The sequence below is a fragment of the Schistocerca cancellata genome, chromosome 8 (assembly GCF_023864275.1).
Source record: "Schistocerca cancellata isolate TAMUIC-IGC-003103 chromosome 8, iqSchCanc2.1, whole genome shotgun sequence".
In the NCBI taxonomy this organism is placed as follows: domain Eukaryota; kingdom Metazoa; phylum Arthropoda; class Insecta; order Orthoptera; family Acrididae; genus Schistocerca; species Schistocerca cancellata.
This window is the reverse complement of record NC_064633.1, coordinates 317616106-317760284: the sequence shown is the minus strand read 5'-3', so window position 1 is coordinate 317760284 and position 144179 is coordinate 317616106. Positions and strand designations below refer to the sequence as shown.

The 144179-nt window shown below is 45.0% G+C and overlaps 1 protein-coding gene across 1 annotated transcript; it reads left to right on the top strand.

Moving 5' to 3' along the window:
* The first annotated feature begins 41986 nt into the window (after positions 1-41986).
* Positions 41987-102601, top strand: LOC126095063 (uncharacterized). The gene is made up of 2 exons (XM_049909747.1): positions 41987-42343; positions 100684-102601. The coding sequence occupies exons 1-2, from the start codon at positions 41995-41997 to the stop codon at positions 100779-100781; spliced, it is 447 nt and encodes a 148-aa protein (XP_049765704.1). The 5' UTR covers positions 41987-41994; the 3' UTR covers positions 100782-102601.
* The last annotated feature ends 41578 nt before the right edge of the window (positions 102602-144179 follow it).

The window sequence follows — 144179 nt, the reverse complement described above, 5'->3', positions numbered from 1 at the left end:
TTACACTACAATTGCGTTAATAGCACTGACACCCTGTAAAGTCTGCACCTTGTCGATATGTTGGACATACCTCAATGCTTTTAATTGTCCCCATAGCCAGAAATCCAACGGATTGAGGTCTAGTGAAGGGAGAATCCATGATACTGTACCTCCGATCCATCGTTACAAAACGTTGCTGTGAGGCATGGTCGCACGATTCGTAGAAACTGGGTGGTGACCCATCATTCATATACTACAGTAATAGACGGACACTATAATACCGTTTAATAAATCACCTCCCAACAGGTAGACTTCCACAAAGACAACTAATTCTGTAGCATATTCAATAAAAAATATAATACGGCTTCCGTCATAACTTGGTGACTTATTCGATTTGAGTATTTTCAATTGTGTTTCGGTTCGGTGGATGCTTATTTCAATTTCTGTCGTTTGCGAGTGTGTGAAGCGGCCAGACATTCGCGTGCTCTTGAAAATATAAATGAAAACCTTTCTAAATACGTAATCTTTTCCTATTTTATCTGTTGCCTTCGTTTCGATGCTCGACTGATGAATGCATGCACCCAATCCATTACCTTTTTTAAAAATTTTCTGTTATTGCGGAAGCTTATGTAATGTCAGAAAATGACACAAGACCAATCTTTTTTCGTATACGTTTCATTTACGCTTCTCTTTCTGACTGTGCAGTTTCCTGTATACATAGAAACCCGGTAGGGATTAAAAACACTCCTGCCCGTGAACATATTTGCATAAAGTTTAGAATCACATAAAGCGTAATTCTCCTGGCTGCAGTACATCCGCGCGTCGTGTGCAGCTATCTGGTGGCCGGAACTGCAACTACAGCGGTGTGGCTTCGGTCGCCCGCAGTGCCGTGTCTACTTGCGCCTCTGCGTTCAGCGATTTCTGTGTTTCCAAAACCAGGGGTAACTCAGCCGCTGAGGTTCCTGTCTCTCTCTCTCTCTCTCTCTCTCTCTCTCTGTCTCACTCGCACCCCGAGAGATCCTCGGGACATGGCTGCACATGTGCAGGAGATGCGACTGTTCCGCCACAGACACCGCCGTCTTAAGTTTCACGGCATCGTGTTGCGAGTATCGCATGTCGACGTGTGAAACCACACAGCGGTAGTATGCGGCGACACTATTTCGAGGACAACCAAAAGTTGCAGCATTCACAAAGAGAGCATTACCCAGTCTGACGTTAGCAAAAAGCAGCAGTGAACACGTGTATCTACCAATCCATAAGCACACAAATTTATTTGTCAGAAAAGCGGAATATACAGTGACAGTCTTCGGGAATTCGCGTGGAAAAATTAAACTGGAAATTTATTACTTCAATTCTCGATTCAGGTTTTTCAGTTTAGTTTATATTACAATTACGTATATCGTCGAGATTGTCACATATGAGTACAAATCAACCTTTTTCGCGAAACTTGACGGATGCTCGAAGTGGAGCTGCTTATTTAGCGTACATCTGTTTTTGACGTAATTTAAAACACACTGCAGTATACGGCAAACTATATATATAGTAAGGTTGATAACAACCAGCCCAGAACAATTCTCCTAAGGTAAAAAGTGCTATGACAACCCCTGTAAGCAGTAAGGTAACTGGAAAGGAGTTGCAGCTGTTCGCTCACTTCACGTTTTTCCACATTAGTCTCCATGACATTAGTGTCAGTCTCAAATTCTTAAGATTTGCCATTATGGCAGGAACACTTAACGTTCAATTATGCGAACTGTTAGTTTATGATGGTCATATGACTTTAATTTGTAGCTGTACTAGTCGGACAACTCACATGCGATGTCATAGCTCGCGAATAGCACGTGCCGTGTCGCATACATCACAGAATCGGACTGGCAGTAAGATCAGTGTTTCGCTTGTACTCTTCGAATACTGCGTGGGATTGTAGTAAACAGTGATACAGATCATATTCGGTCTACACAATTTTTCTGTGGCGTCACGTAGTTTTATTTGACGCATACGATTCCTCCTTTTCGAGGTGTCAGGCTGTTACTGTTAAAATGTACTCGCATTTTCAGACGAGTAACAGTTTCCTTTGGTTGTATTGCCTGAAGATAAGGGGTTACAAACTTATCGAAACGTTGCTCAGGCTGATTACCTGAGAAGATTCCATCATTGGCTCTTCCTTTAATTATGATCACGCCCTACGTATTCGTTCACCGACTTCACTACGAATACTACTCCAATAACATGGCTGTTGACGGACCATTACATACTGATGTAACGGGAAGAAAGCAGTAAAATATTCTTATACGCCGAGATGTACCTTTTCTTTGTGTTACAACCTTACTGCCCATTTTTTATTATAATGAAGTGGCAGAATGCTCAGGATTTCTCTAAATGCACCTCTCAGGGAAGTCTTCCATCTTTGGGATTTGTTTTCTTTATCATTTGTCAATTAGTAATTCAGTCAAAATAACTTTATCTTCTTCATGGCGGATTTCACTGCCTGCACAGTGCGACGTAGAAGTAACTGGGCAGCTATTCTCACACACTGGCTAATTGAAATCTCGTCCTTATGATTAAGCTCAGATCTTGTATTGACTTCTGTGCCATGATCATGGCGTTCATAGCAGTTTTAACAATGGATACATTACAGAATACGCATACTACCCTGTCACGATACTGAGGGTCTCATAAATACACTTTGTTTCTGGATAGCTGGAGAGATTCCCAAACTTAAACATTTTTTCTGCAATGTTGCATGTAAAACGTTCCTTCCGGTTCTTTTTATTATTCATCTAAGAACTCACTAGTCATTGTGACGTTGATTTCGTTATATATTGGCTGCTTCCCTGTCCTAAACACGCTCGGCGATGTCATCATCTGAAATATTAGCAAGCAAATGTAACATATTGCACTATTTATCGAAGGTAAAGATAGATACGTCTTCGAAGCTTTGAAACAGATCTGCACCAATTTTAATTAAGATTTTTATCTTCTATGCTAGACTCAGATTGCTTCTTCCTCGTTGGTGCGTTGAACGCCTGAGCAAAGGATACTTATGTCTGCTGACATAATGGTATGCTGTGGGAGAAACTGTTGATACTGTTGCACCTATGTACATCAGCGGACAGTCCAATGGAGTTTACGAAAGGTTTCTTTTCGGACAGTTAAGAATTAAACTAGGCGCCAACGTGCACACAGTTTTGATCTGCCATGAAGTTTCGGGCCTAATAGTAGATTATCAGCCGACTGCAGAAGAAATGTCTTTGTTTCCTAGCCATTGTTGATCATTAACACTTGGTAAACCTTGTTCTGTGTTCTAAACACAGATTATCACAACACAGTACAAAAATTCTTGAACATGGCTGTAAATTTAGCAACTACATGACATGGCGAGGCTGAAGAAATCAGCCAACTAATTGCAAATACCTTTTTACGTTTATTTTTTATCTAGGTTTAAAGAATCTTGAAGTTGTCTTCTTCAGGAGATGTAATGAGCACTAAAATATTTTAAACAAAACAAAGTAACAACTGTAACCAAACGATTGCATTATACGGGTATTCACTTGTTGCATCACATGTTAAGTATAGTGTATAAAGCCAAACGGTTCTTGTTGTATGACACACACAGCTAATGAACACAAATAATCGCAAGCTACCCCTTAGGATTGGAGCACTAAAGTGTTACAGGTGTGCAGATCAAAGGCGAAGTTGCGTTCCCCGTTAACATAAGGCTCTTCTCGACATCAGAGTCCAATTAGATGCACAATGATGGTATCTGGATTACAGCAGTATGAAGGAGAGGGGTTCAATATGTAAAGCAACGTGTTTTTTTTCTGAAAGCAGCTTTGTTTTATTCCGGGGTCCAATACACCATGTTATTCTCCACTATTTTGGCTAAAAAAACCTATTTCTCAATGTAATCTCCGTTCAGTGCGACAGCCTTACGCCATCGTACTGGGAGGGCCCATAAGCCCGCATGGCATTACTCTCTTGATCGACGTCGGAGCCAACGTCTTGCTGAATCAGTAATCTCTCCATCATCCACGCACTGCTCCCCACGTATTGCATCCTTCGTTGGGCCAAACAGATGCAAGTCCGTGGTCCCGACTTTAGGATGGATGAGGAAAAACTGTCCAACGAAGTTTTGTGGGCTCCTATCGTGTGCGCAGACTTGTTTGAGACCTTGCGTTGTCATGAAGAAGGAGAAGTTCGTTTACATTTTTGTGGTGTTAAACACACTGAAGCCCTTTCTTGATATCCAGAAGGGTAGCACAATACACTTTAGAGTTGGTCGTTGCACCTTGAGGGAGGACGTCAAACAGAATAACCCCTTCAGTGCCCCAGAAGTATCTCGTCATAACTTCACCGACTGAGTTTTTCTTCGGAGTGAGTGAGAGAGAGACAGAGAGAGAGAGAGAGAGAGAGGGAGAGAGAGAGAGTCACGATCGGCCTCGTAACGCGCCAGCAGTTCCGCACATATGGTCCTTTGTTGGTCTTCATGGCACACACCTTTGAGTCGCTGGTGGACGACTGTGTCAGCACTACCAACAGAGATGTCCAGTTGTGCAGCGAAGTGTTTGATCGTGATCTGTCGATCACTTCGAATGAGAGTTCCATACGTTCCAACATAGGAAGAGTCACAGCTATATAAGGCCGGCTAGCATGCGGGAGATCGGACACATTTGCCTGATCTAGTTGTCATGATGATAGACGCCTCGCCCAACGACTCATCGTGCTTTTGTTTACTGCCAAGTCTCCGTAGACAGTGTGCAAGCGCCTATGAATATCTGTGATGCTCTAGCTTTCCGCAAAAGGAACTCTCTGACAGCTCACTCTTTCATAGCACCTCCGTTGCAGACACCTTTTTGAAGGCTACGTTTATACAGCTCCTCCACCTGTCTGAACTTCATGAAACTATAATCCGCCCCCGCTAGCTGAGTGGTCAGCGTGACAGACTGTCAATCCTAAAGGCCCGGATTCGATTCCCGGCTGGGTCGGAGATTTTCTCCGCTCAGGGACTGGGTGTTGTGTTGTCCTCATCATCATCATTTCATCCCCATCGACGCTCAGGTCGCCGAAGTGGCGTCAAATCGAAAGACCTGCACCAGGCGAAAGGTGTACCCGACGGGAGGCCCTAGCCACACGACATTTCATTTCATGAAACTATAGTCGTTGAATAGGGAACATTGCACTAGGCCCCACAGCAAAATCTGCATTTTTTCAGCTGAAATAGGCTGAGGAAAAAATTATTGTTTTACTTATTGAACGTCCCTCACATTATGGCATCACATAGAACGTATTAGACTATGGATATTCATTTCATTGGAGATAAGAACAGACACGTCATCGAAGGTTTTCTACTTAAGAGTTGTTCAAATGAGTGTGAATTTCTAAGGGACCAAACTGCTTAGATCATCGATTCCTAGACTTATACACTTCTTAAACTAACTTCTGCTAAGAACAAAACACACCCATGCCCGAGGGAGGACTCGAACCTCTGGCGGGAGGGGCCACGCAGTCCGTGGCATGACGCCTCAAACCGCGCGGCCACTCCGCGCGGCGTTATAATTACGATTGTTACCTTTTATGCTACACTCAAACTGCTTCGTCCTCACTGGACCACTGAACGGCAGGGTAAAGGATACTTACGTCTTCCAAAATACTTGTATGCTCACGAATCAACTGTTCTTAACGGATCCACCTAAGTACATTAGCAGACAGTCCAGAGGATTTTAAGGAATATTTATTTCCAATCAGTTACGCGTCGAACTAGGCGCGAACGAAAGTGACGGAAAACTGACAAGACCGGGAACGAGTCGAGAGACTGTACAAGAGGACTACCAGCCTAGTGAGTCACGGCGAGTCGCCAGAGAGTAAACAGGTGGACAACAACAAGCGGAGAATAACAAACAACGGAGACGGCACGAAAGAATAACAATTCCAGCAAGCAAACCGAGATCGAAACCTAAGACTTAGCGAATTCGGAACCAAGACAACGATGTGAGGCGATATCTGCACAACAGCACAGAGAAATAGCAGCTGACAGCAGAACTGTTTCCTTTTCCTTTGTTGTCATTTTAGTTCCCCACAAAGGGGGCGGGCTACCAGCGGATAAAAACAGCTCTTCAGTTAAATGTTACATACGCTTTATTTAAAAGATGGTAAATATATAAGAAGATGACAGTAACAGATGATTTTGTAAAAACATAGTGGTGGACGATAATTGCGATTTTTACATGAAAAAAATTAGAGTTAGTGAGGTTTTTTGTATAAAGAAAAAACAGAAAATAAAAGAAACATAGATAGGAAATTTTGACGGTTTCTAATACTTGCTTGGCGATTTTGTATTGTAGTTAAAATAACGAATGTTAATGATGCCGTGATGTAATGGTGATGCTGGTGATAAATGAACGTAATTGTAATATTGAGAGCGCAATGATAAGTATGACTATAGGGCCCTGTAGAACCTCAGGTAGTGACAAAAAAAATCAGAAAGTTGGATAAAGGTTGGATAGAAGGTTCCTGTGAGTTGCAGCGTTGTGATTATGAGTGGAAACAGGAGTATATTTCGGAACGAATTTATCTCGGGACGAATATCCTTCTTGGTCAGTAGGAGTTGGCTAAAATTCCAACGGGAGAGGACGGATAAGGGATGAAGATGCATGGTAGGTGAAATATGGATGTCGTGAAGCAGAAGATAGCCGCGCGGAGTGGCCGCGTGGTTTGAGGTGCCATGTCGGCCCTGTGCGGCCCCTCCCGGGGGAGGTTCGTGTCCTCCATCGGGCATGGGTGTGTGTGTTGTTCTTAGCATAAGTTAGTTTAAATGATGTGTAAATCTAGGGACCGATGAAGTCAGCTGTTTGGTCCCTTAGAGATCACACACATTTGAACATTTCTGACCACAAGATAACTAGATTGGTTATTAGTGGGTGGGCAACTGGGTGCTGTGACTAGGTTTTGCGACTAATGTATCGGATCCGAACGTGCTCTGGAAGAGGTGTGGGAAGTGGATGACTTGGTACAAGATGCAAGTTGTGGAGGGAAGGCGGATGCGAAAGGCGAGGCAGATTGCAGGTCTCTCCAAGATTTCCAAACCGTTATAGAAATTAGGGGAGGCGGAGATCCAGGCAACGTTGGCGTATGTGACGGTGGGACGGATGAGGGAGTTATAGGCGAGGAAAATGGTAGAAGGTTGTAGACCTGAGATGCGGCCTGCTAGCAGCTTATGTTAGTTTTGGGCTTTATGTTGCACGGTAAGGAGATGTGCATTCCATGTTAGTTTTCTGTTGGGAGTTAGTACTAAGTAATTTTCTGTGTTAGAGAAATGAGTGGTTGTGTGTAGATGGAGAGATGGAAATCTGGACGTCGGAAACGCAAAGAGGTAAAACCAAGTTGGATTACTTGAAGTTTATACGTATTACACCATTCGACCAAGAGATTCATACAGAACTGCTGCACTGCTGGCTACCATGAGCGCTGATAGGCCGGCACGGTGGGCTTTTTCGCCTGCAGTGGCGACTGCAGCGCTCACAGCCTGAAGCTGTGCCCGTCTAGCGGCCGTCGTGGAGGTCCTTGTCTTCCGGCGGACTTTCAAATTCGCCGGCCCGAGGTACCAGAGTAATTTCATGGCTAATAATTCCGAATTCCAAGCGACGATAATGATGTTGTAAATATTGATTTCAAGAGTTCATCATGTGTCACCGAAGATGCGGCACATTGGACCTGGCCCTGGCTTCTAATTCAATAACACTGACGGTTCAGTAAAAGCCCGAGAAGTAAGTTATCATCTTGCTGAAAGAGAAATCTCTTTTAAGGACGTTACACCATTACGAGTTGAAAAATTCTGCTAAGACTGATCGTTTTATTCGTTACAATAGGCCTATTTTGGCAAACAGCCATCGTCAGTTTATCTGTAAGTAAATGGCACATGATTTTGGTGCAATATTAAAGCTAAAAATTAATTAGAAAACAGTATTAAAAAGATTTGTTACATATATCAGATGTGTTTGACGTCCATACGTTATCGTGGTTCTGTCACGGTCTCTTTGTTTTAATTACACTCCATTGGCGTCCTTGGAGTAATAACGTTTGCATGTACAAGATATGTGTTGTTATCTGGTATAATTTTCAGCCTGTCTTCAATTTTCTTTAGACCAATAATTATGTGACAGCTTAGATGTACCAGCGATATTGTGTGGTTTCAATTAGTTTTGTTTATCGTGCTGTAGTTTCTGTAGTCTTTGTTAGTGGTATCGTTGGTGGTCTTTCGTAATCACTTGTTTCGTAATATTTTGTGTCCTATCCGTTTTCTTGAATGGTAATTTCAATAAACTTTTCGATGTATTCTTTGTGTTTTAAGTAGATTTGCTCGTTAAGTATTTTTAGTGGTAGTTGGGTGTATGTAAATTGAAACCCATCTCTTCTTCCAGAACATTTATTAGTGGTCCTTTGTATGTTGCGTGTAGAATTTGGATAGCCTGTTCTAAATTATCTGATGTTCGTTGTTCTGTTTTTAAGTGCTAGAAAGAAGTAGATAGATTTTTGTCGCTGTATCTAATGAGTTCGCTGTATCTGCAGACGGGTACAAACTTCAGTATTAGATGTTGCATATCAGTAGCGTTCGTTCGGAGGCGGAGAGCTGTGCGCATTTGGCGCACTTCTTACGAGACGAGTGCGTCCAAAATTCGGAGCGACAGAAGTTCGACCCTCGTCCTGTACCACTGAGACACACCTATGACGGCGGCGTTCTGCATGTCCCTTGTTGTTTAGTTACAGTGAGCATAATTAGCAGCAACAGCATCAAATGACAACTCTTGGTGCGCATTTCCTCAAGTCACTGCGACCATCAGTCTCAAGTGCAGTACTGGTTTAGTAAATGCATGAGTTCCTCTATAACTATCAGCAGATAAACTAAAGTAAGTTCATGTGTAATTTTCAGAATGTCAGTTGCTTCTAACGGATATGTTTTCTTGTTCGTCCGAGTAATGCTGAAAACTGTCCGCTCCATTAGCTGAACGGTCAGCGTTTTTGGAATGCGTCGCACGGTGGCCCAGGTTCGATTCCCGGCTGGGGTGGAAGATTTTCTCCCCTCAGGGAGTGGGTGTTGTGCTGTCCTCATCATCAGTTCATCCCCATTGTCAACCCGCAAGTCGCCCAATGTGGCGTTGCACTCAATAAGACTTGCACTTGGCGGCCGAACTTCCCCCCTGACGCCATACGATCATTTCCATTTTCATACTGAAAACTAATAAATTTGCTTGGTAGAATTCACATAGGGGTCATTCGTAACGTGTACTGATGTTCTTTCATACTCGTATCCGTTTAATGTGTGCTTTAACTGAATAAATTAACGTGTTATTCCAAAACTTGTTTCTGTTAAAACCTCCCACTAATATCAAACTTATTCCTGCGTAATTCTCCTCTTTATGATTCATAATTAGAGCCGGAAATTTTTTACCTTAATTCATTCGATTATGCACAATAATTACACCTTGGGTGTTAAAGGCGTGCCAGACTCTGGATTAACGTTTTGACGAGGGTAAAAATTTACACACGAAAGGAGTTTTGCCATTTCAAAAGCATTTGTCAGAAAACTTTATAATTTCATGTACACTCCTGGAAATTGAAATAAGAACACCGTGAATTCATTGTCCCAGGAAGGGGAAACTTTATTGACACATTCCTGGGGTCAGATACATTACATGATCACACTGACAGAACCACAGGCACATAGACACAGGCAACAGAGCATGCACAATGTCGGCACTAGTACAGTGTATATCCACCTTTCGCAGCAATGCAGGCTGCTAGTCTCCCATGGAGACGATCGTAGAGATGCTGGATGTAGTCCTGTGGAACGGCTTGCCATGCCATTTCCACCTGGCGCCTCAGTTGGACCAGCGTTCGTGCTGGACGTGCAGACCGCGTGAGACGACGCTTCATCCAGTCCCAAACATGCACAATGGGGGACAGATCCGGAGATCTTGCTGGCCAGGGTAGTTGACTTACACCTTCTACAGCATTGTCCTGTTGGAACAGCAAGTTCCCTTGCCGGTCTAGGAATGGTAGAACGATGGGTTCGATGACGGTTTGGATGTACCGTCCACTATTCAGTGTCCCCTCGACGATCACCAGTGGTGTACGGCCAGTGTAGGAGATCGCTCCCCACACCATGATGCCGGGTGTTGGCCCTGTGTGCCTCGGTCGTATGCAGTCCTGATTGTGGCGCTCACCTGCACGGCGCCAAACACGCATACGACCATCATTGGCACCAAGGCAGAAGCGACTCTCATCGCTGAAGACGACACGTCTCCATTCGTCCCTCCATTCACGCCTGTCGCGACACCACTGGAGGCGGGCTGCACGATGTTGGGGCGTGAGCGGAAGACGGCCTAACGGTGTGCGGGACCGTAGCCCAGCTTCATGGAGACGGTTGCGAATGGTCCTCGCCGATACCCCAGGAGCAACAGTGTCCCTAATTTGCTGGGAAGTGGCGGTGCGGTCCCCTACGGCACTGCGTAGGATCCTACGGTCTTGGCGTGCATCCGTGCGTCGCTGCGGTCCGGTCCCAGGTCGACGGGCACGTGCACCTTCCGCCGACCACTGGCGAGAACATCGATGTACTGTGGAGACCTCACGCCCCACGTGTTGAGCAATTCGGCGGTACGTCCACCCGACCTCCCGCATGCCCACTATACGCCCTCGCTCAAAGTCCGGCAACTGCACATACGGTTCACGTCCACGCTGTCGCGGCATGCTACCAGTGTTAAAGACTGCGATGGAGCTCCGTATGCCACGGCAAACTGGCTGACACTGACGGCGGCGGTGCACAAATGCTGCGCAGCTAGCGCCATTCGACGGCCAACACCGCGGTTCCTGGTGTGTCCGCTGTGCCGTGCGTGTGATCATTGCTTGTACAGCCCTCTCGCAGTGTCCGGAGCAAGTATGGTGGGTCTGACACACCGGTGTCAATGTGTTCTTTTTTCCATTTCCAGCAGTGTATAATGCAATTGAGTTTCTGAGTACCATAGGGGCCCAAAGCCAGGAAATGAAGTTTTGAAATAAATAGACATTTGTGAAAATCTGATTTACAGACAAACTACCAGTCTCATAGGTCTGAATTGTTTACCTCCTACGAAAAAGTAATGTACCCACTTCATGTTATGAAATATTATTTAATATTTAATATAACATTTATTATTAATGTTAATTCAAAAAATTTTCATGTATAGGCTAGTGACAATAGTGTCTTTTACAGTTATAAAGTTTGCAACTAGTGTGAAACTAAATCAGGACATAAAGAACAGACAGTAAATGCACCACACACACAACTACGACCTATTCCAACACTTAGTGGTCTTCGTTAACATCACTTTCGTTAAGCACACCATGTGGCTTGAGATTCAGATAAAACTGCCGATACACCTCCGATTGTGCAGTATTACCACCACGTACATAATGTAGGCACTAAATTATGTTGTGAACTCTAGATAACACTTGAGCAGTGCAGAGCAACGACGTTATATTTTGAAACTTTGGCCCATATGGAAATAAAATCCGAGAAGTAGGTGAGACAGCTTTTCGGGAATATTCATACATACAGTGTGGACGTACAGATATAGGTAAAGCTAGTTGGAGAATGACGCAACCAGTCTTTCAGCAACTACCATTATCGGCCGTTCAGTTCACAAGTTTGATCACGGATAAAATAACATTGATAAATCTGGTTCACGACACGATCAACAGATGATACATGCTAAAATCTTGAAATCGATAACAATGCGCTTTAGGCCATTATGGTTCTCAGCGTTTCAGTTGCTTTTAAGAGCTATAACCGCGATAGACTCTCAAACCTTTGGCAACATAATAATTGTCATGATGTAAAATCGAAATGAGTACCCACCATTATCAGTATATCACTTAGTACTGCGATTGTCAACACAGGTCTGCAGACATTGCGAACGTGTAGATGGGAGAAATGCTGCTTCTTTCTGTCGTTTCCACTTCCTTTAAAGAAAGCAAGTTTTTCTATCTTTCTTTTTTTATTATTGTACTGTCTCCCCCTTTCTGTCTCTAGATTTACTCTGTTTCCTTTGTTTTGTCGGTTATACTCATGGACTCACCAACCTAGTTGGCAGCAGGTACCGTCAGAATGTGGATGGCCACCTTTTCGTCCTCCCTTCTAATTCTCTGTCTAGGCGGTCAGACTGCTGAAAGTTCATCAAGCACTTTAATCATTTTTATCAAACTATAGTGAGATGTTCATCACACAGTGACTGTTAAGTGATTTGAGTCCAATCGAATCTGATGTCTATCGTCATCAGTAGGAGGTGCGACAGCCACGAGCCCAAAGACCCTATTGCATCCGTTGTTACATTGAATAACACAGTCTCCATAAATTGTCTTGCAGAGTTTGCTACCAAGTCTAAGACACATGTTGCGTCAATTTTTGAAAATTGCTGTACGTTAGCTGGCCTTCTTATCACATCCCACTTAACAGTCATCATCTTAACATCACATCCCACTTAATGGGTATCAAACGAGGGCACTGGACTGGCCAATCAAGGCCTCTTATCTTCTTCAAGGCCGCTGTATTGCTAACTGCAGTGTGGCATGTTGCTTCATTCTGCTCTAATATGACATTCGGTGTCATGGTCATCAAGGGCAAGGGAATGCACATTCTTGCCATGTACAGGAGAGAGTTCCGCCTCTCTTCAACAGTTACCAAAACAGTCCTCTTGTCATATCCAATAGCTTCCCACACCGTGACTCCAAATTCGAATGGTTCAAATGGCTCTGAGCACTATGGGACTTAACATCTGAAGTCATCAATTTCCTAGAACTCAGAACTACTTAAACATAACTAACCTCAGGACATCACACACATCCATGCCCGAGGCAGGATTCGAACCTGCGACCGTAGCGGTTGCGCGGTTCCAGACTGAAGCGCCTACAACCGCTCGGACACTTCGGCCGGCCACATCGTGACTCCAGGGTCTGCCGCGCACACGAGCATTCTGGCGAAGGGCCGGCTGACGATCGATCGAGTACCGTTTCCTCATTTTGCCCTGAGGATCTGCCGAGTTGAGAAGGGCGTGAGCTGCATAAAATGCGGATACAGAGGCTCACGCAGAGTGAGCAGAGCTGAGTTGTGTTTACACGTCTGGAGACAGTGTGGAGGCCCATCGTAACGTGCCGAGCAGGGCACTGCGCTGCTGACAGAGGCCGAGCAAAGTGGTAAGGAGGTGGCAGGTGCTGGAATAAACAATTGTCGCGCCGTGTCAGTCACGTTGGACAGCCATTTGCAATTGCACAGGCGGCGGCCGAGAGTTAATTTGCCGATCATGTTACAGACTGGACCTTATGGTGAACACCCAAGCGTCCGGTCATTAAGAGATTTTGATATTTCTGTCGCCGAGGCACTTGTGTTGAGTTGTTTTAGTTTGTCTGTGAGTTAGTCAGAGTGCATTTAGGCCGTTGGCCGTACCTGTTGCCGGCCGCTGCGGCCGAGCGGTTCTAGGCGCTTCAGTCTGGAACCACGCGGCTACTACGGTCGCTGGTTCGAATCCTGCCTCGGGCATGTATGTATGTGATGTCCTTAGGTTAGTTAGGTTTAAGTACACTACTGGCCATTAAAATTGCTACAACACGAAGATGACGTGCTACAGACGGGAAATTTATCAACAGGAAGAAGATGCTGTGATATCCAAATAATTAGGTTTTCAGAGCATTCACACAAGGTTGGCGCCGGTGGCGACACCTACAACGTGCTAACATGAGGAAAGTTTCCAACCGATTTCTCATACACAAACAGCAGTTGACCGGCGTTGCCTGGTGAAACCTTGTTGTGATTCCTCGTGTAACGAGGAGAAATGCGTACCATCACGTGTCCGACTTTGATAAAAGTCGGACTGTAGCCTATCGCGATTGCGGTTTATCGTATGTCGACATTTCTGCTTGCGTTGGTCGAGATCCAATGACTGTTAGCAGAATATGGAATCGGTGGGTTCAGGAGGGTAATACGGAACGCCGTGCTGGTTCGCAGCGGCCTCGTATCAATAGCAGTCGAGATGACAGGCATCTTATCCGCATTGCTGTAACGGATCGTGCAGCCACGTCTCGATCCCTGAGTCAACAGATGGGGACGTGTGCAAGACAAGAACCATCTGCACGAACAGTTCGACGATGTTTGCAGCAGCATGGACTACCAGCTCGGAAACCATGGGTGCGGTTACCCTCGACGCTCCATCACAGGCAGGAGCGCCTGTGATGGTGTACTCAAAGACGAACCTGGGTGCACGAATGGCAAAACGTCATTTTTTCGTATGAATCCAGGTTCTGTTTACAGCATCATGATGGTCGCATCCGTGTTTGGTGATATCGCGGGGAACGCACATTGGAAGTGTGTATTCGTCATCGCCATACTGTCGTATCATCCATGGTATGGGGTGCCTTTGGTTACACGTCTCGGACACCTCTTGTTCGCATTGACGGCACTTTAAAAAGTGGACGTTACATTTCAGATGTGTTACGACCCGTGGCTCTACTCTTCATTCGATCCTGCAAAACATTACATTTCAGCAGGATAATGCACGACCACATGTTGCAGGTCCTGTACGGGTCTTACTGGACACAGAAAATGTTCGACTGCTGCCCTGGCCAGCACATTCTCCAGATCTCTCAGCAATTGCAAACGTCTGGTCAATGGTGGCCGAGCAACTGTCTTGTCACAATACGCTAGTCACTACTCTTGATGAACCGTGGTATCGTGTTGAAGCCGCATGGGCAGCTGTACCTGTACACGCCATCCAAGCTCTGTTTGACTCAATGCCCAGGCGTATCAAGGCCGTTATAACGGCCAGAGGTGGTTGTTCTGGTACTGATTTCTCAGGATCTATGCACCAAAACTGCGTGAAAATGTTATCACATGTCAGTTCTAGTACAATTTATCTGTCCAATGAATACCCGTTTATCATCCGCATTTCTTCTTGGTGTAGAAATTTTAATGGCCAGTAGTGTAGTTCTACGTCTAGAGGACTGATGACCTCAGATGTTAAGTCCCATAGTGCTTAGAGCCATGTGAACCGTACCTTTTAAATTATCTCAAGATTACTGAAATTTATACAGCGTGATCCGCGATCATGCGTCTACACGTAGCACTTGTTGTAATCCTAGTGTATGGTCGTTCGGATTTGTATTTGATAATTATTCTGATGTCTAAATTCTCTGTTAACTTGATGATTAGTTAACGCTGAAAATTGTCTTTACTGTGTGGGCTGATTTATGTCACACGTAACTCTTTTTACTGTGTGCATTCAGATTTGTATTTTGAAATGGCAGTTCACACGTAATTATTTCCTCCGTGTGCATTCGGATTTATATATTGTAGTACTGAAATTTAATGTTCTGTCTATTTCTGTTGCAGGCAGACTGTGAGCCGGTTATGGTTTATGTATTATACTGCATAAAGCCGCGTGGGTCGCCCCACTGAATCTGACTACCGATATTGTGTCTTTTATTCAAAGGTTTTTGAATTGATCATGATCAAACAAAGTAGCAAGTTAAAGAGTTGTTAAGTTCCTGTACTTGAAACAAAGCCTTAAGTGCTAAATAATTTGATGTTAAATTGTTCCTTTTGATTTTAGAAATCTGAACGTTTTTATTTTGGATAGTTTGGTACTTGCTGTGTTATATATTATAGTTATCGCCAAGTTTTAAATGTGCCAAGGTAGACCACTGCCTTGGTGTTGACTTTTGATTTCCTAAGTGGAGCAGATCTGAGAGGACATACAAATTAAAGCTACAGCGTGATAGCCTGTGTGACAAAAGTTATTTTAATCTTCGTGTTAGCGAACTGCTTCTTTGTGTTCTGGTCGCACGATTAATTACTGTTAAGACTTGACGTCTTTTGACGTGCTCTTTTGACGTGCACTTTTGATATGTTTTGGTGGAACCTTCCATCGGTGATGAACTTGGTCTGTGTTAATTTGAGCCGATAAAACGTCATTTCGAATTAAGTACCTTCTCATTATTTTGGGGACTGAATTCTAGTTTGAAATTGTCTCACGGACTGAGCACTGTAACGTTTAAGTTTCAAGTTTAAATAAATTTCTTGGCTAAGTTACCTGAAAAATCTAATGAGTATAAGCTCTTGTTTTGAGCTTTTAGGCCCGAAGCAGCTTTTTCTGTGAAAACGTACTTGTATAGAGCGTCTCCATGTTGTTCATTAAGTTATTATGATTTTGTTGTTCATTCAACTAGTAAATCTTTTGGTATGGGTTAGTGTGTTATTAATTCTTTGTCTGCAAACCTGACGCAAGTTTCGGAGCAGCCGTCAAGTGTGTACCTCTGAATCCTTTTAAATTTTCCAAGCTTGGTTTACTGTCACTTCTTTCATTTATTTGACAAATTACACTATATGATCAAAAGTATCCGGACACCTGGCTGAAAGTCTTACAAGTTCATGGAACCCTCCATCGGTAATGCTGGAATTCAGTGTGGTGTTGGCCCACTCTTAGCCGTGACGACAGCTTCCACTCTCGCAGGCATACGTTCAGTCAGGTGCTGGAAGGTTTCTTGGGGAATGACTGCCCATTCTTCACGGAGTGCTGCACAGAGGAGAGCTATCGATGTCTGTCGGTAAGGCCTGGCTCGAAGTTGGCGTTCCAAAACATCCCAAAAGTGTTCTATGGGATTCAGGTCAGGACTCTGTGCAGGCTACTCCATTACAGGGATGTGATTGTCGTGTAACCACCAAGCCACAGGCCGTGCGTTATGAACAGGTGCTCGATCGTGTTGAAAGATTCCGTCCCCGAATTGATCTTCAACAGTGGGAAGCAGGAAGGTGCTCAAAACATCAATGCAGGCCTGTGCTGTGATAGAGCCACGCAAAACAAAGATGGGTGCAAGCCCCCTCCATGAAAAACACCACACCATAACACCACCGCCTCCGAATTTCACTGTTGGCACTACACACGACGGCCGATGACGTTCACTGGGCATTCGCCATACCCACACCCTGCCACCGGATCGCCATATTATGTACTGTGATCTGTCACTCCACACAACGTTTTTCCATTATTCAATCGTTCAATGTTTACGCTCCTTACACCAAGCGAGGCGTCGTTTGGCATTTACCGCCGTGATGTGTGGCTTATGAGCAGCCGCTCGACCATGAAATCCAAGCTCATCTACCGCCTAGCTGTCATAATACTTGCAGTGGCTCCTGATTAAGTTTGGAATTCCTGTGTGATGGTCTGGATAGATGTCTGCCTATTACACATTACGACCCTCTTCAACTGTCAGCGGTCTCTGTCAGTGAACAGACGAGGTCGAACTGCACGCTTTTGTGCTGTACGTGTCCCTTCACGTTTCCACTTCACTATCGCATCGGAAGCAGTGGACCTAGGGATGTTTAGGGGTGTGGAAATCTCGCGTACAGACGTATAACACAAGTGACACCCAATCACCTGACCACGTTAGAAGTCCGTGAGTTACACCGAACTCCCCATTCTGCTCTTTCACGATGTCTAATGGCTACTGAGGTCGCTGATATATAGTACCTGGCAGTAGGTGGCAGCACAGTGCATCTAATATGAAAGACGTATGTTTTTGGGGGTGTCCGGTTACTTTTGATCACATAGTGTATTTCATCCTGTTCGAATTTATCTGAATGCCTGTCTTGGTGTAAAGTTTGAAGCAGCCGTTACTGTTGATTTCTGAAGTTTGAATAATCTTTGCTTGACGATCTTAGTGTAATAAGAACAGTTAAATTTTGTTGGGCTATGATCGGCTGTGAGACGTGTGACATGTAAAACTGTCGCTTCCCGCGCCCGGGTTCCCGGGTTCGATTCCCGGCGGGGTCAGGGATTTTCTCTGCCTCGTGATGACTGGGTGTTGTGTGATGTCCTTAGATTAGTTAGGTTTAAGTAGTTCTAAGTTCTAGGGGACTGATGACCATATATGTTAAGTCCCATAGTGCTCAGAGCCAATTGAACCATTTTTTTTTGTAAAACTGTTGAATCTTGGGCCTCTGTAAATCTATCAAAAAATAGAGTTTGTGTGATAAATTCGTATTGTGTACTAGATTGTTTTCTTTGGGCACCAGCACTTTACCGCTCCAACCTAGCTCCCTACAACTTGGCAGGAGTTGGAGGAGTATGGGTCTCGATAATCTCTGCTCCCTGTGTCTTTTCACAAGGTCTTGTACGGACACTGCGTCAATCTGACCACTACGAATAATAGCAGCGAAATTCATCGCTGAGCATCACAGTGCCTACTTAATCTGCCCCTACACCACGCGAGTCACTGTTGTCTGTGGTATGATGTCAACGGTAAACGACCAATGGCAACTCGAAATCTGAAGCCAGCATCCAGTAATCTGTTGCCAACAGTTTGTGATGAAGGCCCCCCATGAGTTTTATTCTTGCCACTCTGTCATTCTGAGTTTCGTTACCACTCTCTCTGCAGTTATTGCATTATGCTTGTAGTGTATCGACCATATTCGGTCGAAGAATACGCCGGATCGGAAGCGAGTTGCAACAGAGCCAGCTGCAGGCGCGCGAGAATGTTATGTGCTACAAAGCAAAAGACGGTCGACTGGCGTTGCGAAAAGCAGCCAGCTGTTTGTGGTATTGCAACACCCTACACTACATGTACGCTGGTGGAAGGACGGAATCTTTCCTCACTTGCCACGTGGAAGTGTTTACAGTACATGCCTTACGCCCCAAACGAAAACATTCTGGAGCATATAAGTGCCCTGCCATTCGTGTACTATAAAATTTAAGACGTTGATTTGACACCACAAACGAAACTGACGACTCAGTGGGTCGAAACTAGTTATGTAACCTTTTAAAAATTTCATTGTTTTAGTGACTGTGGCTTGAGGACCGTTTGTGGTGTCAAATAAACATTTTAAATTTCATTCAGTTACACTCCTTGATGACACCTACTGCCAAAATACGAAAGTCGTGTACTAAATGATCCTTGTCTCAGTATCACAGCCTACGCCACGAGGCCGCAACTCCCATAGTAACATCCCAGAATGAAATAGAAGGTCCATAGTTCGACCACGAGACAGGACACCCTGCCCTTAGTCATGAAGGAGCCGTCTGCTTGCTGTGCCGCCATGCTGTCATCATGGTCACAGCCGGTGACATTGCTGACAGTGATATTCAAGTGACGGCATGCTCGGCCGCGCTCTATGAGCTGTCAGCAATGCTGGACGTCTATTTTTTAGCACGAGAGGCAACTGGACACTTTCACCAAGCTCTTCCTGATTTACTATGTATGAGGGCTGAAATAAAGAAATTAACTGAACGAATCTACAAATCTCCATGGGTGACAATCCAAAGGTCATTTAACATAGCTAACAGTCTGTGGGATAGGTCGGTATGACTTTCCCATGCCCATCATGCCAAAGATTCGACCTTTCTCAAAGTATGAAACATGGCGATAAATAGCACATGCACATCCTCTGGGCATACTGTGCTGCGATCTTCACCAGTAGCGTTAGACGCACACGGCTGCCATCATGTACTGCCATCGTTCTTTATCTGCAGTAATGACTTTTTTCTGTACTGAAATTAACCCGCAAACTACAGATATTTTTTTCCTAAGTCTTTAGTCTTATTTGATGTGTCGTACCACGATTTCGTCACCTGTGCCAACCTTTTCACCTCTAAATAGCACTTGCAACGTGTGCCCTCGGTTATTTGCTGGGTGTGTTCCAGTCTCTGTCTTCTCCTGTAGTTTTCACCCTCTTACAGCTCCCTTTAGTACCATGTAAGTTATTCCCTGATGTCTTAACAAATGTGCTGTCATCCTGTCTCTTCTTCTTGTCAGTGTTTTCCATACATCCTTTTCCTCGCCGATTCTGCGGAAAACTTCCTCATTCTTTACCCTATCAGTCTACCTAATTTTCAACATGCTTCTGTAACACCACATCTCAAAAGCCTCGATTCTTTCTGTTCTGGTTTTTCCACTGTCCATGTTTTACTACCATACAATGCTGTGCTTCAAACGCACATTCTCAGAAATTTCTTCTTCAAATTAAGGCCTCTATTTGATATTAGTAGGCTTCTTTTGGCCAATAATGCCCTTTATTGACAGTACTAGTCTGCTTTTTACGTTTTCCTTGCTTCGTCCGTCATGGATTCTTCTGATACCTAGGTGGTAGAACACCATTAATTTTGTGTTAAGTTTCTCGATGTTCTCATTTCTGCTACTTCTCGTTACTTTCGTCTTTCTTCGATTTACTCTTGGTCCATATTCTGTACTCATTAGACTGTTGACAGCATTCGGAGATCCTGCAATCGTTCTTCACTGAAGACAGCTACGTCATCAGCGAATCTTATCATTGATGTCCTTTCACCTTGAATTTTAATCTCACTCCCGATGCTTTCTTTTATTTTATTCTTTGTTTTATTGTTTTTTATTGAGTATTAGGGGTGAAGACTACATTCCTGTCTTACACCCTCTTTAATTCGAGCACTTCGTTCTTCATCTTTCACTCGTATTGTTCCCTCTCGGTTCTTGTGCATCTTTCCCTATAGCTTCCCCTGTTTACCTGAGAATTTGGAACATTTTGGACCATTTGACACTGTCGAACGGTTTTTCCAACTCGACGTATCCTAAGAACGTTTCTTTAATTTTCTTCACTCTTGCTTTCCAACCGCAATGTCAGAACTGCCTTTCTGGTGCCTTTTCCTTTCCTGAAGGCAAACTGATCCTCATCTAAGAGATACTCAGTTTTCTTTTTCATTCTTCTGTGTATCATTCTTGTCAGCAATTTGGATGCATGAGTTGTTAAGCTGATTGTGTGATAATTCCCGCACTTTTAGACTCTTGCTATCTTCAGAATTGTGTGGGTGATGTTTTCTTCCGGATATCTGATGGAATAACGCCAGTCTCATAAATTTTCTCCACCAACGTTAACAGTCGTTTTGTTGCCACTGCCCTCCAATGATTTTTAAAAATCCCGATAATATGTAATCTATTCTTTCCGCTCTATTTGATCTTAAATTTTCCAAATATCTTTTAAATTTTGATTCTACTACTGTTTCCCTTATTTCTTCCCTATAACTCCAGTTTCTTCTTCTTCTATCACGTCACCAGACAAGTCGTCCTCCTCACAGAGGCTTCCAGTGTTCTCTTTCCACCTATCCGCTCTCTCCTCTGCAATTAACAGTGGAACTATCATTGCACTCTAATCTTACCGCCATTGCTTTTAATTTCACCGCAAGTCGTTCTGAGTTTTTTCTGTATGCTGAGTCAGCCCTTCCGATTATCATTCCTTTTTCGATTTCTTCAAGTTTTTCAAGCAACCAATTTCGCCTTAGTCTCCTTGCACTCCCTATTTATTTTATTTCTGAGTGAGTTATATTTATGTCTTCCTGAACTATTGTACTTCCTTCTCTCGTCGATAAAATGAGCATCTCCTCTGTTACCCATGGTTTTTCCCCAAGTTATCTTCTTTGTACCTATTTTTCCTTTCCAACTCCTGTGATTGCTCTTTTTGGAGATGTCCATTCCTCTTCAACTGAACTGCCTACTGAGCTGTTCAGTATCACAGCAGCTGTAACCCAAGAGAACTTCATGGGTATCTGCTCCATCTTTACGTATCTCACCTTTTCGCACATTGATTCTTCGTGACTAGTCTCTTAAACCTTAGCTTACTCTTCACCATCTGAGCCTTTATCTGCCCCTGGGTACGCCTTAAATCCAATATCAGATTTCGGAATCTCTGTCTGACGATGGTGTAATCTAACTGAACTCTTCCCGTATCTCCCGGTCTTTCCCAAGTATACCTCCTCCTCTTGTGATTCCTGAACAAAGGATTCGCTATCACTAAGTGGAATTTATTGCAAAATTCAAATAGTCTTTCTCCTATCTCATTCCTAGCACCAAGCCAGTATTCTCGGGTAATCCAGTCTTCTGCTCCTTCCGCTACAACCGCATTCCAATTCTCCATGTCTCTAGATTTTCGCGTCCGTTTATGTACTGAATTACCCATTCAGTACCTTCACGTACTCTCTCTAGCTCTTCATTTTCTGACTGCGACATCGGCATGTGTAACTGTACTATTATTGTCGGTGTTGAGCCGTCCGGAGTGGCCGAGCGGTTCTAGGCGCTATAGTCTGGAACCGAGCGACCGCTACGATCGCAGGTTCGAATCCTGCTTCGGGCATGGATGTGTGTGATGTTCTTAGGTTAGTTAGGTTTAAGTAGTTCTAAGTTCTATGGGACTGATGACCACAGAAGTTAAGTCCCATAGTGCTGAGAGCCATTTGAACAATTTTTTGAACCAATCTTTTTCTCATGCTCACCTCCCCCTGGCAGTCCCTCGCGGAATCCGAATGGGGGAATAGTCTGGAATCGTTGTCAATAGAAAGATCATCATGACACTTTCAAATACAGGCCATATGTCCTGTTGATACACATTATGTGTCATTAATGCAGTGGTTTACACTGCCTTCTGCATTTTCATGCTGTTGATCTTTTTTGATTCTTCCGCCTTTTAGGGGCAGTTTTCCATCTGAAGGGCAGGACAGCGCCCTGAAGTCCAGTCGGCTCCTCCGTCTTATTTAACAAGGTCATTGACAGAATGAGAATGACTTCTCATGCCGGAAGCCTTCGGTCGCATTATTGATGATATTTATTCAGAATTCAATCAATGGTGTGGGTCGAGCCTGGGAGCGAGGATTTTTGTGTACCAATTACAGATGCTGCCCTAGACCACAGGCATCCAGATGTATTAGTGCATTAAATACAACGTATGAACTATACGCTGGCATGTCAAACAACAGAATGAACCCAGCAGCAGAGTCATTCTTGCAAGAATGACGGAATGGCTTTCGAAAAGGGGGAGCTTGAGACGCCCTGCTAAACCTGCAGGACAGAAAACGTAGGTGGAATTGTGGTAAAGGACCAAAAATGAGCGGCCGTCAGTTACACTCGAACACATATAACTTTATTTAGTTGCCCAAACATTACAGCGCAAATTTCCGACCTTAACTATTGACTGACTATGTCACACAATCTGATGGCTTAAGGGCACAAGCTCTTTAATTTTTTAAAACGTCTGAAGGCACATGTTTTAAAACACAACTCAAAAGGCAGAAAGCGCAAGGTTCTATCCTCAAATGAGGCTGAAGGCCCAAACGATCTAAGACTTAACAATAAGGAATTTTACTTTTAAGACGGCTGGAGGCCCAGGATTCGAAACACAACTACAATAAATTTTTACAAGGCAGAAAGCCCAAGGCTTTATCCTTAATTATTTTTTTCTGAATGAAGCTGAAGGCCCAAACAATCTAAGATTTAACAAGTAAGGAATTTAAATTTTCAGACGGCTGAAGGCCTATGATTGAAAAACACAACTACAATAAATTTTCAAAAGGAAGAAGGCCCGAGGCTTTATCCAAAAATATTTTAAATGAGGCTGAAGGCCCAAACAATCTAAGACTTAACAAGTAAAGAATTTTAATTTTAAGACGGCTGAAAGCCCATTATTTAAAACCCAACTAAAAGCATACAAATTCAAATCATCGGCTATGAGCCCTTAAAATACAGAAACACCAATAAGAAAAGCCATACAGCCAGCGGCGCTCAGAAGTTTCCGGGGGTCGGTCTGCACTTGAAATATTAACGTTCGCTTAGGGAAGACAGGTAGTCGGCCCAACTATACCCGATCCTCCGGCAGCCCAACCAAGAGACAGTCAACGGACCCACTGACAAGACGAATTGTTTTCCACCCGACCAGTACACAAGGAATTCCAATGCCAAAACGCAAAAGGCGTAGCCGCCCACAACCAAGTATGCATAAGCTGCCAAAACTACACACACGAGTTGGACAGCGACAACACGGTGAGGAAAGGACACAGCCTGAATTTTACGTCAGCGGCCAGGGCAGGTAACTGGAACGCTAACGGCCACAAGTCAGAAATTTCCGCTGGTGCACTTGGACCACAAATAACCAAAATACAGTTAAACTACGCCGGATGGTGGCCATACTTTCGCCAACCCGAACACTCGCTGCTGCTCACGGGAATACTCCCAACAGCCAACCATGAAAACCAACGGCACACTGCGAACAGACTGGCTTCGGTAATTAAATCACCACTCAACTTCGATGTCCTGGGTCGGTGAGCCACAAACCTCGTAGCAGTCGGAACACCTTCCACACTGTCCGAAACTGCGTAGAGACCGCCAGCGGACCCGGCCCACTGCGCCGGGAGGAGATTTCCTGGCTGATCCACACCAACCGACCGAATGCCGCACATCAGCACGGAGACAGTGCTAAAATAACTGAGCAGTCGACATTATCAGCTACACACAGTTTTACGAGCACTTGTACGAAGGACTAGACAATACTAACGGCAACGACTGTGCAATAACAAGGACGAATCACGAGTCGGCACACGCAGGCAACCCATAAGCGATCGCCGGCCAACATACACGTCGACCGACAAGACGACAGACTGACGATCAGCCAAGGTGGTCCGCACTCAAGTGATATGTATCGGCAACCGTCGGGCGAGTCGTGGCTGTCCGGACTTCACTGCAGCCACGCCCCAACTGAACTTCTGCCGCGTCCTAAGACAAACACTGCCAGGTCCGAAGTGCACTGCTAGGGCCTCCCAACTCACTAGCAGAGCCGCACTAACTCCCAACGCACGACAACCGGGAAGTAATAGCAGTCAGCAAAGATAATACGGCAGGCCCATATCGATAAGCGCCGCTGCTGCCGCTCACGGGCAGGCAAGGCGGCAACTCAGTGACACCAGTAATTGAAATTAACATAACGAGGTGGCAGTACAGTAAAAACAGGATGTCAAATGAGATATGGCGCGAACACGAGCCACGCACGGCTCAGTGCTTGTATTAATATATTTATTATGAAACAGCTAATAGAGAAAATGGCTACATTCTGGCCACCTATTTAGCGTTGGTAGATTTAGAGTAGGCCTTCGATAAGATAGAGAGGCAGGATATACGAAATTATAGCTAAATGGGCTGCTCCTAACACATAATAATAGATATAAATAGTTTACATAATAGAACGTGCTTCACACTCAGTTGATATAATTACAATGAGGGTAACATAGTTATTAATCAGCTAGCCTTCTCCTTTTTAACATTATACGGACGATATCCTACACAGATAGAAGAAACAGATACCACCTGGAATTGAGAACGCCACGGAAATGAAATTCCTTAGGCACTGCTGGGACACAAACGATAAAATAAGACATTAGGATATATGAAACCAATTACAAATATTTGCCATACAGTATAAAATGGGCGAATATAGAAGCAACTGCGAAGAACATTAAAATAAATGGACAATACAAGGATTCCGAAAGTGATCTATTGGCCGTAAAGATCCAGGAAGGACGAGGCTAAGATGGAATGAGGCCAGAACAGGCCAAAGAGCCTAATTCCCCAAAGAATTATGATTACGATGATGATGAAATTAAGCTCGCAGGAGGATGGAATTTTAATCGATATATACGACAGCCACAGGAATGATGGAAAATTAGTTTGTTGACGATGGGAAAGCTGTTCATAGCGTGACACTGCCCGTTTCGGTCAGTGCAGATAGAACAATCAAATATGCCCACTGCCATGTACTTCGAAGTGATCTGCAGCGAATACATATGAATGCAGATATAGGACACACTACCCTGTAATCTCTCGGTATCAGTGACCGCCTCTGTGCACTTCTTTATGTGTAGCCCTTATCTATTAATAAAGTTATTGACACACTTTCCAGTTGTGAATCTCAAGTGAACAAGCAGTCTACAAATTGAGGGTTCTCCACAGGACAATGGAAAAAAAGCATGTTTGGAATAAGAGTAGGGCTAACCTTTTTACGATAAGCGACAGTGAGGCGAAAGAATGCGTAAGGAAGAAGAAAAACAAGAGCTGAGGCCTTTGTAGTAACTCACGAAACAGAAATGCCGGTGAGCACTGTGGGTCGAACGTCTCCTCGTGCTCCGTTCTCTGAACTCCTTAGCTTCCTTCATACACTGCCCGAATTTGTTAACCTCTGTTACGAGGCAACTGGAGACACTGGGAGAGCAAAAATAAATTACTTGTTGCCCAAAATCGTTGCCAATAGGTTCTGTCACCTACAGGTTAAAGAAAGAAAAATCGAATGCTTTTCATGTTCAAGCCCTAAAATTTAAGCAGCACCTAAATAGACGGCATAGTCGTGCCATCGGGCACATATAAGTATTGTTACCAGTTATGTTTATTCCTTTAAGATGACATATTGAGTGACAATAACTAAATAAATACGCAGGCAAAACCATCCAATAAATAATTTAAATCGTAACGAAGAAATGTACATATAACTAAGCCTATTTACGCGTGCTGCTGCACTTCTATGGGGCATAATATTTATACAGTATTAATTTTGTACACGAGATGTTCGTCTCCCTTCTTTAAGCCTCTACATTTGTCCTTTCTCATTTGAATTATTGAATTATATCGCTCACTGAGATTGTTCAAAATGGCTCGGAGCACTGTGGGACTTAACTTCTGAGGTCATCAGTCCCCTATAACTTAGAACTACTTAAACCTAACTAACCTAAGGACATCACACACATGCATGCCCGAAGCAGGATTTGAAACTGCAACCGTAGCGGTCGCGCGGTTCCAGACTGTAGCGCCTAGAACCGCTCGGCCAGCTGAGATTGTGATCTCTATGTTAAGAACTCGAAATTTTCCCGCCAGGGGCTGTCCCCACGGTTATATGTGCCCTTCTTACAGTCTTCTCTCTAGCGGTTTACTGGTAGGAGGAACGTCTGGACGGGGCCGCAACGATTGTTTTAGCGAAAAAAGTCCTAGTTATGCACCCGTCTGGCGACCTCTCAACTTGGTTCCGTCAACGCGGGTGGACACTTACGCCAAAGCAAACCCGCTATCCGTCACCTTACAGCAAGAAACATACCCACCTGAGACAGGTAGCTTTTGCGGGATGGACTGGATTCCGCGTGATAAAATGAATTACTCAGTGACATAATGGAAGATAGGTGATACCAAGAGGCGGTAGCATATTCTACTACATTGCGATAACAGAACTCTTGGGATATCGGTAGGCACATATACGTACGGCATAAAAGGGAAGTGCATTGGCGGAGCTGTCAACTCCATCGCCAAATCCAGCGGCATTCGCAGGGGAGGCTGCTGGCTGTCCTGGTCGACAATAATTGAAACTCGTGGACTTTTAGGGGAAGGTTGAGCCCCTTCGTGCAAAAGATAGGAGAGCCCAGTGCTAAGTCTGCAAGCGATGGACCATGTGGTGCGCCAGGTGCGCCGGACCGCACCAGAGTAGGGAGTGCAGCAAGAAGAAGACCCGCCGACTTGCTGCAGCTGATGTGAACCACATGTGGCAAGCTACAGGGGCTGCAATGGCTTCCGCCGCAAGACAGCCACCAGACGGATCCAGCCAGAACGCAACTTCGCCGACGCCGTCAGGGGCCCTATTCTGTATCGTTCATACCGATCGGTGTAGTAGGTTAGTCTCGATAGTGACGTCATTTTCGGTTCTTTATCGAAATATCCTATTCAGTAAGCTTCTGAGACTGTTACCGAACGGTACTCCCACCGATTTTATGACAACTGTACCGAGAGGTTTTGGATTTCGGTCTGGCCCTGTCGATCGGTGAGCTGTGGTTTTTGTACACCTATAATTTGTTATTTTAAACATATTTAGCGGTTTTAGCTTTGGATTTAGTGATTGTGTTACTAAAGAATCACCAGAGGACGCATCCAGTTGGAAAGTGAGTTCGTAATAGACTGTTTTACTTTGTTAGAAATATGGTTAGGTTAGGTTGTTACTGTGAATGATTACTTCCAAATAAACGTTTCCGGTCAATCTTCTCTCGAAATACGTGTTATTTTTATGCAAATAGGAGTTTAAAGATAATTAAATATCAAGACATCGGCTGACGTTACTAGCGCCTTTGTGTACTTTTCCCCACAAATGGGTTAGTTAGTAATTATCGAAACGTGTTTACAACTTTCAAGTAACAATGGAAAGCAATTATGTGAAGCCTGATATTGGAAACCTTCCAAACTATCATGCATTTATGACTTACGCAACATCGTTTGGCAACGAAGTCAGCCTACGTTCCTCTACACAATATTACAGGAATTTATCAGTGTATGTTGCTTGTTTGGCGTGGTTAAGTGGTTAGCGGGCGGGAACGCGATACGATAGGTCACGGGTTTGCGTATGGGTGGATGCAAAAATTTATTTTCCTCTTCATATATGCAACACGTTCTGAGACATTGTTATCCGTGTCAATTAAGATTTTTCTGCAGTATTTGTTATTACTTACATGTAAGAACGCACTGCCTCAGTAATGATTTCGTGATTTCTGTGAGTTTAAAACTCGAAATATGAAATTGTTGGAGATGAAACTGCTGTGAGTGAAACAACCGACAGTGACCTTTATATTTTTTCTTGTCAGAAATAATTCACCATTTTTTCCGAATATGTAGCGGTTTCCGAGTATGCGGTTAGACAGGAATCTAAGAGCACAACTTAAATAACTGGGAATGTAACTAGCAGCAGTCAGCTTCATAATCATACTTGTCCCAAGTATTTATCTGTGATCGAATCCTCAACCACAGTAGACAGAGATGAAAAATCTCTGACATAATATTTTTAGAATGTAGCACCGTATACGAAACATTTTCATTCATGAGATGCATGTTATAAACTTCGACGAACTGCAGGAGCTCTCGAGAATGCGTTATTTTTCAGTTTTGTTTTTAGGACCCAAATCTTCGACACATCAGATAGGGAAGTGGGCTACTTAATCATTTGGATCTGTAGGAGCGTGTTATAACCACATTCTGTTTATCTTCTTACTCTTTGAAACTCTCAGAATCAATTTTGGGTGTTGTTATAGATGTATTAGTACAATGTGGTACTACACACTATTCCTAACTCCTTTTCCGAAACATAAAATTCAAAACACGTTGCCAGTGTGAATGAGATTAAGATAACATAATGTGGCATTTACTACAATCTGCACAATACAGTCAAATACGCTATCGATATTATCCATGCATGGAAGCATGCAGTCAGAGAAACTGTAAAATTTTTTTGGATTTCAGCTGAGAATCATGGAAATGGATATACTGCGCCTGATACTGTTAAGGAGGAGGCAAGGGCGATGAAGGCGGGCACGTCAGCTCGATGCGTTATGGGAACATAAACGCAATTTTCGGTACTTGGAAGAATAGTGCGCCTGTGTCGACTGCTAGCCGCTTTGTGTTCGTGGCGCTATGCGCGCTGCAGTGCGCATGCGCGGATATGCGGCCGCTTACTTTTGATTGGCTGGCGCGACACGAACCGACAACAGCGCTTCGGTTCTCTAGACACGAGCGGTATCGCTACCGAAATGCGTACTGAATAACGCACGGACTCTAATTCTAGTACTAGACCGTTCGGTGCTAATGAGTACCGAAACGATCGGCACAATGGTGGAAAGATACAGAATAGGCACCGAGGGGAAAGTGCCACTAGCTAGCAACACGCCTGTGCCGTCAGCTGCGCCGCAGGCCGCACGAGTAGGGCGTGGATGTTAGACTGAGCGTCGCGTCACCTCGTAGCGTGCAGAACACACGCAGCTGCCAGTGGACAGCGCCGCAGCGACGAAGAACAACGTCGCAGCCGCCGGAACGGACGGCAACGAACTCAGTACGTCCCTGTGGGCACTGACCCAGCTTTTGCGACAAATTTCAGCACTCGTTGAAGCAGCAACGGCGGCCTTCCCAGCCAACGCCGTCAAAAATCACGCATAACGCTCATATCCATGGCTTGGCGATAAGCCCGTTCAATGCGAACGGACTGTGTTCCCAGCAGGACGAATTTCGCCAATTCCTACGGAACGAGGATGTTGCAGGAAACATTTCTCAAACCCGGGGTGAACTTCTGGGCAGCAAACTACTGTAGCTACCGGGACGATAGAGCCACCCACTTGGGCGGCACCGCCGTCTGTATCAAGAGGTCGCTGCAGAGTCATTTTGTCCACCCGCTGGAGCTCGCCTTGTTGGAGGCCACGGGGGCCGTCAACACCACCGCCGGGAAGATTTTCTTCGTGTCGTTATATCGGCGGCCCAATAGACCAACATTCGAAGCAGATTTCAATTCTCTGGCGTCACTTGAGGGCGACTTTTACATGCAGGGGATTTCAATGAGAAAAACTCGGAATGGAACTGTCGCCTCACCAACACCAACGGGTGCCAACTCTCCCACATCGTAACGGCGTAGTCTGCCAGGGGCCGTTTGATCCCACACACTTCCCTGCCCGACTTCATAATAATAATGTCGTGTGACTAGGGCCTCCCATCAGGTAGACCGTTCACCTGGTGCAAGTCTTTCGATTTGACGCCACTTCGGCGACTTGCGCGTCGATGGGGATGAAATGATGATGATTAGAACAACACAACATCCAGTCCCTGAGCGGAGAAAATCTCCGACCCAGCCGGGAATCGAATCCGGGCCCTTACGATTGACATTCTGTCGCACTGACCACTCAGCTACCGGGGGCGGACTGCCCGACGTCGATAGGACGTGATCGACTTCGCACTCCTGAAAGGCATCGGCCAATTCACATACGGTGAAACACGGAACATCGTATCATCCGACCCTGTCCCCGTCTTCTGGGATCGTCTCCTCCCATCTAGACCAGAGTCCGAGTTACAGGAACTTGGGGAGCGTTTCCACACGGAAGTACCCGAGCCACCTGAAGACGAGGTAAACGCCGAAACTGTCGGGACCGACGCGGTCCTAGAGCCTTCTTCAACCGAAGATTACTCAGTGCAGCAAATGCTGCTATTCCGAGACGACCGCAGTGGCCACTAGACGTCTCGCGTGAATTACCGCCGCACAGCCTGGCAGCTGTCACCGAGAAGTAACGACTGTTTCGTGAATGGCAGTTCACTCGCCAGCGAGACACTAAAAGCCACGTCAACAGCATGCGACAGGAGATAAAGAAAGCAGGCGAAGAACATAGGAACAGAGAACGGACAGACGAAGTCCAAGCTCAATCCAGACGACAGCAGCACCTGCAAAATCGCAAAAATCTTCTGCGCCGCCGACAGCGCGCACCGCTGCTAAAAGCCGGCAACGAGTAATTCAGCGAACCTGATGCAAAAGTCTGCGTGCTGGCCGACGCATTCACAGCATACTTCGCGCCAGTGACCGACGGAAGGAACTTGCCCCCCTTCTTGCAGCGGTGTACCGTAGGTCTCTAGAAGAGCGTAGCGTTCCAAAGGATTGGAAAAGGGCACAGGTCATCCCCGTTTTCAAGAAGGGATGTCGAACAGATGTGCAGAACTATAGACCTATATCTCTAACGTCGATCAGTTATAGAATTTTGGAACACGTATTATGTTCGAGTATAATGACTTTTCTGGAGACTAGAAATCCACCCTGTAGGAATCAGCATGGGTTTCGAAAAAGACGATCGTGTGAAACCCAGCTCGCGCTATTCGTCCACGACACTCAGAGGGCCATAGGCACGGGTTCCCAGGTAGATGCTGTGTTTCTTGACTTCCGCAAGGCGTTTGATGCAGTTCCCCACAGTCGTTTTGTAAAAAAAAAAGTAAGAGCATATGGACTATAAGATCAGTTGTGTAATTGGATTGAAGAGTTCCTAGATAACAGAACGCAGCATGTCATTCTCAATCGAGAGAAGTCTTCCGAAGTAAGAGTGATTTTAGGTGTGCCGCAGGGGAGTGTCGTAGGACCGTTGCTATTCATGATATACATAAATGACCTTGTACGAGTAGATAACATCGCAAGTTCACTGAGGCTTCTTGCGGATGGTGCTGTGGTATATCGAGAGGTTGTAACAATGGAAAATTGCACTGAAATGCAGGAGGACCTGCAACGAATTGACGCATGGTGCAGGAAGTGGCAATTGAATCTCAATGTAGACAAGTGTAAGGCGCTGCGAATACATAGAAAGAAAGACCCTTTATTATTTAGCTACAATATAGTAGGTCAGCAACTGGAAACAATTAATTCCATAACATATCTGGGACTAGGCATTAGGAGTGATTTAAAATGGAATGATCATATAAAGTTGATCCTCAGTAAAGCAGATGCCAGACTGAGATTCATTGGAAGAATCCTAAGGAGATGCAATCCGAAAACAAAGGAAGTAGGTTACAGTACACTTGTTCGCCCACTGCTTCAATATTTCTCAGCAGTGTGGGATCAGTACCAGATAGGGTTGATGGAAGACATAAAGAAGATCCAACGGAGAGCAGCGCGCTTTGTTACAGGATCATTTAGTAATCGCGAAAGCGTTACGGAGATGACACATAAACTCCAGTGGAAGACTCTGCAGGAGAGACGCTCAGTAGCTCGGTACGGGCTTTTGTTGAAGTTTCGAGAACATACCTTCACCGAGGAGTCAAGCAGTATATTGCTTCCTCCTGCGTATATCTCGCGAAGAGACCATGAGGATAAAATCAGACATATTAGAGCCCACACAGAGGCATACGGATAATCTTTCTTTCCACGAACAATACGAGACTGGAACAGAAGAGAGAACCGATAGAGGTACTCAAAGTACCCTCCGCCACACACCGTAAGGTGGCTTGCGGAGTATGGATGTAGATATAGATGTAGACATCGTGGACGAGGCCCACGGCCACCGAGTCGATGAGCAGCTCCCCATCTGCCTAGCAATAAGGAATGAAGAAGACGTAATCGAGACGGTTACAGAGGAAGAAGTAGCGGTGGAACTTCGTTGCCTGAACAACTGGAAAGCAGGCGGCAGTGACGGTATCAACAAACACTTGATAAAGAACCTACCACCAGGAGCACACCATCACTTAGCTGACGTGTTCAACGAGTTACTTCACTCAGGTTGCTATCTTACAACGTGGAAACACGCCGAAGTTGTGGCCATCCCGAAGGCCGGGAAAGATCTTCGCCAGGTAACAAACCACCGGCCCATCTGTCTGCTCCTGTCGCTCTCGAAAGTTTTCCAGGGGCTATTCGCGAAAAGACTGATGGAACACCCAGGAGGGTGTCATCCCAGACGAGCAGTTCGGGCTTCGAAGCGGCCATTCAGACTACCACCAGCAACTGCGACTCTTAGAGCGAGCGATGAGAGCACTGGAAACAAGAGAATACCTTGGAGCAGTGTTTCTCGACGTGTCCAGAGCCTTCCATTCCGCCTAATATGACGGCCTCGTGTACAAACATGTCCCACTCTGGCTGCTGCCTATCGGGGCGAAACCTCCAAGTCAAGGCAGCCGACAGATACGTGCGGGAGTACCGACTGGGTCTGTACTCGGTCTTTTGCTGTACTCATTGTACCGGGTGATCAAAAAGTCAGTATAAATTTGAAAACTGAATAAATCACGGAATAATGTAGATAGAGAGGTACAAATTGACACACATACTTGGAATGCCATGGGGTTTTATTAGAACAAAAAAAATACAAACATTCAAAAAATGTCCGACAGATGGCGCTTCATCTGATCAGAATAGCAATAATTAGCATAACAAAGTAAGACAAAGCAAAGATGATGTTCTTTACAGGAAATGCTCAATATGTCCACCATCATTCCTCAACAATAGCTGTAGTCGAGGAATAATGTTGTGAACAGCACTGTAATTCACGCCCGGAGTATGGTGAGGCATTGGCGTCGGATGTTGTCTTTCAGCATCCCTAGAGAAGTCGGTCGGTCACGATACACTTGCGACTTCAGGTAACCCCAAAGCCAATAATCGCACGGACTGAGTTCTGGGGACCTGGGAGGCCAAGCATGACGAAAATGGCGGCTGAGCACACGATCACCACCAAACGACGCGCGTAAGAGATCTTTCACGCGTCTAGCATTATGGGGTGGAGCGCAATCCTGCATAAACATCGTACGTTCCAGCAGGTGTTCATCAACCAGGCTGGGGATGATGCGATTCTGTAACACGATTGTCATGCGCAGTCACTGATGCTTTTCTGTCCAGCGCCATCTGTCGGACATTTTGTTAACTTTTTTTGTTCTAATAAAACCCCATAACATTCCAAGCATGTGTGTCAATTTTTACCTCTCTATCTACATTATTCCGTGGTTTATTAAGTTTTCAAATTTATACTGACTTTCTGATCACCCGGTACAATGGCGATATTCCGCTGGTGGCGCGCGTCGAACTGGCACTCTACGCCAATGTTACAGCGTTGTATATCCGCAGCATGAATGCACGCACCATGAATCACCGTCTCCAACTCGGGTGCGGCACACTGGATTCATGGTTGACGAAAGGGCGGCTGAAATTCAGCGCATTGAAGAGGCAGGCAGGGATCTACACCCGAAGAACGCTGATGCCAGATCTCCCGCCAGTCAAAACCAAATAGTTCAAATGGCTCTGAGCACTACGGGACTTAACATCTGAGGTCATCAGCCCCTAGTCTTAGAACTACTGAACATAACTAACCTAAGGACAGCACACACATCCATGCCCGAAGAAGGATTCGAACCTGCGATCGTAGCAGAAGCGCGGTTCCGGACTGAAGCGTCTAGAACCGCTCAAAACCCACTCAAAACCCTGAGAGCTCCTGCCCCATGGAGCAAGACGGCGAATTAACTAGGGATAACCCTAGACAAAAGACTCTCCTGGGCGCCTTATACCCGAAACATCAGAAATGAGCCATAGTGCGCCTTCGCCCACTCTACCCGCTGCTGAACCCACAGTTGACACTCACGCTGTACCTAACACTGATTCGACCAGCTTTAGAGTATGCAGCTGTGGTGTGGGGAAAGGCCGCAGATTTAGTCATCGCAACGTCGAAGGATCCAGAATAGAATTCTGAAGACCACTCTACGCCTTCCGAGGAAATACTCCTCTCGTCTACTGCACGGAGATACAGGCATCCTACTCCTGCAGTACACGTGACGTCGTTCTGCGAGAAGGCAGTGCAGTCCCACAACCGGCTTGTCCGTGAATTGGACCATCAACAAATCACAGGCCAACAACACGTCTGCCTGACCTGTTGAGAGAAAAATTTTCTCTTGGATGACATAGGAAGGCCAATTCGTATATGTAAGGTTTTTATTTTCTTCCTTACAAGAACAGTAGGAAGAGCATTTTCATACTTACATTGCTCAGCATGTCGAGCAAAGAAAGCTCGCCAAAAAAGATGCTGAAAAGCTGTTATTTACACTCAGGTGATTCGTGTGAAGAGGTTTCCGACATGGTTAATGCCGCACGAAGGGGATTAACAGACTTTGAACGCGGAATGGTAGTTGGAGGTAAACGTATAGGACATTACGTTTCGGAAATCGTTGAGAAATTCAGTATTCCAAGATCCACCAGTGTCAACAGTGTCTAGAATATTAAAAAGGCAGGGATTACTTCTCACACGCAAAACGCAGTGGCCGACGGCCCTTACTTAACGACCGACGGTCGCGGCGTTTGCATAGAGTTGTCATTGTCAATAAACAAGCAACCCTGCGTGAAATAACCAGCAAAAATCAAAGTGGCACGTATTACGAATGTACGAGTTAGGACAATGCGGCCAAAGTTAGTGTTAAAGGGGCTATGGCAGCAGAAGACCGAGGCGAATGCTTTTGCTACGGGCTCGACATCGCCCGCAGCGCCTCTGTTGGGCTCGTGAGCATATCGGTTTGACTCTGGAGGACTGGAAAAGCGTGGCCCGGTCAGATGAGTCGCCATTACAGTTGGTAAGAGGCGATGGAAGGGCTAAAGTGACATCATAGGCCAATATTTCTGCAAGGGACTTCCAACGATTTGCTGGGTCCTTGTCACGTGGAGTTTCTGCGCTACGCCGGACAAGAGGCAAGAGGAGGTTCGACACGGTATCAGGAAGTATGTCCTATGTCACCTCAGTGCAGTATGAATATTGTAATACGTCGATATATCTGAATAAAGCGTTTATCTAGCTCTGCATGACAAACGCTTGCTCATGAAGTTTCTGTAATAAACATGCTTGGAGATTATTCTTCTCTGATATTCCCATTATTCAAGTTTCCTCCCTTTCAATTAAATTACAGTGAACGTAGTCTAGTTATTATATTGTGTATTGTGATTTAAACTGGGGACCTAGAAACGACGGGGAGGATTCGTCCCGCCGTAGCCCTCAGTGATTCACAACAGGCCTTAGCAGTCCACCAACCCCACCGCCGCCCCACACCAAAACCAGGGTTATTGTGCTTTTCGGATCCCAGTGGACCCCGCCACCGGGAACGTCACATGCCAGTCGAGTGTAACCCCATATGTTTGCGTGGTAGAGTAATTATGGTGTACGCGTACGTGTAGACAGTGTTTGCGCAGCAATCGCCGACACAGTGTAACTGAGGAGGAATAAGGGCAACCAGCCCGCATTCGCCGAGGCTGATGGAAAACCGCCTTAAAAACCATCCACAGGCTGGCTGGTCATACCCCGAGGTGATTTAAACCCGCAAGCCGCCCACCAGAGCGTTGTTTGATCATGTATCAGCACTATCCTTCATTTATGAGCATGAGTGTATTATACAGGGTGTTACAAACAGGTACGGCCAAACTTTCAGGAAACATTCCTCACACACAAAGAAAGAAAATATGTTATGTGGACATGTGTCTGTAAACGCTTACTTTCCATGTTGGAGCTCATTTTATTACTTCTCTTCAAATCACATTAATCATGGAATGGAAACACACAGCAACAGAACGTACCAGCGTGACTTCAAACACTTTGTTACAGGAAATCTTCAACATGTCCTCCGTTAGCGAGGATACATGCATCCACCCTCCGTCGCATGGAATCCCTGATGCGCTGATGCAGCCCTGGAGAATGGCGTATTGTATCACAGCCGTCCGCAATACGAGCACGAAGAGTCTCTACATTTGGTATCGGGGTTGCGTAGACAAGAGCTTTCATATGCCCCCATAAATGAAAGTCAAGAGGGTTGAGGTCAGGAGAGCGTGGAGGCCACGGAATTGGTCCGCCTCTACCAATCCATCGGTCACCGAATCTGTTGTTGAGAAGCGTACGAACACTTCGACTGAAATGTGCAGGAGCTCCATTGTGCATGAACCACATGTTGTGTCGTACTTGTAAAGGCACATGTTCTAGCAGCACAGGTAGAGTATCTCGTATGAAATCATGATAACGTGCTCCATTGAGCATAGGTGGAAGAATATGGGGCCCAATCAAGACATCACCAACAATGCCTGCCAAAACGTTCACAGAAAATCTGTGTTGGTGACGTGATTGCACAATTGCGTGCGGATTCTCGTCAGCCCACACATGTTGATTGTGAAAATTTACAATTTGATCACGTTGGAATGAAGCCTCATCCATAAAGAGAACATTTGCACTGTAATGATGATTGACACATTGTTGGATGAACCATTCGCAGAAGTGCACCCGTGGAGGCCAATCAGCTGCTGATAGTGCCAGCACACGCTGTACATGGTACGGAAACAACTGCTTCTCCGGTAGCACTCTCCATACAGTGACGTGGTCAACGTTACCTTGTACAGCAGCAACTTCTCTGACGCTGACATTAGGGTTATCGTCAACTGCACTAAGAATTGCCTCGTCCATGGCAGGTGTCCTCGTCGTTCTATGTCTTCCCCAGTCGTGAGTCATAGGCTGGAATGTTCCGTGCTCCCTAAGACGCCGATCAATTGCTTCGAACGTCTTCCTGTGAGGACACCTTCGTTCTGGAAATCTGTCTCGATACAAACGTACCGCGCCACGGCTATTGCCCCGTGCTAATCCATACATCAAATGGGCATCTGCCAACTCCGCATTTGTAAACATTGCACTGACTGCAAAACCACGTTCATGATGAACACTAACCTGTTGATGCTACGTACTGATGTGCTTGATGCTAGTACTGTAGAGCAATGAGTCGCATGTTAACACAAGCACCCAAGTCAACATTACCTTCCTTTAATTGTGCGAACTGGCGGTGAATCGAAACTAAAATGATCTCTAACATGGAAATTAAGCGTTTCCGGACACATGTCCACATAACATCTTTTTTATTTGTGTGTAAGGAATGTTTCCTGAAAGTTTGGCCGTACCTTTTTGTAACACCCTGTATAGGCTACACAAACCTTCCTCATGAATCAGTCTATGTAATACCGGAAACCGTATCGAAATCCATGCAGTAGTTTCTGAGATTAGCCTTCAGCTAGACAGAAGCGCGGGGACGGACTCTAATCTCTATGTGTAAAAGGAAATGTCTCGACTGACTGACTCACACACTGACTCATCATCGCCCTGCCCAAACGGCTAAGAACAGATACCTGCAACATGCAGAGGGTGTTGATCTTATACTGTAGACGTCGTTTAAGGAAGGATTTTTCGAGATTAGATGCCTAATTGCTACTAATAAAATAGGGGATGAGAGTCTTTTTGAAAATATGTCGCTATTGAGGTAATTTTGAATTCAAATCTCGGAAGCTGGAAATTGTTGTCTCGATCATAAATAAAGTAGTACGTGTTTCAGTATTTTTGTAAATATAACCCCAACAGGACTGAAACAGTGGGTGGAACTGTTTTGAAAATAAATTATTGTTAAAGAACTATTAAAGCATTTTTAAAGCTAAACCTACGAAAACTGGTGTTTGACTTCTGATTTAGATATAAAGATATACATTTTGGGGGATGAAAGTTTCTATGAAAACATAACGACAAGAAGGCAAAAGACATGGTTAACAAAACCCGTGGACTCCAGAGTCCAGAATCGTTTTCTGGTCAGAAGTACATTCGGATAAGACCATGCTTGTATGGTCTTCATGAGCTTCAAACGCTCAGAAGGTGTTGCAATTTGTCAACAACATAAAAATTCGATTAAATAAGAAACCAAAAAGTCTGTGCAGCCCGTACAGTCTACACGATCGAAAAAATTCATAATATGTATACATATTGGTGAAAACGTTGTCACTTGAAAATTTCAACGAGACTGTAGTTCCAAAACAAATATAGTTGTTGAATGTTTTCACTCAGTGATCTTCGTTTTTATCCTAATGATGATTAAATTTTGTAAGTTGGGTTAACAATTCATGTACAAAGTGTGGTACATATGACAACATTATTACTATAAAAAATTAATGTTTTATACACGTCTTCGAACGAAAAGAGAAGATTGAAGAATTACGAGTACTAACCACGTAGTTATGTCCCATCGTGCCGGCCGTTGCGGCCGAGCGGTTCTAGGCGCTTCAGTCCGCAACCGCGCTGCTACTACGGCCGCAGGTTCGAATCCTGCCTCGGGCATGGATGTGTGTGCTATCCTTAGGTTAGTTACGTTTAAGTAGTTCTAAGTGTAGGGGAATGATGACGTCCGACTTTAAGTCCCATAGTGCTCAGAGCCATTTTGCTCCATCCTTCCTATCTCACCTCTTCGCACATTGATTCTTCGTGACTAGTCTCTTAAACCTTAGCTTACTCTTTAGCATCTGAGCCTATATCTGCCCTTGGGTACGCCTTACACTCCAATATCAGATTTGGGAATCTCTATCTGACGATGATGTAATCTAAATGAACTCTTGTCGTATCTCCTGATCTTTCCCAAGTATACCTCCTCCTCTTGTGATTCCTGAACACAGTATTCGCTATCTGTAGCTGGAATTTATTGCAAAACTCAAAAAGTCTTTCTCCTGCCTCATTCCTAGCACCAAGCCAGTATTCTCGGGTAATCCTGTCTTCTGTCCCATCGCGATCATCATCATCGAGGAGCACTAATATAAAATGATTTATTGATGCGCATTTCCTATCTTTTTAAGTTTGACACACTCGGGTCCAATGAGATGTACGGACCCTGCAACGAACTTGTGACGTCACAGTAGTTGGCTTGTCCGCCACACTTCGTGAATCAATATGTAGTTGGAAAGGTGTCCACTAACGGCCTTAAATATTTCACGTGCTAACGAGGGTTTACATGCATTTAGATAAGCTATCAAAAATTGTTTAACTCGTCTGAAATAGTTATTCGCTCCTCGCCGGAGACGGCTGCTACCACTGTAATATCTGCAGGCCACATACTGTGACGTACGCGACACGGCTATCTTCCTCGGGGGCCTCGCACACACTGTATTGTACACTACTGGCCATTAAAATTGCTACACCAAGAAGAAATGCAGATGATAAACGGGTATTCATTGGATGAATATATTACACTAAAACTGACATGTGATTACATTTTCAAGCAATTTGGGTGCATAGATCCTGAGAAATCAGTACTCAGAACAACCATCTCTGGCCGTAATAACTGCCTTGGTACGCCTGGGCATTGAGTCAGAGTTTGGATGGCGTATACAGGTACTGCTGCCCATACAGCTTCAACACGATACCACAGTTCATCAAGAGAAGTGACTGGCGTATTGTGACTTGCCAGGTGCTCGGCCACCATTGACCAGACGTTTTCAATTGGTGAGAGAACTGGAGAATGTACTGGCCAGGGCAACAGTCGAACATATTCTTTATCCAGAAAGGCCCGTACAGGACCTGCAACATGCGGTCGTGCATTATCCTGCTGAAATGTAGGGTTTCGCAGGGATCGAATGAAGGGTAGAGCCACGGGTCGTAAAACATTTGAAATGTAGCGTCCACTGTTCAAAGTGCCGTCAATGCGAACAAGAGGTGACTGAGACGTGTAACCAATGGCACCCCATAGCATCATGCTGGATGGTACGCCAGTATGGCGATGACGAATTCACGCTTCCAATGTGCGTTCACCGCGATGTCGCCAAACACGGATGCGACCATCATGATGCTCTAAACAGAACCTGGATTCATCCGAAAAAATGACGTTTTGCCATTCGTGCACCCAGGTTCATCGTTGAGTACACCATCGCAGGGGCTCCTGTCTATGATTCAGCGTCAAGGGTAACCGCAGCCATGGTCTCCGAGCTGATAGTCCATGCTGCTGCAAACGTCGTCGAACTGTTCGTGCAAATGGTTGTTGTTCAAACGTCCCCATCTGTTGACTCAGGGATCGAGACGTGGCTGCACGATCCGTTACAGCCATGCGGATAAGATGCCCGTCATCTCGACTGCTAGTGATACGAGGCCGTTGGGATCCAGCACGGCGTTCCGTATTACCGTCCTGAACCCACCGATTCCATATTCTGCTAACAGTCATTGGATCTCGACCAACGCGAGCAGCAATGTCGCGATATGACAAACCGCAATCGCGATAGGCTACAATCGGACCTTTGTCAAAGTCGGAAACGTAGTGGTACGCATTTCTCCTCCTTACACGAGGCATCACAAAAACGTTTCACCAGGCAACGCCGGTCAAATGCTATTTGTGTATGGGAAATCGGTTGGAAACTTTCCTCATGTCAGCACGTTGTAGGTGTCGCCACCGGCGCCAACCTTGTGCGAATTCTCTGAAAAGCTAATCATTTGCATATCACAGCAGCTTCTTCCTGTCGGTTAAATGTCGCGTCTGTAGCACGTCATCTTCGTGGTGTAGCAATTTTAATGGGCAGTGGTGTATTTAAGACTCGCGCCCTCCTCGGAGGTCAAACTCTCTGTACGATATTGTAATAGTCGGTCAAAGCCACGGAGGTTGCCATAGCTCTGTCTCCGCTTCCACGGTCTAAACTGCAGTATCGGGTAGTCTGCTGAGGCGCCGCCCCGCAGCTGATAGGAGGTATTTAAATGGCAAGTGGCGGCGTCTGCTGCGTGCACTCACTGTCCCAGCAGATGACGTTCACTTTAGCGGACAGCGGTTTACCTTGTAGAGCAACACTTAACCGAGACTTTGCTCGCTTCCCGGTAGAAAACGGAAATCTCGTTACCAGGAAAAAGCAGGAAATAACGAAGTGGAAAAAGCGTAACGCAAGAGAGGCGCAACACTCGGCAGCAGCGGTGTGTCCTGGGACGCGGCACGTGGCCAGCCAGCTGGCTGCCGATTGGCTAGACGCGGTAGTGGTGGGGGAAGGGTGCTAGGGTGGGGGGGACCGGGCCGCCGCAGGCCCGCTCGCGCAGAGAGCTGTGCCGGCAGAGTATCGCGTACGCTGGCGCGATGCTGACGGCCTCAGCTGCAATGGTGGAGACGTGCCTGCTGCTGCCAGGCGCCGTGCCGGCCGAGAAGGAAGTGGCGCGCGCCCGAGGGGCCGCCCGCTGCCTGTTCGGCCCGGCGGACCCTGGCGCCGCAGAACTGCTGTTGCGGGAGCAGCTGGCAGCCGAGAGGGAGCGCTTGCTGTGGCGGTTCGGCTTCCGAGTCGTAGCAGCGCTGGCGGCCGAGGGCGTGGAGGCAGGCCTGGGGGCGGAAGAAGAGCTGGCCGCGAAGGAGGAGGCGCAACCCCTTGGTCCGGCGCCGAGCTTGCGGAGACCCAGGGCCAAGCCTTACCACCGCCAGACCTCTGTCAAAGGTACGTCCCACAGTGTGGCTGATAACATGTCTCTGTGTGGTGCTGTCATCAAGTTTTTCTTCCTTCCTCAACTGCGGTGTCTGAAGATGTGCTTCCAGGTGGCGGAAAGGTTTACCTTTCTTCTTCTGTCTTTTTACAAATGTGTCAGGAAGTTACCTTCAACGTCCTCTTGTTCATTGCTTCCATTGTTGATGATCAGTTACTGCTTGATCTATCTAGTTCACTTGGCCTACCTGTTTATTTTTCCCTATTGGTCGACAATTGATTGCTGTTGCTGGTATCCTATTTCTCTGTTTCAACATTTTGTTGATAGAGGACTAGCAACCTCTTTTTTATATTTCTTGAAGCATTTATTAACAAATTGTCACAGTTGCAGGCCATATGTATATTTGGCAACTAGTTTCAAACCAGTTGGTTCGTGCTCAAGCCTGACCCACTGAGGTTGCACGGAAAGTGCCTGATCCTACTGACAACCATCAAAATGGCAATAAATGCTTTACAAAGTAAAAAAAATGAGTCTGACTTACTAACTAGGCACATTTGATTGCTACAGTCATCTGTAAAGCATGCATTGCCGTTTCGATGTTTGTTATTAAGATAGGCACTTCCAGTGCAGCCACAGTATGTCGCATGAGAATGGACCAGGTGGTTCGAAACAAGACGCCAAATATATGTCCTGGAACTGTGACAGATTCGTTAATAAACAATTCATGAAACAAATTATTTTCGCTCATTGTTATGGCATTATCTCTCCCATTAACTCTATACTTCTCGACCCGTTCGTACATGCTTATAAGTCCTAGTTTTCAAGTCCCAGATTTTTTACACTCAGTACCTCCATGTCCTACGATCCTCACTCACTTTCTTACTTGCGATCGTTTCTTAGACTAGTTGGAATCCAAAAATTCATCACACGACAGAACTGGCTGAAAAACGCAATGGCCGTCGTCGAAATACGGTGTAGAAAAATGTAATTGTCATCCTGGCCAGAGACCCGGAAATGTAAAACCAACCAAGACAGGAAAACTTGTTACAACCATATCAGTAGGGAAAATAAGGTACTCTGACCGACTATCATATTACCTACGTTTGGATTTGCACAATCTGTGAAACTGTTTTCTTAGGTAGGGCGGGGAATGTCACACTAACTTCGAGACGGCATATGAATGATGCTTGGACACTAAAGTCATTGCTTAAATCATTTTAGAGGAATAGCAAATTGGTATTTTATGGATTGACTTATACTCGAAGCTGTCGGAGACCAGCGAACGTAATGGCAAACGCTGTCTTCCAACCGTTAAGTACCTGATGTGTTAATCCCTGCACTGTATGTCATAGTTTTCCCAGTATAAGTAAGGGTGCTCTCCAGCCGGAGGGCAGTGTAATAAACTGCTGTTTTGAAGGTTCAATACCCATACTGCAATTTTTCCCCCAGTAGGCTTACAACTCTATAGTAGAGTCAGACCTATTGTGTAATCTGTCACTGAGGTCACAGAAAATCCAATCACGAGTCTTTGCTTCCCTATGTCAGTTTTTGTTCTGCACAGTCAAACTCTAGTGAAGTATTCGTTCGTTTGTTGCATTGGCACAAATGGTACACTTCTTGCGATGTGTCGTACGGCCGTAGGGAAGGTGAACTAAGAGCTACTTTGTGGTTTCTGATTTCACTGTAGATGTGGGATTGAAGCAAAGTGTCGATATATTGCCCAAAAAAATGGTTCAAATGGCTCTGAGAAGTATGGGACTTAACCTCTGAGGTCATCAGTGCCCTAGAACTTAGAAATTCTTAAACCTAACTAACCTAAGGATATCACACACATCCACGCCCGAGGCAGGATTCGAACCTGCGACCGTAGCGGTCGCGCGGTTCCAGACTGTAGCGCCTAGAATCGCTCGGCCACCCCGGCCGGCGATAAATTGCCCACCGTTCTTGGACAGCAGTGAGTCCTCTCCTGATAGTCGAAAGTTCAGCTACTAACAATGCGACACACGGAGGTACATTGACGACTAGTCGTTCGATACCGGTACGGTATCGCATAATTCGGCACTACAACTCCCCGCATATGCTGAATACTGGTTACAAAAGTATTTGTACCATCGCTCCTACTCGAGGTGTTAAAACTCAGGTTATTTGATACGGCACTACCTCCACTACGAAGTTTTTGTACGTCCATCTTTGTGAACGATTGTCCATGGCACATCGGCTATTCACTTACGTAATAAAACGAAACATCTGCAGCCGTCATTTTGATGTTATTTTATTATATTGCAGCCAGTACCGGTGATCGAACACACTATTTTCAAACCTTCACTGACGCTGAGATGGTATACACCATCCCATCAGTGGCCAACATGTACGAACTGGCTTCTGTAGAATCAGCTATCAGCTCGCTACGAAGGCAAGACACTGCTTATGTACTCGCCTGTAAGTGTCTGCTCACCAACTGTCTTCTGACACGTAGATAACGGAAAAGGTCGACGAGTTTTGCTCTTTGTTACCAACCAAGTTGGCGTGGTAGTAACGAGGCTGGACTCGTGCCCTGCGGAAAGTAGTTCAGATCCTGTCTGGCCACCTTTGTTCTAGGATACCCTTTATTTCCCTGAATCACTTGCGGCGGATGGTACAATGGTTCCTGCATCAGTTTCGGATTTCATCTCTAACTGCATCGTTAATCAACGGGACGTTGCTCTCCCTCTTTCTTTTTTTCTGAACGCCATCGTTGAAAGAAGGCTTTGGCAGTCAGCTGCGAAACCGTGTGCGAGTTCTGTTTGCTCGTATTTCCCTGCCGCCTATGCGTAGCAACGTCTCTATTGTAGTGAGTGTGTAGTCGACACCGGGTGCGTCAATGCAGACCCTTACCACAGCATTAAGCGCCCCTGGGCATGCAATAAATAGATCCGTCTTATTAGCGATGCTGAAGTGATGGCGCAGTTAGTATGGGAGGGCCGTTCTTCGACGTGTGATGTTGGTGGAAAATGCGGAAGTAGTACCGCGAGTCTAAGCGAGCAGAGTCGCTGACGGATTGATCATTTCTGTCCCGAATTACAATGTCGTGAGTCATAATGTTGTGAACTATTTCTCATTACGTTGTTGCTAATCGTTTTCACTCGTAGTGGAACTTGAGAGAATTGAAGATTGGTAGTAGGCTGCCGCCTATGTATGTTTCTATGTTGAACTAATCTGCCTCCCCCCTCACCGCTAATTCCCTCTTTTCCCTCGTATTTAGTTTTCACTACTAATTATGATACAAACTGTGTACAAATCTTGCACTTGTGCTTCATGGCGCACTTCTCAGCTTGGCGCTTTAAGCGGCCGCTAGCGTCGCTTGGATCTTAAACGGGCCCTGCATATTGCAATTATTCTGCTTAGCACTTCTCCCCTCATCTGCGCTCTGCCGCCGGCTGCTCCCCGATGCGATAGCAATGACCTGTAGTGTGTCCCATCTTATAAGCGCTGTTCCATCGCATTGTTTCCTCCCCCGTTCTTTAGTGGCTTTCATTTTGTCCATTATACACGGTCCAGTGACACTAATGTGACCATCGCCTGTGTTCGGCATCAGCGTGTAATGCCACTCTCAGATTGCAGGTGGCAGCACTAGCAATGGACGGTATATAAAGCGTGTCAGGGGGACGTGGAAAACAGTGCAGTCGTTGTAAAGCGAAAACGGGGAGATTTATCTGACGTCCGAAAGGACATGATCATTGGCTTTCGGGCAAGGGGTGGAAGCATTTCCGAAATGGCTAAGTGTGTAAACTGTTCGCGTGCCGATGTGGTTAAAGTATACCGTGTACAGAAAAATGGCGGTATCCGAAACCGGCGCGGAGGCGACTGTGGTGCACCGCGGACCATTGATATAGGGCTGAACAACGGTTGCGGAGATGTGTACGCGCGAATAGACGCGCAACTGTTGAGGAGTTGACCACCCAGATGAACCAAGGGGATAGTAGCAGTATCTTGTCAACGACCTTTGCTGAGCATCGGTCTCCGCACAGGCACCTGGTTCATGCACACGTGCTGAACGCTGATCAGTGGCTACGAAGGCTGAAATTTGCACGCCAGTATGTGACAGGTGGCCTTATTATATGAATCACATTTTATGTTTCATCGGACATATGGCCATTGACGTGTACGGCATGAAACATCCGAAAGCAAACAAAGAGTGAGCTTTATGGTCTGGGTAATGTTTCCGTAGCATTCCCTGGGCGTTCTCGTTATTCTGAAAGCCACCATGGATCAACACCATTTTGCATCTGCCCTGGGATCTACGTCCACCCCTACATTCAGTTTGTGTTTCCTCGGCACGATGGTATCTTCCAGCAGGACAATGCAGCGTGTCACACAGCTCGCAGTGTACTCTCCTACCCACCGAACTTCCCGGATTCGAACTCAATCAAGAATCTGTGTGACTTCCTCAGTCGGACACCGTAGATCCTTAAGAGACACACCTTCCAGAACCTTCACTGACTCTCTTGCTGCACGTTTTGCAGCTGTCAACGCTGCAAAAGTCGACTGGACAGTCATTGGACAATTTACCACATATTAACGCCCTTCTAAAGCACCACCAGTTTCGGCTTATGTGACGCAGGGACTAACCATTGTAGTTGTATTCGGCAGAAGCGAGGTCAAGTTCCCGTCCAGTCGACCAGATTGAGACTGCCCGTGCAGTTCTTAAGTCACTTTAAGCGACTGCCAGAACGGTTTCTTAAAGAGGACCACAATAGATTTTTTTTGTCAAATAAAAGCTTGTGTCCTTTTCTAACAGCCTTGACGGCTACATTACGTTCCTTTCAGTAGCGCTATATATCAGATTCTCTTGTCTCTTTCTTCAAGTTGTCCACATTTTATTACCATCAAATACCATGCTCTGGAGCTGCAATTTTGGGGGCGTGGTTCATGATTCCACGCTTACATTTGTTTCTGTTGAACACATGTTGTAAAGAGTTCTATCCCGACGCCGCACTACTTCTGCTATCTTCAATGTATGAAGCATGCTGTTGATGCCTATCCGAGATTTATTAATTCTCTTTTTGTACGGTTCTGCATTTCACGATTTTAGTGTTAAAATACCTACGTTTTACTGTATTTGACGATTTTCGTGTAACCCTGATCAGCGAATATGGCTGCCAAGCGAAGAACACTGTTTCGATTCTCGGTAGGCCTACTGCCAAGGATTTTTTCTTTATGGGATGACTGATACTAGACCCGTTTACCCTCGTGATCACGGTTGAGGAGCTACTTGATTCAGACTTTACGTCTCCACGGTCTGGAAAGTCGGCAAAACGGCCGAGAGAGCGGTGTGCTGATCGGATGCCCCTCCTTACTGCATCCTCTTCGGGCTTCCATCCACTTCTCGTGAATCTAGAAACCAAATAATGATAGCAATGTATGTATTAAACTGGGGACCTAGAAACGACGGAGAGGCTTCGTCCCGCCGTAGCCCTCAGTGATACACAACCCCACAACAGTCCACAGTAGTCCACCCACCCCACCGGCGCCCTACACCGAAACCAGGGTTATTGTGCGGTTTGGCCCCCCAGTTTGCGTGGTAGAATAATTATGGTGTAAGCGTACGTGGAACGGTGTTTGCGAAGCAATCGCCGACATAGTGTAACTGAGGGGGAATAATGGGAACTAGCCTACTCGCCGAGGTAGATGGAAAACCGCCCTAAAAACCAACCACAGTCAGGCCGGCACACCGTACCTCGACACTAACCCGCCTACCTCGACACTAATCCGCCGGGCGGATTCGTGCTGGGGACCGGCAGCCCTACCCGCTCGGGAAGCAGCGCGTCAGACCGCGCGGCTAGCCGGGCGGGCATGGTAGCAACGAGTTTAATCAGCCTTACATCTATTTTTATTTTTTGCTTCTTCGCTTTTATAGATTCACTAGCTCTGTTCCGCTCTGGTACCACCTAAAAACAGTTACTTATTTAAAAAAATGCCCAGGTATGTATTTATTCCAATCTTCTAGTAGTCCATTTTCTCCTTCCCCCCCTCACTCTGCCCGTCTGTTCCTCCCCCTCTTTGTCCACTCATATCCTTTCCCCCCCCCCCCAGGGGGTTGGTGGTCCTTACCCCCATCTTTCCAGATCGTAACTAATATGTGCACCAGTTTTGCGTAAAATCGCTCCAAGGTTTACGATGAGCTTTTTACCCGCACACGTAAATGTAAAATATATTTCATACCTGTTTAACCTGTTTCGAGTGAATTTGTACACATATTTCACCTATGTCTCCAGCGAATTTCCCCCTCCAATTTCATTTTCACGCATCTCGCAGTTTGATATCATTTCCTGAACTGTGCGTCATAAAATATTTTTTTGTAGTACCTTCAGTGACATAAGTTTCCATTGTCTGCGAAATGTGTTGCGATTAGGGTTAGCAGCAAAGAAGTAATCAGTTTAAACGTCAGACATGATACGACAGTTTTCACGCATCTCAGTTTTTGTGACGTCATATCTTCTGAACTATGTGTCGCACAACGCTATAATTTTGCTGGTACATAGAATGAAGACTTTCACAACCCTATGACTTCGCTGCTGGTAAACCTTTCGAGGTATAAGATCTTGCCGACAAAACTCAACGGAGGAGCAACGCCTCCGAAGATGTCCACCGCAGTTCTGGACGGAACGTTGCGTTAGGAACAGAAATGTTTCGTGCAGCGCGACCTTGTACCCCGAAAGGATTGCTGGTGCATTCATTGTTACATGTGAATATTGTTTGAAAAGTGTCGCTAATACAGTTAGTTGTAAAGAAGTAGCAGGCCGGGGTGGCCGAGCGGTTCTAGGCGCTACGATCTGGAACCACGCGACCGCTACGGTCGCAGGTTCGAATCCTGCCTCGGGCATGGATGTGCGTGATGGCCTTAGGTTAGTTAGGTTTAAGTAGTTCTAAGTTCTAGAGGACTGATGACCTGAGAAGTTAAGTCCCATAGTGTTCAGAGCCATTTGAACCATTTTTTGTAAAGAAGTAATAATTGAAAACGTGATGCCTCATGCGATAATTTTACTCCATGAACAGTGAAAATGCAGTAAGCGATAATTTTTTTTCTTTTTGTTATTTTATTGGGGCTGTCAGCGAGGAAAAGTTGCATAAAGATTTGATATTATGTGTAAAGTTTGTTGGAAGTCACAATGCCCTCTCATTCTGAAATACTCGATGAATGAAGTATGGGCATTCGGTGCGTTGTGGCTATACTTCTTTTTCACAATCACACCAATCCCTTTGATGAGCAGGTATCTATAAGATAGCCTATGTGTTAATGCAGCTAATTCAGGGTGAAAGCTATCTCCATTTCATATGTTATCGAAATCCGTCCACTCGTTTCAGCGTGAAGGAATAACAAACTTAGTAACACACACACACACACACACACACACACACACACACACACACACAGGCGCGCGCGCGCGCGCACACACACACTAACTGCCGCGTTAATAATATATGTCAGATTTACATATTAAGTTGTCACAGTTGTCGCGTGTCGGAGACGCACGTGGGATGAGTAACCACTAGATACGACATGTGACTGAATCCAATTGAAAAACATTTATGAGTGCGTTAGGACAGATCAAACACCCCGCCGCCGCATCTGTCAGAAGTATTTACCGTTACTTCGCCGATTAAATCGTACGTCGGTAATCAAAACCCGGAGAGCATACATTACGTCTCCAGGCTGCCAGGGGAAAAAACCGCGTGAGATAGCGAGGAAAGAAAACATAGAGAAAGAAGACAAGTAGGCTTGCTGTGTGTTGCAGACAACTGGGCGCCGCCAGTGTTGCAAAACTTTTGCCCAGAAGGCGGTGAATCGCGCGCAATGAGGGCAACCGCTGACACATCGCTTCCTCACTCTTCTGAGTAAGAGCGGAGAGGAGGAAGGAGGAAAAACCATGCGTTCCGTAAACAGCTGCGACCTACTCGCTAGCCAAAACACTGCTGTCCTGTTTGCTAGCGGACAGCGCAGAGAAACAGTAGCTATGTATGCTCCGTTACTGTTGTAATCCACCTCTGCAATTCTGAAGTTGTTTTATCCATTTTTGATGAACATGGCGTCACTGAAATATTCACACATCGTAATCGCAGTGCGGTACTTCGTCCTCGTCGTCTTCGAGACGCTGTCATCGTCGTCGTTGTTGTTGTTGTGATCTTCAGTCCGAGGACTGGTTCGATGCAGCTCTCTATGCTAGTTCAAAAATGGCTCTGAGCACTATGGGACTTAACATCTGAGGTCATCAGTCCCCTAGAACTTAGAACTACTTAAACCTAACTAACCTAAGGACATCACACACAGCCATGCCCGAGGCAGGGTTCGAACCTGCGACCGTAGCGGTCGCTCGGCTCCAGACTGTAGCGCCTAGAACCGCACGGCCACTCCGGTCGGCCTCAGTTTCTGTGACCTGGAGCTGTATTACTGTGAGGAACATGTAGTATGGTAAAAGGATGGAAGATGTATGAAAGAGAGCTTTACCTGGAATCAAAAGAAGATCGAGACGACGAACTTGTCAGATGACTCGTAGTAGCAATACGGGCAATATGGACAAAGAACGTAATACACGGAAAAATCTAGAAAAGCTTTATATATCAGAGAATATCAAACGGCTGATGCTGCTGACGATGACAACTAGAATTATTTAGAAAACTAAGTAGGAATTATTTAGAAAACTAAGTAGGAAAAATTCTGGAGTGGTTCCATCGAGAAGGCCACGAACATTACGCTTTCCGACCTGTGGTTGCCTAGGCTGGTGCCGTGTATTTAATGACTTCTTTGTCATCTGGAAGCTAAAATCCAGTCTCTTTCAGTTTATTTGAGGCCGTAAATACGGCTCAGTAAAAGTGATGGAGCTGTGATTGGCACCTGGTGCTCAAGCTGAATCGCACTGTAGGACGGGACGAGAGGATTGCAGGCTGCTAAAGCGCAACGCGCGCCTGCTCCGGAAGTCGTTAAGACGTTGCGGGTCCATTGTATGAGCGCCAATCTGTGTGCAAATTAGCGGCTCAGTGGAGGAAAGGGGATGGGAAGGGGGGGTAGGGGGGCCCAAGCGAAACACGACGGATGGATGGAGCACGCGGGCCATTTCGCAGAACCGCGAGGCGCGCATCCGGCCACAGCGGATCCTGATCGCGCTGACCTCTGTCTTTTGTCACCATCTCGTGATAAGAGGGGCTAGTCTGGCAGGTAACTGCTTTTTGAAGGGATAGTTTGTCCATAAATCGTCGTGATAGTATTAAAACAGATAACTGAGCTCCACGAATACAGAGGGAGGAAAAATTTCGTGAGCTGACGTATCCATTATCGTACAGAAGAGCTGTAACTGCGTTTGCTATTTTCTCAAAACTGAACACCATTTTTTTCTTCTTTCGTATAGGCCGACTAAGGACCACTAAATTTTCAACTGTTGTGTTTGGAGTGGATTATGGCTTTCGTCCAGTAGTTGTGCATGCTCTGGATGCATTGTTTCTTCCAGTCGATATGCTGACTGGTCAACCTTCTGGGATGCGTCTTGTGAGTATGTCCGTACAAGGATAGAGGTCTCTTCCTAACCACGTCGGTAGTCTTTATATTTGTTACTTTCTTTGACTGGTCCCAGTATCTTCACCACTATCTTCCCTTCTGGATTTCCAGTTTTGAGACCCTTCCAGTCGAGAACCAGACACGCTAAAGTATATAGGGCGGATAACTGATAGTGCTTCATGTTTCGTTAAAGATGCTGCTGGTCAGTTGACATGCCAGTCCAAGCTTTTTTTAAAAAGAAAAATGGTTCAAATGGCTCTGAGCACTATGGGAATTAACATCAGAGGTCATAAGTCCCCTAGAACTTAGAACTACGTAAACCTAACTAACCTAAGGGCATCACACACATCCATGCCCGAGGCAGAATTCGAACCTGCGACCGTAGCGGTCGCTCGGTTCCAGACTGAAGCGCCTAGAACCGCTCGGCCACATCGGCCGGCAAAGCTTTTTATTCGAATTGATAATGCTGTTCTTTCGGAATGATTAGGTTCCAATCACTCTCCCAGTTATTTAAACCCGTCTGTGTAGACTTCTCAACACTTCAGGTGCAGTGTGCAAGAAAACCAAATGATGTTCGTATTTTATTGTTTTTTCAAGCAGCACATTACTAGATAATCCAAGAGGAAAAACGACCCATCATGAAGGAATTATCAGAATGGGACACAAATTGGTATATGTGATGTTAATGTACAGAGGAACAAATAATTATAGTTTCAGAAAAATTGGTTGATTTATTCAAGAGAAAGAGCTTCACAAACTGAGCAAGCCAACAAACCTTTGGTCCGCCTCCGGTCCTTGTAAAAGCAGTTATTTGACTTGGCATTGGTTGACAGAGTTGTTGGATGTCCTCAAGAGGGATGTAGTGCCAAATTATGTCCAATTGGCGCGTTAGATTGTTAAATCACGAACATGATGGACGTCTTGGCCATAATTCTCCAATCGTTCTCACTTGGGGAGAGATCCGGCGACACTGGTGGCGAAGGTGGGACTTAGAAAGCACGGAGTCAACCAGTAGAAATTCTCGCCCTGTGCGGGCGGGTATTATCTTGCTGAAATGTAAACCCAGGATGGCTTGTCATAAAATGGAAAAAACGGAGCGTAGAATGTCATCGATGAACTGGTGTGCCGTAAGGCTGCCGCGGATGATAACAAAATGAGTCCTGTTATGAAATGAAATATCGCCTAAGAGAATCACCATGGTTGTCGGGCTGTATGATGGGTGACGGGTTGGTATCCCTGTGCCGACCAGGGCTCATCCAGACACGTCTTCGCTGATAAACGGTGCTCAGTTCGAAGCGGGACCCCTCACTGAAGACAGTTCTACTCCATTCAATGAGATTCCAGGCCCATATGGTTCAAATGGCTCTGAGCACTATGGGACTCAACATCTTAGGTCATAAGTCCAGGCCCATATGACCAGCGAAGATATGTGCGGGGACGCCCTGGGTAGCGGTGGCATATTATCCTGATTGTTACCCACCATACAGCCCGATAACTAGGAATGACTGTCTGAAGTGCCATTGTATTTCATATGAGGACCCCTTTAGTTGTCAATTGCGCACTCTTACTGCGGAGCGATACGTCGACGATACTCTACGCCTCGTTATGTTGCCTTTCATGGCAGACCGTCCTGGACTTAAATTTCAGCAAATTAATGCCAGCCCGCAGATGGCGAGTTTCCGATATTTGTCTTCGTGCTTGCCAAATCCTACCTTGGCCAGCAGTGTTGCCGGTTCTGTCCCTGTATGAGAACGTCTGGATAATTATGAGCTGGTCCCTCCAACCATTTCGGAATTCGGACGATCTATCGTTCGAATTGGACAGAATTTGCCACGATATCACTCAGGACATCAAACAGCTCTATCAATCAATGCGAAGCCGAATAAAAGCTTACGTAAGGCCAGTGGTAGACCAACGCGTTATTTACTTGCTCAATTTGTAACTCTTTCTCCTCAATCTATCATCCAATTTTTCTGAAACTGTAATCATTTGTTTCTCTGTACGAGTCGTCACATCTACTGATTTCTGTTTCATTCAGATTATTCCATCGTAGTAATTTTTTGTCTTAGAGTGCATTTGCTCTTTCATTATTTAGCGTCCATGCACATTAACATACCACTTTACATTGCTCAAAACGCTCAAACGCTCAATCCTGGTAGCACTTTGCCTTCAGAATAAATCTTTCAGCTTGTAGTGAGGCGGTATGCAGTAATCTATACGTTCCATCGAGATTACAGGATCGCCTTACCGCTCGACTGTAAGTTTCGCTTTAGACTTGTGTCTATACTACCTTCCAAACGCCATAACGTGTTAATCTACCAAAAAGCGTACATACCGCTATATAGTGAAATATCCACTGTGCAGAGACGCTTAGATTGCATCTAAAATATGCGCCACCATTCCTGATGTTTGCCGGCCGGAGTGGCCGAGCGGTTAAAGGCGCTACAGTCTGGAACCGCACGACCGCTACGGTCGCAGGTTCGAATCCTGCCTCGGGCATGGATGTGTGTGATGTCCTTAGGTTAGTTAGGTTTAAGTAGTTCTAAGTTCTAGGGGACTTATGACCACAGCAGTTGAGTCCCATAGTGCTCAGAGCCATTTGAACCATTTGAACCTGATGTTTCGGACAGCGCTGGTCTATCAGTGTAAGCAGGTAAGCCTCTGTGGAAAAATAAATGAAAGAACATAAGAGTTTAACGTCCCGTCGATGGGGGGATCATTAAAGAAGGGGATGAAGTTCGGGATGGACATCGACGGAAAGGTACGTCAGGCGTCTCCCTGTTCACGTACACTTCAGTGTGGATGCCAGGCGGATATGTGAGCGCATTCCTCTGGAATTCGAGTCTAGCGTCTTAACCACTGCTTCAAGTCTTTCGCTGAGTAAGTGGAGTTTAGATAATGGGATGGTTACTAAAAATTAAAGCATTAAATCGGACCATTTAGCGCAAATGAATAACTCAGTTAAAGGCATTGGGCCGGAAGTGAAGTGACAAGGAGTTTCAATTCCCAGTTCAGTATACTGTTTTCATCTGTCATTAGATTTTTGTATTTTCCGCACTTCAAATGGTTCAAATGGCTCTGAGCACTATGGGACTTAACATCTGAGGTCATCAGTCCCCTAAACTTAGAACTACTTAAACCTAACTAACCTAAGGACATGACATACATCCATGCCCGAGGCAAGATTCGAACCTGCGATCGTAGCAGCAGCGCGGTTCCGGACTGAAGCGCCTAGAACCGCTCGGCCACAGCGGCCGGCTTCCGTACTTCAATAGGCAAAAACAGAACTCTTGTAGGATCACTTTGTTGTCAGTCTGTCTGTACGTATCTTTTTCTTAGTAGCAGATGAGGTTGCGTCAAATACTAAGGTCTAGAGTCCCTTGGTGAGCTTAAGCTTCTAAGTGAATGCAGTCAACAGGTACGGCCATTTATGTTACATACTTTGACAATCGGAAACTTATCAGAACCATTAAATGACCGCCGGCGCTACAGTCTGGAGCCGCGCGACCGCTACAGTCGCAGGTTCGAATACTGCCTCGGGTATGGATGTGTGTGATGTCGTTAGGTTAGTTAGGTTTAAATAGTTCTAAGTTCTAGGGGACTGATGACCTCAGAAGTTAAGTCCCATAGTGTTCAGAGCCATTTGAACCATTAAATGACCGATCTACATACATATCGAACCAGGTGGTCTAGCGAAGACGGCAAAGTAGGTCAGCATGTTCGGTCAGAGGGTTGGTTGTCCTCTATAATAAAAAAAAATGTGAGTGAAGTATTGAACGATGAAATTGAAGGGGTGTCACGTGACACCGTTCAGACTTAATGATGAGAAGAATGACGAACAGAATGACGGGAAAAAAGAGCTAAACCGCATGTTTGGAAATTGAGAAGTCGCGAAATCGAATCTCAGTCGGACCACGGATTTTTCAGTCTATGTTTTAACCTAGCCTTCACCTCTCAGCTATGTAAGGAATCGCCAGAAATAAAACTTGTTTCGGATTCCACACTAAACTAGTTCCCGTTTCCCTAGAAAGCTGAGGTATGTTAGAGACATGCAAGTCGCCATACTGGCTTCCAATAGAAAAGATTGCACCGCATCAAGTTATTATTATTATTATTATTATCTACATACAGACCGCAGATACTATATGCATCAGAAACACTGGCAAATTTTACATACGCAGAACAGATAGAAAATCGTGAAAGAAGAATTGTGAGGACAATTCTTGGACACAGGAAAATAACAGATGATCAAGGCAAGCCTGTATACAGAGTAAAAAGCAACAAAGAAGTGTATACGAAGTGCAGCAAAATTACAGACGAAATTAGAAAAAAGAAGATGCTCCTTTTATGCTCACATCATGAGGATGAACCCGAATAGGCTTACAAAACAAATATTTTGGTACATCGCAAATCTAAAAAATAAAAATTTATGGTTTATCAACACAGAAAGAGATCTAAAAGAAATGGACATAGATCAGGAAACAATATTTAACAGAAACCTTTTTAGAAAAAAACTGAATTCATTCACGGGTTTCGGTGTGAAAATTAAGAAGACTTGTGGAACTAAATGGTCTGAAGAGAGAAAAGCCGCCTTCAGCGCAAGAATGAAAGAAGTGTGGATTGAGAGAAAGAAGACTTCCCAGAAGCGCAAGAAATAACTGTTTTCACGGTCTTTAACGGCCAAATTTGTATAATAATAATAAAAGCTACATACATAATTAAGAATGTAAGAGTGCAAGTCCTGCTAGCATCTGCCATGCCTATTTTGTTTCTCCTGGTTTTCAGAGTCATAAAATTCAGTTTGAGTAACAGGAGCGTATAATTCGATTCGCTGAAGTAACCGAAGACGGGTATAAATTCAGCAGTAACACCTGGAAATATGTCCATTTAGGTCTTGATCTGCGTAGTGCAGTACAATAAAACACGCTCCGTTTGTCGCTGAATATCAGTTCTTAAATCTTCTCTGTAGTACCGTTGCATAAATACATAACTAACTAGATAGTAACTGACAGAATTATTATTATTGTTATTTTCTATTCATTTGCCCATTTTTGTCGTCACAACTGCTAGGAATGCACCGTTTGATTACGAGCACAGGGTACGGAGAGGATTGCGTTGAGCAACCGGTGGCAGAGTGTGCAGAGTGTCTGAGCTCTTGCAGGCCTAGTAACAGCGCCTAGATGCGCGGCTTGCCGTCGGCCCGCCGCGCGCTGTGCAGCGGTGGGGTGTGCCCGCGGGGCATCGGCGCACGTGCTCGCTCTGTTCCTGACCTACACCCGGGGCCTTGAGCTCCCAGCGGCCTGCAGCGTGAGCTCAGAGCTGCCGACATCACTGCGGCGGAGGCGTGCACAGGCACTCGGATGCAACACAAGCATCGTGAATCTACACCCTTTGCTGGACGAAGTGCTTTCCACAGCCCTCTTAAGTGGCTAATCCAATCAGTAACAGGCGCATATACACTGAGGTGACAAAAAAAAAAAAAAAATCGAGGGATAGCGATATGCACATGTACGCCGATGGCGGTAATATCGCGAACACAAGGTATAAAAGCCATTACATTAGCTGAGCTGAAATTTGTACCCAGGTGGTTCACGAGAAAAGATTTCGCACGTCATTACGGGCGCAGGCCGGGAATTAACACTTTCTGAATGCAGAATAGTAGTTGGAGCTAGAAGCATGGGATATTCCTTTTCGGAAACCGTTAGGGCATTCGATATTGCGCGATCCACAGCGTCAAGAGTGCGCCGAGAATACAAAATTTCAGGCATTAGTTCTCACCACGGGAAACGCAGTGGGAGATGGCCTTCACTTAACGATCGAGAGCAGCGGCGTATGCGGAGAATTGTCAGTGTTAACAGACAAGCAGCGCTGCGTGAAACAACAGCAGAAATCAATGTAGGCCGTATGACGAACGTGTTGGGGCAGTGTGACGAAATGTGGCGTTAATGAACTACGGTGCCAGACAGACGATCGACGCGATTGCTTTTGCCAACAGCATGACGTCGCTACAACGCCTCTCCTCTCGTGACCATATCGGTTGGACCCTAGACGACTGGAAAACATGACCACCTCAGACGAGCCCCGATTTCTGTTGCTAAGAGTTGATGGCAGTGTTCGAGTGACCCCACGAAGTCATGGACGTATGTTGTCAACAAGGAACTAAAATGGTTCAAATGGTTCTGAGCACTATGGGACTTAACATCTGTGGTCATCAGTCCCCTAGAACTTAGAACTACTTAAACCTAACTAACCTAAGGACATCACACACATCCATGCCCGAGGCAGGATTCGAACCTGCGACCGTAGCAGTCGCGCGGTTCCGGACTGAGCGCCTGAACCGCTAGACCACCGCGGTCGGCAACAAGGAACTGTGCAAGCTGGTAGTGCCTCCATAATGGTGTGGACTGTGTTTCCATCGAACGGACTGGATCCTTTGGTCCAACTGAAACGGTTATGGTCGGCTACTTGGAGACCATTTGCAGCCATTCATGGACTTACAGTTACCAAACGATGATGTCATGTGACCGGCCCGCAGTTGTTCGCAATTGGTTTGAAGAACATTGTGGACAGTTCGAGCGAATGATGTGGCCAGCCACATTAGCCGATATGAATGCTATATAAAGCTTATGGGACATAATCGAAACGTCAGTTCGTGCACAAAATCCTGCACCGGCAACGCATTCGCAATTATGGACGGCTGTAGATGTCGCATGGCTCGATATTTCAGCAGGAGACTTCCGACGTCTTGTTGAGTCCCTGCCGGTCCAGTTGCTGCACTACGGCGGGGAAATGGAAATCAGACACGATGCCATGAACTTTTTCACCTCAGTGTACAGTGAAAGATGAAACTCGAGGCCGGTTGAAATTGCACACACAACCAGTTAGGTCCAGGAAAAGCTCTATGATCAACCGGGGATCGAACAGCAGTTAGGTGAATTTTAGCTTTCCCCTAATCCCTTGACGACCACTGTGAAATCGTGAGTTATTCTTCCACGCTTGACTTACATGATATTACGCGGTATTCGAGGAAAGTGATCGGTATAAGCGCTCCTTTATTCACTCCAGTTTGATGATTACTACTTGCGGTTCTAGCGCTTCAGTTTGGAACCGCGTGACCGCTTCGGTCGCAGGTTCGAATCCTGCCTCGGGCATGGATGTGTGTGATGTCCTTAGGTTAGTTAGGTTTAATTAGTTCTAAGTTCTAGGTGACTGATGACCTCAGCAGTTAAGTCGCATAGTGCTCAGAGCCATTTGAACCATTTTTGATGATTACTACAATAAAATGTGTGTGTGAATTCCTAAGGGACCAAACTGCTGAGGTCATCGGTCCCTAGACTTGCACACTACTTAAACTAACTTATGCTAAGAACAACACACGCACCCATCACCCATATCCGAGGGAGGACTCGAACCTCCGGTGGGAGGGGCCGCGCAATCCGACACATGGCGGCTCAAACCACGCGGCCACTCCGCGCGGCCCGCTACAACAATAAGGATGAAATAAAATTCTGACCATGAAAATGTAGAGGTCACTAGAAGGTCTAGGGCTCTACGCTATGAAATAATAGCAAAATCCTGTTTGTTCTGTCCTGTATATGAGCCATAGGCTGCGTAGGGTGTCGGGAAGAACAGGGAAGCATTTATACGTAATAAAGAGAAACGGTGAGGATGTCAGTCTCCTTGATAATGTTCTATCCAGGTACGCGTAGCTAAAGTGTGTCCTGGTTAGTAGAACTACTTCCTACCTAACAATACATACGACAGTAAGATACTTGCGTCTGGGGTCATTTATGGTAGAGACACTAAACAGATACACAGAAAGTTGCAGAAGGCTTTCTGTACTATCGAACGGTTCTTGCTTTGTTTCAAACACTGATAACATTCCGATTAAACCACACGCACTGGTAACCGTAATCAGTTTGAGTTAAAGCCTACATAATTAGGAGTTGAAAAGTGCATGCGGATCGATGACTCTTGAAGAATGAAGCTTCCCATTAGGATAGGATTGTTACAATTGGTACAAGGAAGGGGAATTCATCGACAACAATTGCATTAAAATCGCACTGTGTATTACCGTAAACACTGTATCGGACGCTCACGGACTCCCAAAATTCGTAGTATACTTTAAGTTCATGAACCAGTTTCCCCATACACATCCACCAGTTCAGTACAGTGACTTACCCTCTGCGATCAATTCAACCTCACTAGAGGTACCAAAGCGTGGATGAACGCACGTTCATACAATAGCAAGGCAAACTCTCGTAGCACATGAAGTTAGCGCCTAATGCGGTCCAAAGTTTCGAAACGTTCGTGGTGCACAAGAAATTTCTCATAAGCTCGTGACAATTGAAATCTTGACTAACTGTAAGAAATTTTCTTTCCAGTCAGCTGATATGCAGAAAAAAAATGTATCAACGCCCAAGACATGAAGGGCGCTCACACACACACACACACACACACACACACACACACACACACACATATCTGCGTTATTAAACGTGTGCGTCATGTGAAGGCCTATCCGTTGTCTGTCACCATTGACTGCACCTCTCAGTAGTCGATAGTCATTCGGCAGAAACCAATCAGTGCTTTAGGATGATATGTTTTCGGCTGAGTAACTGCCGATTCACTATTCGTTCATTTGAAGTGATCATGCTGAATTTTTCAACTGCTGCAGAAGCTGAATAGTTTTCTGTGCAGTTCTTACCCATGTACATTCCTAATGGTCAGCGTTGTTGGCTTCTGGCGTGGGTGCTTCGGACTGGCCCCAACGGTTATTGCAAATCTAATTTGTAATTGAGAGGTATAAAACAGTGTCCTTTCTTCCACGCGAGATCAGCCCAGAAGCCAATCGTATTTATAATCGAAACGTAAACTCAGTCAGCAGGCGCATGCACCACATCGTTGCCGACCGACCGCCGTGTCATCCTCCGCCAATGGCGTCATTGGAAGCGGGATGGAGGGGCATGGGTGCTGCACGCCGCTCTCCGGACCGATGTCTGTTTTTTTGAGCTTGAGCAGCTACCATTCGCTCAAGTAGCTCGTCAGTTGGCAACACAACTGTTAAGTCCACTCAGTTCCACTTCTTGCACCAAGGAAAAATCCCTGGCAGTACCGGGAATCGAACCCGGGTCCTCCGCCTTTGTCAGCCACGCTGACCAATCAGCTACGAAGGCGGACGATATTAAAAATCACATCGCCGAAATGCAGTCACATCGACACGCACCACTTCCTTACACGTCTTTGTCACTTGCGTCTTTACATAATGCTAATCTCATGCCTTGGCTGCGTTGTACATTACGTCTGAAAAAAGCGAATCCGTATTCTGTTTTTAGTGTAAGCTCTGTTGGCTGCCCGCTAGTTGAGGGGGGCGGTGAGTGGATATATCATGGTGGAAGTTTAGCCATTCTTCACAGCGCAAGGCTAATCTTGCCAAGTCGACCATACCTTCTAATAAAAAGCCGGCCGACGGAAGACTCATGGGCCCCGGCACTTTTCTTAATAACGCCTCCGTAGCGGCAGGCCAGTCATACCTCCTGAATGATTGCCTTCTTCACTCTCCTCTAACTCGACGGAATTGCTCTTGATGCGTTTCACATTGTGGGTGCCCCGCAACGATTGCAGCGTGCGTTCCCTGGATGAAGACAGACTGCCTCGCTGCAGTGTTCGTCACTTAGCCAGCCCACTGGCCGGAATTAGTGCTGATGGGCCGCTGAAGATAAGTTATCCACGGACGGAACATCGGAGAACCGTAAAGTAAACGCCCGGCGAATATGTTCCGCACTGGAGGGGAATTGGTTTCGTTCAGCAGCATTAACAGACATACAGGGTGTTTCAGAATGTTTACCGTGATTTAAAGTGACCATAAATCTCGTACTAAAATACACACACACACACGCACATTATTTCACACATGCGTACACACACCCGTGTTCTAAGTTCCATTTAATGTATTCAATGAGAGTACAGCTTATGACTCGCGAAATAGTCTATCACATGCCACAAATTTCATTGTATTTCAACAGTTTGAATGATATGTTCGGGCAATGCGCACACATCTGGTAAATGCGTGTCGAACATCTTTCTCTCAACATATCCCTTAGGAGAAATATTCAATGGGGTAATGTCCGGCAATCTTGTTGGTCGTGGAATTAGGTGACCCCTTCCAACACAGCGACAAAAAAATTCTTTGTCCAAAGACTCTCGAGTACATGTTGCCCAATGAGGAGTTGCTCCATCTAGTAGAAACATCACACGGGGCTGCACCTTCGTGTTCAAATGGTTCAAATGGCTCTGAGCACTATGGAACTTAACTTCTGAGGTCATCAGTCCCCTAGAACTTTGAACTACTTAAACCTAACTAACCTAAGGACATCACACACATCCATGCCCGATGCACGATTCGAACCTGCGACCGTAGGGGTCACGTGGTTCCAGACTGTAGCGCCTAGAACCGCTCGGCCGCCCCGGCCGGCTGCACCTCTTGGAACGGGGTATAGCATAGTAGTGAAGCATATCCAAGTACACAATACCATTGACGGAAATTTTGTGTTTGATCTTGGGGTTCCCCCTGTGTGCCTCCTCACAAGCACTGGCTTTTCGTTACCCCGAATAGGCACGTTTTGCCCATTTACACTCCACTTCAGTTAAAACATTGCTCCATCTGAAAACTCTATTTGCTGTACGAAATTTTCATTCTCGCCAAACGGGAACAATTTGATATCAGCAAATTATTTACGCTGTTCAAAATAATGTAGTTTCACTTCTTGCAAAATCTGAATCTAATAAGCTTACAGCCACAACCGTTTACGTAACATTCTATGCGCCATGGTATTCTGTTCACAGAGCTGACGTGAACCTTATCTTAATAATTTGGACGGCGATCGTGTAAACACCGTCCGTATGTTTTCGGCAGCCTCTGGATACGTCGAAGATCACCCACAGCTTTTTTTTTTTTTTTTTTTTTTTTTTTTTTTTTTTTTTTTTTTTTTTTCCCACCTGTACTCGTAACTAAAATTGACTGCATCTGTGCCTCAATCAACTTCACATCTGATGGCAGTTCCCGAGATTGCATTTTTCGTCTCAGCCTGCCACACAACACATTTTTTCACTGCACTGGTGCAGTCACTTTCAGCTTTAATCGACAGTAGCACTCCCACAGACAGATTCTGAAACATGCCATAATGGAAACTTAATGAGTTTCCAACACACTAAAATCAGGATATCATGGGTATACGCCGTAAGTAGATAGTATTAGCTATTTGAAATCAGGCTACACATTTTGGGTCACCCTGAATATTGCATGCTATCCGATTATTATGTATGGATCGATGAACAACCGGGACTAGCTGAAGTCCATTATAAAATAAAAACTGAAAGGGAGAGAGAGAGAGAGAGAGAGAGAGACAGAGAGAGAGAGAGAGAGAGAGAGAGACACTTATAAACTTCTGTGGCCTCTCCTTCTATTGTCCTTCGAATGGCAAAAATTTCCATTGCAGTTGGAGCTTCCATATTAAAAGCACGTTTCGTAACTGCATTTTACTCGCTCAGGAGAAAAACAAACAGTTGCGTCGTTGGACTCGCTTATGCAAAAACAAGGCGCAGATATATCAAGGGGTGGTGTACATGGTGATAAGATTCACTTTTTTCCTGTCCTAGCAGAGAAATAATGTTCAGACTTCGTTCTCCTCCCTTGTTATAGCTCGATAAACTTCGTCACACAAAACATCTATCACAACAAAAACAAATAATAACTTTGGGGCACCTCTTTTTGCTAATTATCGCACTAAATTGCTTGAGGAAATGCTTTACTTTTTTTGTAAAGACGTATCTCACAGGAGACTCTTGTCTGTTTTCCATTTTGAGTGAAGAGCACTAGATTTATTGACTACATTAATTAACGCCACATATCAGTTTTATATTGATTTAAAAGTTGACCGGAAGGCGAAATTAACTGATAAGTTTTTGTGTAGCTGAGGAAGAATGGTGTGGAGATAACGAACAGTCGTCACAATATCATTACTTTTGATATGTGCTCACACAGAAGAAAGATTTACGTTAACAATAAGAGAAACATTTTAATATAACTGTAATTCTGTATGCAGTCCTTAAGTTCTCCACATCACTGAAGGAATATACGAGCAATATTTCTGCAAATTATACGAATGAGGTGACGCAGTAGTGAACTGTAACTCTATTAATTTCGCACGAATTTCATTCAAATAATTTGGCTTATTGTTTTCTTTGGCTCCTATAAGAGTTTCCTGCACGTTTCAAAATTATGTCGCTTAGTACACTCAAGCGATTACTGGTTCAATTGTTGCCAGCAGCTGTCATTCAGAAAGCACCACAGCGAGGAAAAATAGAGCGTTAAATTTATCCTTGTATTTTTTTCTAGTCATCGCGTTATTTCCGTAACACCAGTGTAACCCTTATCCTTGCCTTGTTTGCTCGTCACAACCGCACGTCTCGAGACGTTATCAGTTCTTCTGTTATTCGACCTCTATTCCTTATCCTCTAGCTCTCCTGTCACACGCTTTTAAACTCGTGTTTACAGTCTAGAGGAGGACTTGGCGTCCACTCGATAAGAGCTGTCAAGGTCGCAGCCAACTATACACAGCATCCTTGGAAGTCGCTGACGGACACCGATATTTAACATGTGTAGGTTTCTCCTCTGCGTGCTGCATCATTTCAGTGGAACTGTGAAGGGGAACCGCTTTCGGCTTCTGTATGTCTCATCATCCTCATGAACCTGCTGGTGTCTTCCAATAAGACACAAACAATTCCAGGTTACATATTCTACGGAACTTCAAAATAAAGCTATGTGATGCAGTCACAGATCAATATGCGGCGGGGAACTGACAAGGGATCGTGATCCAGCCACCCATGTTAGTTTCCACAGAATGCCTCAGGGCGTTAAGCATTGTGTTTCCTCGGTAGCATTCGAGAGGAGAAAGCAATGAGTGTGTGGCGGTATTAGGTTACAACTCATCTCATCGACATCAGTGTTGCAAAACATATTGATTTACTCATCACAATTAGCTGAATTAAACTTAACACGTAAACAACACTGGTAGTTCGAAATTGAAGCATGCCCAAATTGCGAACGAAAATTAAAGTACAAATTTTTTTATGCTTTCTTGGAGACTTGTTGACCGACATCTTCGGCCAACGTTGACTTAATACATTATCTGTCGTTCCGCTAATGCGAGTGGCTGGCATTATCAAAGATTCTCACCCCATTTCTGACAGTGGGCGTCGGTCTAAAATCCTGAGGTGAAAGCCAACAGGCAATACAGCAAAAAGTAAAGTGTATGTACCTTTTAGTAGCATACCAGTCAATAATACTGTACATGTATCCTTCCTTATAGAAGCCGTAAAGGTTCTTCAGTCAAAACCGTGGACTAATACTTCGTGTTAAGTACGACACATTCCTTATGTGGATCTTGTTATGTAGATTTGACGCAAGTGTATCTGTGGAATCATGCTCTAACAAACACCTGGAATGCAGGCAATGGTTTGAGAATCAGCGTTAGTACTCGAAGCTAGTCACCACCAAGAAATAGTATGCAGCTGTGAGGAAACTTGAAAAAATACTAATTTAGATTGTTGTTGACGTAACTAACCCTTACCTTAAAGCAGGTAGCTCCCAAAGTGACCATCGCCAGATCGTTGCCGGCAGCTACGTTCAGAGGTTCGAATCGTGCATCGGGCATGGATGTGTGTGATGTCCTTAGGTTAGTTAGGTTTAAGTAATTCTAAGTTCTAGGGGACTTATGACCTCAGATGTTAAGTCCCATAGTGCTCAGAGCCATTTGAATCATATGAACCAGATCATTATTCGGCATTGTGGTGCTGCGCTGGATAATCCATTGATGTCCGATTTCCGGGTTCAGAATCATTTGGCCTGACTAGTGGAGATGACATTGCTGCTCCACGTGTACCCTCAACGCCGTGTTCTCCGATGGGTGCATTTCAAGGACAATTTGAAACACGCTTATTGGTGAATCTTCTCCCACACAATTTCACACCATACCCTCAAACAAATTTTCTGAGTCTTGTCCAACTCTTTGTCGCCTGAACCACACAGTTTCTTGTGTTTTTGTCTTTGGCGATAAATTTATTCCATTTAGCTTCTCGCCCCGTTGCGAAACTTCCCTCTGTTCGCTAGTTCAGCTTTCCTAACACTGGATCATGCAGCACCACTCATTAAATACACTTCTGCAAGTTCCTGTAGCGAGTGATGGTCTGTCTTGGGGAACAAGCCCTGTTATGTGAACAGTGGAGAATTGTACTATGGGCACTTCAGAGAAGATTTTGTACCTTTTTTTTTGGTGGCGTTACAAACGTTTGTGCAGTAGGAGTTATTTGTTACGCAAAACGAGCAGTTTACAAACTGAATGGCTGGAAATTCTGACTGAGGTCATATCTCACTTGCACTGCTTTGATTATAAAGGTTGGAACACGCTGCGTACACCGTTCGTCCAAAAAGTTCCGGCTCTGATTTTATTCGTGGCATATAAGCGACGTCATAGCAGTAACTACAGCGGTAGCTTGAACTAACAGCTGTAAACAACAGATGGGCATTTAATCAGTGAGTAGTGGGTGTAATGTTAAGTAGCGGACGTGCAGCCGTAGTGTGTGAACATTGTTGTGTCGTAAATCTCAGTGCAGCAACATCTCTAAGTCAAGCCTACAATACCGTCTCCCGAATGTTTTCAACAAGGAAAAAGTGCGTGAAAAGTCTATCCCGCACATCTTGATTCCTGACCAAAGTCTCATGGACGTCATCTGCCACGTTATTGCCCGCATCTCGTGGTCGTGCGGTAGCGTTCTCGCTTCCCACGCCCGGGTTCCCGGGTTCGATTCCCGGCGGGGTCGGGGATTTTCTCTGCCTCGTGATGGCTGGGTGTTGTGTGCTGTCCTTAGGTTAGTTAGGTTTAAGTAGTTCTAAGTTCTAGGGGACTTATGACCACAGCAGTTGAGTCCCATAGTGCTCAGAGCCATTTGCCACGTTATTGAAATGCAACACGCGGAGAATTCTTTTCTGGAAAAAATTATAGTGGGTGCCGAGACTTGAGTTTTCAGTGCGAACTTACTAAAAAGCGAGAAAGGCAGAAATGCGCTTGAAGTGTCAATGCTCTGACCACACAGCCGATGTTAAAGCCAATGTGACGCACGAGTTGAACACCCCAAAAGAGGACTTTGATTAAATTTCTGAGCGTTGTACTCGAATGGGGAAAGACTATGTAGAATGCCTGAAACATTAAAATCACCATCTGAACTTTTCTCTATGTGTTATTAATTCAGTCTCGAAACGTTTTGGACAGACGTGGTAGATATAAGAAAAGAATAGCTGAGAGCATGTTATATGATACTATAAGAGTTTTTGAGTGGGTTGCCGTAAGACAGTAACCGGCACACTACATTATGCGCTGGCTGTGAAGAATAATGTAGTGTGGTGTCACGATGACCGGTGAATATAGTGAAGTTGGGAGGTAGAGATGATCGTAAGGCACAGCAGCTGTTGGGGTATGTGACTTCGGCCTTGGCAAAGGACGTCTTCCAAGCTGTCGGCAGCGATAGCGATCTCAGGAAAGCGACTGCGTTTCTAAGAAGCACCCTTCCCCCTCCTCTCCCGCCGCTCGCCACCCCCGCCCTCCCACATTCTTATTTCTTTTCACGCCATCGTTCTGCGTCACAAACACGAGGACAGCGAAGTTATTGTAATGGCCTAGTGGTACGCAAGATGCTTATCTTCTGGCTCCCACAGATACGCTTCTGCGGAAAAGTGTGAGAATGCCTGGAGAGGATTCATGGAATTGCCTCCTGTAGAAATCGCTTGTTAGAAGTGCGTGAACGACTAAGAAGTCAGAAAACTTATGATGAGACCATTATTTGTTGATTTGTGCAACTATACTACCGGAGATCTGTTTATAAAAAAACTGTCCTCGTTCGTGCGTAATTTATGCGACATTTAGCTAGGCCTATAAATTTTTTTGTTCGTATTGAATAGGAAACATTACAGTAGGCTGTACGTGGCCGTATTGTACACAACAGTGCCCATGCCGGTTTCCACACAGAAGAGGGCGGTCGCCGTACATAGCGGACTTCAGTAACAGGTTTCCTGCTGCACCATTCACAAGCGGCGTTTACGATGTCGTTGTTCGAAAACTTCCGCATACCTACAGTGCGTTCAACTGTATCTTTGTTTCTTGTTTTCCCTTGGTGCGTGCTCTTGTAGGACTTCGTGCACTCTTGAATTTGTTTCTAATCAGGAACACTCCCTTGTTACACTCACATTATACTACCCCTCAGATTTTTTTCATAGCGATGTTATATTTGTGGTGGATCAGCTGGTACTGAACGTATGCGCCTCCGAGGTCGTTGACTCGTGCTTCACTAGTGGCACTCGACTCGGAACTTACTGGTCCGAATGGAGGTAGTGAAAGTATTTTCATCGCGAGTGTCGCCAGCATTTGGATTACATTCCATATCCTATTGCGGTGCCTAATGGCGCGAGGGGATCATTGGTCATCCGTTCCTCGTACAGTTCGCTTGCCACGTTGGTGCTATTCAGAAGCAGTAGGCTTTGTGCCAGCGTCACGCTTCACCATCTCCCTTCCGTCATTGTCACCATCACCTACAAAAGAACAGACACATTACTACTCGTCAGTCACGTAAGCGAGACTGCTACACATAACCCACTTATCATGTAAGCTGCTCAAGAGGTATCAACTACAAAACGTGTAAACCACACCACTAAATGCGAGAATCCGATAACTCCTTCTACTTCCAAAATGCATCCCACTTTCTCCTTTACTCCGTATCTACGAGGTCCTCTTCTTACGTAGCTGATCAGTACAAACAATATTTATCGACCCTTTGTTTTTAACAGTACACGTTAATAGCTTTCAGGTGTTTATCTGCAGATTCTCCGGCCTCGCTCCATTGTTCAGCGTTGTGTTCTCGTCGATTTTCGGCAAATTGTGCTTCAAATCTTATGGATGAGTTTCGTGTGAAACCACATCTCTAATGGACAAAGGTGGTGAAACGAAGAAACCCTGAACTCGTATTCGGGAATACTCACTTACAAATCCACGTCCGACCACAAGAACTTAAGTTTTACATGGTTAATAAATGAAAAGCACCAATTTGATATTGTTCTACAATAATACTTTTACTGTTAACCGGTTTTCGGCTTACAAGGCCATCTTCAGACATTTATTAAATGTACAAACGTCGAGCGCCAGAGTCATTGCCGTCGTCTAATCGACACAGAAAGTGGGCATCTGCCATCTCTGCGTTTGTGTACGCTCTCACTGCATGAGAAAAATCTGTGATTAACTCTAGGTAGTAATCTGTGTGCTTGAACCAGTCGTACTGATCGCTGGAACAGTTGATGCTACCTGTAAACAAGCAGTGACGTACGTCGCATTGGAATAGGGAAATGTAAAACAATAACACTGATGGTACAAAATGTAACCAGACGTCACCAAGAGTGCATATTCGTGATTCTAACATTCCGTTCATGTGTGTTTCCCATGATTAACGAGTTGAAGAAAATGAATTGTAACACGAAAACAAAGCGTTTCCATGTTCATATATCATAATTTCTTCGCCTACGTGTGAGGAATGTGTCTTGCTGTTTGTGCCGTACATTCCTGTTACACGCTGGCTAGGATAGAAGCTACTACGCGCAAGCAGCTGCTTGCACTGTGGCTCGCTGCTATCAAGGACGTCCCAGTTCCCACGGCCCGAGTCAGTATCGGGGCGGCGGGCGCCTGCGACGTACTCCAATGCACAGCGCACTTGCTCGTGGCAGACGTCAATTCTCACCGCCTCCGCATCGCCCCCTTCTGACGTTAGTGACAATGGTTGAGCTGCGCGTATGATGATATCGGGGTTACTTGAGATTGAGAAATTGATCAGGCGCACAGCGACAGGGAAAGCTCACAGCGTTAATTTTGAGACAAAAAAACAGGTCGAGGCGAGGGTGTAAGTAAATTAGAGTGCAGATTTGCGACACAGTTCTTCTCTGCCCGGTCGTGAGATACTGTACTGTGCCTTAAAGACGCTGTGTGCGTTATCGAGCGAGGTGGTGCATCGGTTAGCACACTGAACTCGCATTCGGGTGGACAATGATTCAAGTCCGCGTCCGGCCATCCTGATTTAAGTTTTCCGTGATTTCCCTGAATCGCTTCAGGGAAATGCCGGGATGGTTCCTTTGAAAGGGCACGGCCGGCTTCCTTCCCTAATCCGATGGGACCGATGACCTCGCTGTTTGGTCCCCTCCCCCCACATCAACCAACTGCTGTTCAGAGTTCCACTCTGTGAATCGAGAAAATCACCTAGAGATCACATCCGGAAGAACACTAGCCAGTTATTTATCAACAATTTTCAATACAATACGACGTGCAAGGTGATTGATAAGCTGTTACTTTTCACTGGCGATTCGATATACACTTTTGGCCATTAAAATTGCTACACCAAGAAGAAATGCAGATGATAAACGGGTATTCATTGGACAAATGTATCGTACTAGAACTGGCATGTGATTACATTTTCACGCAATTCGGGTGCATAGATCCAGAGAAGTCGGTACCCCGAACAACCACCTCTGGCTGAAATAACGGCCTAGATACGCCTGGGCAGTGAGTCAAACAGAGCTTGGATGGCGTCTACAGTTACAGCTGCCCATGCAGCTTCAACACGATACCACAGTTCATCAAGAGTAGTGACTGGCGTATTGTGATGAGCCAGTACCTCGGCCACCATTGACCAGACGTTTTCAATTGGTAAGAGATCTGGAGAATGTGCTGGCTAGGGCAACAGTCGAACATTTTCTGTATCCAGAAAGGTACGTATAGGACCTGCAACATGTGGTCGTGCATTATCCTGCTGAAATGTAGGATTTCACAGGGATCGAATGAAGGGTAGAGTCACGCGTCGTAACACATCTGAAATGTAACGTCCACTGTTCGAAGTGCCGTCAATGCGAACAAGAGGTGACCGTGACGTGTAACCAATGGCACCCCATACCATCACGCCGGGTGATACGCCAGTATGACGATGACTAATACACGCTTCCAATGTGCGTTCACCGCCATATCGCCAAACACGGATGCGACCATCATGATGCTGTATACAGAACCTGGATTCATCCGAAGAAATGACGTTTTGCCATTCGTGCACCCAGGTTCGTCGTTGGGTACACCATCGCAGGTGCTCCTGTCTGTGATGTAGCGTCAAGGGTAACCGCAGCCATGGTCTCCGAGGTGATAGTCCATGCTGCTGCAAACGTCGTCGAACTGTTCGTGCAGGTGGTTGTTGTCGTTCAAACGTCTCCATCTGTTGACTCAGGCATCGAGACGTGGCTGCACGATCCGTTACAGCCATGCGAATAAGATGCCTGTCATCTCGACTGCTAGTGATACGAGGCCGTTGGGATCCAGCACGGCGTTCCGTATTACCCTCCTGAACGCACCGATTCCATATTCTGTTAACAGTCATTGGCTCTCGACTAACGCGAGCAGCAATGTCGCGATACGATAAACCGCAATCGCGACAAGCTACAATCCGACCTTTATCAAAGTCGGAAACGTGATGGTATGCATTTCTCCTCCTTACACGAGGCATCACAACAACATTTCACTAGGCAACGCCGGTCAACTGCTGTTTGTGTATGAGAAATCGATTGGAAACTTTCCTCATGTCAGCACGTTGTAGGTGTCACCACCGACGCCAACATTGTGTGAATGCTCTGAAAGGCTAATCATTTGCGTACCACAACATCTTCTCCCTGTCGGTTAAATTTCGCGTCTGTAGCACGTCATCTTGTCATCTTCGTGGTGTAGCAATTTCAATGGCCAGTAGTGTACATAGAGTAAGTTGTCAATAGGAAATATGGCAATAACAGTGCGCTAAGAACAACTACTAAACTTCAGATTTTCGCTGTTTCTGTAGCGACAGACACATAAGTAATGAATGATATCGAAAGTAGTTTTTCTTTCTTGACCGTGCATTTATTAGTACACACCTGAAGATAAGCGGAACTGAGAAATGTGGATACCATCTCAGATACACAAGGACCGAAACTACCCACCGGAATAACGACGGATGCCTGTGTGCCGGCCAGCCTAGATGTTTTCTACATTCACCGAGATAAATACCGGGCTGGTTTCCAAGTCCTACAAGCACTCTGAAAACGTTATAACATTTGACCACGCGATATACACAAGACATAGCAGATAGGACAACCATATGAATTCCTCCTCTGTGTAGGGCAGGGGGGGGGGGGAGCGGCAGGTGCTGGCATTAGCATTAAAATTCTTTAAACAAATAACTTTTCAATCTAACACTTTTTTTAAAACGGATTAAAAAGTATAAAATAATTTGTCTCACCGCCATAGTCTCTTAAAAATGAACTATTCATGCATCAAGTATGTACTGCATGTGCGCTACGTTTTTCGTTTTAAATTCTACAAGTACTTTCATAGCTATTAAAAATTCCCAAGCAGAACTTTTCAGGATTAGCTGTATAGGGTTAGGATTCTGTTCGGAGATATGAGAAATTATTGCACACTTTTTAGTCTAAAAATGTATCATATTAAACATTTTTATTTAAATAATTATTTTATGCTTTTTAGTATTCTGGGTGCCAAATATTTTGATCGATTTCAAACATTTCGATGAGATTACAAGAGATACATGTGGTAAATTTCAGGATTATTTTAGTTTCTTTTCACCTAAGGCAACCAATGCATTGCTTCCTCCTTCGATTATCTCACGAAAAGACCTCGAATGTAAAAGTTAGAGAAAATGGAGCTCATACGGGGACTTACTAGCAACCATTCTTACCACAAAATATTCGTAAGTGGAACGGAAAGAGAAGAAAATAGCAGTGATATACAAAGTAGCCCCTGCCACACATGAAAGCGAGTTAATATTGCATTGTCATCCAGTTCTGAGCTATGTTGAAATTTCTGGTCTCTTAACTCAATGGGAAATTATGGTGGTAAAGAAAGTACCCTTCGCCACACACCAGACTAGAAAGCGAGTCAGTATTGCACTGTCACCCAGGTCTTCGCTATGTTGAAAGTTTGAGTAGGTAGCTCATCGGGAAGTTAGTTAACAATTAATTGGAAACTTTGTACTGAAAAAATAGACAAGAAAGCGACCTAACAAAAACGAGTTGGTAATTATCCTTGGTTGGTTCTCTGCCTAATTGGAGACGTATCACACCATACCACACAACTCTCGATTCGGCACTGGTTGGACAGAAGGACACTGTTATAAATAAATGGACTCAGAGTGATGAAATTCCGATACACGAGAACTAAGTGCTTTCTTCGCGTTGAAATATGGATGCTATCATTGCTCGTCCAGTTTTAAATCATTGTGACAGTAAAATGCAGTTGTAGTCGGAAAGCGACACCACGGCAGTGAATCCGACTGCGGTCTTTTGCGTCGAATGTCCTACTCCATTTGGTCTTGAAATGAGTTCAAATGGCTCTGAGCACTGTGGGACTCAACATCTTAGGTCATAAGTCCCCTAGAACTTAGAACTACTTAAACCTAACTAACCTAAGGACATCACACACACCCATGCCCGAGGCAGGATTCGAACCTGCGACCGTAGCAGTCCCGCGGTTCCGGACTGCAGCGCCAGAACCGCACGGCCACCGCGGCCGGCAAATTTGGTCTTGAAGGCTTTGTATTCGGTTCGGATTACTGTAGAGGTACGAGATCCATCTGACGGGGTTCGTCGGGTAAAACAGGCCGTCTAGCTGGGAGGGAGATTTCAGGCAGGGTGGGGGCGACAGTGGATGGGGTACCACTGTCGCCTGACGTATCGTGGTGACGTTGGCGGATCGCTACTGGCACGGGGACTCGCGAGTAAACAGAACGGCGTCGCTGAGTCCTTGTCAGCGTGTTTGGCCTTCAAGCGCGCGCCAAAAGCTAGCGGCGTTCTGCTGAAACGTGGCCAGGGCCGGAAATGCCGGCGCAATGAAGCCTGCCGTCGGTGAAGCGTCTAACAAATGCTGTACGTAATAGAACCGTTCTGTGTAGTCTGTTGTGCAGAATTCATAGGAGGTGTAAATTTTGACAGGCGAACAAAAATAAATCTCTCCTTGGTGTCAACCGTGGCATTTCCAGGATGTTCGGGCGAATATAGGAACAGTGGTTGTTCTAGATCTGCATCTTGCATGTTGACGAATTCGAATTTGGGTATAGCTCCTGAGTCTATAAGATCCTGTAAAAAGAGTTTCAATTACCTGACAGAGATCTTCAACATCACCCTTCTTGGGCGACTAAAAACTCATTCTGTTGGTTACAATTTTGTAGACTTCGTAATTTCGTTATTCCAGCGGCATCATTTAGCACATAACGCTTAAAACCTGCATTTATTATGTATTATTGTAGCCTCTTGGTTCAAATGGCTCTGAGCACTATGGGACTTAACATCTGTGGTCATCAGTCCCCTAGAACTTAGAACTACTTAAACCTAACTAACCTAAGGACATCACACACTTGTAGCCTCTCCCAGATGTTATTCAATCTGTATATTGCGTAAGCAGTAAAGGAAAGAAAAGAAAAATTCGGAGTAGGTATTAAAATACAGAGAGAAGAAATAAAAACTTTGAGATTCGCCGATGACATTGTAATTCTGTCAGAGACAGCAAAGGACTTGGAAGAGCAGTTGAACGGAATGGACAGTGTCTTGAAAGGAGGATATAAGATGAACGTCAACAAAATCAAAACGAGGATAATGGAATGTAATCGAATTAAGTCGGGTGGTGCTGAGGAAACTAGATTAGGAAATCAGACGCTTAAAGTAGTAAATGAGTTTTGGTATTTGGGGAGCAAAATAACCGATGATGGTCGGAGTAGAGACGATATAAAATGTAGACTGGCAATGGCAAGGAAAGCGTTTCTGAAGAAGAGAAATTTGTTAACGTCGAGTATAGATTTAAGTGTCAGGAAGTCGTTTCTGAAAGTATTTGTATGGAGTGTAGCCATGTATGGAAATGAAACATGGATGATAAATAGTTTTGACAAGAAGAGAATAGAATCTTTCGAAATGTGGTGCTACAGAAGAATGCTGAAGATGAGATAGGTAGATCACATAAATAATGCAGAGGTAGTGAATAGAATTGGGGAGAAGAGAAATTTGTGGCACAACTTGAGTAGAAGAAGGGATCGGTTGGTAGTACATGTTCTGAGGCAACAAGGGATCACCAATTTAGTATTGGAGGGCAGCGTGGAGGGTGAAAGTCGTAGAGGGAGACCAAGAGATGAATATATTTAGCGGATTCAGAAGGATGTAGGTTGCAGTAGGTACTGGGAGGTGAAGAAGCTTGCACAGGAGAGAGCAGCATGGAGAGCTGCATCAAACCAGTCTCAGGATTGAAGATCATAACAACAACAACAATTATGTACAAAGAAGGTAAAACCGTCCTGAACCCGAAGGGTTATTCTAAAATCAGAGTACTTACATGTATTGGAGGCGATAAGCACAAGCTTTTCACCGACATTTGAGTTCTCTCGTACACAGGCAGTTATTGGAATATCTGGAGTTTATTATGTACGCTGGTCACCTTGAGATTTACGTTTTTGCTGGCTTCGAATTCTAGTGTGTTTTGGATGCTGTCATGAAAATCGCTTCGATTTGTCGATTGTACCAATATATGAAATATCGATTTAGCCAGAGTCGACTGTATCCGACGCGTGAAACCAGCATCATCAGTGGAGTAACATAATGAAATTCAGTATCGGATCAAAATATATAGATGCCTATTAGCGGAAGTTAGAGATCGCCGTTCGCCTTTATAGGGCTTGAACTCTGCTGGGGGGTACTTTCAGTGAAGTTTTGAATATCCTTGAAGGGATAGCAGCCCATTCTTCCTCAAGAACGAAACCAGATAACGTAGTGTTTCGATGCTGTAGTCCAGAGCAGTCGATGCTCCAACGCATCTCTAAGGTGTTTCATTGGGTTGTGGTCGGGACTATGGGCAGGGAAATCGATTTCAGGAATGTTATTGTCCACAAACCAGTGTTACACAGACGCTGCTTCCTGACAGGGTATACTGACTGCTGATACGAACAATAATCTCGAAACTGTTCCTCTACCTTATGCAGAACCCTATACTGCAAATTGTGTTCGTATCATTCCGTAGATGGCATTTCCGTAAGGGCAATAACGGGGCCACACTCTAATCACGAAGAACTCCGTGACAGCGTTAACACCTCCTCCCGCGTACTTCACTCCTAGCACGACGAATGATGGCAAACACCCTCCTCCATGCAGTCACCAGGTCCAAGTCATGGACTCAACTTGTCAATAAGGCACTGTGAAGCTGGTGGTGGCTCCCTAATGGTGTGGACTGGGTCCGCTGGTGCAGCTGAACCATTGGCTGGACGTTGTCTGGAAATGGTTATGTTCAGCTACTTGGAGACCATTTGCAGACATTCATGGACTTCATGTTCCCAAACAATGATGGAATTTTTATGGATAACAATAGTCCTGTCACCGGGCCACAAGAGTTCGCGTTTGGTTTGAAGATCGCAATTATGGACGGCTGTAGAGGCAGCACAGATGACTACACTACTGGCCAATAAAATTGCTACAGCACGAAGATGACGTGCTACAGACGCGAAATTTAACCGACAGGAACAAGATGCTGTGATATGCAAATGATTAGCTTTTCAGAGCATAAAGATCGAATTGTAACCTATCGCGATTGCGGTTCTACATCTACATCTACATCCATACTCCGCCAGCCACCTGACGGTATTCCACGGTATGCCTCTGTGTGGGCTCTAATCTCTCTGATTTTATCCTCATGGTCTCTTCGCGAGGTATACGTAGGAGAGAGCAATATACTGCTTGACTCCTCGGTGAAGGTATGTTCTCGAAACTTCAACAACAACGGTTTATCGTATCGGGACATTGCTGCTCGCGTTGGTCGAGATCCAACGACTGTTAGCAGAATATGGAATGGGTGGGTTCAGGAGGGTAATACGGAGCGCAATGCTGGATCTCAACGGCCTCATATCAGTAGCTGTCGAGATTACAAGCATGTTATACGCATGGCTGTAGCGGATCGTTCAGCCACGTCTCGATCCCTGAGTCCACAGATGGGGACGTTTGCAAGACAACAACCATCTACATGAACAGTTCGACGACGGTTGTAGCAGCATGGGCTATCAGCTCGGAGACCATGGTTGCGGTTACCCTTGACGCTGCATCATAGACAGGAGCGCCTGCGATGATGTACTCAACGACGACCCTGGGTGCACGAATGTCGGATGAATCCAGGTTCTATTTACAGCATCATGATGGTCGCATCAGTGTTTGGCGACATCGTGAACGCACATTGGAAGCGTGTATTCGTCATCGCCGTACTGGCGTATCACCTGGCGTGATGGTATGGGGTGCCATTGGTTATATGTCTCGGTCACCTTTTGTTCGCATTGACGGCACTTTGAACAGTGGACGTTACATTTCAGATGTGTTACGACCCGTGGCTCTAACCTTCATTCGATCCCTCCGAAACCCTACATTTCAGCGGGATAATGCACGACCGCATGTTGTAGGTCCTGGATACAGAATATGTTCGACTGCTGCCCTGGCCAACACATTCTCCAGATCTCTCACCAATTGAAAACGTCTGGTCAATGGTGGCCGAGCAACTGGCTCGTCACAATACGCCAGTCACTACTCTTGATGAACTGTGGTATCGTGTTGAAGCTGCGTGGGCAGCTGTACCTGTACACGCCATCCAAGCTCTGTTTGACTCAATGCCCAGGCGTATCAAGGCCGTTATTACGGCCAGAGGTGGTTGTTCTGGGTACTGACTTCTCAGGTTCTATGCACCCAAACTGTGTGAAAATGTAATCACATGTCAGTTCTAGTATGATATATTTGTCCAATGAATACCCGTTTATCACTGCATTTCTTCTTGGTGTAGCAGTTTTAATGGCCAGTAGTGTTTTTGTGCCGGGGATGTCCAACTCGTCGAGGTGCTGCACTGTTCGGGGTTCAAAGAGGATAGACACGATATTAGGAGGATCCCATGGCTTTTGTCACCTCGGTGTATAGTGTGAAGGAGTTGCACAATCCGGAGATATCATTAGCTTGCGAGACCGACACAGCTCCATTAAGTTGCGGACAGCCACCGGCGAGAAGACGGGTCGCCTGGCGCGGGGTGGGGGTGGTAAACAGCGGCCGGCCGGGCAGGGGCCGCCTGTTGCGTCACGGGCGATCGCGGTCACGCGGACCCCCGCGTGCGGCGCTGCCGTCTAACCGACTGGGCGCGCTGCCAGCGCGGGAAAACCTTCCCGCCACGTCTCCGCGCCGCTGCAGCCGCGGCGCCCGCCGTCTTTCGGAAGCCCGGTCCAGACTGGAGCCGGCCTTGGAGCGGGCGGGCAGGCTCCGACCTGTCGACTCGCACCGCTAAAGAGGGGCGGGGCCGTGCGCAGCCGAGCCTTTTGGCGCCAACTCGGAATTCCTGCCATTCCTGGCGGCCCGCAGTTGATCTCGAACCTTCGGTCCAAACCGGCTTTCCACACGGCCAACCGTCATGCTTGTCACCTCACAGTTAATGTATGTTCGCAGGCAAGACGCTGATTGCAACATATTGCACCTCGAGCTTTCATCTAAATGATACGATAGGGATCGTGGCACGAACTCTTAGACCCAGACGTACAATATGGCAGTCAATACTCCCGTATATTGCTCCCACGCAAACCTCCGACAACATGAGTGGATGAAACTCGAAATATCCAAGTCATGAAACGCTGAACAACGTAACACGCACTCGCTAATGTCTGGAGAGCCAGTTCGGGTAAATAATGCCCATGTCGATCCTGAAAGCTGTAATCTGAGATGAATGGAGAAATCAGTGAACTTACTTCCATCGTCCTCGGGCAGTGAACCAGCCAAAAAAAATTGGGGATTCGAAAAATACGTAAAAATCAGCCAACCGGTTGCACAGATTTTCTGTATATCTTGACCAGGTTTCGTCACCTCTGCGGGTGATTTCATCAGAAGGTAAGGTAATTACATGAAGAACATATCGTCCAAGATGGGGAATGACATGGGGTTTTATTAGAACAAAAAAAAAGTTCACAAAATGTCCGACGTGAAAGATCTCTTGCGCGCGTCGTTTGGTGATGATCGTGTGCTCAGCCGCCATTTTCGTCATGCTTGGCATCCCAGGTCCCCAGACCTCAGTCCGTGCGATTATTGGCTTTGGGGTTACCTGAAGTCGCAAGTGTACCGTGATCGACAGACATCTCTAGGGATGCTGAAAGACAACATCCGACGCCAATGCCTCACCGTGCCCACGGACATGCTTTACAGTGCTGTTCACAACATTATTCCTCGACTACAGCTATTGTTGAGGAACGATGGTGGACATATTGAGCATTTCCTGTAAAGAACATCATCTTTGCTTTGTCTTACTTTGTTATGCTAATTATTGCTATTCTGATCAGATGAAGCGTCATCTGTCGGACATTTTTGAACTTTCGTATTTGTTTTGGTTCTAATTAAACTCCACGTCATTCCAAGCATGTGTGTCAATTTGTACCTCTCTATCTACATTATTCCGTGATTTATTCAGTTTTCAAATTTATACTGACTTTTTGATCAAAAATTTTTTTCAAATTTGTGTATACGTTCTCTGCAAACGTAAGCCATGTTAAAAAAAAAAAAAAGGAATAGCGGATAATATGAAGATTGCCAGAGCAGCAACTGTGTTCGCCATTCTGCTCTTCTCCCCTCTGCCCCCTCCCCATTCCGTCTCCCGGTGCCACTCATAAAAAGGTGATCCAGCTACAAAAACAAGAGAGCAAAGAGGCAGAAAATGTAGGTATAGCGCGACTGGAATAGGTAGGAGTAAGTAAAGACAGTATTTGTGTATGCGAAGGAAGATTCAAAAAATCACTGGCGAAAAATGCTCTGTATAAACAGTGGTATCCTCTAGGATAGTGGAAATCTTCACTCTTCTTAACACCGGAGCCAACTACACGTTAGAGAGGCCTAGAACAAGATTGCTAGCAACGGTAATTAAGTTACTAAGAACTATGAACTGGCGTATTAATGTTCCTCAAAATGCGAGGTGGCCACTTATTTCGTGCCTTACGCCACATAACTAATTGTTGCTCGTATTTGAACTAATAGCAGTCGGTACTGTATGGCTAGGTACTCACGTTACAGCTTACATTTACTGTCAGTGTTTTAGAACGTTAAAACTGAACTACTGTACTTCTTTCTTTGTGCCCACAAACGCACCATAATTGGTTGTTTGTAGACCAGAACAGTTTTCTTTTCAAACTTTCCCCTGCAGTCAGAAGTAACAAGATTCATTTTGCCAGCTTCTTGTCTTGGTATCTGACAAACTATCGCAGCTGCTAGACTCATAGTTTTAACACAAGGTCACGACGCTTGCTGTATGTACGAGCCATTTAAGTCATGTCCTTGACGGCATATCTCAGATTACACAGTGTCTTCGTAAACATGTTCAGATAAGGAGTGCTTACACGTCTTCTATTACTTAAATGCCACAACTCATTAACTGTTCAAGGTTGGAGCAATGAAGGCGCATAGTTTCTTCCTAGTACACAGTAAAATCATCAGACGCTTAAGCGCCGGGCAGTTCACATTTCTGCTGCCATTTCCGAAACTGCGACATTCTCTTCTATTAGTCTTACGCACACATATTGCCTTTTTATATTTTCTAGTACCTTGTGATTCACGTCAGAGGGATACCCGATTTTAACACTAACAGGCCTCCATTAAGGGTATACAATCTTCTGAAAAGAGGTCATGATAAGTTAAGGACCTGCCAGTATTTCCTCCCTGTAGTTATGATGAGTTAAGTGTTCTAGATCCCTAAGCTGCGTTCTTAGAATCCAAACGAACTATTGATTACTTTTACCCCCTCGTTTTAAACAGTGAGAGTTCCCTTTGAAACAGAATTTATTCCTGAAGTACTTTGATGTCATTAAAAATAGTGACCTTAAAAAGCAATCGAAAGGCAGTTTACAGAGTGACAACATTTAATTGGTTAGATAGGACACTGGATGAACATAGCCACAAACAATAAGGACATACGAAGTTACAGGTTTTTAGGCCTTGTGTTGAGGTAAGTAGAAAAAGTTAATTTCGGAATGTAACTATTAAAGGACAGCGGAAGATCGAAATATGTAAAATGTAAAATATATTATCGTGGATGTTTCATGTGCCAAATTTTAAGGATAGCGAGAGGAGTGCAAGACGATAAAGGTGGATGATTTCAGACGGGACAGGAAAGAAAGCGTACCGTACGGTTACGATGCTCTATCTGGAATTGTTTGGGGAACCTTGTGCTTTTATACAGCTTTTATCCAATTGGTGCAGCTATTATTGCCGGTGACGAGCCCTGAAAATATTCGTTCAGGACTCCAGTTGCTATCTGGCAGTAAATTACGCGGTCAAACGATTGCACGAAACGGTGATGGAGGCTTATAGAAAGCCGGAATGACGACATACTGGTATATCGGTACGAGCACACGCCATGTTGGGCTAAGATCGCTGAGTGATTTTCCCCAGTGCTCAGCCAGAGGTGCCGAGTGAGTCACTGCTGCCGCAGGCTACGCTTTCGTTCGCGTCAGCCCGATGTGAAAGTGGGAGCCATGCTGATGCAATTCCAACAGTCAGCTCGCTCTTCCGGGAGAACGCAATGCTAAGCGCAGCGCGCGTTCCTTCAGACTTACACCATTTTGCCAAAATAACTTTCACTCATTCCACTGAGATTCTACAAAATTTTTTTAGCTGTATTCGTAAGTTTTCCAAAGCTATCAGCATGGTAGGGTTGCTCGTTTGTGGTCTATGGTATAAAAGTGAGCATACTAGAATACTAGATACCTGTTAGCGCACTGATACGAAATATCCTCGGTGAAGAACAGATAAATTCCTGTATTTATGGACGTTGAAATGTTTCATAGGTCAAGCAGGGACTCTTAACTGTCAACATTATCCTTGAACCCAATATTTAGACTCGAAATTAAAGTCAAACCTAGTATTTCAATGCGGTGAAACCGAAAAAAAAATCGCTTGCTCAGATGTTGCACTTGTACTGCGACTGCAACGAATTTTGTTTATGCTTTGAGCCTAAAAAATCCTGCCTTATAACAAAGGAAATGAGACATTTTGCTTTACTGAGTAACTATCTGCAGTGACCGTCTTCTGTTTTTCACCTGTAAACTGTGACTGTGTGCCGAGACAAGTTTCATAAAAATTGATCAACCCGCAGTTATTGTTTATGCTTGTCGACAGGCATACTCGTTGCAGTTTTTTACATCAGTGAGGGACCTGAGGTTCATTGAGATGTCCATATGAGTAGACACTTTGCTGGTCCGCTGTGGATCACCGTGACGAAGGTTGCCTACTTTGTCCCAACCGACCTCGAAGGAGAGTGGATTATCACAAACGTGTAATGTATGAGGGTTGGTAAAAACGAGGCTGAATCCGTACATGTTTGTGTTCTTTCCATACACGTTGAGTTATTTGCAGTCACCTTCAGCATAAAACCCGTTTGAATCTACAAACCCGTGGAATTATTCATTATACTTCTCAAATCATTCCTATATATCTGTGTAAGACTCCAAGAGATTGCCAGTTTCAACTTCTGGCAGAAGACAATACTGCTGATATTTAAAGGGTGCAGATAAGAAATGGTATTAAAGCCTCGGATAATTCTTTTGTTGTTTACGTTCACATGAGGTCAAATTTGCGATAATGACGGAACAGGATGTGAAAACTAACAATTCAAGCACTGTTCCCACGATTTTCCTAAACAATGTCTCTTTCACAGACTGGACATTTACAGTGTGAACAAAGTTTTACGAAACTCTTATCTCTAAAGCTGGGATTAACACATACAGGTCTAAAACTCAAATCTGTAGGGTGGTTATAATTAACCCTCCGCTACTTGAGTCAGTGAAGGGAAACTATTTTCCAGACCGAGCGGGGTGGCGCAATGTTTAGCAAACCCGCGTCCGGCCATCCTGATTTAGGTTTTCCGTGTTTTCCCTAAATCGCTTCAGGCAAATGTCGGGGTGGTTCCTTTGAAAGGGTACTGCCGTGTTTCCTCCCTGATCCGATGGACCGAGGACCTCGCTGATTGTTAGTCCCCCCTCCCCTCCCGCATCTCCCCCCCCCCCACCACCACCACCCACCCCACGAAACCCCAATTATTTTCCACACGAGGGCTCATCTTTATTGAAATGTTCAGACTTTATGCTGCAGCATTTGCGTTGTTAATAGCGTTTCTGTCAAGGACTGCCATTAGGTGCCAGTATTCGTACACAAGAATCAGTATGAATTACAGTTGCAGAGAATCAACAAGGGTCTCGGCAAGGTGAGCAGGACTTTACTCGTAAAGATGTTGTATTATAAACAACAGCAGTACCAAAAGACGAGCAACGGTGGCGCGGTTCATTGAGACTGTCGACGCATTAAAGAAATACGGAGAAAAATGGCTCTGAGCACTATGGGACTTAACATCTATGGTCATCAGTCCCCTAGAACTTAGAACTACTTAAACCTAACTAACCTAAGGGCAACACACAACACCCAGCCATCACGAGGCAGAGAAAATCCCTGACCCCGCCGGGAATCGAACCCGGGAACCCGGGCGTGGGAAGCGAGAACGCTACCGCACGACCACGAGATGCGGGCGAAATACGGAGAGGTCCTGCTTGCGCACCGGTATGGCAGAACCTGATACGGACGTTCGAACTAACTGGCGATTTGAGAATCGGTCCCGGAAGAGGCCGACAGCCAATTGCGCCGGAAATTGCTGAAGGTGTTGCTGTTGCCATGGCTGAGAACGCTGGACGCAATTCGCGAACTTCAAGCAGTGCACGTTGGAGTTTGAAAATGAGCATAGCAAGGGAGCTAGCTAATATCCCAGCTGAGATGTTTCAAGCAACAGTAGAGCAAACTATAGCCCGGTTCCAGGCTGTCGTTTATGCAGGTGATCGTCACATTGAGCAACTTTTGTAACCTGGAAGGTAAACATGATACGCTGTTAACAACTGTTACCCTCTCAAGTGGAAATTAAAACGTGAAAATGTGTTTGTTATTGGTTTTCCGCATGTCCTTACAAATGTTTCGACAAAGTTTCATTGTCCTGTGATGACTCGTTTTCACGTGTCTCTCTCAAGTAGGGAAAGTTCAGTTATAACCATCCTCTATATCCCACAATTGTTGGATTATTTTTTTTCCTATCCTAGTGTAACCTCCCAACAGATAAATTAAGTATTAACCTCCCAACAGTAAAAAATATAATTATAATTGTAGCATTCATATTTAGCGTGATCTCCCAACAGATAAATTCCGTAACCTACCAATAATACAATGTGACTAACTTCTCAATAAAATTGTCGCTCACTTATAACGTTTCACTAATGACTGTGAATTTAAACTGGTGAATTTTGGACGCCAGCAGCGCTGCGTCATGGTCCTGAAAGATCATTCTGAATAAACTGAAAATTCTTACCTCAATAAGGTCGCCGGATAACGCGTATATATCTGCTCCTATAAGAAATTTTTCTGGGACAGCCCTGTGCAATGCTGGCCGATAGATTTGTCATGTATAAAAAGAAACAACTGATTTTTCTTTACAATAATCGGGATGATCATGGATTGGAGAAATTAGTAAGTTCTTTAAATTGGGATGAATGATTATCAAAAGTTAATTTTTTATAAGAAAGATTATTATTAAGAGATTTTTTAAAAAACATTTACATGGGGCTTGACATAACAATAGTACATATGCGCGAGGCTGCTTTTACCTTGTACTACAACGCTCAGGCTCTGCCATCGCTCCCCACGACCGGCCCAGCCAACTCCACACACACGACTGCTAGCAACTACTAACTGCTACTGGCACACAGTTCCTACTGCTCTTACTGCATACAACACTGCTCTCTGGTCTGAGATTCTCTTATAGCTTACATATCGCAGGCAGCGCGTGAGCAGTCCATCGAAATTACATCTGCTCGAGTGCGCTAGCAACACATTTTTTTAATCATGGACCTCTTACACTGGAAATTTTTCGACACTGATAATGTGTACAAGTTTGCCAACTTTCTCTCTTCGTGCTAAAAGTGTTTTTAGTGGCCTTTACAAAACTGTTCATGACGTAAATGCTCACATAATTAGTGACACAATATCTGATTTGGCCTTACCGAGATTTTTACGCATCCCGACAAGGTTTAAGCGACAGTCTGGTTTTCAACGGAGAAAACTAGGACAGTCGCGCCTAGATGGGTATAGCCTGGCAAACCTGAACATAATGCGAAGTGGCAGCCATCTGTGCGCGTGGAGAGACTCGGTACTTAGTAAAGTGTAATACCCTACCTTTGACTCCTCTACGAATGAATAAGATTTGTAACAACATTTGTGTCAATTGCGCGTGGAACCCTAATGCACTGTTGGCTTCTGAGTTGCGCTTTCATCGCAGCGACTCGCACTACGAAATTTCCGGAGTAATTACGCTTCCTACTTTGCATCGAGGCTGGAAGCCTAATTGGAACTGTGACGAGGTGAGGTGTACGCCGCGGTAGGTGGGTAGCTATCGCTCGGCGTGCTGTGTGACCCGGTGGCCCGCATCGGGCCTGCTGATAGCAGCCTCACGCCGTGACGTCACCGAGCGTGGGCCGGCGGCCGGTTTTACTGCGCTGGCTGTGGCTGCGTAACCAGGCCGCAGCCAATGGCGCTCTCGCACTCGGCTCATCACTGAGTGGGCGGCAAGCTGAGCAGCACGCGATTACTCACTCCGTAGTACTCTGCTCTCGGCTTCTTACCTCACCACTCCGTCACGTGCTGTTTTTGTGTGCCGAAGAGGCATTGACGTATGTGCGTGCCTCTCCCGATGAGCTGCAGGCTAAATGGCGTGAGAAGGATGTTCATGCCCTACCGTAACGTTTACACTCCGCTGCCAAGTATACAGTACTTGCAGAGAGTATTTACTATTGAGCTGTTCATTATTATGTTGACCATTAAGGCTTCATTTCTTCCCAACGTAGGAATAATGATTGTATGCTAGCTGTATGTATTAATTTTCACACACATTTACTAAAATAATAACAAGACTAAAAATTACTTTACTTGGTTCTGGATGTTATTTGCAATTGACAATCTGAAGCTCCTTTGGTATTGGTACTTTAATCTTATTCTCACATATATCTCTGATACTTGACAAAAGTGTCTATACATTTATCTTCATGGCTATGTACGGGAATATGGTAATCTTATTAGGCGCAGACTGAAACTTGACTATAGACTAGTACAGACAAATGTAGAACTCGTGCAGACTGGTACAGACTAATGCAGACTGACTAATCGGAGGTCTGTACACTCGTTATAATACCTCGCGCGTTCAGGTATCACTGCGCGTGTGTGATCCGCGAGGAGAAAAGGTTCTACATTAGCAGCAATCTCATTGGCTGCGTTACATATTAATACACGGATCGGCGGAAGCAGAATTTGGTCCGTCTCTATGGCAGCGCCATCTCGTATTGCGGAGACGGACGAGCGCTGCGCCTGCACTGTTGTGCTTAGCGGGGCGCGCTCTAGCGGGAAAGTTGTGTACGCGCTGACTACGCGGAACTATGTAGACAACATAATGGTACTGCCGTTTCTCGTCTTCCACTCTCTGTTCTCTTACGAACGTTCTTCTGTGCATTCTGTTGCGGCCATTGCATGACGAACGTCTTCATACCATTTATATACGATGAACTCGCATCACTGTGACCACCGTCTACGCTAGACGTCAGCGTGGAAGAATAGCCACTCGCACACAGCGAGGGGGGGCCAGCAGTGACAGTACAAAAAGTGTCGGGGGGGGGGGGACGCGGAAGAGAGGACAGTCGTTGCCATAATGTAACAGGGCGATTTATCTTATGTCCAAAATGGCATGATCATCCACTTTCGAGCCAATGCTGGAAGCATTGTCGACACGACGAACTTTGTAAACTGTTTGATTGGTGGTTGGAGTATACAAAGATGGCGTTATACAGAAACGACACCGAGGCAAATGTGGTGGACTACTGACTATAGACGACAAGGCTGAACGACGCCTCCAGAGATGTGTACGGTGGGAGAACTAAAAGAGAAAAGAAAAAAAAATGGTTCAAATGGCTCCAAGTACTATGGGACTTAACATCTGTGGTCAGCAGTCCTCTAGACTTAGAACTACTTAAACCTAACTAACCTAAGGACATCACGCACATCCATGACCGAGGCAGGATTCGAACCTGCGACCGTAGCAGCAGCGCGGTTCCGGGCTGAAGCGCCTACAACCTCTACGCCACAGCGGCCGGCACGGGAGAACTGAATTGCAACTGTTGAGCAACTGACTACCCAAATAAACGTAGGGGCTTCCTTCAGTGACTCCTCAACGAACGTTCAGTGAACGTTGCTGCGCATGGGCCGCCGCACAAGGCACCTGGTTGATCCACCTACGCTGACTGCTGTTCATCGGCGACAAAATCTGGAATTTGCACACCAGTACCGCAATTGGACGCCCACTGAGTGGCAACAGGGGGCCTTTTCAGATGAATCACTTTTTACACTCCATCGGACAGATATCTGTTGGCCTATATGGCCCTGCAACAAACGTCGGAAGCGTCCAGGATGGAGAAGGGACCGTTATTATTTGGGGAATGTTTTCGTGGGTTTCGTTGGTTGATCCTTGAAAGCACAGTGGGTCAACGGAAGTATTCAGATATCATTGGGGTCCATTTCCACCGCGACAAGCAGCTTATTTTTCCTCAGGACGATGGCATCTACCAGCAGGATAACGCAACGAGTGGCACAGCTCGCTGTGTACGTGCGTGGTTCGAAAAGCACCAGACGAGTTTACAGTACTCCCCTGGCCACCGAACTCCCCGGATGTAAACTCAGTCGAGAATCTGTGCGACCATCTCGGTCTGGCTGTTCGAGCTATGGATCCCTCAGCCGAGAAACGTAGTCCAGTTGGACACGGCTCTGGTGCCAGCATGGCTCCACAGCCCTGTCGGTAGCCTCCAGAACGTCATAGAGGGTCTTCCTGAACTTTCGTGCTGCAGAAGTTGGTTATTCAGGCTTTTGGTAGGGAGTCACATTAATCTCACTGGACCAGGTATTATTTCCCTTTCTCCTACACAGCCGGCCACGATGGCCGAGCGGTTCTAGGAGCTTCAATCTGGAACAGCTCGTCTGCTACGGTCGCAGATTCGAATCCTGTCCCGGGCATGGATGTGTGTGATGTCCGTAGGTTAGTTAGATTTAAGTAGTTCTAAGTTCTAGGGGACTGATGACCTCAGATGTCAAGTCCCGTAGTGCTCAGAGCCATTTCAACCATTTTGCTCCTACACAGTATATTCTCATGTTGTATCATTTTACATATGACCCGTCCAGAATATGGTGAAGCTTCACCTCGAGAATACCGTTTGCACTGCAAGAAATATTTCGAACAAAATCTTGTTAGAGCAGACTCGGATACTACCGGACACTTTAAGAAACAGGGACGCTGTCATCAAAGAGACAGTGGAAATTGGGATGTACTTTAACAACTTTAATAGAGGCACTGGATTTTTTTTATTTGTTTTTGTTTTACACCTTTCATTCCCTACTCGTGAGTGATGGGTGGGCCGATGAAGAACAAGACCTCATTCTTTCCAGCCAGATATCCCAGTTGAAAAGAAATTGGTCAGAGGGAGTTTTCTTATGCGAATACGTGCCAGAGGATTCTCAGTCTGAGCATTCGTCTTTTTTTCTCCTATATTAGAACCTGCATAGAAGTATGTTCAAACGGCTCTGAGCACTATGGGACTTAACGGCTGAGGTCATCAGTCCCCTAGAACTTAGAACTATTTAAACCTACCCTAAGAACATTACCGACATCCATGCACCACACAGGATTCTACCTGCGACCGTAGCGGTCGCGCGGTTCCACGCTGTAGCGCCTAGAACCGCTCGGCCACACCTGCCGGCTCATAGAAGTATGTACCGCATTATACTTTCTTATGAGAACATAGATGCTGCTTGCATACAGTGTATCTGTATAAGCTAACTGTGTACACAGCAGGACACGCAAATGAAGAATTTGACGAAATTTCGGAAGTATCGTACACTGAGACAGGGGTAATACAGGGTGTTACAAAAAGGTAGGCCAAACTTTCAGGAAACATTCCTCACACACATAGAAAGAAAATATGTTATGTGGACATGTGTCTGTAAACGCTTACTTTCCATGTTGGAGCTCATTTTATTACTTCTCTTCAAATCACATTAATCATGGAATGGAGACAACAGCAACAGAACGTACCAGCGTGACTTCAAACACTTCGTTACAGGAAATGTTCAAAATGTCCTCCGTTAGCGAGGATACATACATCCACCCTCCGTCTCATGGAATCCCTGATGCGCTGATGCAGCCCTGGAGAATGGCGTATTGTATCACAGCCGTCCACAATATGAGCACGAAGAGTCTCTACATTTGGTTCCAGGGTAGCGTAGACAAGAGCTTTCAAATGCCCCCATAAATGAAAGTCAAGAGGGTTGAGGTCAGGAGAGCGTGGAGACCATGGAATTGGTCCACCTCTACCAATCCATCGGTCACCGAATCTGTTGTTGAGAAGCGTACAAACACATCGACTGAAATGTGCAGGAGCTCCATCGTGCATGAACCACATGTTGTGTCGTACTTGTAAAGGCACATGTTCTAGCAGCACAGATAGAGTATCCCGTATGAAATCATGCTAACGTGCTCCATTGAGCGTAGGTGGGAGAACATGGGGCCCAATCAAGACACAACCAGCAATGTCTGCCCAAACGTTCACAGAAAATCTGTGTTGATGACGTGATTGCACAATTGCCTGCGGATTCTCGCCAGCCCACATATGTTGATTGTGAAAATTTACAATTTGATCACGTTGGAATGAAGCCTCATCCGTAAAGAGAACATTTGCACTGAAATGAGGATTGACACATTGTTGGATGAACCATTCGCAGAAGTGTACCCGTGGAGGCCTATCAGCTGCTGATAGTGCCTGCACACGCTGTACATGGTACGGAAACAACTGGTTCTCCCGTAGCACTCTCCATACAGTGACGTGGTCAACGTTACCTTGTACAGTAGCAACTTCTCTGACGCTGACATTAGGGTTATCGTCAACTGCACGAAGAATTGCCTCGTCCATGGCAGGTGTCCTCGTCGTTCTAGGTCTTCCCCAGTCGCGAGTCATAGGCTGGGATGTTCCGTGCTCTCTAAGACGCCGATCAATTGCTTCGAACGTCTTCCTGTCGGGACACCTTCGTTCTGGAAATCTGTCTCGATACAAACGTACCTCGCCACGGCTATTGCCCCGTGCTAATACATACATCAAATGGGCATCTGCCAACTCCGCATTTGTAAACATTGCACTGACTGCAAAACCACGTTCGTGATGAACACTAACCTGTTGATGCTACGTACTGATGTGCTTGATGCTAGTACTGTAGAGCAATGAGTCGCATGTCAACACAAGCACCGAAGTCAACATTACCTTCCTTCAGTTGTGCCAACTGGCGGTGAATCGAGGAAGTACAGTACATACTGACCAAACTAAAATGAGCTCTAACATGGAAATTAAGCATTTCCGGACACATGTCAACATAAGATCTTTTCTTTATTTGTGTGTAAGGAATGTTTCCTGAATGTCTGGCCGTACCTTTTCGTAACACGCTGTATATTAACATCGCTTGAACCTCGAAAAGTGAGTCACAGATAACAGCCTTGATGTAATTGCATTCCTGGCAATGCTCAGCTTTCCGCTTCAGAGGGCACACTTCACTGTCACATACTTGTCGCGGGTATTCTTGTCTGGAGCGGACAGTACACAGTGGAGCGCAGGAGGCACAACGCGGAAGCGTGCGTGTGCCGGGACCGGCTGGCAGGCGCGCAGAGGTCGCTGGCTCTAGCGGTACCACGGGCTGGCTCCGCCCGCTACACCGCAGAGGAATGCCCAGGCGGGACCGGAACCCGCTGGCGCTGAAATGCTGGGAGTTCACGGCCGGCCGGGCCTCGGGCACTCCTGTCGGCCCCCGGACCGTTATTTCCCACTGGGGTACGCGCTTAGTTCGGATGCCGCAGGGCACTGTTCTTGGACCAATGGATTTGATGTACAATCGATAATTCAGAACCCGAAAGCTTTTGGCGTAATGGCCTCTGTGTCCGATGTATCTTCAAATATCCTTCACGATAAGGCCTCTGCTTAGAGTATCAAATGTGTCTTGACTTGAAACTTCCTGGCAGATTAAAACTGTGTGTCGGACCGAGACTCGAACTCGGGACCTTTGCCTTTCGCGGGCAAGTGCTCTACCAACTGAGCTACCCAAGCACGACTCACGCCCCGTCCTCACAGCTTTACTTCTGCCAGTACCTCGTCTCCTACCTTCCAAACTTTACAAAAGCTCTCCTGCGAACCTTGCAGAACTAGCACTCCTGAAAGAAAGGATATTGCGGAGACATGGATTAGCCACAGCCAGGGGGATGTTTCTAGAACGAAATTTTCACTCTACAGCGGAGTGTGCGCTGATATGAAACTTCCTGGCAGATTAAAACTGTGTGCCGAACCGAAACTCGAACTCGTGAGTCGTGCTTGGGTAGCTCAGTCGGTAGAGCACATGCCCGCGAAAGGCAAAGGTCCCGAGTTCGAGTCTCGGTCCGGCACACAGTTTTAATCTGCCAGGGAGTTTCAGATCAGCGCACACTCCGCTGTAGAGTGAAAATTTCATTCTGTGTCTTGACTTTCCTGCATTCGAAAGGGATAGAGTACAAATTGATGGCCAAGGCTTGTAAAACACTGAGAGTATTTGCGATATCTCGGGTGTTCTCTGTGTAATTGATTAATAGTGCGATTCGGGTGTTCAGCCGAGTTGTTCTTTCCAATTCCATAATGGAACGCGCCACTGATATACGGACGTCACGGATTAGAACGGTAGGCAAGGGCCCTCCTATGCAGTCCATAGACAGTGTTAAGAGTTTCGAATGTGTGTTTGTTTAAGAAATGTACACAAATTTCAATGTAACAATGCCTGTTGACAGTGCCACAATAAAAATAGACTAAATTAAACGTCACTGGTGTTCGTCGCGGGATTTCAGTGCAAGTGTCCGCAGGTCGTGGTCGGGCGGTAGCGTTCTCGCTTCCCGCGCCAGGGTTCCCGGTTTCGATTCACGGCGGGGTGAGGGATTTACTCTCCCTCGTGATGACTGGGTGTTGTGTGATGTCCTTAGGTTAGTTAGGTTTAAGTAGTTCTAAGTTTTAGGGGACTGATGACCATAGATGTTAAGTCCCATAGTGCTCAGAGCCATCAGTGCAAGTAGTTCACGAGGTACCGTTGTTTGAACATTGTAAACACTGACAATTCTTTGTTCCATGTTGTAGTACAAACGAATGTTTCTCATAGATGCGTATTTGCAGTCCTGCACTGATGTTAATAAGTCTCCGGAGGTGTCTTGTTAAATGGGACATTGCCTAGGTCAAACGAGAGACAAATAACGGTGAATGCAGTGCCCCAGTGATATATGACGTGTAAAGGACCAATGTATCCTCAAAGCCTGTGCTCAGAATGACCACCACCGGCGTCAGTACCAGCTTTCAGTCTATCGTGAAACGATTGCTGTACACGTGCTAGCATTTCAGCGGAAACTGCGGCGCAGGCAGCAGTAATGCGCCGATTCATATCATGAGTAATTGACGTTGAAGAGGTTGACACCTATTGGGATATCGTTCGGCGTACTCGCTACACGAACGAAAGGCATACTTCCTAAATTCACTATAAACAATGAGTATTGAGAAATGCTATCTTCCAAGCAAGTCCTACTACGTACACTATCACACAGTAAGTGGCAGGACCGTTGAAATGTAGTCGCAGTCTGCACACAACACAAGTAAGCAAACATAATACCGTCAGCTAGCATCTAAGCAATAGGATAACTCGTAAACTAATTCCTCTTGCTCCCTGCAACAAATACCATTGACGTTCTCATTTACTCTACTTTTACGATTTTACTATCAATAGATATTGTCCCGTGAAGAGAAGGAGAAGCTGATTTAGTGTTTAACGTCTCCTCGACTTCGAAGTCATTAGAGATGGAACACAAGCTCGGATTAAGAAAGCATGGAGAAAGAAAGCAGCCATGCCCTTTCCAAGGAACCATCCCGGCGTTTGCCTTAAGCGATGCAGGGAAATCAGAGAAAACCTACATTTGGAAGGCCGCACTCAGGTTTGAAGCGACATCCCCCCGAATGCGACCATTTAAAGATTTGCAACTGTTGTAAGATACTGCATTTTCATCAACGTCTTGGTGTCTGTTTATTGGCACCAAATACGCACCCTTGTCTACAATTCAATTTCTTGAAAACAGCGTATCCATAGTCCTTCCATGTTCGAAATACTTATGACGACCTCAACTCTGCTCGACCACTTTCAGCGAGGTTTCTCAGTGTCTGTGGAGGAACACCAGTACATTTTTCCTCAAGAACTAAACGCTGGATTCTGGAGCGAATTCGACGTTCTAACTCACCCCAAAGGTATTCAGTTGTGTTCAGGCGAGATTCCGGGCAGGCAAGTCCATTTCGGGAATGTTATTTCCCAAAACCCAGTCCCTCCACAAAAAAAAAAGGTTCTGAGCACTATGGGACTTAACATCTTGAGGTCATCAGTTCCCTAGAACTTAGAACTACTTAAACCTAACTAATCTAAGGACATCACACACACCCATGCCCGAGGCAGGATTCGAACCTGCAACCGTAGCGTTCGCGCGGTTCCAGACTGAAGCGCCTAGAACTGCTCGGCCACTGCGGCCGGCGGTGAGTTCATATTCTTCCGCATTTAGCGCTCTCTTAAGCACAATAAGTGAACCACACCCTAATCACGAAAAACACCCCTTTACCATAACATCATGTCCCCAGTACTTCACTGTTGGCACAACAGTGATGGCAGGAAACATTCTTCAGACATTTGCCAAACCCAGACATTTCCATCGGATTTCCATAGGATATAGCGTGATTCATCAATACAAATCACTCGTTCTCAATCATCCACCGTCCAGTGGCGTCCCTCTTTACATCATCTCAACCACCGCTTAGCACTGACTACGAAAATGTATCGCTTATGAGGAGCTCAAAAAATGACTCAAATGGCTCTGAGGAGCACTATGGGACTTAACATCTGAGATCATCAGTCTCCTAGAACTTAGAACTACTTAAACCTAACTAACCTAAGGACATCACACACATCCATGCCCGAGGCAGGATTCGAACCTGCGACCGTAGCGGTCGCGCGGTTCCAGACTGAAGCGCCTAGAACCACTCGGCCACTCCGGCCGGCTATGAGGAGCTGCTCGACCATCATACCCCTTCTTTTCAACCCGTTACGCACGGTCATTGTGCTATATGGACTGCTGGTGGCACTTTGTAACTCACAAGTGATTCCTTCCATTGGTTTCATGCGACTTTTTACAATCATCCACCGCAGTGCTCAACCCTCCCTGTCCGTCAGTACGTGAAGTTTGCGTCGTCTTGGTTTAATTGTGGTTGTTGCTTCGCGTTTTCACGTCAGTCACATCACCAACCATCGTCTAGAGCAGCTTTGAAAGGATTGAAATGTCCCTGATGGAATTTTTATTCAGGTGCATTCAGTGAATAGTCTACGTTCGAAGTCACTGTCTCTGTTGATTTAGCCATTCTGCTATTATTGCTTCTCTGTTGACAGCACACCCCGCCTCCTTTAATATTGTCGGATCTACAGGCTCTGCATTACGTATGGGTGTTCGGATACTTTTGTTCGGATAGTGTATATGACATAGAAGGTACTGGAAAATTGATGCCTATTCTAACGTTTCAACATCGATGACAATTTTCGACTGTTTCCCTAGGTCGCCATTTCTGTAGTTTCTGTGGTTGTAACTGAAGCTGTGAGGTGCATTTTTTACCTACTATCAGCTATTTATGTTCACGTTGTATCTAATTCATTGAACTACGTAATATTTGACAGGGGTGAAAACAATAATTGTGACACTCTGCTGTTGCGGCAGTGATACACTAGAGAGCATGACATATCGGGAAACTAAAATATTTCATGTAAAAAAACCCATTACGAAGAAATATAGTGAACGGATATGCTGGTATGGAATGGCGCTGGAACCCATGTGAACGAATGAACCAACTGGAAAACCGGCTCTTGAACGATGTGCCGAGGTTTGGCTGGCTCTGACAAAGGCGGTGAGGCATTCGCCATTCGACGGGAAATGCGAATGAGGGCCTGGGGTGTATCTGCGGTTTCCGTCCGGATGCTGGCGGAACCTTTTGATTTTGCCGCTCGCCACCTACGGCGGAGCAGTAAAGATGTTTACGGCTCTACAACCGGGAGAACTGGCCAAGCATCGCGTTTAATTGTTTACACCTGGCGGGTGAGTCGTCGTAAGTGTTGGATCATTACCTGCTTCCTGTCAGTCGAACGCTAACCCCACGTGCAACTGCGAAAAAAAAAAAAAAATAGTTTCATTATCATGGATCAGAAACGCGCGTGTTGAGCCAACGATGCTGCTACGTATTCTCCACCACATTGTTATTAAGTGCTAAGACGTTAGCTAGATGCTAATGTGTGTAAGAATAATTGAGTTATGGTAAATTACTGATGCTCTTTCATCTTGCGGACATGGAAGAGTGAACTATATTAGTTATATGTTGAGTTCGGATGTGAGTTAGTGGTGAGGAAAGCGGCGATGAGGTGCGACACTGTTTTTCTTCACTAGCAGATCTTGGGAGACATCATATTGTATTGAGTTAAATTACGTATCTGGTGGATTTTCTTTGCCGCAGAGTACCTGGTATTACTATAAATTGCTTCATTGTGCCATCAGATTGAGGATCTCCCGAAAACATGTCGTTTTAGATACGATTTGTTGTAATAAAATGACAGGAAACTAGCATCGATAGCTACAGGCGTCCTGTAGCTGATGTTTTTAATGTTGTACCTTACGTGCTGTGAAAGTGTACCGTTTCAGTGCTAAGGCACATTGATAATCTATCAATAGCACGTCGTTGTGATACGATTTATCACTGGTAAATAGCAAATAATGACATTTGTAGATGCATCTTCAGGCAGTATATCCTATATACAGAGCACCGGCTGCCATGTTGAAGCCGTAGCTTGGTTGATAGAGTCGAGAGCTGTGAAGAGAAGATAACAGGTTTACGGCCACCTCCTTTCAATTTTTTCGCTTTTCTTCTAAAAGAATCTGGGTGTTTCTTGTTAATTTGATAGAAGTATTACCTGTAATAGTCGATGTTATTTATTATAAATAACGCATTTTTTGGAAGGCTTGTTGGGATGGGAAACGTCTGGAATTTTTCTCCAATTTAATTTTATTCGAGGTTATAATTAAAATTTTATTTTCATTCTTATAATGATTTTCTTGCATATTTACGTAATAATTTAAAATTAGGATATAGAAGAAACAAATTACAAAGGTTAGAACATGGTACATTTAGAGAGAAAATGGAGTAGTTGGGATATGAGGCCAGGACGTTTTGCATGCGAAGTCGACACTCTCTTGCATCTTTTCCAGTAAAACATTTCTAACATGTTGCCGAAGTTAGTTTTCAGATTAACGTATTGTTTTGCTTGCCCAAATGCTGTCTCTGCGTTCACTCTGGAATCGACTATAATGTCACTGCCAAATCTATTAAGTACATAGTTTAGGCTATATAACGCCCAAGGAGCCATATTACTGTGAAGTTTTTAGGATACCGCACCTAAATCGGTTGAAACGGAACTCTTAAAGGATCATTTCGTTGTGCGTCCGTCCGTCTGTCCATCTGTCTGTCTGTCAGACTGTCAAAAATCTTGTTTCTCAGGAACGGGTAGACATGTCGAGTTCGAATTTAAGTCACATACTAAGGTCTACAGTCACTCAATGGTGTAACATATTTGAGCTTCTAAACCAAAATAATCAAAATATAGCAACCATTTATGTCACATATTTTGATAACTCGCAAACACACTCATTGAAACCTAGACGGTACTTCCCGTTGATCTCCACCCATGAAATTTGTCAAAAAGCAGGGTTTCACAGTTCAAGTAAAGAAATAAACCCGAAAATTGTTAATTTGAATTACATCAAACGTAACATTTCTTGGCATTTGTTATCCGACTTCAAACTTAAAACGTTCTTGAAAGTCTTGGAATTCCTGGGGTCGATATCTTGCCAGTATCGCTGTCGATAAGTGGCAAAAATAGAGTGCGAGTCCTACTCACAATGACCAATTTAAATTTTTTTTTAGATTTTCTTTTTGTGTTTAGTTAAAACTGCCTAACTAGTTGTACTATTATCTCAGTAGTATAGCTTCTTTCTGCACTTCGAGTGAGTAGTGCTAATGTCTTTCGCACCCATTTCCAGAATGTTAACAGCTGCCCGGTTTGAGCGGCGTCTCGTATTAGGGCCCCTATACAAGAGGGCGACACCCGAGGCGCTTCGGTTGTGCCCACGCCTTGTCGCAGCCGTGTCGCGTGCCCCGGCGAGCTTCCGCCGCCACCTGCAGCGCACTCTTGTCCTAATTGGCGCTCATCTGCAAACAATGGCCCAGGTGAAGATGGCCCGCAGGCTTGTGGCGCGTGGACCCGCATGCGCTCCTCGCATGGGGGTCGTCTTCACCTGGCGCATCGTCCGCTACCGGCGTTCACCCTTTCTACCCAATGGCGGTAGGACGCTCCTTACGTACACCTGTAAAGCTCACGAAACTAGTCCATGTTCCTCACCTCTCCCCACTCGTGCATTTGCGTCCTATTGTAGCGGCCTGCACGCTAATAGGAGGGTGGTGGGACGTTATGCAGTGGCATGGGGCGCTGTACCATGTGACACTGTGGCTAAAAAAAATGGTTCAAATGGCTCTGAGCACTATGGGACTTAACATCTAAGGTTATCAGTCCCCTATAACTTAGAACTACGTAAACCAAACTAACCTAAGGATATCACACACATCTATGCCCGAGGCAGGATTCGAACCTGTGACTTTAGCGGTCGCGTAATTCAAGACTGAAGCGCCTAGAACCGCTCGGTCACACAGGCCGGCCACTGTGGCTAAAAGCGTCGTCCTACCCCGCCTGTCTGCAGCTCGCCCTCTGGGGAGCACATACAGCATTTAGCGTTGATTTTCAAGTCAATTTTGGTATGGTGAAGGTACTTAGCCAATGTAGTGTTCGTACACTTTTTCTGAAATTTTTGATGCGATCCGCCTCATTCCTTCCCTTATCAGTCTACCTAATTTTCAACATTCTTCAGTTGCGCAACATCTCATACCCTCCGATTTTTTCCTGTTCTTGCTTCCCTACTGTCCATAATTGGCTGCCAAACAGAAATTTCGTCCTTACATTGAGGCCAGTGTTTGAGACTAGCAGACTTCCTTTGGCCACAAATGTCCTCTACGCACGTGCTACTCTACTCTTCACGTCCTCCTTGCTTCGTTCGTAATGGATCATTTTTTTGTTTGCAAGGTAGCAGAAATCCTTAACTTCTCCTATTTTGTGGTTCAAAAGTGGTTGAAACGGCTCTGAGCGCTATTGGACTTAACATCTGAGGTCCTCAGTCCCCTAGAACTTAGAACTACTTAAACCTAACTAACCTAAGGACGTCACACACATCCATGCCCGAGGCAGGATTCGAACCTGCGACCGTAGCGGTCGCGCGGTGCCAGACTGAATCGCCTAGAACCGCTCGGCCATAGCGGCCGGCCGTGTACTTTGTGATCACCAGTTTTGCTGTTAAGTTTCTCGTTATTCTCATTTCTCTTCCTCCTCTCTTCTCTTTACTCGCTATCTGTATTCTGTACTCATTAGACTGTTCATTCCATTCAACTGAGGTTAGGAATGATATCGGCAAAAATTATCATATCTTTTCGCTCTGAATTTTAATCTCACTCTTGAACATTTCTTTTGTTTCCGTCGTTGCTTTTTCTATGCTTAGAGGGTTTCCCAGAAATGCTAGGTCAGACTTCGAGGGGCTGTAGAGGGAGTCTTGAGAAACAAACCGAGGATAGGACTCCGTGTTCGGACACATCATCCAAAGACCGGATGTCTGGTGTTTGCTGCACAGTCGTTCAAATGGTTCAAATGGCTCTGAGCACTATGGGACTTAACTTCTGAGGTCATCAGTCCCCTAGAACTTAGAACTACTTAAACCTAACTAACCTAAGGACATCACACACAACGCTCAGAAAGTTAATCAAAGTCCTCTTTTGGGGTGTTCAACTCGTGCGTCACATTGGCTTTAACATCGGCTGTGTGGTCAGAGCATTGACACTTCAAGCGCATTTCTGCCTTTCTCGCTTTTTAGTAGGTTCGTACTGAAAACTCAAGTCTCGGCACCCACTATAATTTTTTCCAGAAAAGAATTCTCCGCGTGCTTCATTTCAATAACGTTGCAGAAGAAGTCCATGAGATTTTGGTCAGGAATCAATATGTGCCGGATAGACTTTTAACACACTTTTTCCTAGTTGAAGAGATTCGGGAGACTGTACTGACCGCTTGACTTAGATATGTTGCTGCACTGAAATTTGCGACACAACAATGTTGACACACTGTAAGGCCGCATGCCCGCTACTTGGTTCAAATGGCTCTAAGCACTATGGGATTTAACATCCGAGGTCATCAGCCCCTAGAACTTGAACCTACTTAAACCTAACTAACCTAAGGACATCACACACATCCATGCCCGAGGCAGAATTCGAACCTGCGACCGTAGCAGTCGCGCGGTTCCGGACTGAGTGCACAGTCGTAACTGCGCCGTGAAGTGGACTGCGCGTGTAAGTGTAGGCTATCCATTTTGCATCCACATGTCCGCATTGCAATACCTGGGCAGCTGCCCAGGGGAAAGAACACTAACGGCTAGCTTGAGCCACGTCTACTTTGAGGTACTAACCATCACAAAAGCATCCTCACCTTAATGACACAAATTATTAGTCCGCAAATGAAGTAAATTCTGAAGATATGATGTTCATTACACTGTCCTCAATCATCAACAGAAGAATCTGCACTTACACCTGTAACATGCTGCGTATATATTGGGTGACTGAAAAAAAAAACTGACTAATCTTAGGGACAAGTTCCTCATACAGCAACAAGTAAAAAAAGTCTAGTAAACATGGGTTCTAAAGAGAATATCTTTAGAAATATGAGCGCTTGGCCGTCTTTGATACTATGAAACACATATCTTCTACTGCAAGCTCTTTGCTTTCCATGTTTTAGGAGGAGGAGGTATTGACCAAATCAAGGAAAAAATTTCAAGTTAACGAGCGGTGTAATATGCACACTGTAAGAGATATGAGCACTTGTTCATTCTCGCTTGTTGAAATACAGCTCCGCTACCGAACAAGTGCATGTAGCTGTTGAGGTATACATTGTGGAGCCCATATTTACTAGACTTTTTTTCGTGTTTTGGTTCAGACTATCCCCTACCAAATATGAAAACCAAAGAGTGTGCAGTAGAAGAGAAGTGTTTCAAAGTCTCTAAGATGAAGAAGTGCTCATATCTCTCAGAATATGTGCTTTAAAGCTATTGTTTACTTGACTTATTTTCTTCTTTGGTGTAAGGAACGTGTTACTGAAGTATCTCGGTGTTTTTTGGGGACATCCTGTATACTATGTAGCACTGCAGATGTTATAATGTACGTTGAAAGAAAAAATAGACCGATTGCAGTGTGATGGTAGTAAACAAAATTCGCCTTTTCCTTTCGTTTCAGATTTCTACAGGGTGCAAAAGGCACCTGCTGACAAGAAGCTGGAAGCGGTATCCAGCAGACCGACAGAAGGCGTGTGCGCCGAGGCCGATGCAGACTGAGCCGGTGCGAGCTGACTCTCGGCTTGAGCGCTGGGAAGTCTTCCAGAGGACTGCCGTTTGAAGAGGCTCGTCCCGGTACACGCCATCTGCGACGAGCAGGACGGGTGGAGAACCTGCATCCGAACGTCACTCCATCGACCGCGTAGTGTGGCCGGTCCTCGGGAATCAGCGGATCTCGTAAATCTGTGCATCCGCCTGCTGACTGTGACGTCACGCACGCTTGCGCAGAGGACTCTGGTGTGGTGCGGGGCGCATACCCTTCTGTTTTCCTGTATTTCTGTGCTGCTATCAGTGCTTGTACCGTATAGCACTCGCCAGTGACTCTACATTAACACAGTTTGATGTAATACAGTCTTGGTCATACTCTCTCCTGTAATATTTACTTCATTCTTGCACACTGTTGTTAACATTTTATTCTTGAGGGTATGTGTGATGTGCAATGTTGTAAATAGCCTGCAAAAGAAAACTTCCGCTGAAGGAACACAGGATTATCTGACATTATCACTACTGATAATAGTGTTTAGTACTTAGGGTGTCCAAGAGGTCTTACACATTATTTATTGCATTATAAAAATGTAAATAGTCAAAGTAAAAATTATTTAAATGTAGTAAGCTAACATACCAAAGCCGGAGGACAGAGGGTGTGATAATATTCTTTTAAAAGATTTAGTTTCTCTTGCTCATTCCGTTAGAAATGTATTATTCCTTTTGTCACTTGTGTTAAGTTGAAATAATTGGTACAGTGTACGGGTAACATGAGTATCCCAGATAAATATTTGGGGAGAAATTCTGCATATTTTGCGATAGTCTTCTTGTTATTGTTGACTGAAATGTGGAAATTAAGAGAAGACTGGTTGTGAATCTCAAATTGCAACTATTTGGTTTTATTCATTCTCGTGAAACATCATTTTGTTTAAACGTTAGGTTAATTTATTTCACTGTTTTGTCGTAAAAGTAATTTTTTATCCTAACGTTGCATCAACTATTGGCTGCAAAGGTCTTAGGCATAACTTACACGCACTCTACTTTTCTAAATAGTATCTGCACCGCGTGATTTAGTGTTTCCCTCGCACTCCAAGCACTGTCCATGCTTCGCAAAATATCGTGCCTTACGTGTTTGTCGATCCTATTCTAAATGTCATGTGTAGATGTGTCTCGTTGTGGAGTTCCTAGCTAGGCACAGATTTCGCCAGCGAATCCCTAGTTTGTCGCCTCTTCTTGTCTGGCTAGCTTTTCTGAGAGCTGCCAGCCTACAGCGGATAGGCCAAAGAAAGTGCGTAACACACACGTTGCATCCTTAGCAGTGTAGTGTAAGTGTTCCATCCATTGGCGATTTCGTCTTCTCTTGACTAACCACTCTAGTCACCCCTAAATAATCTTAGTATTTGACATCTGCAATTACCTTTAAGGGGAAAATATGTAAATTTTGTGAAAGAGATTGACAAAGTCAAAATATTTAATGTATAAATGTAAGTATTTAACTTCGTGTAAGTACGTTGTAATACTGGAATATTGAGGGTCTTCGTAGCATTGTGTCTTACTTCAGGCATAAGTACATCTAAAACAAAGGGAATTATCTTTGTGGTATCGTTGTATATTACTGGATGTTGATTCTATGATGAATGTACAGTTTAATTTAATCTGTCCATTAATTATTACGTAATGATTGAAATGCTGTCGTTCAGATTATTAAATAAACATTGTATATTCCGTTCAGTAATGTCTAGTCTGAATGATACCAGATCTCATTATAACATTTGTTCTTTTCTACGTAAAATACAGTAAATGTCAGTCATCTGAATAAACTCTTAACTGTGACTAAAAAACTGTATTTATTATCTGCTGCTGCATTTGTCTTGGAATACCCCTGAATCTTGTTAAACTGACAGATGAATCACATCGTAACTACAGCAAGATCTCGCATTGACATTCAAGAGACAGCGTCGCAATATTGCCAAAAACAATACTGTACCACTTAAGATGGAGAAATATACCAATGGGCACAACTGTAACAGTATATCTATGCAACTTCGTCACTGGTTTATCTCACACTGAAAAACTAGTTAAACAGAGCAGGCTATTTTATTAGGAACACTAACAGCACTAATCGAGCAAGAAACTGCACGAATATCCTGAAAAAGGAGTATGGAAAACTACCTATACAGAAACAAAAGGAACAAACATAGCGACACGTAGAAGTACTCAATAACGGAAAGACAGACTACACAAAGCGACTAATGGTAAGTCACAGATCTAACGGCAAAAAAACTAGCGTTTTGTCAGGGATAACAGACTATTGGAAGAACACAAAACAAATCTCAGTATCTGAATTCGGTAGAATGTCAAATGATTCTGCAAAAGAACATGAAGCAGAAAAAATTTAACGTCTAATAAATACATTTTTCACAGCTCCAGTGTCAGCGAACGTAAATGTAATGAATATGATCTCACACACACAAAATGTATTTTAGAATAAGCGAAGCATGACAGTAACTGTTACCACAAAACATGAAAACCGAAGCAACACTATTTATTAGGGTCTATAAAATTCTTCCAGTATCAGTTCATGTGGCCGTTGTGAAGGAAGAACATTAGTATGTCTTTTTCAGTTTCGCGAGAAGGTGTTACCAATTCGCAATTCTTCGTTACACGTAAAATGAATCCAAGAAGTAAGCAATTAATAGCAATAATTAGTGAAATATATATTATAGCAACTTGTATTGTAAGCTTGGAATCTTCAGCTTCACACGTCTCAAACGCATTGGTGTAGTTAATGTAGCATTGAGACTTATTAGATGCTTTACATTGTATAATCCTGCACTGCAATCGCTTTCCATGTCCACATTAAAGGAGCAGTGCATACAGTAATGAACAATGCAATGGAACTCAGTACACAATGGTTCAAATGGTTCAAAATGGCTCTGAGCACTATGGGACTTAACATCTATGGTCATCAGTCCCCTAGAACTTAGAACTACTTAAACCTAACTAACCTAAGGACAGCACACAACACCCAGCCATCCCGAGGCAGAGAAAATACCTGACCCCGCCGGGAATCGAACCCGGGAACCCGGGCGTGAGAAGCGAGAACGCTACCGCACGACCACGAGATGCGGGCAGTACACAATGGTTCTGCTATTGAAAGCCAGCCGACAGAAAATAATTCACTAGACTGAGAAAGTATGTAAAGGGAGAAGTCAGATTATGGAATATAGCATGAGAGGGAAAAGACAGATGGAAACTGACAGGAATTCATACATATTCTAAAAGTGGATTTAAGTATGTATATATGTTCCACATCTCCTAAACCACGGGTCTAATTTAAACCAAACCTTATACACACATCCCTTACTGTAAAGCAACAATCGCTGGCGGGGGGGGGGGGGGGGGGGTAAGAACCAACTACCTATCCTAGTTCGGGAGATATGAGATATGCCGTAATAAACACTGAGATGCATGAAAAACTGCCGCGTCATGCACTACGTATTAAGTTGTTACTTCTCTGCTAATAACTCTTAATAGCCATCAATTTCGCGGACAGTATCCACATATTCCGCTAAATGCACCTACAAAATTATATCATGGTGCCATACACAGCTCAGGAGACATTACGTCATAAGTGCAGCTGCATTGTGCGTAACACGACTTTTGTACTGATTCGATTCGCAACACATTTTGAAGCCAGTATGCACATATGCATGAAAAGAGGTTATAAGATGAACATCAACAAAAGTAAAACGAGGATAATGGAATGTAGTCGAATTAAATCAGGCGATGCTGAGGGAATTACATTAGGAAACGAGACACTTAAATTAGTAAATGAGTTTTTCTGTTTGGGAAGCAAAATAACTGATGGTGGTCGAAGTATGGAAGATACAAAAAGGGACTGGGAATGGCAAGAACAGCGTTTCTGGAGAAGAGAAATTTGTTAACAACGAGTATAGATTTAAGTGCCAGGAAGTCCTTTCTGGCAGTATTTGTATGGAGTGTAGCCATGTATGGAAGTGAAACATGGACGATAAACAGTTTAGACAAGAAGAGAATAGAAGCTTTTGAAATGTATTGCTACAGACGATTGCTGAAGATTTGGTAGGTAGATCACGTAACTAATGAGGAGGTACTGAATAAAATTGGGGAGAGAAGTAATTTGTGGTACATCCTGACTAGAAGAAGGGATCGGTTGGTAGGACACATTCTGAGGCATCAAGGAATCACCAATATGTACTGGAGGGAAGCGTGGGAGGTAAAAACTGCAGAGGGTGACCAAGAGATCGATATAGTAAGAAGATTCAGACTGATGTAGGTTGCAGTAGTTACTCGGAGATGAAGTGGCTTGCACAGGATAGAGTAGCATGGAGAGTTGCATCAAACTAGTCTTTGGACTGAAGACCACAACAACATTAACATATGCCGCTGAATGTACCTGCAAAAATGTATCATCACAGACCAGTAGATATCACGTTGTAAACACTGCGACACGTGAAAAAATGCCGCAACATACATGAAGTTTTAATGCATTTATTCTTTACAGTTAAGTCACTCCTACATTCGAAACGACTTAAGGGAATCCCTGCCATATAGCAGCGCTTGTGGCAGCTTTCAACTGCGAAAAGCAAACGGCTGTAAGCGAACAATAGCCGTCTATAGAGCTACGAAGAGGAGTTGCCATAGAGGCGTTTATAAAATCTTGTTGTAGACACGCGAAGCAACTGCGTCCAGCGTACAGAAATTGTCCGGGATCAACTCACACGAAGTCTACTGCAGATGTACACGTAAGGCTTCGTTTCTAATAGAAAACTGGCAAAATGAATACCAGGGGAGTGCCGTGTTTGTCACTTAGTACAAAATTAAATTCGACCTACCCTTTTTTGGGTGCTGTGCATAAAGCTGAAATATTCTGAGTGAACTGCCAAAACCAAAATACAGTATACTTATTTATTTGTTGCTGTTACATGAAGATCTGGCCGCTGAAGTTCCTAAGAAAGAACTTATGGCATAAACAGTGACAGTGTTGTGAAAATCTATCTTTATGCAACTTGAAGCTTTAATGTAAACAGGAAACACATTTTAATGCACTGCAGAACAATGGGAAGTGTTTCCTATTCATTATTTAGATCATGTTCTACAAGGCAGCTACGGGAAATTCAGATAATGTTAGTTAAAGCTTTATTTATTCTCAGTAAGAGAGAACTATGTAACACTGAATAGTTTGTGCGTGAAATAAAATGAAATAAAACCGTTTACGACCGCCAGAAATAAAGAACATCTAAGCACACACTTGAGCAACATATTAATTAATGTTCTAGTCTAGTTCAGGGCATTGAATTAATGGTCAGAAATGAAAACTTGTTTTTGAACATAAAAGAATTGCACCTTAAGCTCATAGCAGCTGTTCAAACGGATGCCAGCCAGTATAAATGCATATATTATAAAGGCGCAAGAAAAACATTACACCATTCTCTCATGACCTGATGAGCCAAAACATTACGACCACCTACTAAATAGAGTGTTGCTCCACGTGTGGCATACAATACAGCAGCAACAATTGGTGGCAAAGATTCTTTGTAGGGCTGTAGACGTGTGTTGCACCGTATGTCTTCGCACAGTTCACGCAATTCGGTGGTTTGCAGTTGCAGAACTGATGACCAATAGCGTCCCAGATGTGTTCCATAGGGTTCAGATGAATCAAATTTGGAGACGAAGACATCAACGTGAATTCATTATCATGCTTCTCAAATCACTGTGGCACTATTCTGACCCTTGTGACAAGGACAGTTATCCTGCTGGAAGAAGTCACTGAATCAAGAATCAAGGTAGTTCCCAGCAACGCTCATATAGTTCACAGCTGCCATGGTGCATACGATTACTGCCACATGTCCCTCTAATACCCAGGTGAATGTTCTCTGCAGCACAATACTGCCATCATCGTTATAAGTCAGTGACGCAAATCACGTTTTGAGAAGCCGTTCGTCTGGATGACTGCATATTGTCCTGGTGCAACAAAGATTGTGATTCATCCGACCAGGCGATACGTTTCCACTGATTGACAGTCTAGTCTCAGTGATCCCGTGAACAGACAATGTTGGTGAGTCAACATTCGAACATACAAGGGTCATCTGCTGCGGAGCTCCATGATCAACAATGTGCACTGAACGGCGGATTTTGAAACACTTATGCCTAAATCGCCGCCATATTCTCTGACGTCAGATTTTCCACATATCGTTGCCTAACGTCCTTCACAGAGAGAGGAAGCCTCCGACGTTGACATTCCGTGATGTGAGGCGTGAACGTGCAATACGTCGTCGCCCACTTGTGGTTTCACCGTGAAAGATGCCTGCCGTTTTCTCTTACAGCATTCCACCACCTATTTTATCTTTTTCAATTTCAATAATATTTGTTTTACAACTGTCTCTGAGATACTAAGTTAGTCAGCTTAATTACCCACCAATTCTTCGTAAATGCTTTGCATGGCCACTGCATCAGAAACATGATCTTTGGTGTCCTGTTGGCTCTCAGCCAACCACAGGGCTTCGCAGTCGTGTATGCCATGTGTTTGTGGTACGAAAGGAGTTCAGAGTAGGTGGGCTAAGAGAGCTCTGATGTAGAGTAGATCACCTATTTCGTCATCGATGAGTATTCGGATTTCCCCACCCCTCCCCCAATCCATGCCTGTAACAAAGGGCTACTGTCCTATATATAAAGTGGTGGGAAATTCAAAAACAGCTAGGAGTTTCCTCCACTCCTATGATGTCACTGTGGAAGTAGGGCTTCTGTCCTAAATATAAAATCGCGGGAAATTCAAACATGCAATATGGTGCATTGTCTTGCTGGTGGAAGTAGACCACTTGTGCTAAACACAGAATCCAAGATGGCTGATCTAGAATACTGATGCAGCCCTACTCTCATGTCCGAGTCTAGGATGGCGATACAGCAGGGTGACCAGGGTATATTGGTGCAGCTCTACGATGTCAGAATCTGAGATGAAATACACGAAATACTGGAGGTGCCTTACCATGGTGTCAAAATACAACATGGCTGACCAGGAGTACTGTTGCAATTCTATGACATTAGTAACCGTGATCTAGGAGAGAGGGAAGTAATTTGCCTGCTAGAAAGTGCCCAGTCCTGTAGAGACCTGTAGGGCTACTTATAGCGGCACGGCCACTTGTTCTGTACGTGGAATTCCATCCTGCCACTCATAAGTTAAACAATTCCTCGTGACTTCCGTTTAAATAACTGCCGCTATAAGTTCAAAATGACCAACACATGTATCACCCAGTGTTAGGTTATTTCAGTTCAATAACCAGGATCCCACGTTTTCCCCAGGTCCACTTGTGCTTTGCTTATACAATAACTGTCCCCCCTCTTTTCACTCTAACATTGTCGATTAAACTGTTCCCTCCGTACGCCAGGTACAGTAAGTTCAACATGGTGAGAGACTCGTCTTACCCCCAGTTTAAAAACATGTTAAGTTTGCTATTTGTCAAAACTGTGGAGCAATTGTTAGAACTTTAAAACCGAATGGCCCACTAATGCAGTCTGTATAGTTGTCGCTATCATATTTAGTAGGAATAATATAAGGATAATTGCATCTATATTTAAACAAACCCAGAGAGGGCCTTGATTACTGTGCGCTATGATCCAAAAGCACTTGCTGGGCCGTACGCCGCCATCAGTTGCACCCACTGCTGCCCACTTTCAAAAGACTTCACGATTTTACACTTAAACATACCCTAATTTAGAACAGGACTGCGTCCTGTTGCGGTAGAGGAAGGTAATCTAACAGCTGCGACATTCCATAGCTGGAGCAGTCTACGTGGTTCTCTGCAGACTGCTGTCCAGTTTTCAACCAATACACATTTGGTACAAAACTGAACTAGGTTACTTAATGGTTTCAGCACCCCCTTGACTGTGTGATGACATACTCCAGAGCAATTTCCGAGCTTTATTGCAGTCTAGTTGACAACTTTGTTACAGATAAAACCTGAATCCCATTCGATGAATGTTAAACAATTCATTTTCTGAGAAACATTCAAATGAATCTAAGTACTTCATCCAATACTTCCATTACTCCCAGTTATAGTTATTCCACCAGTTACAAATGCAATGCAAGCAAAGTCATCTCCCTTAGAAATAAAGTAGTGCAGGACAGAAATGCTTGTACTCAAACATCATGCTGCTGCTGATGTACTAACGCATACCAATCTCGGTCTTACAATAACTGTCAAGCACACTATGTCATTTCCTGGGAACAATTCCATTAAATCTAAGTTTTCCATATACGCCGGCCGGAGTGGCCGAGCGGTTAAAGGCGCTACAGTCTGGAACCGCACGACCGCTACGGTCGCAGGTTCGAATCCTGCCTCGGGCATGGATGTGTGTGATGTCCTTAGGTTAGTTAGGTTTAAGTAGTTCTAAGTTCTGGGGGACTTACGACCACAGCAGTTGAGTCCCATAGTGCTCAGAGCCATTTGAACCATTTTTTTTCTTCCATATACTGTTCCCATACTTCATGAAATCAACAGACGATTCAAGTTAGCCGCTATACAGCAATCGAAATGTCGTTAAATTTAGGTATTACACCAGTAATAAACCAATTCAACGAAAGCAAACCCGATATAAATACGGGGTGTTCAAAAAGGCTCTCTGCAGTGCCGTACGATTGTTAGCAGCGCGTGCCGTATGCCGCAGTGAATATACCGAAATGTAACTCAGTGACGTACAAGTTCTTAATTTATTGAATATACATATTACTTACAGATTTTCACATTAAATGTTGTTGAATACACAACTCAATTCGTCTAATCGTGTTTCCAAACACAAGGTGTAACATTTCTTCTGTAACAGAAGCACTGAAAGTGGATATTGCAGTTTTCATTTCATCGATAGATTTTGGACGCTTTTTATAGACAGTTACTTTCGCTGCTCCCCAGAAGAAAAAGTCTTGTGGTGTTAGGTCAGACGATCGTGGAGGCCAAAGTCCCAATGAAATTATGCGATCACCACTGTGATGTTGATGTGGGCTTCTGATCACGGCGGTCTGACAGGAAACGAGGCTGTGGACTCTGCTGCCAAGGCTACAGTCCTGGCATCTCAGCCCACTAGTTCGTACATGCCCTTCCATGATCTCTATGCTGCCGCCTGCCATGAGGTGTTATCACTTTGGCATCACCGTCCTCCCTTCATGGGAATAAACTCCGAGTTATTAAGGATCTCCCAGCGGCTTGGACGACCTCCTCTCGGGCCTCCCCCCACGAGGAGGTCATTTTAACCACGTTGTGTATTGGGCACTGCCAACGCCTTTTGTTAAGTGGTGTCCCCCCCCCCCCCCCCCCCCGCCCCCCTCCCACACTTTATGCGCGTTGCGCCCAGCTTTTAACTGCCCGCCATTTCCTGACAGAATGTCCTTTTTTTTAAGCGTTTACTTTCCCATTTGGGTTCGCCGTCTGAGTTATCGGCAGTTTAACGAACGACGCGCTGGCTGCCAACGGCGTTTTACTTTCTTACCCGTCGTCGCAATATGGCGAAGGCCATTTAACTTTTAGTTCTGGACCTCCGTTTCTCTGTGCGTGTTGTAGAGTCGTTTCTCCATGTCTTTGTTTTTATCTGTCTTATCTTCCGTAGATTGGGATTGACGTACGATAGTCGTTTTCGTGTTTCACTGTTTTGGCAAGGGCGCGTATGATCCTAGTTGTTTTTGCGCCCTAAATCAAAACAAACAAACAAAAAACACCTAGCCCTTTATTAGCTCAAAATAATGAGCGGCGTCGACAGGAGACGTCAAATTCAGTCGACATTTGTAGGCTTCCTGAAGGGTTTTGACACCGTTCCTCACAAGAAACGTCTAGTCATACTGCGTGTCTACAGAGTATCGTTTCAGTCGTGGCACTGGATTCGTGATTTCCTGCCAGACAGGTCACAGTACGTAGTACTAAAACAGAGGTAATATCTAGCGTGCCCCAATGAAGTGTTACAGGCGCTCTGCTATTCCTAGCCTATATAAACGATCTAGGAGACAATCTGACGAAACCCCCTAGACTATTTGGAGACGATGCTGTCATTTATCGTGTAGTTAAGTCATCAGAAGACCAAAATCAATTGCGAAATGGCTTAGACACCATGTTTCTGTGGTGCGAAAAGGGGCAATTGTATCTAAATAAGGAAAACTGTAAGGTCATCCACGTCAGTTGGAAAAGAAATCCGTTAAATTTCGGTTACACTAGTAATCACATAAATTTGAAGGCTGTCAGTTCAACTAAATACCTAAGAATTACAGTTTACGAACAATTTAAATTGGAACGATCACACAGTGGAAGACAAAACAAAGACTGCATTTTATCGGTGTACACTTAGACGACGCAACAGGTTTACTAAAGGGACTGCCTACATAACGCTTGTCCGTCCTCTGGTAGAGCATTGCTGTGCGGTATGTGAATCGTATCAGGTAGGATTGACACAGTACATCGAAAACGTCCAAAGAAGTGCAGCTTGTTTTGTATTATCACGAAGTTGGGGAGATAGTGTCACGAATATGAAAAGCGAGTTGGTGTGGCAGCCATTAAAACAAAAGCACTTTTTCGTTGCGGCAAGACTTTTTCGTGAAATTTCAGTCACGAGCTTTCTCGTCTGTATGTGAGAATATTTTACTGTTGCTAACCTACATGGATAGAAATGCACATTGTGATAAGATAAGAGAAATCAGAGGTCGTACAGAAAGATTTAAGTGTTCACTTTTCCCACTGGCTGTTAGAAAGTTGAATGGTAGACAAATAGTCTGAAGGTAGTTAGAAGAACCCTCTGCCGAGCATTTACGTGTAAATTGCGGAGTAATTATGGAGATGTACATGCACTGAAGATTTATCAAAAACTTCTCGTTCTCGGTACTATTTGTTGTAATTAAACGTCAATTAATGACGTATTATCAGTGAAGTCCTTCAAAAAGCCGTACCGTAAAACACTTGATCGTTTAGTAATTTAATAGAAGTTTGTTCTGTAATATTCAGTGCCATGTGCATGTAAGCGAACTCGCTCCCAGAAGTAAGATTGATTTTGTGAACATATCATGGAATATGAACCAGCGAACTGCAAGATTGATTCCTACGTGGCTGTCTGACTTGATGGCAGGTCAATATTCTTCGCAAATATTGTGCGTCACTGTGTTCGCAAATATGCATGCACGTGCATGAGTGTACTTGTACACACACACACACACACACACACACACACACACACACATATATATATATATATATATATATATATATATATATATATATATATAATCCCCTTAGAAAAATTAATGGATTACTGTGCTGATAAACCTCTCACATTATTTGATTTTCAAACAGCTGAGCAGAACTGAACGTACTCAGACTTTTATCTCTTTACCTATTCTGATCAACACTAAACTGACACACAATATTTTTAGCGCAACGCAATCTGACTTTCAATAATCCCTACAAAAGAATGGCCCTGACTAACATTAACCTATACCTTTCAGAAATCACTTACAAAAATCTTCGTTCTCGAACTACTGCAATACAACGAGCGCCACTACTGCCAGCTAAATAAAAGATTCAAACTACTGAAGGCACTAACTACTGATAGGCATAGTTAGCAAATGAAAGATTGTGATAGAGAAGAAACAATATATTTACCATAATAGTATTCAAAGGTATAATATATACAGCAGTTCATGACATCCAGTCTTACAAATTTACTGTTTCTGATGGACACACGTCCAGATCATCCGCTCTCAAATCTCCGCCATTTCTCTCCCCACATCCACCACAGCTGGCGGCTCACCTCAAGTACACAAAGTGATATAGCCTGTGTTCTAGCCATATGCAGCTACAGTACTTTACACATGATATATTGGATGATTTACGTAAATATGTGTCGGACTATGTTGTGTATAAATATCACTCCGTTCTTGTTCTTCTTAACTGTATGCTATTAAATTAAGGCCCTTTGAGATCTGTTACTATAGATCGATATGGTGTGCTAAGCTCCAATACTTGGGTACATCTCGAGAAATGTGGTGCACTTGGCGTGGTTAGGCCTAGGAAAGCTCTATTCAGACAAGAGAGGTGAAGTGTAGCTATTTTCCTCTGCTCGGTTGAGGATTAATTGGGTAGCAACGTTGCGGGGTAGAGTGGTCAATGCCGAAGTGAAGATGTTCTTTTAACGTAAGAGGGCGAGATTGCTCTGTGACCACCATAGGCAGAAACATTGATCGAGTACTATGCGCGAGGTCTTAGAAATATGTATATCGTTGTCTGATATACTTTGATCGTTTTTATGTGTTCTAGAATTAGGTGTGAATGGATGTACTGAGCAATCATCTATCAATGCTCGCAATGATACTTGCAAAGTAGAGGAGGTGTGGTTTAGTTATAACATTGAAATTAGGATAACATGCTGTCACATGATTGGCCAGTGTGCTTTATTACGAGGAGAAGGTGCACGTCGGAATATGGTTATCATTGGTTTGTGTTTAAGCATATAATATTAAATGCCCTATCCTCAGTGAGAGGGGCGTGTATGACGGTAAAAGTATTTGCTTATTTGACTACATGTATGCGTAATTTAGTACATTTAAATGATCACCGAATATGACTGTCAATGGAAAAAGGAATTATTATGTTCTATTGAGCTGGGTTGTATGTGGGGGCGTAAATGCTTGTTCAAAATTATTATAACAGGGTGGGTGGCATTTAAGTAGAACAAGTTCTGTGAAAGCGTGTGTAGAAGGAGTGAGCGAGTGGATGACATGACTCATCTACGACTGTATCATTCGGAGATGTAAATAAATGTCGGATAATCTAAATTGAGGTTATTTTTTTCTTTTTAATCATATGTATGACCTCTGCTTGGCGTTATGTTTGTCTATTTGTTCTAAATGAATACTCATCTTTGCTTAGAAAGTGAGTTTTGACAGAATTGTCGGCGCAGCATGAATGACGACGGGTTCGCTGGCTGGGGGAGACACTGTTATATGTCGAGTTGGAGATGCGGCGGAGGATAGAGATCTGCGCTATCCAGGAATTCATCTGTGCAGTGTATGTCGTTAGACAATAGCTGGAGAGCAGGTATAGAGAGAGAGCCCTTTGTGGAATGCTGGTCCTGGGGCTTAGTGGACGGCTGTTTAGATGGACAGATATGTGGCTTTGACATGCCGCCGGCGGCGCTTGCATTTCAGGCGAATGGTCAAGACAAGATCCTGTTGCAGTAACTGAGGTCATTCTGCTTGTAGACAGGCTGCAGAAGGTAATTGATATGTTTTTCTCCGCCTTAAATTGCATATATCAGATGCGCAAAGATCTGGAAATGGGATCAGCTGAACGATGTGTAGGGTGTGACTAAAGCCAAGTTGGAATTTTAATGTAGCATGCAGGTTCGGGAAAGGTGACACGTTTCGTACTGGGTGCAGCCGTCTTGAATAATGGTAATTGGGTAATCAACTACGTGATGACAAAGCGCACTGGTGGTTGTCATAGGAGCTAAACACAGTTGAACTTGGAGCCATTTTTGTTGGGTAATATGATATAAATAATAATAAATAATAAATCATAATAAATAATAATAAATAAACATAAATGATAATAAATAACTAGAGCAGCTGTCCAAATGCAGAGACCTGTTGGAGTGTATGGATCTGTAAGAGCGAACTTTGATGTCCTCTAGACGACCGAATAGCGAAGTAATAGTATGTGTTGGGCGGCTTTGGTGATCAAGTCAGAATTTGAGAAGATGATTGATTTGGGTTGGAAAGTTATTAGATGGGATGTAGATTGTACCGTTGACTGCTTCTGCACATTTGGTTCCTTTATTTAGCTGAGTGAAGATCTATTGTGGTGTGTTGGATACATGCTTGTCTGTTCTCTAGACCTGGGGCAGACCCTAGTTGACGTGTAAATTATAGCCAAGATCTCGAAAATGTTACATGACTGAGACCGGTATTCGAGAGTGGAAATATCATTTTGCGTATGTTTGTTTCTAGTTAGTCAGTGGTTTACAGCATGCTGCACATAGATAAAGTTCGGCATTTGTAGAGAATTAATTTGAAGTCTATATCTTGGGAATTATGATGAACTAGTGATCGGTAGGGTGTAGCCTAGTGCATGACATTGAGAAGTACAGCTAAAATGATGTAATATTATGGAGAAAGTACATGTGTTCTTGCAGTCTATGAGTCTGAGGATGTTTGTAGAAAAGCGAACAGATAAGGAGGGAGAGACAGTAAGGCGTTTGTGCTGAAGGGGGGGGGCGACGATACCGAATTTGTAAAAAGAGTTCTGAGGGTGACTTAGGTCCACTGATGTAAGAGGGAAGATTAGCTCTGAGTGTCGGGTCTGTAGAGAGAACAGGTTGACGGTGTTTTCCTAGGATTGGGGAGCATTGCTGTATAGAGACGCTGTAGGAATAGGATATTTTTTTCGCATGCTGTAGAGATATACTGGATAAGTGCACTGTTTTGTGTCAAATGTGTATATACTGCATTGTGAAGTTAATGTGTTTTACATTGTGTAGCGTTTCTACACTCCTGGAAATGGAAAAAAGAACATATTGACACCGGTGTGTCAGACCCACCATACTTGCTCCGGACACTGCGAGAGGGCTGTACAAGCAATGATCACACGCACGGCACAGCGGACACACCAGGAACCGCGGTGTTGGCCGTCGAATGGCGCTAGCTGCGCAGCATTTGTGCACCGCCGCCGTCAGTGTCAGCCAGTTTGCCGTGGCATACGGAGCTCCATCGCAGTCTTTAACACTGGTAGCATGCCGCGACAGCGTGGACGTGAACCGTATGTGCAGTTGACGGACTTTGAGCGAGGGCGTATAGTGGGCATGCGGGAGGCCGGGTGGACGTACCGCCGAATTGCTCAACACGTGGGGCGTGAGGTCTCCACAGTACATCGATGTTGTCGCCAGTGGTCGGCGGAAGGTGCACGTGCCCGTCGACTTGGGACCGGACCGCAGCGACGCACGGATGCACGCCAAGACCGTAGGATCCTACGCAGTGCCGTAGGGGACCGCACCGCCACTTCCCAGCAAATTAGGGACACTGTTGCTCCTGGGGTATCGGCGAGGACCACTCGCAACCGTCTCCATGAAGCTGGGCTACGGTCCCGCACACCGTTAGGCCGTCTTCCGCTCACGCCCCAACATCGTGCAGCCCGCCTCCAGTGGTGTCGCGACAGGCGTGAATGGAGGGACGAATGGAGACGTGTCGTCTTCAGAGATGAGAGTCGCTTCTGCCTTGGTGCCAATGATGGTCGTATGCGTGTTTGGCGCCGTGCAGGTGAGCGCCACAATCAGGACTGCATACGACCGAGGCACACAGGGCCAACACCCGGCATCATGGTGTGGGGAGCGATCTCCTACACTGGCCGTACACCACTGGTGATCGTCGAGGGGACACTGAATAGTGCACGGTACATCCAAACCTTCATCGAACCCATCGTTCTACCATTCCTAGACCGGCAAGGGAACTTGCTGTTCCAACAGGACAATGCACGTCCGCATGTATCCCGTGCCACCCAACGTGCTCTAGAAGGTGTAAGTCAACTACCCTGGCCAGCAAGATCTCCGGATCTGTCCCCCATTGAGCATGTTTGGGACTGGATGAAGCGTCGTCTCACGCGGTCTGCACGTCCAGCACGAACGCTGGTCCAACTGAGGCGCCAGGTGGAAATGGCATGGGAAGCCGTTCCACAGGACTACATCCAGCATCTCTACGATCGTCTCCATGGGAGAATAGCAGCCTGCATTGCTGCGAAAGGTGGATATACACTGTACTAGTGCCGACATTGTGCATGCTCTGTTGCCTGTGTCTATGTGCCTGTGGTTCTGTCAGTGTGATCATGTGATGTATCTGACCCCAGGAATGTGTCAATAAAGTTTCCCCTTCCTGGGACAATGAATTCACGGTGTTCTTATTTCAATTTCCAGGAGTGTATATACTGCACTGTAAAGTTAATATTGATTATGTTATGTGACGAGTAGAGAGGAAGTCGTAAGGACGGTAGAGATTTTTCCAGAGTAACAGAGGTCAAGAGAGTGTATTTCCGATACTTAGCTCATTGTGGAATGCCAATCAAATGAGACTGGGATCGTAAGATTTAACTGTATGAGTATAATGAGATCAACGACTTCGGTATTCGAGAGTGCGAATGTAATTTTTTGTCTGTTTGTTTCTAGTTATTCAGTGGTTTAAAGGATGCTGTACTTAGAAAAAAAATTGGTGTGTTCTTGTAGTCTATGAGTCTGGATAAGTTTGTAGAAAAAAAGCGAGCAGGCAAGGAAGAAGAAGAGAGAGTGACGCATTTGTGTTGAGGGGATGCGATCGCCGAATTTGTGGAACACTTCTGAGAGGGACTTCCGTCCGTTGATGCAGAAGGGCTGATTACCGCTGAGTGTGGCGTGTGTAGAAAGAAAGAGCAGGTTCACAGTGGTTCCTTAGGAATTGAGAGAATTGGGGCACGTAGTGTGTATTGTAAAGTTAATGTGGCTTACATTATGTAGGGTTTGTATATAATGGATTGTAAAGTTACTATTGCTTATGTTATGGGATGAGTAGAGAGGATGACCGTGTGTGTGTGTGTGTGTGTGTGTGTGTGTGTGTGTGTGTGTGTGTGTGTGTGTGTGGAGGTAATTTAGCGATCTCTGTAAAAGTAAGCACAGGAAGCCTCAGTAAGAAAAGCAGGATGGTACATCGATAACGGATCCTTAGGAAATTAGGCCAGTAAATTCGATAAGAAGGAATAAGAATGATTAATCGGTTGTGCTGGGATATAGGAGGGTTGAGAACATTTGCTTATGTTGAGAGCTGGAAAGGTAGGAGGTGGGGAGCGCATTCAGTATTATTTTGGTGAACAAGTTCTGATAGGGTAAGAATTTGAATTTACAAATAAGCTGAGAAAACACGAAAGCGAGGGTTAACTATTCTTGGGGGCACTATACAATTTCGGAGAGGTTGACTGGGATCTTATTTTTTTAATTTTGAAATGATCGTTTTAGATTTTGAGGGGATAGAAGCGCCGGGATGTGTGCGGACGGTGTGTGTGTGAACTCGCTCTCGGCTATTCTGACAACAAACGTGAAGGTGGAGATGTGTCGCATATAGGCCGGCAAGCAATGGAATGCGGCCTTAACATGTGTGTTGGACCGCGCTGAGTTAGGACGGTGACAGACGACTTACGTGGCCTGGCTTGGATAGTCATGTTCGGCGTATAGGTGATATGAATTTCTCAGGTGTTAGGTGTGAATGCGGCTGTCATCAACTCATGTTTGAAGGGTCGGACAGAGGCCTTTGAGGGAATTGAAAGCTGTCGGACGTGTGACTTAATGTGGCACAGGTTGATTGCGCGCGTCTGTTGAGTTACTTTGCTGTGCGTTATTTGGACAGATTACGAGTACTGATGGTGTTTACAGTTATGTGTACTGCATTATTTACGAGCAGTTTGATATTGTGCACTGAAATTAGGAGCTGTTTGCGTGTCTGCCGACTGTGCAGCATGACACCAGGTATATCAGGGCGAGTGTTTTTTGTATGAGAGTGATAGGTATACTCGATGCGTAAATAAAATGTACGTTAAGTAGTTGTGGGACGAATAGAATATGAGAGAGTTCGAGTTGGTTGTTATTTTTTCTACTTGGAGGGTTTGTTAGATCGAATTGCTGAGGCGAGTAGCTACGAGAGCGCGAGGGATGTGATTGCAGCATATCTCCGTCTCTCAGCAGTTAAATAAAGATGGGGCGAGCAATGTTCTCGGCTTAGATACTGGGGATGTGCTCTGGTCATGTGCTAGACCATGTGGATTGAACAACAGTATTAGGGTCATAGTTCAGCTAGAATATTTATAGAGGAGTATGTCTGACGCGAGTACAAAGGTCCAGGCTGTGATGTGGGCTGTCTCGCGCTCGTGGTGTGTGAGAGAGGCAAAGCAGACGCTTTTGAGTCATCACAGGTGACTTAGGATAGTGGCTTCGTTTGCCACAATTTTCTTGTGTTTGGTAGCGAAACACGAACTGACCATCAGAACTGAAGCTTGGCTTATTTGTATAGACAGAATGTGAAATAACTTAATGTAGGTTAGTACACGTTAGTAAACGGAAGTAAGCATTAGTACATGTTAGCCAACGAACATGGGTCAGAAAAAGGACGTGGTGGTCGGTAGGGACTTTAACTATTTCATTTCAAGTCCAGGTTGGTGTGGCTGTGGCGAAAATTGATTCCAAGTCGAGGTGGACGTGGCAGTTTTCCGCATCAGAGAGCTTAATTAATTGATCAGATTAATTAAATAGTCATGCGGACTTTGTTACATTCACTTGAGGAGGTACTAAGCTAGGTGCACGCGATGGCTCATGTGTACGGACGTGTGTTTTCGCCAAGATCCTGGATTTGATAATCGAAGCATGTGGGCTGAATAATGAGACTCAGGTGATAGGTTAACTTAGTGAGAGCGTTCTTTGTCCAACAGAGCCACGTGGTCGATCGTGCGTTGTGAAGTCAAGGAAGTTTCCAACTCGGTAGAAATAACATTCCAGTTCGAGCGTGTCGGTTCCTGTCTATCGGTCTTGAACTGCAAAGTTTATGGGGATGAGGGCGTCCTTTGTGCTCCATCACACGTGCTGGTGGGGCGGTATGTGGCATGAGGGTGGTTTGGACAGAGTAAGCGTGTCGATTCCTGTCCATCGGTGCTGAGAATTTGCGAACTTTAGGACCGATATAGCTTTTAGCGTGTCACGTGATAGAACATTCCAAACATCCTGGGCGCTTGTGTGAGGTAGGTATCGGCAGGTTCAAACCTGTTCAGAAAAATAAATTTGGGGTGGAACGTGTCCTTTGTCCAGCACATGGTCGACAGGTTCCATCCTGTCCAGCGATAAGTCCTCGCGGGCACGGAAAGATGTTTACGTAGTCGGACTCTGAGGCGAGCGCGGCTGACCGTTTGTGGCTGGTCCCTGAGGCGCCACTTGCAGCCTGCCTGGCGCGCTGGCCGTGGGGCTGTGCGGGGCACCGCTGGTCACTTGACGTCAGCCGGCCAGGGAGCTGCCGATGGAGCGGGCTCAGCCGGCCGTTCGTACGTCAGCTGCGCTCTGGAGTTTCGCTGTGTGAGCATGGAGAAGTCAGTTGGGACACACCTGCATGACCGTAATGTCTGAAATAAAGAGTAATTTTCCAGGTATTTACGGAAGACTATGTCCGTCGCGTGTGTGGAGGATGTGTGACGCACGCAGGGTGGCGGCGCAGCGATTGTACAGTTATTACGCGCGCGCGAGAGCGAGTCAATAAGCGAGCGTTCTAGTGCGGTCCAAACGTGCTGTTATATAGTCATGGCGGATTCCACTGTCGAGCAAACTTTGCCGCCAAACGTGTAGCACAGTGTTCTCGCCCGCACAGGGACACGTGATGCACGGTGTGAAGTCGGTATCTGCAGGTTCGGACTTTTCCAGGGGACGGTTGACCATTGCGTGATTCAGCTCCGAGGCAAACAATTTTGGCGGGAAACGTGCGGAGGCGACGAACACACGTGGTGAGCGGACAAGGGAATGCTGTGACGTCAAACTCGGCAAGTTCCAGCGTGTCCAGCGAATACATGTTTACGACGTGGGGGCGATGGCTGGGCTCGCCCCCAGCGCGCGTATCCGGCCGCCTCACGTGACAGGCGTCGACAGTGTCTCCGCGCACTGCCCAGGGGGTGGCGAGGATTTGAACTAATTCAGCTGGAGCGCGGAGATGTGTGTGCTGACTGTGATGGAGAACAAGTGATGACTGTACTGCTTGAAATAAAGTCTGCAGTCCCTTCCCCCCTGCAAAATCAAAGGACGTGACTTACGTTACTATAAGTGCAGTTTATTATTTGACGCGATTATGATAGGCTACCAGTGAAAAAAAAAAAAGTGACGGAGAAAGCTCGTACGTGGGATTTGAACTTTTGATAGATTTTTGTTATGGATGTAAGGAAAATGGCTTTCTCACCGAGAAAATCGGACATCTTGAATCAATAATAAATGATAATAATAAATAGAAGTTCAGTTTTCGAAACAATATCATGCTGGAATTTGAATTTGGCGCAATGTTCTAGAGGAGGTAGGTTATAATAATAAATTATAATGAATGATAATAAATAACAATAAATGATAATGAATGTTAATGAATGATAATTAATAATAATAATAAAGATAAGTATAGTTTTTGCATGCATTATCCTGTTGGAACTCAAACTTTCCGCCATTTTTTCTTCTGGTGGCTTAGGTTAGTGGACATAGCACAACTGGGCTATTTTCCCGCCAAAATTCAAAATTCCCGCCATTTTTCTTGAGGTTAGGTTAATGGATGTAGCACAATTGGCCTACTTTCCCGCCAAAATCCGCCATCTTGGACGACGTCATGCGATGTTGCCAAGTCTACATGCCGCCATCTTGGATGACGTCATCGCCGCCATCTTGAATAAATTTGGCAACAATGGAGAGTGGGGTCGCACATAGGTTGCCCCACTACTAATATTGCACTAAATAAATTATTTTTTGCGTTATCTACAAGATATAGTTGCACTACTTACTTTGGGATATTTGGCATTTGTTGTTTAAAGTCTTGTATTTGAAATATTATGAAAATTTCGCTAGTAAATAGAAGCAACAGCATTAGGGTTTTACTAGAAGGTGAGAGTGATGAAAATTTGCATCATGCCAGTTGCAGTCGAAGGTTTAAAGCCTGTTTACTCTCTGTATATGGAACTTTCCTTTTTTGCCTTGACTTATATTCATGAATACTGAAGTTTTATGTACATACTAGCTGAGTACCTGGTATTACTCAGGTATGTCTTTTTCCAATGTTATTCAAATGGTTCAAATGGCTCTGAGCACTGTGGGACTTAACATCTGAGGTCATCAGTCCCCTAGAACTTAGAACTACTTAAACCTAAGTAACCTAAGGACATCACACACAACCATGCCCGAGGCAGGATTCGAACCTGCGACTGTAGCAGTCGCTTCCATTGTTATTAATCCATCTCATCCTTCCTTTCCTTCTGTGGGCCTCCTCCATTGTTCTCCCCCTCAGTCTCCTCCTGCCTCTTCTTTCTCTTCATCTCCTCTGACACTCACCCTGTGACTTGCTCCTGCCCCTATGTTCATCTGTTCCTTCGCCCTCTGTCGGTCTCCTCCTCTTCCCTTTGCCTCCTACTCACCCCTACCTCTTATTCTCTGTCTCTCTGTCCACCTCCTCCTCACCTCTCTCTCTTGCCCCTTCCCTCTTTTCCCATCTCCTCCTCTCCCCTCTATCTCCCTCTCCAGTTCTAACTCCTTCTCCTCCTCCCTCTGCTCATCCTCGCCCCTCTCCCTGTCCTTATTCTCCTCTTCCTTCTCTCTGTTTATTTTCACCTCTTCCTCTCTCTCTCCATCTCCTACCCCTTCATGCCTACAGTATGTCAGTCTCCTCTTTCCCCTTTACTGTTTGTCCATTCCTTCCGTGGCCCTTTCTCTCTCCCCTTTTCCACTCTCATCTGGAAAGAAGGATGCCGGTTCTTATCGCCACAGTATGTGTTGAATGGAAAGTCGGAATTAATTATACACACATCAAAATAAGTTTTTCATCACACCTGTTCCCAAACTCCTGAAGATAGACGTTGACTGTAGTTCTTGTATCACAGACATAGTCCCTTTTAAGTGTTCAGAGGTGTAACTAAACCCGCCCAAAGATGTAAACAACCATGCATGAACAGCGCCTATTAGAGGGAGGGGGTCCGACAGCCAATCAGTTCCAGTCATTCCACCAGGAAGGAGGTATACGGCTAGTATTGTCTGTAGTTGAACCATGTCTGGACGGACAATAACGCGGTTCGATGGCGTGCGCGTAGTTACTTTGTGCCAGGAAGAGCTCTCAACAAGGGAAGTGTCCTAGCTTCTCGGCTTCTATGAGTGAACCAAAGCGATGTTGTCGGGATGTGGAGGAGATACAGAGAAGAGACAGGACCTGTCGATGACATGTCTCGCTCAGGCCGCCCAAATGCTACTACTGCAGTGGATGACCGCTACCTACGGATTATGGCTCGGAGGAATCCTGACAGCAACGCCACCATGTTGAATAAATAAACTATTTGTACACACAATACCACACGCGCAAAATACTAATCTGTTCTTTCCTGTCAAAAAATATTTCCTAAAAGTTCTTACGAAATAATCAGGGTTCATACATTAGCACAGAACACTTTCACCACGTAAGATGCTGTTTATGGCCATATTTACAGATTATTGATAATGTAAGTCGAATTTATGATTTCTGAGTGGCTTCTGGGTCACATGAAAATTGAGGATCAAGATTCTTGTGTCCTTAGTAGTTTGATTTAAAACTGCTGCTGCAGTATTTCACTAAGATGTCGGCTAACATAAGACAATCACTTATCGTATCTGGTTCAGGCGTTGCTTTACTCTCAACGAGTAATATATATTAAATCTTTTCTGTACCTTAACTATACGCATTAACATTTAAAAGTGTTTCTCCATGTTAATCACTCGTTATTCAGAATTCTACCAATAATCCGCGTTGTACATCAATAGCACTAATGGCTGCGCTCCATTGTAGCTGAACAGAAAACTTAACATTTACATAGGACGAGAATCATATTAAAATAAAAATTCAAACACACGCATTGATTTCAATGTCACAGAAACCCTATTTTTCAAATATTACTTAACAACCTAAAACAGTTTTTTTACCAACCTCAGTGCTGCAAGACATCAATCTCGTCCGACCATTACAACAGTTCGAACAAGAAGAAGGAATTATTCTAGAAGAATCATAGATAACAAAAGATGACGATTTAAACTATCTTTCTCCATGAATATTGTCTGAGATCTATTTTCACAGAAAATTAAATTATTTAAATTTATTTAATTAAGTTTTAATTATTTAAATTTAAATCATTCATTATTATTTTAGTGTAGATGAAGTCCTTTTTCATTAATATCACGAGAATGTTGCCGCGCGCGGTAGCCGCGCGATCTAAGGCGTCTTGTCACCATCTGCGCGGCTTCCCCCGTCGGAGGTTCGAGCCCTCTCTCGGGCATGGGTCTGTGTGTCGTCCTTAGCGCAAGTTAGTTAAGTTAGATTAAATAGTGTGTAAGCTTAGGGACCAATGACCTCAACGGTTTGGTCCCATAAGCCCTTATCACAAATTTCCAATGTAAGATAATGTTCGCTCAAATTCCACACACAACACTGCCGTGCATACTGTTCTGGTTAAAATATAGTCGTGGATGTTACAGGCTGCATCCTGATTGGCTTCGTCGACATCAGCGATATGACTGCTGCATCTCTTGTGGCGCCCCAGCTGTGAGCTCTTTGAAGAATGCCGTGCTGCTGCCACTGTAACGTTGGCACACGGTGCTCGAGATGGCGGTGGCCGCTTCTCACTTGCGGCGACCGCGCTGAATTAACGCACGGCACAACAGTGTTTCTTTCCCCATTGTAAGTAATATGTGTGCCAAGTTTGACTGAAATCGATTCAAGGGTTTAGGTGGAGCTTTATCAAAGGTTTCGCCCACACACTCACATGTCACATACATTTAACGTATCTCACACGTACTTACACACATCTTTCATCTGGATCTCTAGCGAATTTCGCCCTGCAGTTTTGTTTTCACGCTGCTTAATGTTTATGATGTGATATCTCCTGAACTATGTACCGTACAATGACACGATTTTGTAGGTACATTTAGCGGCATATATAGATATTGTCTGCGAAATGCGTTGCGAAAGAGTTAGTAGTAAAGAAGTAATGAATTTAAACGTCGTGCATGATGAGACAATTTTGCATCCATCTCAATGTTTATGACGTCATATCTCCTGAACTACGTGACGCACAATTATGTAATTTACAGGTAAATTCAGTGATATATTTGAATACTGTCTGTCCGCAGCTCGTGTGGCCTAGTGGCTAGCGTTGCTGCCTCTGCATAACGGGATCCCTTGTTCGATTCCCGGCCGGGTCGTGGATTTTCTCCGTCCAGGGACTGAGTGTTAGTGTTGTCCTCATCATGTTTCGGGCAGTGCCGAGACTCGTAATGGAAAGATTTGGAACATGTACTGGGGCTGATGACCACGACGCTGAGCGCCGCACAAGCCAGCATCATTATCGTCATATGAATACTGTCTGAAAAACGTGTCATGAATTCAGTTAGTAGTAAAGAAGTAATAAATTAAAACCTCATGTTCCATGCGGCAATTTACAGCATCAACAACGAAAAAGTAAGTGATAATTTTTTTCCCTTTCATCATTTTGTGGGAGTTGTCAGCAAGAAAAAGATTCGTGAAGGTTTCAGATTGTGGGTAAAGTTTGTTGCAAGCCACTAATTGCTCTCATTCTGAAACGGTGGATGTAGAAAAGACCGGGTTTTCGCGTGTCGTGGGTTACACTGCTTATTTCACCTCCATCACCATCACTTTGATCGGTAGGTAGTTTTTATTACCACAGCGATTCTTTCCAGACTGCAGGTGATATCTGTACATTGGTTGAAATCGGTCCATTGGCTTAGGAGAAGATGTGGGACACACATACGAGGGTAATCCCAAAAGTAAGGTCTCCTATTTTTTTTAAAGTAGATAGACCTGTTTATGTCTGCAATGGTTTACATCAGTTTACATCTTGAACATTTAGCTATTTTTCGACATAATAATCATTTCTATCGATGCATTTTTGTAGACGCTGTGACAGTTTTTGTATGCCCATGTCATACCAGCTCGCCGCCATGCTGTTCAGAAAGTTATGAACCTATTCCTTCACCTCGTCGTGGGAGCTGAATCGCTTTCCGGCCAAATGTTCTATAAAGCTAGGGAACAGGTGATAGTCACTGGGCGCCAAGTCAGGACTATAGGGTGGGTGGGTGATCATGTTCCACTGAAACCGTTGCAGGAGAGCAACGGTTTGCCGAGCGATGTGTGGGCGAGCGTTGACATGGAGAATGTGACGCCGTTGCTCAACATTCCTCTTCTCCGGTTCTGAATTGCCCCTTTGAGTTTTTTCAGAGTCTCACAGTACCTGTCAGCGTTAATTGTGGTCCCAGCGATTCAGCTCCGACGACAAAGTAAAAGAAGAGGTTGATAACTTTCTGAACAGCATGGCGGCGATCTGGTATGACATGGGCATACAAAAATTGCCACAGAGTCTACAAAAATGCATCGACAGAAATGGTGATTATGTCGAAAAATAGCTAAATGTTCAAGCTGTAAACTGATGTGAACCACTGCAGAAATAAAACAGGTCTATGTACTTATAAAAAAGTAGGAGACCTTACTTATGGGATTACCCTCGTACATACATTTCTGCAAATCTGTATGGATACTACAAACCTAACATCATGGTTAGGTTTTGTACAAGGGAGGAAACGTGCGGGCTGATAGAGTTAAAACAATTTTACGAGCGCCTGTTTTCGTAAACAAGGTACGTGATTTGCGAGCGAGGTACAGCAGACAACTGCCGCTGGAATGCGCTCATTGCGACGCACCAGTTCGTTTCTAAGCGTGTACCAACCACGTTAGAAAAAACGTCTGGCGTGCTTCGGAACGAGAAACACGTTCCGTGTGAAGGCGGTTTCGGCTTGTGCTGTGACACTCTGCCGTGCAGAGATTGCGCTTCCTGGCTGGCGCGCGGCCGGTGCCCGCAGGTGTGGGCGCTTCCTCTTGCCCTTTCCCTGCTCTTCCCCCACTGCTGCCCCAGCCACTGCTTCCGGTGTCTCGGGCGCCGGCGCTAGGCTTACCGCCACGCGACGTTGCGACGCGCCGCACTGGAGGGGAACCCCTGGCACTGCATCAACAAACACTGCGGCCTCGTCGACGTCCTAAGTGGCCGCGACGATGACCTCTTTCGCCTGGTAAGTGCGATACCAGTGTTTCAGCTATCATAATCCCTGTAGAGAGGAACACTGCTGGTTTCCAGAAGCATTACAGAAGGTAATGACTATGAAATGGGGAAAGGCAAGTTCCAGTCACATAAGGTACATAAACCGTGTTTGGGGGGGGGGGGGAGGGGGGGGGGAGACGGAAAGCTGCAGTCGTTGCCGCAACGCGAGAACGGAGCGATTTCTTTGATGTCTGAAAGTGCATGATCATTGGCTTTTGGGACAAGGGTGGGACGATTTCCAAAAGGGCTAAGTCTGTAAACTGTTCACGTGCAGCCATGGTTAAAATACACCGTGTATGGCAAAATGGCGCTATCCGAATCCGGCGCCAAGGTAACTATGGTTCACTAGGGGCGATAGATAAGAGGGCTGAACGGTGACTGCAGAGATGTGTATGGGCAAATAGACGTACAACTGTTGAGCAATTGGCCACCCAGATGAACCAAGTGCTACCAACACTGTCTCCTCAATGACGATTAAGAGAAAGTTGCTGCATATGGGCCTTCGTAGCACAGGCGTCTGGTTCATACAACCATGCTGACAGCTGGAAGGTCGGAATTTACACGGCAACGCAGCAGCTGGGGCCTATTTTGTATCTTTCCGCCATTTTGCCGATCGATTCGGTACGGGAGCGCACCGAGCGGTCTAGTTTTGGATACAGAGTCCCAAATTTATTCAGTAAGCATTTCGAAAGCGATGCCGAACGGTCCTAGCGAACCGAAACGCTGTTGTCAGTTCTCCTCGCGCCAACCAATGAAAAGCAATGTGCCTCAGATCTGCGCATGAGCCCTGCAGCGCCACAGCGGCTAGCAGCCGACACAGGCATGCCTTTTTCACAGTTCCGAAAAGTGTGGTTAGAGTACGTAATATTGTTCCAATTTCGTTGACCTCAGGCTTCCATGAAAACATGACAACGATAGAATATTGACTGTGTTCTGGAAACTGTCGTAAATGTCACACTATGTCATTTTATTATCATTCACATCGACGTCTTGTTTTGGATTTTACGTTTCGGAATATGAGTTAGGAATGGAGTGTAGTACCACATTGTACAAATACATCAATAGAAACACCCGAAAAATTCGTCATTTTTTCTGTTTTCCGTCGTTCCTTAGTTTCTTCAAAATTCATAGAGGTACGTTCCGTCTACGCAACTAATTGAAGGCCGCCAAGAGTGGCCGAGCGGTTCTAGGCGCTACAGTCTAGAGCCGCGCGACCGCTACGGTCGCAGGTTCGAATCCTGCCTCGGGAATGGATGTGTGTGATGTCCTTAGGTTAGTTAGGTTTAAGTAGTTCTAAGTTCTAGGGGACTGATGACCTCAGAAGTTAAGTCCCATAGTGCTCAGAGCCATTTGAACTAATTGAATGCAATTTGTTTATTGTCATACGCGTTTCGCTTCCTTTATTCGTGATGATGCTTCATAAATAAAAGAAGCGAAACGCGTATGGTAATAAACTGTCTTCAGTTAGTTGCAAAGACGGAACACATATCGACGAATCCGAAAAATTGTTTAAGAGAGTGTCAAAGAATAAGAAGAAGCGTAGAATGTGGTTCTAGCTCCCTCCTAGAGATCCAAATGATGAAGTAGCCTGCTTCCCTATATTATACATCAACGATTTAGTTCATAAAAACAAAATTTAAGAAATCACCTTTCCGAGAACGTGTGGCGAGTGCAGCTACAGAAGTTCGTTGTAGTTCATAACATGCATCTGATGAGTCAAAATATTTCATATATGGTGGTATAGTCTGAAAGTATTGTGGCGGGAACCTTTCATCTCTGTTCTTCTATAGTTAAGGATTCGATAGCAGATAAATACTTGTGACAAGCTTGTGTATAAAGACGACTGTTGCTAGATTCATACACAGTAATTTACGTTGTGCTCTTAGCTTCCTGTCTGACCACACTCTCGGAAATCACTACGTATTCCGAAAAAAATGGTGAATTACTTGTGACAAGAAGTAATATAAATGTCACCGTCAGTTGTTTCACGCACGGTAATTTCGTCTTTCATTTGTTGAACATAGGGATGTCACGAAATAGGAGATACTCGTTACTGAGAAAGCGTGCTCTCACGTGTAAATTACAACGAATATTTCAGAAAAATGCTTAAGTCTGACTATTAACGAAGTCCCAGAGTGTGTTGCAAACACGAAGAGTAAAAGAAAATATCTTCTCATCTAGCGGTATACGAACGTACGCCCTTTGCCACGACATTTTTTAAATTTTTATTTTATTTTATTTATTTCTTTTGCAGCGGACGTCACGTGACATTCGTTGAAGTTTGTTTTTGACCCCTTCTCTCAGGTTTTTTTATTTTTTATTTTATTTTTTTTATTGCAGAGACCAGGCAGCTTTCTGACCGAACACGCTCAGCTACCGTGCCGGCTTCAGTTCGTCGCCTTACCAGCTTCGCTGCTACAACTCGCATCGCTTTATTTTATTTAATTTCATTCGAGAGAGACGCACGCTGACTTCGTTCCCGAATGATGCGGGCATAAGCCATAAATGCATTAAATTTTGGAAGGTTTCCTCTATCAGACTTCACAAAATTCCTTTGCATTGTTACTTAAAAGTTTTAAACGTGCTTCGATAGTTAATAAATAAATCATTTGTTGAAAAGAGTATGCGAAGTCACTAGTAATTTCAGCTAACACTCATGTAATATACGTAAGCAGAGCCGATGTCTTGATATTTAGTGATCTTTAAATTCTTAATTGCATAAAAGTAACAGGTGTTTTGAGAGAATATTGATCAGAAACATTTTTGTATGTTGTAATCATTCACAGTAACAACCTAACCTAACTATATTTTTAACAAAGGAAAATAGTCTATTACGAACTCACTTTCCAACTGGACGCGTCCTGTGGTGATTCTTTAGTAACACAATGACTTAATCCAAAGCTAAAACCGCTCAATACGTTTAAAATAACAAATTGTAGGTGTAAATAAACAACAGCTAACCGAACGACAGGGCCATACTGAAATGCAAAACCTCTCGGTACAGTTGTCGAGAAATCAGCGGGAGGACCGTTCGGTATAAGGTCTCAAAAGCTTACTGAATATGAAATTCGGATAAAGAACCGAAAATGACGTCTCTACCGAGACTAACCAACTGCACCGATCGGTATGAACGATATAGGAGCACTCAATGGCGACAGGAGATAAATCACGTTTTATGCTCCATCGGGCAGATGGCCGTTGGCGTGTACGGAGTGAAACGTGTGAAAGCAAGCACATTGCAAGGAGGAGGGAGCATTACGGTCTGGAGGATGTTTTTGTGGCGTTCCGTGGGTGATCTCGTCTTTATAGAAGGCACAATGGATCAACGCAAGTACGTATCTATCCTTGGGGACCATGTGCACGCCTACATGCAATTGTTTTTCCTTGGCAGGATGGCATATAGCAGCAGGCCAGTGCAATGTTTCACACGGCTGGCACTCTACGTGTGTAGTTCAGAGAACACCAAGATGAGTTTACCATATGCTCCTGGCCACCAAACACCCCAGATTTAAACCCAATCTGTGGAACCACGTCGATCAGGCTATTTGTGCTGTGGATCTTCAACTGAGAAGCCTAGCGCAGATAGCAACGACAATAAAGTTGGCATGGCTCGACATCCTTGTCGGTATCTCTCAGAACTTCACTGACTCTCTTCGTGCACGTATCGCAGCGGTTCGCTCTGTAGAAGGTGTTATTCAGGCTTTTGACGGGTCTTCACATTAAAGAGACTCAACAGTGTATACGCAGACTATCTGTAAACTTTGGTGTCAGCACTCCACCCATCAACTGGTGACACCAAAGTTTACAAATAGTCTGCAAAACCAATTTTGTTGGTCACTGATTCGGTGTGTATATGGATTATGTTAACCCCTTCAGCATCCACTACGGCCTGAAGATTGTCCGCTGAAGGCCGAAACTGATAGCTACACAATAAATAAGATCACAAGAACGCACGTAGGCGTTTCATTGTCTTACAATTGCATGGAATTTGTGAAACGGCTTCTTCATCAAATTACTAATGATACAGTGCAAACTTCCGTCTTTCAATTGTTATCAAGATTTCAATAAAATGGCAAAGGTAATGTTAATCGGAACACTGGGATAAGTTGTGGTCTAAATAACAGTTGATTTATTCATTCATAACATCACATGACAAAAGATAGCTAAAGAAATGCCACACAAACATTTTTTATTTGACAAACTCATTCTGTAATACGGGGTCTATGGTGAAGAATGTGATCAGCTGGGGATCAACACACGACACTAATGAGAAATAATCACTTTACCTGACATTATACATGTGAATCCGTGGTATGGCCCAAAAACTACGCTACTATCAAGCATCTATACTCTGCTGTTCCATAAAGAAAAACATGGTTCCAAAGAGCAGGGTGCTGAGAAGCATATATTGGAGCCCTAAGCTGTAGCAGCGAATACTTTACCCTTCTGCTAGTCAGGGCTGTACACCACAATGGGCTCGGCGACTGCAGTCATGGACAGTGACAATCTGTTATTAAAAGTACGTGCCCCCAAGTAGGCAAATACACAGTCTCACATTTGGCTAATTCGAAATGCAGGTTCTTCCCTATTAACCTCTGAAATCCCGGTGGATTCCAGTGTGCAAGGAGGCCCATTTGCTGGTCTGCCAAACCAATATGACTCCGAGCCACAATTATGTGTCACGGACTATGTCAAACATTTAGAGGGACGACTCGAACTAATTAAGTACACCCACGCATCATTCATTGTGTACGTGATGTCAGAAGCAGTATCTCAAACGGTTCAGATGGTTACTGACACAGGCTCTAAGTGGCACACTAGCATAGGACACAAGTCTCACCATTTAGATAAAGACCTGTCGTTCTTTACTAGTGAAGTATCAGTACAAGAGTATGTTCTTCTCTTTCTCTCAGCTTTCCTTGCCAGCTCAGTAGCATGACACATTTGCATGCTTAGACTACTCGCACTTTAGCACACACCAGTCACGAGCTGGAGAGCCGCATTCGAAGCTGGGAGACTACCCCTTTCTCTGCATACACAGATTTGACCAACCAGCGACTTTAAAAATTGATTGGGAGAAAAGGAAAAAAGATTCTACTTTGCAGTCTCTTTCCCATGTGTTTACGCCATGTCTTTCCTAAAAGCATGACGTGAATGAAACCACAGCCCTCCGTACAAAGATCGTTATCTCCCCTGTTGCGTCCATTTAGAACTTTCCAAAGAATGGCCATAAACTCACTAAAAGCCTCGTGCCTTCACAAATATGTTTTGTAGCAGAGTATGGATGCCTGAGCACCACTGACCTGTCCCACGGAAATTTACAGAAAGTCACAGCCGTCTCATTGGCTTCCTACCTACAAAGAGCCCATCCTCTGCTTTATTGCCAGTCATCAGTGCTCTGCCCATAGCTCCAGCGACTCCTCGACGCTAGTCAGCCTACGTGGGCGCGACCGACAACCGACCAGACCAATCCAATGTGTCTACACAATGAGACCGAGGGACTGGGTTCGGCAGCCCTCGGCTACCGTGCACTTTTACTGCAGTCAATTAACTCGGCACCCTATTCGTTTGAATGCTGGTAAAACTTACCACTATCCCTTTAATAGAGCACACAAGCAAGAGCATTAACTACTGCCAACCATTTCATCATACGAATGAAGTCAGATCGTATCCAGTATAGCAACCAAGTAATAGAACCTTCTTCCCTAAGAACATTAAACAGCATGACACTGTATCAGAAGTGAGAGTGCCCTGAAATCTCTCAACAGCCCTTCGCATACATATGATGTTTTATAAGTGAGGCATACATTACATGTTTTGATACTCCTAACAATTGCAACAGTCACATATCGGCCTTAGAGAGCCTATAAACGATTATTATCGAAAAGATGTACCAGAATAGCTGTTTACAATAATTAATCTTTATTAAAGACAGTCTGTTTTGGTATTTATTGCCATGTCAAATACCTGTGAATACAATTATGTCAAAAAATGGTTCAAATGGCTCTGAGCACTATAGGACTTAACTTCTGAGGTCATGAGTCTCCTAGAACTTAGAACTACTTAAACCTAACTAACCTAAGCACATCACACACATCCACGCCCGTGGCAGGATTCGAACCTGCGGTCGTAGCGGTCGCGCGGTTCCAGACTGAAGCGCCTGGAACCACTCGGCCACTCCGGCCTGCACAGTTATGTCATTAGCAGACATATATCATGCTAATGGTTAAAAAATCGCTACATAAAATTTTAGTTATTTCCCATCAACGATCTTTTTTCGGGAATATTTTAAATGAAATGATAGATAATCATTTTCAGGCTCTCCTTTTGTGCCGACAAGTGTAGGTGGAGCACTTTAGCTGTTTCTGAGTATTGACACAGCATTGGTTGCCGTGTCAGAAAGCTATAGTTGACACGAAAGATGCAATCTAACTAGAGAGTGTGCGCTGAGGTTGCTGGGAGCGAGTGTAAGATAGTCCGCACATTCCACCACACCCAGAATCCCCCGCGTGAAATGCCAATTTACATTCCTGATATGGTACTTGACTGAACCGCAGAACTTTTCAGTTTACTGGTCGTACAGTTTTTGGCAACATTGTATTCGCAGGGTTTGTTGAGTGGAACGCATGGGCCACATTTAACTTCCTGCATTCATTTTTCTTTGGGAGTATGTCAGGACTGTGAGACACGTGTATGTTTAAGCAGCAGCCTCACTACACTTTTCTCCACTAATGAACTGTTACCATAAATTCACTGCATTGTCACAGCTAGGGCTCACATTCAAGTAAAATTTTGTATAAACACCATGGTAGCATTTTTACAGTAAAATTATTTGTTTGTGCAACCAACTACTGCAGTTTTGGCTGCGTGGCCATTGTGAAGTAAAAATAATTGTGATCTAGCACAATTGATAACAGCCAAACGACCGAAATTGCAATAATAGGTTGTTCATATAAATAATTTTACAGTCAAAATGCGACCACCATGTCATTTACAAAATTCTTTAGAATTTCAAAGTAAAAGAGATGTGAACAGCAAAAGCAGTAGAAGGGAATATGATGCATACCTTATTCTAGTGACAATCGTCTGAGTGTGTGACCTTATTACGCTCTCTGAAATGTAATGTCTGACAGAAAAAGTATTTTCAAATTTTGATTAAAGTTTTCCCTCCTTAACAGCTTCTTCAGTAAAAGATATAGTTCCTAGTTCCTTGGAAATATGTAGGCCATTAGGAACCAATAAAGGGCCATATCGTATCCATGTAACGAAACAATATATCGTTTAGTTCTCAGCAATCTTTTGTGCAAATGACACGTTCCACATCATGATGTTAGTCGTGAATATCATATGCGGAATTTGGAACTAATGAAGTTATTATTTCCACCGGAGCTGAGCTGATTTACTGAAAGAATGGCGGATTTTACGAGATGATGTGAAGAGATCTCCAATGCTCGACAGAGTCGAAAAAGGCTCAGGACAGATTATTGTTCACCTTTATAATAAAACATAATTTACGTGCAATTGTGGTAATTCATTCTCAGATCCTTACGAGCCATTCTTGGGAATAACGAACAGATAACAGAGTGAAAGTAATATCATCGTTAACATACGATCGTCTGAGTGTGTGATCTATCGATCCTCTAAATTTGTTCACTGGTCCTTGATACGCTATGTAATTTCATTGTATGCGACTGACCTATTGGTCTCACATTGGACTGGTATTCGGAAGGATGGCGGTTCAAATTCCCGTCCGGCAACTCAGATATAGGTTTTCTATTGTTTCTTTAAATCGTTTGAGGTGACTGGTTAGATAGTTTCTTTAAATGGGTAGATCTAATTTCCTTCCCAAATCAAAGCTTGTGCTCCGTTTTTCTAGGCCTCGTCATCAATAACACGTTATCCACCAGTCCATACTGCTTCCATCCTGAAAACAAGTGTTAAAGTCAGACATATGCAATTTGGAATTTCTAGTCAGGTTGCGTATCGATGGAGGACATAATGCACGGAAAAGTCTGGAAGAAGCTTTAGTCAGTAGTATATACCAGAATTGTTGCTGATAATTATCATCGTATCCGTGAGGGAGCAGGAAATTCTGTAACATAGACATCAATGGTGTGACGCATGATGAGTTAACGAGATAAAATAAATTAATAAATTACATTCAAGGCATTGGGAATGCTCTAGTGGGCATGTCTGAGACATCGTGACCATGTAACCCCCATGATGGAATTCGCAGGCAGTAACGAGTGTCAGCTACCGTTGAGAAGATAAGGGAAAGCCGTCTGCGGCGTTATGGATACATATTTCGAGCTGACCGAGAAACAATACCAAGATTTTGGTTTTCGTTGAAACCAATAATGCACACCTAGGCAACACTAATTAGATACCCTCGCAATAGACCTCAAGGCAGCGGATGTCCACCCCGACCAAGCGCCAAGTGTGACAGAAAGTGAAAAGGGCAGGTCCGTTACACTGCAGGACAATCGCCGTGGAAGAAGAAGCAGTAGTGAAGCTTTTACCCTATAGGTATCGAAAAGGCTTTCAGGGGATTTCACAGAGGAAGCGAGAGGCGCTGATCACTCAGCAGGGTGAGACCAGAGCTCGCATTGATATTTGTACTGGTACCGCAGCTAGAATGAGGCTTGTCGAGATAAAGCGAGGTGAACCATGTAATGGTACTTGAATTACGTAATCATTCTGGCACCTCAACTCAACCTCTCGATACCAGCAATATTCTACTGTGTTTCTGTAAAATACACTCCTGGCAATTGAAATAAGAACACCGTGAATTCATTGTCCCAGGAAGGGGAAACTTTATTGACACATTCCTGGGGTCAGATACATCACATGATCACACTGACAGAACCACAGGCACATAGACACAGGCAACAGAGCATGCACAATGTCGGCACTAGTACAGTGTATATCCACCTTTCGCAGCAATGCAGGCTGCTATTCTCCCATGGAGACGATCGTAGAGATGCTGGATGTAGTCCTGTGGAACGGCTTGCCATGCCATTTCCACCTGGCGCCTCAGTTGGACCAGCGTTCGTGCTGGACGTGCAGACCGCGTGAGACGACGCTTCATCCAGTCCCAAACATGCTCAATGTGGGACAGATCCGGAGATCTTGCTGGCCAGGGTAGTTGACTTACACCTTCTAGAGCACGTTGGGTGGCACGGGATACATGCGGACGTGCATTGTACGTTGGAACAGCAAGTTCCCTTGCCGGTCTAGGAATGGTAGAACGATGGGTTCGATGACGGTTTGGATGTACCGTGCACTATTCAGTGTCCCCTCGACGATCACCAGTGGTGTACGGCCAGTGTAGGAGATCGCTCCCCACACCATGATGCCGGGTGTTGGCCCTGTGTGCCTCGGTCGTATGCAGTCCTGATTGTGGCGCTCACCTGCACGGCGCCAAACACGCATACGACCATCATTGGCACCAAGGCAGAAGCGACTCTCATCGCTGAAGACGACACGTCTCCATTCGTCCCTCCATTCACGCCTGTCGCGACACCACTGGAGGCGGGCTGCACGATGTTGGGGCGTGAACGGAAGACGGCCTAACGGTGTGCGGGACCGTAGCCCAGCTTCACGGAGACGGTTGCGAATGGTCCTCGCCGATACCCCAGGAGCAACAGTGTCCCTAATTTGCTGGGAAGTGGCGGTGCGGTCCCCTACGGCACTGCGTAGGATCCTACGGTCTTGGCGTGCATCCGTGCGTCGCTGCGGTCCGGTCCCAGGTCGACGGGTACGTGCACCTTCCGCCGACCACTGGCGACAACATCGATGTACTGTGGAGACCTCACGCCCCACGTGTTGAGAAATTCGGCGGTACGTCCACCCGGCCTCCCGCATGCCCACTATACGCCCTCGCTCAAAGTCCGTCAACTGCACATACGGTTCACGTCCACGCTGTCGCGGCATGCTACCAGTGTTAAAGACTGCGATGGAGCTCCGTATGCCACGGCAAACTGGCTGACACTGACGGCGGCGGTGCACAAATGCTGCGCAGCTAGCGCCATTCGACGGCCAACACCGCGATTCCTGGTGTGTCCGCTGTGCCGTGCGTGTGCTCATTGCTTGTACAGCCCTCTCGCAGTGTGCGGAGCAAGTATGGTGGGTCTGACACACCGGTGTCAATGTGTTCTTTTTTCCATTTCCAGGAGTGTAGTTAACATATTTCTATGACAACATTCAGATTTGATTTCATTAATGTAGAGGTACTTCGATACATCGATATGTATATATTGCAATGATATTATTCTTATGTGTATTCTTTCTTTTGTCACTATGATCTTTGACGTACTTGTAACTCTGATTTTTGGGCGCGTAAGCGGTTATTGGAGAATCAAGCTTTGGTCGTCTTGTTAAAAAGACGCAAATTGTAGTCAGTTTATGAAATGTGAACTTTAACAGTGAGGAAGATATTTTCAAGTATGTTTTATATTGTGAAATGTTTTGGAACGAGTTACGTGATACTGCAACAAAAGTAATAAAAAATAAGTGTAACTTAAATTCGGAGTGCTGATTACTTTTTTACATCACCATTGTCCTAACTTGCAAAAGTTTAATCTTCAAGAATGGTTTATGAAACACATCTATAAAACTTCTGAATATCACAGAATAACACCTCGGCCTCTTTGCATCCGAGCTTGGAATCATCACTACCTAGATTTTCGACGATTGAGCCATGAGTTCACAACGAGAACAGCGTGGGAAACACGAAAAGATGAGTGCCTAGTTTATCCATTATTTCAAGAAATGACTTTATTAACTGTGTTATAATGACACCTGCCACATAATATAACTTGGTTGTTGGCCGAAAATGCAAAATTTAGCAGCGTGAGCAACACTACAATCATAATTAATTTTTGACCTTTGTTGTGGTAGGGTTGTTAGAACCAGGAGAGGAAAGCTCTGTGAGGGCGAGGCGACGACCACAAGTAAAATATGGCGTTTCAGTCTTCGATCGCTATTCTTTATTTTCAATTACCGGTATTTTGTAATTGAAAATAAAGAATAGCGATCGAAGACTAAAACGCCATATTTTATTTAATGAACGATCGCGGAATTCCCAGTGAGACAACCATGTCTAGTTTTGATAGACCAGAAGTAAATTCGTCATTAATTAAATGGATAAAAGACGGCAGCGTAGATCCCTCATGTTGAACAAGATCGTTACCGCATTTCATTTAACAATTACAGGGCGCTTGGAGTGGCCGCGCGGTTAGAGGTGCCATGTCACGGATTGCGTGGCCCCTCCTGCCGGAGGTTCGAGTCCTCCCTCGGGCATGGGTGTGTGTGGGTGTGTTGTTCTTAGCACAATTTAGTTTAAGTACTATGTAAGTCTAGGGACCGATGACCTCAGCAGTTTGGTCCCTTAGGAATTCATACACATTTGAACAATTATAATCGATAAGAAAGTAATTATAGGTAGATTGTTCAGAGGGAGTAGCAGAACCCCTCAACTGGCAAATTTGTATCGCCTGTCTTGGGAGAACGAGAAGGACTGCTTTGAGCCCCGGGAATGACCTCTTGCCTGACTGATACCGAAGAAGAAGTGTATCTTTCGGTTTGAGGACGGAAAAGCTAAGGGTAGTATCTGACTTAGTCATTTTCGCTATCAGAACGCCTGCACCTGCTGTTTCATTGAGAAAAAATTCATTCATTTCGTTCTGCTCCATCAGCGACGATTTTACTATTGTCATTTAGTCAACGATTACTTAACAGGCGTCGATATAATAAGCGTAACTTTGTTTTTCAGACAATGTTTTTATCAATGAATGGTGGGCTCCATGTGGTTCCCAATTCGTGCAGCGACCGTTAACCATAAAATTACCAAATATGCAGCAACCAGTCGCAAAATAATTTTTTCTTTATTCACTTTTGCAACTGATTAACAGCCATCATCGGTGCTTTCAACTATTATGTGCCCTTAGTAGTAATACTGTCTTAAGCAGAGGTCAAATTTAAACTTTATGTTTTCCCTCTGCTTAAGACAGTATTACTATTCAGGGCGCATAAACTTTATGTTTGATCTCTGCTTAAGACAGTATTACTATTCAGAGCGCATATTGGTTGAAAGCACCGATGACGGCTGTTAATCAGTTGAAATCATTAGCAAAAGTGAATAAAGAAAACATTATTTTGCGACTGGTTGCTGCATATTTGGTAATTTTAATGTTGTTATCCTCGTGTGTTTGCAGAGACGATCTCGCAAAGGCTTAATATGAGTATTTGTACACTTCTACCAGGCCGACCTCGGTGGCAACGCGGTTCTAGGCGCTGTAGTCCGGAACCGCGCGACTGCTACGGTCGCAGGTTCGAATCCTGCCTCGGGCATGGATGTGTGTGATGTCCTTAGGTTAGTTAGGTTTAAGTACTTCTAAGTTCTAGGGGACTGATGACCTCAGATGTTAACTCCCATAGTGCTCAGAGCCATTTTTGAACTTCTACCAGACCTACTAACAATGAGATGGTTTGTTGATTCGTAACAGGAGGAAGTCGGGTTAGGGAGGAAAGGTAAGCTTGCGGGGAAGCAGTCTGTGTTCCAGGAAAGGGGTCGGGTCACGAACCCTGGGTAGAGGCAGGGCAGCAGGAGGAAGGGGCCCAACGCCCCCGCCTCACCCCACTGCCCCTCCTTCCATCATTGCCCCTCGCGAGCGGAGGATGCGCACCCAGAAACAGGAAGCGGGACATGACGCGGTGCGCGCACATGTGCCGGTGTCGGCGGCGGCGGCGGCGGCGGCGGCGGCGGCGGCGGGGGCGGCGGCTGCCCCGCTCTCGCGGACAGGAAGCGGGCCGCACGTGCGACACGTGCAACGCGAGCCCCAGGCGCTTCCTGCCGCCGCACAAGGTGCCCGGCTTCCGTCACCGCGGCGTGAAGCTCCACCCAATAGCGCCCAACGGAACCAGCTGTCTAGCGCTCGCAAGTAACCACTTTTCCTGCTCCTCAAGATTGGCTGCAACTTTAAGCTATCACTGACAACTAAATTGAATTTAACATGAAGAAAATACTGTTGAAGGGGAAGAAGAAGAAAATGAAGATGAGATGGGGGATATACAGTTAGGCAGGGTCGGATTTGGCAATGTTAGTGGAAGGGTTGGCCGGATGCCCTTCCTGCCGCCACCCCCCGGGACAGAATCAGTGTACTCCAACTGTCTGCTACTAGTGTATTCCATAGAATAGTACGAAAGTGTGCAAATGTCTGCGAGCCATGTAACGGAGGCCGGATGTGGGGATCAGCCCGGTATTCACCTAGAGGGATGAAGAAAACCGTCTAAAAACCACACCCAGGCTGGTCGGGCTGGCACACCGGCCGTCGTCGTTAATCCGCCGGGCGGATTTGATCCGAGGCCGGCGCGCCTACCCGAGTCCAGGAAGCAGCACACTAACGCTCTCGGCTAACCTGGCGGGTCATGGGCGATATACACTGAGGTGAGAAAACTCATGGAATAGCAATATAAACGTATACAGATGGCGGTTGTATCCCGTACACAAGGTATTGAAATCCCTGGGCTAATAGGACAGAGCGGACGAGGTTATATATGTGGAAAGGGGCTAAAATAAGTTATTGTCAGTTGTACTCAACATATAAACTTTATTTCTTAAAAAAAGACACTCACACAACCAATAATCAAAAACTGTCAAGGTTTTAACGAAAGACCTCCTTTGATTTAATTCACATCGGCTGAAGGCCACATCGAAAATCCAAGTCACAAGGCCTAAGCAAGGAATTCAGGTACAGGAGTTCTTCTGGAGATTTCACTTGTTTAGAAAAAAACTTTTCATCTTCTATATAAACAGGCTGAAAGGCTTAGCTTAAATTTTTCCAATAGAACTCGGCTGAAGGCCTCACATTAATCAAGAATAGTGTTACAGCTAAGGCCTAGGAATAAGAGTTTTCAATTTGAAAAGTCTCAAGGCCTTATCTTAAAATATTTCGTGTAAAACTCTGCTGAAGGCATCATACTAAAGAATAACAATGTTATGACTTAAGGGCAAGACAAGGATTTCGAATTTTTAATTTAAGAGAGATTAAAACTCGGCTGAAGGCCACACACCTTGCAGAAAAAAATTTTACGGCTTAAAGCCTAAAGGGAAGGGCTCCTAAAATTCAACTAAAATAGGCTAAAGGTTTTATCCTAAAATGCTTCACATAAAACTCCGGTGAAGGCCACATACAAAACCCAAAAAATCCCACGGCTTAAAGCCCAGACAAAAAAAATTCCAATTTTTAATTTATGCTGGTAAACTCGGCTGAATGCCACGTAAAAACTAGAAAATATTTCTTATGGCTTAAGACCTAAAAAATTTTTTTAACTTGAAAAGGCTGAAAACTCAGCTGAAGGCCACGCACCAACTTGAAACAAATTTACGGCTTAAGACCTAGGCACAAGGAATTTTCAATTTTAATTTTGAAAGGCTGAAATTCGGCTGAAGGCCACATAACAAACAAGAAACAATTTTCTTAACGGCTTAAGGGCTAAGAAGAAAAGCCTTCCAATTTTAATAAGCTGAAACTAAAGCTGTGGCTGAAGGCCACACAGAGTACTTAAGACTAAAAAGACAACCACTTTGTAAAACACAAGGAGCGGCGCTCAGAAGGTTCCGAGCGTCGGCCCGGGAAGGTAACACTAATGCACGTTTAGGTGAGACAGGCAGCCAGACCGACAACCTCTTAATCGAAAGGCAACCCAACCGAAAGCCAGCCGACGAACCAACCAACAAGATCAGTTCTTCTCCACCCGACCAGCAAAATGACAACAAGACGTCAATAGCACAACGTTGTGGATACTGGTGCCCAATCCAGCCAAGTCAAAATAAACTCCCAAAACTCTCAACAACACCTCAGCTAACGAACTACGCGCTGTGCTGGACAGCATAAACACGATGAGGAAAATACACTACCAAAAACTACGTCAACGACCAGGTTCAAATGGCTCTGAGCACTATGGGACTTAACATCTTAGGTCAACAGTCCCCTAGAACTTAGAACTACTTAAACCTAACTAACCTAAGGACATCACACACGTCCATGCCCGAGGCAGGATTCGAACCTGCGACCGTAGCGGTCGCGCGGTTCCAGACTGAAGCGCCTAGAACCGCTCGGCCACTCCGGCCGGCCAACGACCAGGGCAGGTCACCGGAACGTCAACAGCCACAAGGCAGAAGATACCGCTGGTACACTTCATTAATGAAGGTAGACGGCTGCAGTTCTAGCCGACTTCAATGCACACACGTTGTTGCTCACAGGAATCTCCCAGAAAGCGACAACGAGGGTCAAACGAAGAGCTGTGATAGCAGTTGATGCTTGATAGTAGGTTAAGTGAGCACTCAACTTCAGTGTCCAGGATCGGTGGGCGACGAACTTCGTAACCTTCGCAAGAAGCGCCTTACAACTCCCACTGCGCGTGCACGCCGCCAGCGGCTCCAGCTTGACTATGCGCCATGGAAACTTCCTCACTGCTCTACCACAACCGACCGACTGCCACACACCGCTGGAGGGACACCATGAATCCTGCAGGGCTGTCCATAAATCCATAAGAGTACGAGAGGGTGGAGGTCCTTCTGAACAGGACGTTGCAGGACATCCCAGATATGCTCAATAATGTTCATTTTTGGAGAGTTTGGTGGCCAGCGGAAGTGTTTGAACTCAGAAGAGCGCTCCTGGATGCAACTCTGTAGCAATTCTGAACGTGTGTGGTGTCACATTGTCCTGCTGAAATTGCCCAAGTCCGCCGGAATGCACAATGGGCACGAACGGATGCAGGTGATCAGACAGGACACTTACATACGCGGCACCTGTCAGTCTCGTAACTAGACGTATCAGGGGTCTCATATCACTCCAACATCACACGCCCCACACAATTGTAGAGCCTCCATCAGCTCAACAGTCCCCTGATGACATGCAGGGCCCATGGATTCATGAGGTTGTCTCCATACCTGTACACGTTCATCTGATCGATAAAATTTGAAACGAGACTCGTCTGACCAAGTAACATGTTTCCAGTCATCAACAGTCCAAAGTCGTTGGTGACGGACCCAGTCGAGGCGTATAGCTTAGTGTCGTACAGTCATCAAGGGTACACGAGTAGACCTTCGGCTCTGAAAACCCATATCGATGATGTATGAATGCAGAGTCTTGAGGCGATAACATTGAATAAAATGTTCTCGGGTTTCCAAACGCGTCAATTGCTTAAAACTACACGAGCTTTCGGCCAAGCACTCCTTGGCCATTGTCAAGTCATATGACTGCCAGTGGGCTGTTGGTGTGCCCTTTATACGCTAGCTGCTTGCTGTGACGTCACTGGTGCCCGTGACATTGCCATATACGGGCATGTTTTGAGTCGGCGTTCGATGTGCCCTCTTCAACCGCGCGATCGCCGGATCCCACGCAGCGCTGAGCTGCAAGCCACCGTCTCTATTAAGGGTGTTTGCGGTAATTTTTATTTCAATAGCTTTCTTTATTAAACTGTCCCAGAAGCCGTTAGTGCGAGCCACGACAGAGGTATGGTCAAATTTTATGCGGTGACCGTTTTCTAGTGCATGCTCAGCTAACGCAGATTTCTCTGAATAGCGATAATACCTCTCATGTTTTTTCCTGCGTTGTTGCACAGTGCACACTGTATGTCCGATGTACTTCTGGCCACACTCACAAGGTATTTCGTAGACTCCAGGCGTTCTGAGACCTACTGCGTCTTTAACTGGTCTCAGTAATTGACGGAATTTCGCTGGAGGCCTGAAGGTTGATTTAATCTTGTGTCTTTTCAACAGGCGGCTTATCTTGCCCGACGCAGAGCCACAGAATGGCAGCAAAGCAAGTTTACTTTCCTGCTCTTCGTCGGTGGTCTTATTCTGATATTTCCCAGATATCGATTCTTTCACTTGATGGGCGCTGTAGCCGTTATTCCTGAAAACCTTGCGTAGGTGGCTCAGTTCACGGGGCAGGTTATCGTCGTCTGATATTACTCTTGCACGATGCACGAATGTTTGTAATACTGTGCGCTTCTGTGCTGGGTTATGATGGCTGGTGGCGTGCAGGTACAGGTCTGTGTGGGTGGCTTTTCTGTAGACGCTGTGGTCAAGGCACCCATTTCGTTTACGGTGGACAAGGACGTCGAGGAAGTGCAATGCATTATCTTTTCCCACCTCCATGGTGAACTGGATATTACTGCTGATGACATTGAGGTGTTCCAAAAACGCGTCTAGTTTCTCGCGTCCGTGTGGCCAAATGACGAACGTGTTGTCAACGTATCGAAGGAAACACTTCGGCTTCAATGGCGCAGTACTTATGGCAATATCCTGAAAATTCTCCATGAGGAGGTTTACAACAGCTGGAGCCAACGGGCTACCCATTGCTACGCCGTCTGTCTGATCGTAATACTGGCCGTTGTACGCGAAGTAGGAGGGCGTAAGAGTGTGCGCCTAAATAGCTCAACCACGTCACTTACAAAGTACTGCGAAATTAGGTCCAAA

Excerpts from the sequence above, each read along its gene's own strand:
- LOC126095063 (XM_049909747.1), top strand. The coding sequence starts at position 41,995 with ATGCTGACGGCCTCAGCTGCAATGGTGGAGACGTGCCTGCTGCTGCCA. Across the intron at positions 42,344-100,683 it reads CCGCCAGACCTCTGTCAAAG|ATTTCTACAGGGTGCAAAAG; the intron begins GTACGTCCCACA and ends CTTTCGTTTCAG.